General features: G+C 42.4%; 1 protein-coding gene across 2 annotated transcripts; it reads right to left on the reverse strand.

Moving 5' to 3' along the window:
* Nucleotides 1-28,079: 28,079 nt before the first annotated feature.
* TRIQK (triple QxxK/R motif containing) lies at nt 28,080-109,000 on the reverse strand. 2 transcript variants are annotated; one of them, XM_054986075.1, is made up of 5 exons: nt 108,885-109,000; nt 74,457-74,575; nt 74,288-74,361; nt 43,724-43,809; nt 28,080-31,199 (listed from the first exon to the last, which is right to left on the reverse strand). In XM_054986075.1, exons 3-5 carry the CDS (start codon nt 74,346-74,348, stop codon nt 31,086-31,088), a joined length of 261 nt encoding a protein of 86 aa, XP_054842050.1. In that variant the 5' UTR covers nt 74,349-74,361; nt 74,457-74,575; nt 108,885-109,000; the 3' UTR covers nt 28,080-31,085. The 2 variants fall into 2 exon arrangements, with proteins under 2 accessions (XP_054842050.1, XP_054842051.1); XM_054986076.1 differs by lacking the exon at nt 108,885-109,000 and adding an exon at nt 107,770-107,809.
* Between the last annotated feature and the right edge of the window lie 35,179 nt (nt 109,001-144,179).

Raw genomic sequence — 144,179 nt, forward strand, 5'->3', positions numbered from 1 at the left:
AGGAAAAACTGTTCCCCCTCTTGGAGCAGGGGATCCAGCCCCCCAGCTGATACCCCCTGCCACTGCTCACCTGGCTGGCAGGGGAGAAAGGCATGAGGAACCAACTGACCACATGGACTCTACTCAGCTGAAATGGACACATATGCTCCTGCATTGTCAGAAAATGACATCGTTTCCAGGGCGCTGTGGAACTAATGGGTTGTGACAGAGGCTGATTCTTTAAAAGTCAGACCCAAACACTAACTGATGTCATTTTGCAGCCACATGGAAGCACAGGTAAGCTGCTGTGTGAGTGGAGTTTCAGGGAGAAGAAAACAGGCTTGTACTTGCCTGTAACTGTTGTTTATCAAGTGGTCTTCTTTGCAGACACACATGGGAACTGCTCATGCACAGGCCAGCCACAGATGCTTCTTAGAGGTGTGAGTTGCTTGCCTAGCCTTTTCGTATTCTTTTCACCCAGGCGTAGCTATAACATACAGGGTGAGTGGCTCCCTCCCTCAATTCTCTAAGCCACCAGTGCAGAAGGAAGGTAAGAATAAGAGCTCACAGTGGGGAACAAGAGAGGGATGTATGCCTGCACAGAAAACGAACCAATGAATGACAGTTACAGGTATGTGCAACCTCGTTCATCATCATAACTTCTGTGTAGTCCCATATGTGAGACTATCAAGCTGACTTACTCAGGAGGGGGGTGTATTTATTTTTTATTTTTATTTATGTCATTAAGTCCACCTTTCTCACTGAGACTCAAGACAGATTACATAGTGTGAGATCAGTACAATCAGTAGCAAGGACAAGGGTAGGCATTTCCATACAGTGTCGAGGACATTTCATAAACAATGTCATAGGGTAGATGAATACAAGTTTACAGAGACATCGCATTAGCAAGGATCCAATACAGGGATGAAGGATTGCTGAAACAGAATATAATCAATTCTAGGATTGACATTATTATCATTATCATCATCATCATCATTATTATTATTATTATTCGATTTATAAACAGCCCATCCTCAGGCACAAGCCGTATATGAGTACATATTCAAAGCAACAGATAATATGTAAAGCAACATAATGGTGGAGCCCACGGTTCCCAACTCATTGGTGAAACATCCGAGACCCCCTCCCTACAATACCGCTCTCCTATTAGCAAAATATTCAAGACCCCCTCCCTACAGTACCGACCTCCTATCAGAGTAAAAAAGCTCTTTGAGGAAAAAACTCTTCAGGACTACTTGCATACAGCTGAATCCTGCCTGGAGTCCACAACAATGGATCTGTAGATGAGTCTTGTGATGGAGAACCGCTTATACAGATTCTAGTGGTGTGAATGGAACACTCTGACAAACTAGTTTTGTAGAGAACAAAGCCTCAGTCTGGCAAAGGGGTCACAGAGGCCCTAAAACCTAACAGTCTTTGTATTTGTTTTGTGATTTAATGCCTCTCATAGAGTTCCTTGCTCAGGGTGAGAAGAAATGTTGTTATCCTGTCCAGAGTGGGTAAGACAAGGCCTCGGAAAGAGTCTAGAACTGCCCTGCACAAAAACATTCTGTGTTGGGGAACCAGGGATGAATTTTCCAGATTGACCCTGAGACCCAGTTGGTCCAGCATGTTCAGAACCAAACATATGTGTTAGGACAGTGATTCCCTGATTTGGCCCACTAGAAGCCAATCGTCGAGACAGGAGAAAATGGTAAATCGTTTCTCAGAGGTGGCTTACCACTACTGCCATGACCTTCATAAAGATACGAGGAGCAGAGGAAAGACTGAAAGGAAGAACCTTGTATTGGTATTTTTTTGATCCATATTGGAAGCAAAGGAGCTTTCTGAACTGAATATTTATTGGAACACGAAAATGTGCATCTTTTAAATTCTCAGTAGCGATCCAAACTTGAACTTTTAACAGGGGTAAAACATCAGTTAATGAACGTTTTTGAACACTATGAACTTGTTTAGGGAACAGAGGTCTAAAATGGCATGCAAGCCCCCTGACTTTTTGTCTGAATGAAATAATGGGAGAACATCCATGCAAGCTGATAGAACCAGTTCTATGGCCCCCTTTGTTGACAATGTCTGTACTTTCTCTTTGAACAAGTTGGGCGGAGGTGGAGGGTCAGACAGAAATGGGAGGGGTTTAAACAATGACCTTGGTTGACAATGGACAACACCCAAGCTTCCTGAGTTATAGATTCCCAGGCTTGTAGAGGGAGTGACAGGCTGTTTGAAGGGGCAAGAGTGGAAGATCATTCAAAGAGAAGGTCTTCCACCCTCATCCTATAGTGAGGGGCTAGTGCTGTGATTCTGAGCTACGCATGTCTGCTTATGACTATGGCAGAGGTTGCAGCTCTAGATGAGCAATTCCCAATATGCCTTGCCATATTAATTTGTTGTTTTGAGATCCTTAAAGTTTCTCCTTACAAGATCTTAGCTAGCCTTTGTTTGTCATCAGGAATTAAATTTAAATATGGGCTTACCGTTTCCCATAAAAAAGCTGGTAGCGGGCTATGATAACTGCCAGTTCTGAAGGCCAAAGCTGCAGAGGGATATACTTTTCTACCTAGTATGTCAAGTTCCCTTCCTTCTTTAACAATTGGAGCCAAATGGCCTGTGCTTTTCTAGAGGCCTTTCCCTTGGAGAGATTTCCTAACAATGGATGAGGAAACCTGACCCTTCCTGTTTTGGTTATATATGTATTATCCAGATTTTTTGATATCACTGGACTTGAAGCTGGTCTTGCCGACACATCCTTGGTCACATCAAGCATTCACTGCATAGTTGGAAATACTACAGGGCCAGTCGCTTCCAAGTGTAACACCTTGAAGACTGGATCCAAACAGGTCGGAGCAGAGCAGTTAACTTCAATTTCCAAGGATCTCACTGTATAAACCAACTGTTCTGTGTGTAAGTGGAGGTCTTCACTCAGTAAAAAACAGCAGAGTCCTCTGTAAGGAATTCTGGTGGAGATGGTTCCAAGGCAAAACTGAAACTGACGTCGGCATTGTTATCAGACTATGTGGTAGAATTCAATGTTGGTTCTGAAGCTGCATTATTTTCAGGAACTGTAGTAGTAACCAATGAATCTTTTGCCTTTCATCTCAATTCAGAGTGTACGGCATATATGGATCTTCCTCATGGAAGAAATAATGCTGGGGTGGGTACATGCCTGACGAACCCTCATATCCATAGGCATTGTAATGATGATATGGACAGCCCCTGGTGAGTAATGGAATCAATGGCATCTTTGGTGATAAGTCAGTTCCAATTGGACAGAACCAAGGAATCCCTACAATTTTCTGATGGACACACAGGGGATGGTAGCAGTGGGGAAATAGCTGTTGATGGTTCAATGACTTTAGGAATTTCTCCCTGAGAATGAGATGGAACTGATGCGGAACATCATCACGGCATCAGGGAAGGGGAAAATCTCCAGGAATTTCCCAACCCCAAGCTGGCAATCCTAAGTATGGCTATCTATACTTGTGGGACCATTATAGGAGTTAGTGGTATTAGATGAGGAGAAAAAATTAACATAGGGAAAAGGGGCAAGGCAGCAGTAAATGTTGTCAGCAATGCTTTTAGCTATAAGTATGGGAAAAAATGCTACACATTGGGGGTTGTAAGAAGATCCATAAGATTAAATAAAAGATCAAAATACAGACTGAGTTTATATAAAGAGGAAATTGTGCTCCTGGCTCAATTAAGGACAGTTAGAGGAAATGATGCATTTGAAGCTGTGGGATACTTATGGAATTTCCTATAAAATTCCACTAAGAACAATTTCATGGCTACCACAGAGAAAAAGTCATGGTTACTTTCACTTGGATAATTTTTCTATTCAGTCATTATTACTTTTAATTTAGTTAGCCAACCATGTGACTTTTCAAGACTCAAGTCAAGGGTAGATTACTAGTGCAATCCTAAACAAAGTTATACTCTCCTAAATCCATTGATGTCAAGAGGTTTAGAAGGGTGTAACTATGTTTAGGCCTGCACTATAATTCATGGATTTGTACATAACATCTTATGATAAATATATAAATGCATGTGAATAGGTCAGCAGACACTGCAAAGGTGACTACTGAAAAAAAAGTCAAGCTAGACAATCTACTGGGGGATCCTTGAATAGATCTCCAGAGCATTTCTTTAATCAATTGCAGTCATGAGGCCTCTGATTTGGATTTGGAGTATGATGGGTGGGGAGTAAAAGGAGTTGCTGTTTTCTCTGCCCCCCCCACCCCAGGGAAACATACAATATGATGATGTCACAGATAACTGATACGGTATGTGGCAGGGAAGAGAGGAACATGAGGAAACCATTTTTGGCTACATGCCACATCTGTCCTAATAGCTCATTTGCTGTAAAGAAACTATATAACAGGGAGCAAAGATATTCTAGGTCTCTGACAGTAAACTAATATATTACTAGAAATTGCACATTAACTGTTATTGAGTAATTTTTAAACATAATTCTTAACAACCTCTCACGTGTAAATGTTGATCCTTAAAAGAAAAAAAATGGAAAATCGAATAAGCTACTTTTTCATGGGGGGCATTTTATGTTCAGTGCCTGAATATTTTGTGCACAGTATTATTTATTTTCTCTTTGTGAAAATTCAAGCTTTCTGTCGTTCATTTCACCCAGAGTTCCAAGACTGAACTGAGACCCATGAGAGTTATACACTCATATAGTTTTTTCTCTGACAGCCCTTGTATAATGAAAATGGGGATATTTTTATGCAATTTAAATTAAAGCTACCTTTAATTTGTAATTTTAATATACTGTACAAATTATTATACAATAATATGAATGCCAAAGGAGATCTATAATTCTACTGTGCATGAATGTGACACAGGAGAAGGGAAAACAAAAAATTAAGTTAATCAAATTATGAACATATAATATTTTCCTACATAATAAATTCTTCTAAAGGAAGTTAAATAAATAAAACAGATCATACCTATTTCAGGCTTGCAGGCTTTCCAAACAAAATTACACCTGCTTAGAATCAACTTTCAAAACTTTGGTCCCAGTAACTGCACTTTCTGAAAGTCATTGTGTGTTTGACCAAATGTCCTATTATATGAAGTAGCTAGGACTTTTTAAAAACACAAAAATTGATGGGGAATTATACCTTTCTCATTTTGTAAAACTCTTCAACAGGATGAATGGAAAAGGAGGAAAATCAGATGTATGGAAGTTTCTCAGTTTCTTCTGAGTTTCTCCCCAGATTTTAGAAGTTTGTATTACTGACAGTGCAATCCTATGAAAAGTTACTCCAGCCTAAGCCCATTGAAGTCAATAGGTTTAAATGGGAACAAGTCTGTCTAGGGTTACACTGCTAGTTTTGTTTCTGAACTGGACCTTTCCCACGGGCAACACCACTTTAAGACCCCAAGTCTGGCAGTGTGCCCTTTGACTTCAGTGGGAGTTCTGCACCCAAATGTTACACTGGATTGGAGCTGACCAAGATTACTTCCTGATGGAAACAGGCCCACTTTTTCCTTCTTTCAATATACACTGTAAACACTATTTATTGTCATCCTCTCACTTTTCATATTCAGATGTCAACTAAGTGCTAAAGTGCCACAGTCAGCTGGCAGTTCAATTAACACCTTATTAACTTCCAACGGCTCAGCAGGGAATGCTGGACCTTGCCTTTTATTTTCTAATTCAAAATTATACATTACGTCATTCTTTCAAATGGTACCTTCCCCACTCTGAGCCATTTGGCAACTTCTGCATAACTATTCTTGTCAGCAGTAACCTTGCAATTCTTGTTTGGAAAGAAGCATGTTAAACATTTCTATTACTCCAGAGGAATATAATTATTTTACAAAAATGCATGAACAGTGGACAAGCCACCTTCACCTATGCATGAACATGCTGTTACAGGCACCATATACCGCTCACTTTTAGAATCAATTTTGTAAAATTCTAAAACGTGGCTCATTGTTTGTTATACAATTGTTTATCTGCTTGTAATATTTATAATAGCAGTTTGTTTAAAATGATGTTGATGAAGTTCATAAATAATAGATTCATAATACTATTTTTCACTGCCCTTAGTACTAATTTATATTGCAAGTTGGAAACACTTATACTAAAACTCTTCATTAATGACGAAAATATTTCAAATTGATGTACTGCTTTGCATCTGCTTGGTCAGATAATATTAATGAGACAAGGCAATCAAAGTTGGTAGCTGATGCTGACCCATGCTTAGAATTTAATAATAATTAGGGATGCTGCAAATTTCTCTCCAAACATGTTCAACAGTCAACTGGAAGCTGAAGGGGAGGGGTATAGCTCAGCAAAAGACCATCTGCTTTGCATGCAGAAGGTCAGCTCCCAGCATCTCCATTTAAAAGGAGCAGGTAGGAGATGATTTGATAGACCTCCACCTGAGACCCTGGAGAATCACTGCCTGTCTGAGTAAACAAGATTGACCTTGATGGACTTATGGTTGGATTAACTATAAAGAAGCTTCATGTATGAGTTCATGTGTGAGCCTGGACCAGGTTTGGCACTGAATGAACTGAATGCCTGTCAAAGAGGTTTGCATTGAGTATTTACAAAACTGCACAAGTGAAAACTCTGCCAATCCAAATAGTGGCCATTAACATCACTAAGGGCTAGTTAGATGAGCAATGGAAGGTAGCACCTCAAGTAGCCTTAGTGGGAAAGACTGGAGTCCTGAGATGTTCTGTCAGGCAGTCTAGACATGGACAGTAGCCATTGGTGGGAAAGATGGGGACCTGGAGAGACACTGCCGGTCAGTATATGGAGAGCCAGTTTGGTGTAGTGGTTAAGAGTGTGGGACTGTAATCTGGAGAGCCGGGTTTGAATCCCCACTCCTCCACTTGAAGCCAGCTGGGTGACCTTGGGCTAGTCACGGCTCTCTGGAGCTCTCTCAGCCCCACCTACCTCACAGGGTGTTTTGTTGTGGGGATAATAGTAGCTTACTTTGTAAACTGCTCTGACTGGACATTAAGTTGTCCTGAAGGACGGTATATAAATCAAATGTTATTATTATTATTATGTTATAAGTACTGAGCTACCAATAACTTGATTTGAGATAAAGCAGCTTTGAGTGTTCACAGTAGGGAAGTTCTGGCAAAATAAAGTGACTCATTTATGAATCAATGGAGAAGAAGGACTTGAAATTTTCTTGTCTACAAATTGTCTTATTTTTAAAAAGTTACAAGAAGGCAAAAACTGAGCAACAGGTTATTTAGAGGGGGAAATCTGAGTTTTACAATAGGACAGAATGCCAAGATGTTAGACAAGAACCATTTGCATTTTTTTTTGCATAAAATATTTTACTGGATTTTTTTTTAATATGACAATGGTAGTAGGACAATGTATGGTGAAAGCTCAATATTGCATCTTTGGCATCTCCAGCTAAAGGTGTTGGGAAGGTTTATGAGGAGGCTGCAGAGGAGGGTGGAGACTGTGAAGAGGAGGCAACTCTTTGGAGACACAGAGTCCACTTTCCAAAGCTGCCAGTTATTTCAGGGGAACCGATGGAGATCAGTTGTAATTTTGGGAGAACCCCAGGCCCTAACTGGAAGTTAACAGCCTTATAAAATATGGGACAAAGTAAGCAGTGGAATAATACAATAATTTAATGGTTGGTACGATCATTTGGTCTTTTTAAACAAGAAGCCTCTGGGTAAACAACTGCCTGTAGGAAAGCAAAGATTCCAAAATATCACTGAATGGTTTATTGGAAGGCACTATTGCACAATACACCATAAAAGCAACTTACATGATACATGAATAAATGGTAAAAGGCATGGATATAAGCAAGTAGGACATGAATTTAGGTACCAAACTAGTCCCCAGCACGGTAAATACTAGGAAACAAACCAGACATTTTCTGTTGACTCACAGGAGACTCAGAATAATGGCTTTTAAAAAATAAAGCAGATCCCATTTCGGCTCAGAACACTATCATAGAAGAGGAAGTGGTCCTGCCTTCCCCTCAGCTATTTTCCATGCCAAAACAATGCTGAACAATTTCCCCCTTTTCAGGATCCACATGTGCTATGAAGTAGGAAAAAAAATGGGGAAATAACTCTCCCCCACCCTCAATGCTTTTTCAGTGCAGAAAACAGATGGGGAGGAGGCAGGAGTCATTCTCCCTCCCACAGCTACTCTGTGGCTGTGGTGAATGCAAGTTCCCCAGATCCAACACTTTAAAAAGTGAGCATTTGGTTTGGCCCTAGGTAGCGGACAAAAGTCCCATAAGCCACTATGCATTGCAAATACTCTTGAAACAAAAAGGTTCCGAACATGAGAGCAAATTTAATGCATTTAAGCCATCTTGACTACTATTTTCTTCCCTCCTGCCATCCTAGTTGCAACCAAGGTCCCCGGTGAGGAAAAAGCATGAGCAGTTTCATGGTTAACTACAGAAGGATCCAGGAAGGTTGGGGAGACAGGATCCTCACAGGCTTGTGGGCCTCTCAACCCTCAGAGTCCTGAGAATTAGGAGGAGGGGTGGGCAAAGAGACGATAGGCCTTCAGAGGCTCAAGAAAACATTCTCAAAGCAGATGGACCCTAAAAAGAAAGGACAGCTCTCCCATCTTCTTGCGGATTTTGCTGTGTTTTCCTTGATCAGAGACTATTGCATGGTGGTTCTCCAATCCTAGGATCCTAGGTTATAGCTGGCAACCTTCTGGGAGGATTGGGGCCGGGGCGTGGACAGGCAGACATCACACTGATGCCATGACAGAGGTGATGCTCTCAGATGTGCTCCAAATTAGTTTTGATTAATGCTAGACCATTGCTCCAAATGTCATGATGTCACTTCTGATTTTTCCCAGAGGAGACTTCAAATGCTGTCATGACACAGGTGTACCCCCATCCCCCTCACTTGCTTTTGAAGTGTTGCCAAGAAAGTAAGGCAATAGCCTTAGATGTAGGGAAGAGATATAGACTTAGAGCCAAGCTACAAGTGACGCCTTACACAGGTTGGACACTTGTCAGCTTCCCTCAAGTTTTGATGGGAAATGTAGGCGTCCTGGTTTTACAGCTTGGCTCTCCATTACAGCTGCAAGACCAGGATGCCTACATTTCCCATCAAAACTTGAGGGAAGCTGACAAGTGTCCAACCTGTGTCAGGCGTCACTTGTAGCTTGGCTCTTAATTTTTCCCTCATTCATTGTTGATTTTGGTAGAGTCCCCTCACCATATTCCAATATACACAAAACAATATGCTGAGCAGAATACTTCTGATCAGTCATAAGATTGTTTTTTCTTGTCTGTCAGAATTGCAGGTTTGCACTCATGTCTTGGGGAATTTTTGCTTTCTCGGCAACCAGTAGGGCTTTCTAGAGACTTCAAATGAAGGCTTTTAGGCTGAGGTCCAAGGAAGGATATTCTTGTCTATCATGATTATGCATGCAAACAAATTTGGTGGATTCTTCGATGTACAGGGCCTGGTTACTTTTAACTGAGTTTTCTGATATATCAGAATATACTTCTCTTGGCATCTCAGATTATCTTACAAAGATAATTTACAAAGAAACAAATGAAATTTAAACAGACAAAACTACATACAGTCTAATTCCAACTATTGGGCTAGTCTTTGATCAACTGGACTGACTCACTAAGGGCCACAGACTCTGAGCCAAGTGCCAAATTCCTGTGTGCTCTTGCCAAAAAGTTTGCAGCACTGGCCATGCCCAGGCTTCAATATTTGTAACAGGATAGAAAAGCTCAAGCCAAATTTTCTTCCACTGGCAGACATGTTCCAAAGATTCTCGTCTTCTGCTTGCATTCAGGAGAAAGTAGAACTGGAGCAAATTTCACTCAGGGAGTGCAAGGTCTGTGCAGGAGTATCAAAACAATAGCTCAGGTTGCAAAGGAGATTTGAAAAGAGGTGGAGTGGAGGATTAAGCTACTGTGTTTAAAGTCTACGCTCTGATATAGCTGCTTTGCCTTTAAGATTTGCATAGAACAGGGTTTTTGTTTTTGCCACCACAATATTGTGACCTGCCAACTCTAAGGAGGCAAAAAAAGCCCAGGAACCCCAGAAAAGAGGCCAGAAACTTGCACATTAATTTGAACCAGCCAGCCAAGACTTTGGCTGCAGTTTAATTGCCTTGTCCTTCTTAGGCTTCTGTCACACAACAAACATTTCACAGTGTCAAGTGAACCAAGTATACACATTAAGAAACATCTGGGCTGATTATAATTCGCCCCCTTTCTCTACCCACATTATTTATTCCCCTCATGGTCAGGTTAAAAAACAATAACACAAAAATAGAGGGCAGCTGCTCCCAGCTAAAAATGCACAACAGCAAAGAACCCCCTCAGGAGAAGTTCTGACACTGAGGACTTTTACCTCATTGACAGCACGACAGAGCTTGTCTGCTTGGCTGCTGCTCCCAGGAAGAGAAATGGCAAAAGTTCAGGCCGTTAAAAGCTTGATTGATGGGTGCTGTCAGTCCCTACCTGTCAGTTTGCCATAATGGCAGGAATGAGCTACTCCCTTGGGACTCAGACCTTCACTACACAGCCACGATACCTTTCAGTGATAGTGTAACGTCCTGGTGTCACTCCTCCCATCCCCCCCACCCCAGGCGCACTTAGCAAGTGCCTATCTGCTTCCTACTCAATGTAAAGGCTGTGGTGAAACAAAGCACAGATTTCTATTTTCAGCAGAGAGGCTTTTTTTTTTTAAAGGTGTCATCTACTAATACTATAACTTAATAAAATTAATGTGTAGTGGATTCAAGAGTTAAAAAGGATGAACTTCTTCATGCAATGTATGGTTCACTGGTGGAATTTGCTGTCACAAGATGTGGTGATTGCTATTCGCTTGGAAGTAGTAGAAAATGGCATCAAGTCATACCTCATTCATGGCAATCCTCTAGGGTTTTTAAGGCAAGAGATGAATAGAGACAATTTGCCATTGCTTGTCTCTGCGTAGGGACCTCAGACTTCCTTGGTGGTCTCCCATCCAAGTAGTAACCGGGTTAACTCTGCTTAGTTTCCAAGCTCCAACGAAATCAGGCCAATTTGTGTCATTCAGGTCAGGATCTTTTGTATAGATGGCTTTAAAAGGGAGTAGACCAGTTTCATAAGCAGTATACCTCTGAATATTAGAGACTGTGGACAAATGACAGGGAAGTCCTATCACCTGCTGTATCCACTTGTGGTGACTCCCCCACCCCCACACATAGAGAGAAACCAAATAGCCCAGTGGCATGCCTGTCTGACCTGAAGGTCTCAAGAGAGTTGCCAACTCCAGGTTGGAAAATTCCTGAAGATTTAGAGCTGGATCCTGGAAAGGGTGGGGTTAGGGGAGGAGCTTCAGTGGGGTATAATTCCATAGAGTCCACCCTCCAAAGCAGCCATTTTCTTCAGGGGAACTGATCAGTTGTAATTCTGGGACACCTCCAGGCCCCACCTGGAAGTTGACAATGACAACCCTAGCTCCCAGTCAGAAAAGTGAGGGGATTTCCACACCTGAGTTCTCCTCTTGCTTTCTCATTACTACATCTCACAGCCATTCCTCTCATCATGCAAGGACTTGGAAAAAAACTTCTGGGCACTTCTCCTCAGGTCTAGTGAGGTTTAAATAGGCCTCGGCAGTAGGGTTCCCAACTTCCAGGTGTGGCCTGAAGATCTTCCAGAATTACAACTAATCTTCATACTACAGAGATTAGTTTCCCTGGAGAAAATGGCGGCTTTGGAGACTGGACTATACGGCATTATACCTTGCTGAGGCCCTTCCTCTCTCCAAACCCCACTCTCCCCAGGTTCCACCCCCAAATATCCTGGAATTTTCCAACCCAGAGCTGGCAATCTTACTTGGCAGGCCTCACAGACTGCCTGGGTCCAGGGAGGGTTTTCTGGGCCAACCCCTGCTGCCCCTTGCAACCATCCCAGTCTACCTCACATAAGGTCACCCAATGGGAGGAGTCATGGCTAGTTGCCAAGGTAATGTTCATGTTTGGCTGAGCCACAAAACCAGACACAGTTCCTAGTGGAGTGTCTTAGGACACAGTCTAGGGAAGATTTCCTGCCCCACTGACTGTCATCACTAGAGGTGGGTACGAACCAGGAAAAAACTGAACCGTGTGGTTCGTGGTTCGTCAAATTTCACGAACTATGAACTTTCACAAACCTGTCCCGGTTCACAAACCAGTTCGTTTGGTTTGTGAAAACATCACATCCAGGTCAGAAAATCGTCACTTCCGGGCCAGCAGAAGGTCACTTCGGGGTTAGCAGAAGGTCTGCAGGAAGTCCATCCCCTGTTGCCTAGGAAACTGATTGATTGGCACCAGGCTGACTGTAGTGACAAACCAAAAAATGAACAAACGAACCAGCCTAAAAGTTCGTGGTGGTTCATCAGAAATAGGATCTGACGAACCGTGGTTCGCGAACCACAAACTGGCCTGGTTCGTGCTTAATTTTGGTTCATATTTCGGTTCGTGCCCATCTCTAGTCATCACAGCTGGCTCTTTGAGCTGCAGGGCCCTGGGACTTCTGACACCTTCTTATCCTGCTTGTAGGCTCCTTGGCTGCTTTTGGAAATAGGATGCTGGACGAGGTGAATTAGTTCCATCAGACTTCTTGTGAACTTTAGTTCATACTTCCTCCTTTTAATAAGGAAGGCCAATTCAGTAAAGAAAGACTTTCAGATAGAAGTATTAACTCTGCAAAATATTAAGCTGCCATACAATCAATAAGTTTACACTTTCTTTGAAGAGAGCTCTAGGAGTTTTGAATGTTTGCAATTCAGGAGAGAAATTCATCTTATTTTTATTTGTGTATTAACCTTATATCTGGGTTTTGAAGTAGAAGACAACTTAGATTTAAAATAAATAAATGAACCAAATAAAATATTGTTAATTCAGCTGTCCACCTACCTTCAAGGAGGAGCTTTAGAATAATAATATTTGATTTATATACCGCCCTTCAGGACAACTTAATGCCCATTCAGAGCAGTTTACAAAGTATGTTATTATTATCCCCACAACAAACACCCTGTGAGGTGGGTGGGGCTGAGAGCTCCAGAGAGTTGTGACTAACCCAAGGTCACCCAGCTGGCTTCAAGTGGAGGACTGGGGAATCAAACCCAGCTCTCCAGATTAGAGTCCCATGCTCTTAACCACTACACCAAACTGTCTCTCAGTTGAAATAATCTCCCTTCTTCTGTTATCCAGGATAACAATTCCAATTGTCCAGTCTCCAGAGAATTCTCTGCCACTAACCTGCACATCTGGATTTTCTGGCATTTAATTTTGAAAGACACAAATAAGTCTTGCATCAAAATGATTCCACAGCTCCCTAAGTTAATTAAATGCTAATTTTCTAGTGAGGTGACAACAATGGCAGGGACCTGTTATCAGCGTGGCAGCTGATGCCAGCAGCCAATGAGAGTGCTTGTGCTATTATTAAACCCCATTCCTACATTAATTAATTACCTTCACAGCTGTATTATTCAGAAGTGGGACAGCAGTGTGGATGGTAGTTAAAGAAGAAAAATATACAGTATTAGCAGTCACTTTGTGATAGTTATTGTTTCTATGACCTTGTTGTTCTCAAAACCTCTTGTGTGTTTGCATTCCTGTAGAGCTACTTTAGAAAGGAACCATCTAGGGAAAACTCTCCTAAGTATAGGCTTCCTCTTGCTAAAGCCATTTCCGCAACTTAAGAACTGGGTACTTGAGTGGAATGTTAATTATGGGCAAGCTATTTCCCTCAAATGTGTGCCGGTAGGGAAAATAACCTAGAAGGGACTAGGTAGGAGCTGATCAGGCCAGTTTTGATTACTTATGTTGTTGTCATGGGTTTGGGTTCACCTCACTTCCATACTGTTTTGTTGCTGCTTCTGTTTCTTTTATGGCATTTTTCACCATTTATACACACATGCCATCTTGAAGCCATTTATACAATTTTATGCCACTTACCTGCAATTAATAAGCAACTGACAAACAGATAACATTGGAAATGCATACTTTTTTTTTACAGGTGCAAAGAAGGAAGAAATGAATGAGGATATGAAGATAATGACACTCAGATTAGTTGTTTTATTTCCTCGTCAGGGAGAACTGAAATCAAAAAGAGGGGTTCAGGTCAAACCAGCAAGTAAGCAAAATATAGTCTCGGTCATAGAAGGGATCTCTCCCCACATTCTAGGGAAAAGGTGACATAAGCAAATATTTATTTTTTTATTTTTTCCTGCATATTTTTGTCATTGGTTTTGGTGCTCCACTTTTCACTTGCTTTTGTAGATTTATTTGTAACATGTACACATATTGTACATGTTACAAATGTTCTAGGCCACTGAAATGGTATTTATGGGTTGTAGCCCACTGTACATTTCTGCTAAAGGGGGATAATTTTGCCAGTTCTCCCTTCCAACTGCAGACCACCAAGTCACCACTAATGCTGTTCTTGAGGTCCCCTCTTTATTTCAGACAAAGAGACATTTGGGGTTGTAGCTGGAGTGGAAAGGTAAGAAAGCCTCATTCTGTTAGCATAAATACTTTCTGTTAGGTTCCAAGTCATATCAGTACATCAATTATACATATGCTATACATATAATATAACTGCTGGTTTATTGATTCCTAAAAAATGAAAAATGTTTACATTTTACGGAGAACAATTTGTTGCAAGGAAATAGAAAATTGTCTTGAAAATAAAGAATCACCAGTAGTAGTACACAAGGTAGACCAAAACAAAGGGGTTGGGAGGGGTGTAGAAAAAGCAGGAATGACAAATTCAAAACTGAATTAAAATTTAAAACCCAAGTATAGCTGTAGGCTTAAAAAAAACAAGAACACCCCCATAAACAAAAGGAACCCCCAATCATGTCTAATACACAAGCATAGCAAAATGTAACACTGATAATAAAATTGTGTGTTTTAAATATTACATAAAAATAAATTACAATAACAGAATGGAACAGATATTTTCAGAGCAATCTGAAGAAGAGTTACTCCACTCTAAGCCCATTGGTTTCAATGGGCTTCGATGGGAGTGATTCTTAGGATTGCACTGGTGATACAAAAGCTGTCATAAAATATGTATACTCAACAAGGAAAAAATTAATTAAATGAAAAAGCAAAGCACAAAAAGTGTGGGGGGACTGCAAAGCTAGTGACAAAGCAGATTCTTTCCTCTTAATACAAATATGACAAATTTAGCTCCAAAGAACCATGAGCACAGCAATTCTCATAAGGACATAAGAAGAGCCCTGCTGGTCCAGACCAGTGGTTCCTCTAGTCCAGCATCTCATCTCGTACAGTGCCCAGCCTAACCATCAGTTACTCTGGAGGGCCAATAACAGAGCATAGAGCCTGATATTGCCTCCTGGCACTGATATGCCCTTACCGTCTCTGAGTGTGAAGATTCCCTTTAGTCACCAGGGCTAGTAGCCACTGATACACCTATCCTCCATGAATCTGTCTATTTCCCTTTTAAAGCCATCTATGTCTGTGGTCATCATATCTCCTGGCAGTGAACACTAGAGATGGGCACAAAAAAAAAATACCGATTAAGCCATTCGTGGATCTGGGCCGCTGGCGAACCCAGGCCACCAATTCTAACCAATCAACTCCCATTTCCAATCCGGAATCAGGAAGGCCAAAGCAGGAGGGCGCCCCGCTGTTTCCAGCGATATAGTAATGGTGGTTGGTGGCAGCGGCCACTGCAGGGGAAGGCAGTGATGAGCCGCCTCCCTTCAGGGAGGGAGGGGACATTCACACACACACACACACACACACTTAGAGTAGAGGGGGGGAGTTTTTAACCCGGCAACGAGCTGCCTCCCCTCAGGGAGCGGACATTCCCAGGGCCGGATCTACAGTTGCCAGTGCCCAGGGCAACCGTAGTCAGGCTCTTGCACACGCGCACATGGTCCTGGGTCGCCCCCCCCCCCCACGCAGCAAGCTGGCTGTCCCAGTGCACTGCAAAGCTGGCGGCAGCACGAGTGGCTCGGTGGCTGCCCGCACTGTTCACCTGCCCCACAAGACAAGGGGCGGCCGGCTTGCCCGCGTGCCCCTTGTCCTGGGGAAAGACCAACGGCGCAGATGGCCTCCCAGCCTCCCGCGCTGCCTTTTGCCTTTCCTTTGTGCCCATGGCTTCAGAACACCCCCTTCCCCCTCCCTCCCCTGGGTTGCTGCTCCGTGGTTGGAAGGAAGCCTGCTAATCAAGGAAAGCTGGGCTTCCATTTGTGTTTCTAGGGCAACAGAAGGAGGGCAAACACAGCTCATCCCCCTGGCTCCGTTGCCCCGGGAATAAATTACTGGTGCCAGAGTGTCTGCAACCGATATATCCGATCAAGTCCCGAACAAGCAAACCCCCGACTGCTGGATCGGTTGCCATGGATGGAACCGATTAGCTGAGTCACGATGGCACAAACGCCAAAATCGGGGTTTTTTTGAAATCGTAATTCAGATCATGCCCATGTCTAGTGAACACTACATTTTAATCACTCAGCGAATGTCTGTCCTGAATTTACTGCCCATCAACTTCATTAGGTACCCCCCCCCCCCAAATTCTAGTATTTTAGGAAAGGGACTTTTCTAGCCTCTCCTTGTTCTATCCATGCAAACCCTTTTTGTGCCACCCCAAAAGCCATCCATGAATGTCAGGAATTCCATGGGAATAGCATGGGATGCCGCATATAGTGTTGCAGCTCAACTGGGAAATCACACAAAGTACCTTTGGATCTAAACCAAAGTATTTAAAAAACAGTACAAGCAGCTCACAAAAATATATCAATCAACCTAAAATATATTTAAAAACTTGTGTTTGTTTTGCTAAAGGGAAAAGGTTCTTTTAGGATTTGACAGCAATGAATACACAGGTGTGAAAAGAAAAGAAATTTATTAAACAGAAACAAGTGAAATACAGAAGAGAAAGTGCATAAATTCAATAGCCAAGACAGACCATACTTGCAAAGACAAAATAACAGGGGGAAGATACAGCAACCCAGGAGACAAAGTAACAAATCATATATACAAGAACAACAACAAAAGAGGAAAGATACAACTTAGTGCTCACAACTAGAGATGGGCACGAACAGCAATACGAACAAAAAAAAGCCACGAACAGCCCAATCTGTTGTTCGTGAACAAGCTGTTCATGAGGCCCCATTCTAAATGAACAGGTGGTCGTTGCAAGCCTCCTTCGTTGCTGTTTGTCAAGCCAGACAGTCTGACACCTGCAATCAATTTCCTTGGCAATTTAGGCAGGGATTGTCTGAACTCTGTCTGAACTCCTGCCGTTGCCCTGGAAACTCCAATCTAAGCCCAATTTAGCTTGATAGGCAGGTCTTCCTTTCAAGTGTGGAGCTCCAAATTTGTTACAACAAGGGAGCAAAGAGCAGGGGGAAGGGGGGCTCCCAGCTCTGGTTTTGCAGACAGTGGAGAGACAGTTGCTGTTGGCATTTTGATAGAGAGAGTGCATTGGAGCTTGACTTTTCTTTGTGTGTGGTGGGATAGGGATCTACCCCTTCAAGTTCCAGGGCTACTGCCAGGCTCTGGGGCCAAGCTATTATTTATTATTGGTATCTTTCCTGGTGCCTGCTCAGGTCAGGTTTCTGGGAGTGGTGCAATAGGGATCTTGACTTGGATGGTGGCTGGAGGAAAACCTGCTGGCTCCCATGAACAGCCAACCACGAACATGTTCGTGAACAGGGCCATGTTTGTGGTTGTTTGTGAGTCCCTGTTGGTGGATGGCAATGAACAACAAACATCATGTTCGGGTTTTTTTCTGTTCGTGCCCATCTCTACTCACAACGCCCCTTCTGCTGCTGGGAACCTCGTGGAATGACAGCAAGTGGACTCCTTTATTTTGCCAAGATGCACAGCGCTGTCTGCAGTTCAGCCTGTGCTGAGATTCTACTAGCCAAGATATTTCTAAGACTTATATAGGAAAAATTACATAGTTCTACCTGGCACTTTGATTCCCTTCAAAACTAGGAGAGATGATTAAAGGAAGGGAGGTGCAAGGCCAAAAATGCCTTTAATGTCCAAGGCTGTCTTAATTGCCCAAGGCCAACTAATAAACTAGGCCAGTGTTCAAGAGATGATCGCTTCTAACCTCCCTGTGTCAGGTGTTATTCTAGACACCCCCTACCCAGACACCTTGAGAGGAACAAGTGAATTTTAAATTGCAAAGCAAAATCCTTAAAGAGATTCTGTTTCAAAACCTTTTAAATGTATTGTGAGAATTTTAGATCCATCAAAAAATGCTGGATGCATATCAACCTTACTCTTCTTCAGTCATTACCACATAGGGGCCATTTCCATACATCTTACCTGCCTACAGAACATCGTGCAAAAGACCTGGAAGATACCGTCTTCCCATGCGAAATCGCACCAGGAAGACACTGTTATCCGGGAGTTTTGCGCAATTTCATGGAAAACTCCTGGATAATAGCATCTTCCTGGAGCGATTTTGTGCGAGAAGACAGTGTCTTCTGGGTCTTTTGTGTGATGTTCCACAGGCAGGTAAGACGTATGGAAATGGCCAGGATCTCATTTTCTCATTTAATTTCTCTCATTACAAGGAAGCCATTTTGCCCTAAGGACTGCAGTTGCTGAGTAGCCACGTGTAGGACATGCCTTTAGAATTCTTTTTGATTTTGTCTTTATTTTGTTGGAGACTTCTGGCAACTGATTTTTTTCCTATGGAGGAAGTAATGTAAATGCAGGGACCACAAAAGCCAAAAGATACAGTATGTGACATTTCTATGTAAAGTGCCAATGTGTACAAGATAAGAACAGTGATCATTCACAAGAGCAATAACTGGTGATAACACAATCTTTCTAGCTTTGCTAAGCCAATTTTCCTCCTGTAATTTGAGAGGAAACCATTATCATGATTGAGGCCTGAATGAATAGAATCAAGCTTCCTAAGTGCTAATTCACCACGCTGGAGTCTCCCTTTGAAGTTCCTTTGGACAACAATGGTGACTTTCAGGTCACAGCTCCCTGACAGATTGAAATGTTGTTTGAATGTTACCATTTTTATGTCCATTTATTCTTTTTTATAGAGGCTGACCTGTTCATCCTAAGCAGCAGGTCATTGTTTGCAGGTGACGGCATCTATCATGTTGGAGGGATTATTTTAAGGGTGTCTGAGAGAATTCACTATATCTAAATCACTATGTACTTTCTAAGCTGTAATTTTCTTCATCGCTGATACGACATAGGTCTGTCTTGTAGTAGGCTGGTTTGGCTACTGGCAAGTTTGGTTAGAGCTGTATCCTGGTTAAGACTGGTGATCTGAAACTGAAATTTGCTTAATCATAGAAGATGTTTCCTAGAGGCTGTATCTAATTAATGACTTGAGCAGCTGCAAGCTTACCATAATTTGTTTCTTTTGCTATTGTTGCAGATATTTGTAATCTAGAGTCATAAAGAGCTGGGTCTGAAAGCAACTTCTGCAATTTCAAGCTATACTGTATTTACAATGTGATCCTAAACAGAGTTACATCTTTCTAAGCCCATGAACTTCAGTAACTTTAGAAGGACGTATCTTTGTTTAGGATTTCCCTGTTCATTTGAGAGTGTTTACTATAGTCAAACATTTTGCTTTCGGTGAACATCATTTAAAGTTTTGGGTGCCAGTGAAGTAGGGAAAAACCATGTCCTTTGAGATCCAGCGTACTGAGATACTAGATTGTTTTTACAATCTGAGCACTGCACCATTGCAGTCTTTAATATTATTAGGGGAGATTGCCAGGCACATGACTTGAATCTGACAGAGGTACACTGGCAGCTGCTGTGCATGAACCAAGAACTGAACTCTGGTATCCTTTGTAAAATCCTAAATTGCCCTAGAATGCAACTTTTTTGTTCCTGCAAGCCAATGAGCCAATTCTGATTAAAAGCTAGTTACTACCTTATCAGTGCAATCGTAAACAGAGTTATATCCTTCTCAGCTGATGGACCTAAATGGACCTAGAAGGGTATAACTCTTTTTAGGATCGCGCTGTATATTATCTTCTTTTGCCCACATGAAACAATATGATCTTGGATTGTTTTAAAACCTGGTTCATAAAAACATCAGAGGCTGAGAACAAGCAGAGAAGTGAGTGCATCTCATGTCTTCCAATAAGAATGAAAATGTTACATGTAGAGGCAGGAACTTGTCACAAAAACTTTATAGATGTAATCCTGCTGTTCAAAGAAGAGTAGGAAACGATATGGACTGAGTTTCTGCATATCTGAGTATCCACAAAGAGCGGTCACTTCATGTATTACATTACGTAGCTGCTGTATCATAGTGCTTAAGTGGCTGGACTGCAAATCAGCACCCCACTAATCTGACTCCTACTACTGCCAGGAACTACTGCCAGGAACTCTGCCTTGGATAAGCCTCAGCCCCAGCTCCCCAGCTGTATTGGGGGGATAATAACATTGACTTTGTTCACCATTCTGAGTGTGGCACTAATCTGTCCAGAAGAGTGGTATTTAAGCACACTGTTGTTGTTATTAATTTGGTGAAGTGGAAGGAAATCACTTGCTCCTCCCCAAATCATGTAATAGGATAATTAGTCCAATAACTATATGAAGCAAATCTAACAAAACTGCATCTTAATACATGGCATTATTCACCTTTCTAACATTAACTCCATAATTGGATCATGTTTCTAAAATCAGCTTTCTTTCTGCAGGACTGGAAGATTTATTTATTTACTTCATTTGTAGCCACTTTCTCCAAAATGGGTATCCAAAGCAGCTTACATCATTCTCCTTGCCTCCATTTTATCCTCACAACAACTCTGTAAGGTAGGTTAGGCTGTGCATGTGTGACTCGCCCTAGATCTTTCAGCAAGCTTCCAGTATCAGAGTGGGATTCCAACCCTGGTTCTTCCCGATGCAAGTCTGAAGTTCTACCTAGTAAGTACACCACACCAGCTCTCAATAGATAGCAAATGTAAAGCTGATTTTTACAAAGGGAATGCAAAGAAGATCCAGGAAATTACAGGTTGAGTTTTTGTTGGGAGATTTAAAGAGTTGCATAGTTTTTAATATTAGCGCATTGGAAATAAGTAGACTGACTTCTGTGGTTTTAGCTCTAGAAAAATACTTTTACTGCATATCAGGAAAAAGGTACATTGGTTAGAAAATGAAGAATATCTATCTATCTGGCTACATCTTGATGGTTAACTACATCTTAGAGAGTGAGAGAGGCAGACTTAGAGTAAGAGAGAGGCAGTGGACAAAGAGCAATAAAACCTTAGTGTATGTTGCTAATTAATTGCCTCCAATAAACTGGATCATCCAATAGACACTCCTAGATCCCTTCATTAAGACTAAAGACTCCCCTTTCTATGATGGGAACTTTTACTCAACAGATAAATGGTCGTATGCTAACTAGCTATTTAACTAAACAAACAAAATAATTTAACTCTTTCATGACTGAACATAAGATACTTGCTAAAATGCCAACAGTTAGTCTTAACATTTGTCCTGTGCAAATTTGATGGAAACTGTTATTAAAGACAGAATTATAAAGCACACAAAGGAATTAGCCCTATTGAGGCAGAATCAGCATGGCTGTTGTTAAGAGAAGTCTTGTCTCATTAACCTTGTGGAATTCTTTCTCAGCTTTCAATGACTTAAGTCTATTGGGTGTCCCCCCCCTAATACTCCTGGAAACATGCCATTACATAAGAATTAGATTCCCCCCCCCCCTGTGCTTAAACCCTTTGCACAGCTCATGGTTTTAACAAAGAAGTGGTTTCGGCTACTTAGAATGTAATGCTTGCTCCCAGGAATCGGAGTTTCCCATCCTTGACAACATGCACCTAGTTTTGACTGTCATGTTTAGTTAAAGACGTAATGGCTTTCCAGCTAGGGCATTTTTTGTAACTATTATCTTAGCAATACAAGTCAAGTCATAATAAGCAACAGGTTTGGCACACCTGTAACCATTCCTCAGAGTCTTCTGCATAGCAGATGTAATGATGTTCTACAAATGAATTCAAAAACCTGCCAGGATAATAAAGCTGTAATGGGAAATTCATGCTTGATGCTGTTTTTAAAAAGCCCACTTGTTTATTGAATGCACATAAATATCTTCAAATGCCTCATCTTATAATCTGTGTATGCCAATGTAAGAATGCCACACTGGCAACGGAGAGCAAATCCATTCACAAGGAGCAGTAGGTAGATTGGTACACCTCAAGTGTGCTCATGGCTTTTTTTCAGCTGGAACGTGGTAGATTGGAGTTCCGGAACCTCTTGAAAATGGTCGCATGGCTGGTGGCCCCGCCCCCTGATCTCCAGACAGAGGGGAGTTTAGATTGCCCTCCGCACCTGGAGGGCGATCTGAACTCCCCTCTGTCTGGAGATCAGGGGGCGGGGCCACCAGCCATGTGACCATTTTCTCCGAGGGCAACCCACTGACTTCCACCAACTCTTTTTCTAGAAAAAAAGCCCTGAGTGTGCTTATTTGCTTTGCTGTGGTGGAATGGAGGGCATTTCTGTTTTATCTGTCCTGGTTCCTAGTCAGCAATGTGATAACTTGTAATTATGCCGTGTCTTGTCCTTTGAAACACTTTGGAAACTTACAGAAATGTCCCTGAGGGATTCTTTTATTCAGGGATTATGCTGCTTCTGCCACTGAGGCAAAACACAGTTTATAGTAACAAGTGTACTCCTACTTTTAAAATACAGGGATAAGAAAGGGGGAAGTTTGCAAATATATAGTAGGACTGAGTAATGGTAATAATTACATTTATTTCTTAAAGGATTTTTAATGCACTGAAATTCTTCAGATTATGTTTTACCCAATACACTTGTTCTCTAGCAGTGGCAGTGAACTCTGAAATTGTGTGTGTATGCTTGCATGTGCAGACAATGGGTGAGATCTCATGGATCCGTCCCACTAAAGATAATGTTCTTCTGCAGACAAAGGAGTGACAGACACAGTGGCAATCAGTAAGCTTCATGGTGGAGTGAGCTTTTGAACCCAGGATCCCCAGTTCTAACCCAATACTCTAAATGTTGTATTATATAAAAGCCATCACACTGCCTCTAAGCCTGGGTGTGAGGTAATGTAAAGTGAGGACTTCAGAAACCTTTGGCATTCACAGTGAAAAATGGAGTCCTCTCCACCACCTTCCTTTACCTCCAGTAAGTAGTACAATATGATGGGATCTAGGATAGCGCTATTCATCCAGGAATATTGTGGCAGGAACTAATGACCCAAGGCCCGAGTCATGGTGCTATTGCCAAGTGCCCAGGCAGGGCTAGCAAGAGCCACCCAAAGACTCTCACCTTGGCACATACCAAGAGAGAACCAATCATTATATGTAAACAAATCACATGACTTGTCTGACCCATGCGCCCCCCCCCCCCCGAATTTTGAATGCCTAGTCTATCCTCTTGGTGACCCATCTGGAACTAATTCATAATCCAGAACAATGTTGGGTAGAGGTATGCATAATGGAAAAAAAACAGGTCAAAATTAAACACACAACTCACTGGTTCAGCTCATTAAAGCTGCTTCTGGAATGCTGAACCAAATCTGGGAAACTAAACTAAAACAAGTCCCTCTCACCAAAAAGTTTTGTGTTTCGGTTTGATTCGTACCTTCCAACAGCAGGGAGGCACTGGGCTCACCTGGCAGGGCAGCATCTTGTTTTCCTGAACAGCGACAATCAGATGTAAGGAGAGAGACCTTACATTAATTCATTCTGTTGGCAGAAAGGGGGAATGAGACCAAAGTACGTGAGTGCATCTCCTTACCCCCACCCCACAGCTGCCTGAGAAATGGCATTCTCTGCCTCTCTGCCAGTCGGGTCCTTGCAAGGGAGACCCATCTCCTCTCCTCCTGTCACCTTTGGAAACCTTTGGAAAGCAGACTTCAATCATAGGCTGCAATTCAAAAAACACTTCCCTGGGAGTAAGCTCTATAGAATAACATGGAACTTACCTCTGAGTAGACCTGTTTAGGATGGCTTCCATACTTTTAGAGCTCCTTCTTTTGCTGAGACAAATGGCAAACATGTACCTACTCCCTCCTTTCCAAAACAGTCCTGTCTGCCCCCACAGCAAAAGGAAAACTCAAGGGGGAAACATCAGTCTGCGGGATGGGAGGGATTCAGCCAGTCATTCTGCCTCTCTGCACTTGGGCAATGGAGGAGACTGGCAGCATGAATGCCCCATTTTGCAGCAGAACTCTGAGCAGCAAAAGAAAGGGTTAGGATTTGCCCCTCACAGTGGGAGTGCTCTCCTGCTCGGGAACACCCTGCTACTGCTGCTCCACCTGCCGACACTTACCTTCTATAAGTCCATCGTTTTGTGTGTGTGTGTGTGTGTGTGTTATTGTACTTGAGGAAAAACTCAGTGGATCAATGGTTTAGACTACTAAAGCTATTTTTTGTATAGTTCAACTAGTACACAGGAGCACATGTCCCTATCAGGAAAACTTTGCACCATAAGAACCTTCATACACCTATATACAACAGTATCGAGAGTGCTTTTTTTGCAATGTGTTAGGAATATGTAATGATTCATAAAGGGGGTAAAATATGCAAATTAACTAGAGGAACTGGAAGTGACACAAGGCAGAATGAACTTGTGAAACTCAAAAATGAATAGAGATGGAAAATCCATTCATCTCTAGTATAGCTCCAGTCACAGAGATAGGTCTGATGGAGTCTGCCCTGTGATTTAAAAAAAAAAAACTGCACTAACCTACCCAGGAAAACTGTCATCTTCAAAACACCAATTTGAATGTATTTATTTTTGCATAATAGTTGTCAAATTCCTTAACACAGTAATGGAATCAAATTTTCTTTGATTCATGCAACCTGAACCTTCCTGTTGAGATGCAGCTCTTTGGAGGTCATTTGGGTCTGCCTGGGTTCTCCAATCCTGTTTTGTTTGACTAGGGCTGTCAGCAGCTGTTACGAGTCTCATTTACCCTGCCAGCTTCAGCAGCAGCCATTTGCAAGGTCAGCTTTCACTACACTGCAGAGGAGATGGAAGACAGTAAGACCCCATAGCTGTGATATGTACGGGTATCCCTTAAGAATTTTCATATTCATGAGATTTTGATAGATCACTAAAGCCACCACCTGCAGATCTTATAAACTGAGACACCAATTTATGCAGCATTTTTAAAAGGCCATTTGATACAGAGATATTTCATTCCACAGCATCCCTATTAACTCTGTAGAAAGTTATGTTGTCCTATCAGTGATAGGCAATTGAAACAAATAGACATGATCTGTTCACACCATACCATTCTCAGGCATATCCAGAATAGGAAACCTTTCTATATTCCTATTGTTACTTTAGCTCTGGTGATCAGATACTCTATTTAAACAATATTTCCCATTGATTTTATACTACATATTAGCATATTTTTGCAAGGATATTGCTACATGCAATAGCTGAATGAACATTTTCAGTTCAGAAGGAGTGATGAATGTTCACCTTTTCATAAGATATATTTATGGGGACAATTTCAAACATTCAGTGGATGGAACTATAACCACTCTTTTAGCAGGGTGGTATCTAAGGTCCCAACTAAACTCCCCCTCCCATGGCTGTTTTGGCACCTGAAATGACATGTGGGAGAACTCCACACCACAGGTCCAATCAGGATCAGGCCCTCATGGCATTTTAAAATCACTTTAAAATGGCAATGGCATCTTTGTGACGATCATGAGCACACCATGATGTTTAATTTGACCCTAATTCCAATATGGAACCAAGGCATCCATGAATGGAATGAGTCCCCAGACTCATTCCTACCTTTCTCTTCTCCCAAATATGTATTTATGACTTATAGTGACCCTATGAATTAATGACCTCCAAAAGGTCCTATCATCGACAGCCTTGCTCAGGTCTTATGAGCTGACTCCGAGTACCACCACTGGAGTGAAGCCCATTAAGTAGGGCTTCTTTACACTTTCCTACAAATTCTGCTATAGGAGGCTAGTGAACTTAAAGAACAGTGGGGTCTGCAGTAGAAGGGGGAAATTGATGGAAATTGCTGCTCTCTCCTTCAACAATATTAGTGCCGTTCTTCCAGTGTAATGGTAGTTACACTGGTGGAACAGCAACCTAGATCTATCCAATGTGTCCAGAGAAATGAAAATTTGTGACTAGCTGGTTGTTAAAAAGGGACCCCTCTACAATTAAGAGACAAGTATCTTCCTCTCAAAGCTTTTTCAAGCATGCATCTTCAAGCACACTATTCTTGCAAAATATGCAATTTTTATGGTTGTCTCTCGAGCTGTCATGTCAGAAGCTGTTATAAATGTGGACTGAGGTGCCACCATTTTGTGCTCAAAGTCAGGCTGTTTGTAATAACTGTCTCAAGAGTTCTCACTGGCTTAATGAGCTGGTTGCTGCTTGTTCTGGAAAGGCAGGCAATCATATATGTCTTTATCTGTTCATTAATCTTCACCATTCTCAAGCTGCTCTTCTCTGGCAATTCTTTACCTCTATGCCGCATCATCTCTCCCTCACATGTGATAAATAAAAGACAAGCATTCCAGGACTCTTACATATTGTTATTAAAGCTAATAATGAATCCAAATGTTGGAAACAGATTCTGAGAGGCGTTTTCTCCATAATTGGATGTTTTCTTCTTTGCCTAGGAGGGAGAATCTTTTTTAAAAATGATCTATAGTTATATATCTCACTCTGACAATCTGTCATAGAGACTTACTATAAAGTAAAGCAATGGCACACTAATTTAAGCACAGCTTTCAGCTGGACCTCTTCTAGACTAGGAATTAATAGATGGCATGGAAGACTAACTGGTGTTTGACTTGTGAAACCACAAAGAAATCAATGTTACAAACACGAGAAGTCTTAATGTTGAATAATTAGACTGCAAAGAATGGGGCAACTCCAGGAAAAAACAAACAAAAACCATGAGAACTTCAGTTCTGTCTCTTATGTTAATCACTATTTCTTTAACTGTATAGATATGGCTGGATCCAGATTAAATTTTCCTCTCATGCAAGGTGCTTCTGTCAGTGGAAAAGAATGTTCCTGTCTCCTCCCCACCCACTGCAGCCCATTGATATCCCCAAAATGTTTATCCTAGGGGACAGGAGCCCCTCAGGAACAGCATGAGGCAAACTGGAAGACAGAATTGGTATTTATTTATGGTAATTACCTCATCCCCCTTCCATTAGCTGAAAATTTAGTCTGGATCCAACCCATAACCTTCTTGATCCAGAAAAATTTCTTCTGGGCTGGCTCAGGATCATAATGTTCACATCCATACTGATGATAAGCATTACAAACTAAAATTTGTATTCCAAACCCAACAAATAGAAACTTCAGCAGCATCAGGATTAAAAACTGTGTTTAATGTCACACCTTAAGCATTTTTATATCAGGTCAGAATGGTGATATATGGATCCACATCTATATTTAAAAATGAATTGAAATGGAATGGGGGGGGGAAGAACCTAATAAAGATTTCCCCCTGTATTTAACATGCAAAGCTAATTTAACACAACAGCACATTAGGTTCAAATGATGGTTGTATGATATTCCTAGATACCTGTTTAGTGCCAATACCTGTATTTCATTACAGCTGATCTAAATGGCAGCAATCAATGCTGTTGTCTATATTAGGAACTATAACCAGACCATCCCCCTTTTAAATTAAAACGTATCCTACAATGTTATATTTCACACTAATATATGTTTATTCATCCAAATTAGCAACAACAACAAAAAAACCACTGAGGTGTTTTTTGAGAGAGGCTGGTACCTAACATTTTTTGTGTTCTCTCCATCAATTTGAGTTTTTATTTAAAAAACCCATATACAATGACATACTAAGATGAATTACATCCTTTTAAGTCCCCTGAAGGGTATAACTTTGCTTAGAAAACTACTGATAGTTTACCAGGCCTGTGCTGTCCTTACATAGTGGAGGAATTAATACTTTCCACACTCCATAACATTACATGATGGAAGCATTCAGTATGCAAGCACCAGATTATATGATTTCCCTCTTCATGCATTCACATGAATTGCTTTTACTCTACTATGGGAAGGTAATACTGATCTTAGTAAGTTCATTAATCTGTTGTGAGGTGAAAAAAAGCACACATCATAATTGCCAGTTTATTTAGTAAGTTTCAATTACAAAATGACAATTCAGAATTGAATACAAAATTATTTATGTAGCATTAGCAGTTCTAGCTCAACATATTTCTGCAACTTCCATGAATTACCATATATATATTATCACAAAATTCGTAATCACCAAGTCAAGAATGATTTCCAAGGTATGAGCTTTTGGGAATCTGAGCTCCCTTTGTCAGATATATAGAGAGCTCTGACTCTCAAAAGCTCATGCCATGGAAATCTAGTTGGTCTTTAAGGTGCTACTGGACATTGCTCTTCTACTACAAACCAACACAGCTACCCACCTGAAACCATGTCAAGCTTGATTACCAATAAAATGTATGATTGTTTACTGGTTGCGTTATCATCATTTTAGGAATGTTCTTTTGTGAGTCTTTGATCTTAAACTTTTGATAACTGAGAACATTTTTTAAAGAAAGAATTCAAAACAAGTTGCATTGAATTTTTCCATAAAATAGCATTGAGTCAAGATCCTAAAACAATTTTCAAGATTTCAATAAATGTATTGGGTTGGATCCTACAGACATTTGCTGGCAGAAGCGGCTCTTTTCTTATCTTCCCCTTCCATCAGAAGCCCTGTTTCCTTGAAAGGGCAATGTGTGAACAAGGCAAGGCTAGAAAAACTGATACAAGTCAAGTGGCTGTACCGATACAACATTCATCCAGATCTAATCCCCTATCTTTTCAGTTTTATTGCCCCGGGGTTTATATTAGTTCCCTGTTAAAATGCATGAAGTACAGCAGCAATATTTGATAAACTGAGCTCACCATTGGACCTATACAGTAAATTATCATGACAAAGAAAGATAGCAGATATTATCACACACACACATGCTTTTAATTGAAACAGACATGAAAAAACTACTTTTTGCAATGCATAGTTTGCATATCTGGCAATAAACTGCCACACCAAGATCTTATATGATGAATCCAGGATGCTCCTCATTTACTGGGAGAAAAAGGTCGATAGCAGAGTCTAGGATATATGTTCACTTGCTGAAAAATGACTAATTGCAAAAGATTTTTTTAAAGCCTCTGCATCTTCCATGTTGATATCACAAGCAGCAGCAATGGTATAATTAAAACAGAATTTCAACTTTATATTAATGAAGCAATGTGCTAATTAAAATCAACATCAACTGAACTTTCTATTTACACTCGTTCAGATAGCCCAAGAGGCAAGGAACTCTGCTTCAGAGGCATATGTGAATGCCTGAGCTTCTGTCGTCCAGGTGCCATTTCTGACAGAACACATGTGCCTGGAACAGTTGGCAATGAATGAAAAAGATGACTGCTAATATTCATACACAAAGGAGCCAGGATGACACTGGAATCAACTCGCACCAAAAGTTCTTCCCAAATGGAATCCTCTGCTGGTATTTTTGTGGCAATGTGCTGTAATTTCAAATTATTACAGCATGATTATTTTGGGATCTACAGTTCTGGCACCTTTTGACTGCTTGCTTTCATTGTGATCAAAGTTGACTCCAGTCTTTACGCATATACACATACAAAACATCCATCAGAAGATATGGCCATATGTGCACCAAATTCTGTCATCTTGGGGAATAGACGAATACTTCCCATTTGGTTGGGCTACATTTACAGCCTTAGGAGCAGAGATTTTTTGGTCTGGTTCTGGCCTCATACACTGACATGCAATTAGGAACAATTCAGTTTGCTATCAGGAAAGACATCTATTCACAGCAAATACAGGCTTCTACCAGTACCTGGTGTTTTATTATTTTCTTATATTCTTTCCTAATGGAAACTTGAAGAGGTAAACTCAAGAGGGTTTAGGCAAATTGTTTGTTGAAAACTACACAACTAGCCTGGTTGATACCAACACATGCAAATAGTACAAGCTTATTAGTGTCTTATTGGCAGTCAGCATCCTATTCACTCATTAAACTCAGACTTGGCACTTTGGGTCTTGGCGCATGCTTTTCAACTAAGACCAATGGCCACATCTTGCCCCAAATTAAGTACTTTAAGATTGCATCATTTTGAGAGGGAGAAATTTACATGTTTGACTCTTCCATTGCAGTGAACAAGACATCAACATACTTACAGCACAATCCTAAAAAGAGTTACTCCAGTCTAAGGCCATTGAGATCAATGAACTTAGACTGGAGTAACTTTGCTTAGGATTGCACTGTTAGAATGGTGTTAACTCTATTCATGATTATACTGCAGACAAGATGCAGCCCTGTGTGGTATGCACTATCAGAATCATCTTTGGTGGATCAGATCATTGGGTCCTCTACTCTAAAAAACTTTGCATTGTTTGCCAGCATTACTTGCCTTCATTCAATTGTGGGGTGCCAGTTCCTGCTGTTGGGACCTCCCAATATTGGGACATGAGTAAGTCCCCTCTCACTCCATTTGGCTGCAACTTGTCCTGTGTTTTACAACACAGGACAAAAGAAAACAAGGATTGCTATATGGAAGATTTGCTCTAACACAGCCCAATATGAAGCTTAATTAGGACTTAAGTGTTTATAATGGAATTGAGCCTGATGATAGCATTTTAAAATTCTTTTCCGTAATATAACTGTCTCACTTGATTTGCATATATTTTGTAAATTCTGTACCTATATTTTTGTAAATTCCTTTTATTTTTTTCTTTGAAAAATGAATTTAATTTAATTCTAAGTCAAGTCCTTCAAAACAGCAATCATAATATATGCAGCAAATAGTCTTCTAGAATGGAACATTTTTTGACATGAGAAACAAACCATTAAAATAGTCACCATAAGCTGATATAGTTTTAATGGCAGAAGAAACTTGCTCTGTGTGGTTCTTCGTTAAAATCTTTAAGGTCGACTGGGATATTATTGTGAATAGTTCCGGCCTTTGAAGTACTGGAACTGGTTCAAGTTGTGTCCAGCTCAGTGAAGAGACTGTTTGCAAACTGAAGTGGACAAGATGATGCTTTTCCAGAAGAGAATTGAAAAAAAGACATCTGCTAGTTTTCATCTTGAGCCAGATCGAGGTCAACCTCTTCAGATAGTTTCAGATAAAAGAAAGCATAACAAGCCAACAGAAATGCCAATATAGCTCCAAGGACAAGACTGACTTCCTGTAGCAATGAAAAAGTTTTTTTTTAAGTTAGATACATCAGATTTTTCAAAAACATAGTAATTTTTTAAATACAGAAATCCAAAACACTGGATCGTACAATTCTTTAAAACAACATCTGCTCATGCACCTCTAGTATTTTAAAACTTGCACTTTCCATGATAATGGCTTGGAACTACACATATTCTTGAGTGCTTCCACTCATGTAAGGGCATGGGAGAGTAATTTCCACTGATTCCCACTACCTGCTGCAAACACCCCCAAGAATGGCCTTTTGGTTAACGGGGTGCAACAGGAACAGGAAGGCAACAAAGCCATGTTCTGCAAGACAAACACCTTCTTCAGTGGACTGATTCCAAGCCCAGTCCAGAGATTTATCCGTGAGCTATGTACAGTAGGCCTCTCCATCCCCCATTTAGTCCTGTTTAAAATTATAATATTCACAGGAAAAAAAGACTGGCCCAATAAGGATTCCATTTAAACTTAAAGGCAGTTCACGTTGCCTTTTTTTTTTTTGGCTTACTATTTGTTGCAGAAAAAAAGAAATATGTGGACAAGGCAATTGAGGTTATGAAAAATAAGTAACCCTAGACTTTTCTAGATAAACTTCATAGCCCAGAAAGATATTTTAGGTATGTCTCTGATGATTTGCATGTGTGGTGCCCAGAGGGACTTCTGAGGACTTTTCTTTTTCTTTAAACAACAGAGTTTATCCCAAATTGTTTTGGAAACCGATACTTCCAAAATTACTTGCCGGCAGGAGGAAATTTTTGAAAAACAAAAACAGCACTGGTCACATTTTTTGGAATTATGGATCATGATCTTAAGTACAGAAAAAAACACTCATAACCTAGGGATGCCAGGTCCCCTTAGCCTCTCAGCAGGGTTGGGGGGCACTCACCTTCTGAATCTTCTGGGAGTAACATCATCATGCAGGCCCCAGGAGTGCTCCCGCACTTCACACCAGGCTAATTCTTAAAGAATTAGCCTGTGTGGGGCCCCAATTGGCACAGTGGGAAGCCTGGGAGGACTCCCAGGGCTGGCACAATGACATCATTCCTGGGAGTGACATCGCCGAGCCGCACCAGGACTGCACCCCTGGAGGCCTGTTCCCCCACCCTTCCCCTCTGCTGGCTAGGTAAGTGGTGGGATCCCCCACCCCCATCAAAGGACCAGCAACCCTGCCACAACCACGTGGAAAATATGCATCCCAACTAAAAATAATTTGATCTAAGCAGGTAGCTTCACTGCAAGATGAATCCTGTGTCACCAAGGTTTAGAAGGGCCAAGTGTGATCTTGTGGTTAGAGTGTTGGATTAGGAGCTCCCCACTCTTTCACAGGAGCTTACTGAGTGACCATGTCCCAATCATATACTTCCAGCCTAACCTACCTCACAGGGTTTTTGTAAAAATAAAATGAAGAAGAGGAGAATGATGTAAGCAGCTTTGGGTCCCCTCTGGGGTATAAAGGCTAGGTATAAATGAAGAAAGAAAAAGGAGATTACATAGCAGCATTTTCAGTCATCTGTCCATGCTGCATCATAATTCAAAGAGAACTTTAGGGACATAAAAAGTCATGTGTACCCCCCCATTTTTTATTTCTAATAGTAGCCTTTTCTCCATGCTACATTTACAAACTACTTTTGACATTTCCACACTTTTAAAAATCGGCTTGCCATGCTACCTTTCAAACAGGAATCAAAGTCCTTTTGTTGCATGGAAAGAGTTGCAGAAGGAACCTGGCAATGGCAGCATTGTGTGCTTTGCCTGGGAGTCCCTACACAACCAGCCTGCATTCAAAATAAAAAAGAGTCCAGTAGCACCTTTAAGACTAACCAATTTTATTGCAGCATAAGCTTTTGAGAATCACGTTCTCTTCGTCAGATGCATGGAGGGCAGAAGGAAACTGGTCAAATATAGAGGAGGAGAGGGGAGGGGGGGAGGAGGAGAGGGGGGATGTAAACAACTCCTTTGATATGGAGATGCAGGCAGCTCCTTTTGGTGTGGGGATCAGTTTGCTTGTGTAAAGGTTCAAAGGAGTTTGCCGTGTTAGTCTGTAGTAGCAAAATCAAAAAGAGTTCAGCAGCACCCCTAGACTATCCAATTCCACTGCAGCACAAACCTGCATTCATTCATTCAACTTCTAAAAAGCTATTTCAAGCTAAAAGACATTTCGGCAGTGCAGTTTTATATAATGTTAGAAGGCTGTGACCTGGCACGAACAAGGTTGACCCTAGAGTTAAGTGCATAAATGAGTCCCTTGGGACTTGGAAGAAGATCCTCTTCTGCTGAATAGCATGGATTAAGAATTCTGACATGAGCATGTGTGTACACACTGTAAAACTTAAATCTATTTCACTGCTTCCAAATGATTTAATGATTTTCACAGGGTGTGTCAATTCTCTCTGCAATATGCATGTAACTCAGGTCAGAAAGAATGCCAGGAGTGTCATTCCCAGATCTTGAAAGAGTTAACATTATTCTATCAACTTCATTTTAAAAAATCCTCCATAAAGGAAGTTTCTCTTGAACACATGCTTCATTTGCATTTTCATGAATGCATTTTATATGTTATCAGCATTTTTGATCCATCACTCAGTATATGCTACCTAATACACTTCTCAGATGTCTACTGTTGGGGCAGATAACACCAATTTCCATTTCCACACAAATTGTTTGGCTCTACAGTTATATTCTTCAGAATCTTAACTTGGAATGACAAGAAACACACAAAAGATATTTTAAGCCTTCTTCTGTTTCTGTCGAAAGGAATTAAAAACAACAATTATATCCAACTTAGTCTATGAAAAGGGATGGAAGTTGTGTTGCAATTGCAGGTCTTCTGCCTTTGAAAAGCCAATGGCGGCATAGGACAGGATTCATTTATTTTCTCCTGTCCACAGCTGTGCTCCCAGCCCCATCTGAGCACCCAGCTACTCATCTTAAGAGGATGCAATGAACAAGTGATGCACAACTGCAAATTCCATCTGCTGCAAAGTGTACAAGAAAAAGCCCACAATGCTGAGCTCACACTGATAAAAAGTCATGGCTGCAGACTCACCTGTGACCCAGTTTGTAGCCTGTGGGGGGGGGAAGAGGGGTGCAAGGAAGGGCAGCTGCCATTGTGCAGGGCCCGGCAGCTTGCCTCTGGGTGACGGAGGCAGCAGCAGCTTCCTTCCAGTCTGCCTGTGGAGGGAATAAGTTGAGGAGCCAGCTGGACTGCAAGCACTTGGCTCCTGAACTGGAGAATACTGTGTGCATTTTAGAGCACACCTTTAAATCACATGGTCCAGCAGCACGGACCAGCAGACTGTTGCCTCATAGTGTATCCCAGAATCTGTTCCAATATGCACAGGTCCCATGACATTCACTTGGGGGTTCCAGAGCAGAACAGTGAATATTGAATGGGTTCCTTGAAGATGAAAGAGAAGCCTAGTAGCACTTTAAAGACTAACATATATTCCTTTATGAGCTTTCATGAGTCAGACCTCTGACTCAAAAAAGGTGATGATAAAATAAATGTTTGTTAGTCTTTAACGTCCCACTAGACTTCTGTTTTATTTTGGGACAACAGACTAACAGAGCCACTTCTCTGGAATTCCTTTGAAGATATAAACATTCGAAAAACATTCTTTCATAACAGGGGGCAAGAAGCACTAATACAGTATGGGTGGGGGAAATGATACTCTAGGTCAAAACCAGATGAGACACTGAGGGGCTTAGTGATTTTTAAAGAGCAAATTTACTCCTGTAGGGCTATTCAAATCGAGGGAGGAGTTTAATTGGAAATGTCCTCCCCACAGTTTTAAGGGGTAATATCATATTTTTGTACAATAAGATTTTGGTTGATATTTTCTATATTCTGTATTGTTCAGATTTCTGCTGGTCTTTGACCGAATAGATTGATTGATTGATTGATTGATTGATTGATTGATTGATTGATTGATTGATTGATTGATTGATTGACAAAAAACTACTGGCTAACCCAATGGTTAAGAGGAATCATTTTTTTGAGAGGAGTTCATTTATAAGTTAATGTGGGGTTAGAAAAATGACCAGCACTTCCTAAACAGAGTTACACCCTTCTGAATTCATTGAAGTCAATGGGCTAAAGGGGATATCATCTGCTTGGGATGGCATTATAAATTACCTCTATCCTCCCTGCACAGCTCTGACATGTACCAGGGTTGCATGAGGCTGAAAGTGCTCTTTAAAAGACACAGAGAGGGATCTGTGATCTCCACCTCATCTAGTTTGACTCTGTGATTGTAAAAATGTTTCCCCATCACGTCCATAGTCAGCTGATTCAGTTATTGTATTTATCCATGACAGCAACTGCCTGAGAATAGTTGAGACTCCTTGTGTTAGAGTAAAATCAACTGGGTGAACTGTGAAGAAACTGACTTTTGTCTAGAGAAAACTGTACAAAGAAAGGTAATGCAGCAAATCTCTCTGTAACAAACACTGTTCATCTTTAAATTTTATGGAAAGGATATGTTCAAATTGATTATACTGATTTTACTTAAGTAATAGAAAATTGTTTCAAATGAACTTTTACTAACATGCTTAACAAAAAAATCAGGTGAATGGGAAAATGTCTATATACATGGAAATGCACATACTTTAACCAGACCAGCAGTCATCCTTTCATGATACAGTCAAAAGTGTCTTGTATTTATTGCCTACAAGTGACTAGGCTGATATTATCAACATAGATAAATATCACTCATTGGGGAAATTAACATAGTATTAAATGGAAATGACTAACCAAAACTTTGTTCCCTTCAATCTAGCATGAAAATGATAGGCAATCAAAATCTGACAAGACAGACTCATTAACAAGTGTTATGAAATCAGGAGTACTGCAATGGGGTTGATTTAGAAAAGTTTAGTGGCAATTTGGGGGTGGAGGAGCTGCACATTTTGTAGAACAAACTTTGTAAGCTCTTAGTGCAAACTATCTCCCTGGTGGAAACTCAGCCTAGTTCACTGGGTAAATAATAAACAAACATGAAAGACTGATTATATTGAGTCAATATTTCTGGAATTTTAGGAATGGAAGATTTGTATTCACTTAGCGTGAAGCTTCCTTTCTCAGTGATCTGGGAGTAGGTCAGTCAAGACTGCTGGGAAATAGCTCCTCCTCCATCTTGCAGGGTCTGTCAAATTAGACGATCCCTTAGGGAAGAGGCTCTTCCCTCGCCTGCCAGTTCTGTCCAAGCCCATGACCCCCTGAGTTCGTAACGCCGGACCTCTGGAAGTCCTGTTTCTGTAACTCTGTAAGAACTTATTATAATCCTAACATGACAAAACTACAAACGTGAAAATAGGAGAACTTTCAAAAAACTATGATAAACATCCCATGAACCTTTTCCCCTTCTATCAATTTCTATGCTATGTAGGGTGGGTTTAGACTGACCCACTCCCAGACCACCGAGAAAGGAAGCTTCACGGCAAGTTAATACAAATCTTCCATTCTCCTGTGGTCTTGAGAGTGGGTCAGTCAAGACTGCTGGGATATATGTATAGCAGTATCACCCTGGGTGGGTTTCTAATTTCTGATTACAGAGTGTGCTGCAACACCTGTCTACCGAATGCTGCTTCCGCTGAGGCTATCTTGTCTACCTTATAATATTTCATAAATGTATGTGCAGACTTCCATGTCGTTGCTCTACAGATCTTTTCTAGTGACAGGAAGGCCCTATAAGCCGCTGACATGGCTTCCCCCCTTAGAGAGTGAGCTGTGATTCCCTGCGGTGGCATCAAGTGTTTAGCTCTGTGTGCTGCAGTTATACACTCCCTAAGCCACCTGCTTACCGTAGATGTGGAAACCTTCTCTCCTAGTGAAGCCTTTCTAAAGGAAACAAACATGTTTTTGTCTGTGCATATGTGCCTAGTCCTATCAATGTAGTAGCTTAGAGTCCTCTTAACATCTAACTTATGCCATTCCCTCTCCTTCTCATGCTTCGGGCTATCACAGAAAGAAGGAATCTTCACCCCTATGAAAAACGGAGTTGACCTTGGGAATTAATGTCGGGTCTGGCCTAAGAACAACCTTATCAGAGTGAAAAATACATAATTCAATGTTCACTGATAGGGCTCTCAACTCAGAGACCCATCTGGCCGAGGTGATCCCCACCAAGAAGATTGTTTTAAGTGTTAACCACTTGTGGGAACAGGAAGCCATCGGCTCGAAGGGTTCCCTGGTGAGGGCCTTTAGCACAACATTGAGATTCCACATTGAGAACCTGTGCACCTGTGGAGGGTTCAATAAGGTAGCGCCCCTTAGAAAACGTCTAGTATGAGGGTGACTGATCAGAGATATCCCTTTCTTCAACCCCCTGATGGCAGAAATGGCTGCCATCTGTCTTTTAAGGGTGCTTGTGCTGAGTCCTTTCTTCAGGCCTTCTTGAAGGAATGCTAAGTTCATCTTAACTGGAGCAGTCAGCGGGTTGCTAGATCTATCGCTGCACCAGCTGCTAAAGGTCTGCTATGTCTTATCGTAACTCTTATTTGTTGAGACTTTCCTGGATGCAATCATTATCTTAATCACATCATCAGAATATCCTAAGTCCATCAGCTGTTTGCGTTCAATTTCCAGGCTGCTAGGTTGAGGAGCGCTGGGTCTGGATGCAAGTGCTTCCCTTGCTGCAGTAGGTCTTTCCTCTGAGGCAGTCTCCATGGTTCCCCTTTTGAGAGTCGCATCAACTCCTGGAACCATGGCCTCCGTGGCCAGAACAGAGCGATCACAATAACCTCCACTCTCTTTGCAACACTCTTTCCAGGATCTTTACTGGGGGGAAAGCGTATAATAGTGCCCGAGGCCATTCCTCGCTTAGGGCATCCGTCCCCATCGCGCCTGCCTCCTTTCCTCTGGAAAAGTATCTCGGGACTTGGTTGTTCTGTCCTGACGTGAATAGGCCTACTTCTGGCCTCCCGAACCTCTGACATACCTGGCTGAATACCTCTTCATTTAGTTTCCATTATGCTCGATCCACAACAGTCCTGCTCAGCCAGTCCGCTATTGTGTTCTGAGTACCTGCCACATGAATTGCTTTCATGGATCTCAGATGTTTTTCTGCCCAGGTCATAATCTCCTCTGCTTCTCTGTTTAGTTTCCTGTATCTGCTGCCTCCTTGTTTGTTTACATATGCTTTTGCCGTCATGTTGTCAGTTTGCACTAAGACGTGTTGGTTCAGTGATACCTCTTGAAGACTCCGCAATCCCAATTTGATTGCCCTCAGTTCTAACAGGTTTATTCTGTTTTCCTTTTCTCCTTCCGACCACAGCCCCTGGGCCATCTTTCCCTGACAGTGTGCTCCCCATCCTGACAAGCTTGCATCCATTGTCATTACAAGCCGCCTCGGACCTTGAAGAGGCGAGCCCTCTGTGAATCTGTCTGAGGCCATCCACCAACTCAGCTCCCTGACAACCGAGGCTGGAACCCTCACGCTTTTCTGCCACTTGTGGGAGATGACTCTCTGATACGGCCACAGGAAAATCTGTAGTGGTCGGGTGTGAAATCTGGACCATTGTAGGATGTCTTGGCATGACATCATCACCCCCTGGAGCTTTTCCAATTGCATCACCTGTACGGTCTCCGCTCTCTGCACCACACATACTAAGGAGGTTATCTTCTGCTGTCTGTCCATCGAAATGAAGGCTCTGTCCTTGGTAGTGTCTATCACCACCACCAGATGAAGGAGCCTCTGTGCTGGGGTCAGGATGTTCTTTTCCCTGTTCAGCATGAAACCGTGTCTCTCCAGACAGTCTGCTGTTCATTTCACTGCCTCCACTCCCTCCGAGAATGTCAGGGCTTTTATGAGGACGTTGTCGAGGTAAGGGCAAAGGGCTACTCCTTGTAGCCGGAGGTACGCTACCAGGGTAACCAACACTTTTGTGAATACCCTTGGTGACAACTTCAGACCAAAGGGTAGGGCTCTGTACTAGTAGTGTTCTCTGTTGTATACGAATCATAGATACTTCCTGTGGGACTCTCGGATGGGGACATGGCGATAGGCCTCTGAGAGATCTGTGGAGGCCAGGGAATCCCCCTCTTGAATGGCTCCCATGGTGTTGGTTCAGTAATACCTCTTGAAGACTCTGCAATCCCAATTTGATTGCCCTCAGTTCTAACAGGTTTATGCTGTTTTCCTTCTCTCCTTGTTTGTGGTACACCTGCTTGAGTGCTATCTAGCTTTGGGAGCGCTCTCTCCAAACCCTGAGGGAAGGCTGGGCTTGGCTCCTCCTTACCAGTCACCACCTGTGCAATCTCCAGGGTTCTCAAGACTTTAGGCAGTAGTCTAGGCTATACGTCTTGTGGAAAAATCCTGGTTTGAGAAGAGCCTACTGGTTCTTCCTGTTCTTCAGAAAGTTCCCCATCTTCACTGCCAGAGTGTTGCTCTGATAGCCCTTACTCTGATGTAGACCTTCTGAGATGCTAGAATCCTCTTGCCTGCTGAGAATTGGCCCTTTCTTCCTTTTTGACTTTGGAGAGGATAGGGAATGACTTAGCCCTGGCCTCTTACCAACCCGTTTTCAATGATGCCTTCTTGGGAGGCTTCTGCTTGTTTTCCACCTTCATAGCCTCTTTGACCTCTTTCCTTAACTCTGTCCTGAGCCATGCCAGAAGATTATTTTTAGTATCTTGTCCTGAGAGGTCTAATTCTGAGGCCTCCTGGCCTTCCCCACTAGTGCCAAGAATGGCTTGATAGTGATGATCTCGCCAGTTCAAGGCTGTCTCTGAGGCTTTCTGCCCTGCTGGGTCCTTCAAGGCCTGCCTCTGTCTCCATTCCCGCCAAAAACTCACTTCCCACCTAAAAAGGAGGGGGAAGGGGGGAATAGTGGAGGGGGGAGAGAAAGGGGGGAAAGAAAATGGGACCATTTTAGCGCACAGGCACTCAGAGCGAATACATGCTCCAAACTACCCCAAATGTAAGTAGCACCAGAGTTCCACCTTCCCCCTTTACTCTGGAAGGGCACTTACCAGGGTGCCAAGACTCAGATGGGAAAGTCCCTCACTTGCCGCCACGTGCATGCTCTGAAGGAAAGGCTCCGTCCCGTTCTTCCTCCACCACTTTCTTAGTGCCACATTTCCCCCCGACACACAAGCACCTGTCAGGCAACAGTCGCTTTCACGCTTTTCTCCCTCGAGGAGGGGGGGGCGCATCAGCCCTGTTGCACACTTCTGCTGCCTCGCTCTATGGAGCTAGCAATGGGGGAGGGAGAGGGACAGGCCCTTCCTTATCCCCGCGGCTGCTTTGTTCTCCCCTCCTTTGAGCTGCGTTTTCCCTTTGCTTTCATCTTCTGTCTTCTGCTCTCTCTTTTTTTTGAAATTGTCATTGCCAGAGCTCGGCAACATGACACACTGCAGGAGCAGGGCCTGAAAAACTGGTGGGCTAGGGAAGAGCCTCTCCCCTAAGGGACTGTCTAATTCGACAGACCCTGCAAGATGAAGAAGGAGCTACTTCCCAACAGTCTTGACTGACCCACTCCCAAGACCACAGGAGAAATTGCAATGTCCTTCTAAGCTCAGTAGATAAGCTACAAACTTTATTGGGTATACATCTATATATTCAGCTCCAATTCTTTTTACCTATCCCACTCAACTTTTTGTTTACTGCTTCTTTAAAAGTGATGCATTTCCTGTACAGATAGAACTATCATGTAATAATAGGCATGCACAATTATATATAGACCATTTGTTACTTAAGATAGTCCATGTAAAAATTTCACTGCATATTATCATTCTGGGAGGGGATATAAACAATTCAGCTTCCATGATCACACTTTACATAACTTCATGAGTATCCAGCACTGCAAACATGATCTGGCTCCAAAAACACCACGAAATGGCTCTTCAAAAAACCAATTGGTATGAAAATGCTTTCTTGAGCATCTTGGTAAATGACTTTTGATGGCATGCATTTCTTTACCAGATCATCATAACAAGGATTAGGAAGGAATTTTAGCAGCTCATCCTGATTAGTGAACTTTCCCCCATTTTTACCTGGGTCACTCTATGACTGCAACATCAAGTGATGACCTACAGGTAAAATACAGGATGGCAAAGACAGAACTGTACAGGTAGAGCTTTGTCATCACATCACAAAGTCTCAAACAGAATACTTTTCAGCAGAGGCCATTCACATATTCTGCTGGTCAATAAACATAATAAAATGTACCAAAATCATGCCTCTGTGAACCGGCCCTAAACCTTAAGACAATGAATACAACACCAAAATATAACAGTATTTTTGAAAGAGTTTCCAGATAACTGTTTGTCCAAAAGACCCTCCACATCCTACCCATCAACGAAAACAACACAAAACATTGGGTCAAGTTCCCAGGAATTCCGCATAGCCCAAATGCTTAAAAAACCCAAAGGGAGGGAATAGGGTTGCCAGCCAGAGAATGACAACCCTTGAATTTTGGGGAGAGGGCATCAGTGTTACATTACTTCTGTGGAAAAACTGGAAGTGCTGTGACTCCTCTCTAGGAATCACCAGAAACTCTATGATAAAACTCTATGGTAAAATATCCCGGCAATTCTTAGGCATGTCACATCCAGGTTTTCCCCAGAAATGGCAGTGCCATTGCTACATAGCAATTTTTAATCCCCCACCCCTCACTAGATGTTAGAGTGCTGACTGCAATGGGAGCTGGGGGCAGGAAATATCCCTCCCCAGTAGGCAAATGACAAGTGTAGGAAGGAAAGTGGGAAAAGATGATTCAGGCATTTTTTTATGCATCATGATTAGAATATACTGCAAACTTAATAGGCACTAGGAATAGTTTGTATCAGGTTCTATCTCCTCTTGTTGCCTGGGAGGCCTGAAAAATGGGGGAAGAAGCTATTTCAACTTTTAAAATGCAGTTCCCAGATATCCCTAAATATTTGAGATATTCCCAAATATATCCAGATGACTGGTAATGTAAATACTGGTTTATCCAAATATATCTGAATATGCTGGATATTCCCAAATAATTCCAAGTAGTTTTATTTTGGGTATATATTTCATATTCCTGAGCCAAACTGAACACTCCTATATACCTTCACCTTCATATGCACAATGTTTGACAGTCTTTACCTTTTGTATCATTCATCACAATTAAAACAGGTAAGTTATTTCCATTTCTCAGATAGGCAACTAAGGGCAAGAACTTCTCATAAGCTGTCCATTCACTGTCTGGCTGAAACCAAGACCAAATTCTTACAGGGAACTTGAACAAGCAGAGCCCTGACAGAAGAAGTAACATTTCATTAGGAAGAGGAGAAGACTGTTTAGCTCGATAGGTTAATCATCTGCCTTTTAAACAAACGACAAAAAGGCAATCTACTTTTTTCTCATTAAAACCTGACACACAACAGTAACTGAGGAGATTATGTTGTGAAAACAGACTGCATTGCATGGCAATGCTTGATCGAGATCAGCTATCAGAGAGTGAAAAGAAACCACTGTTTCGTGATTATAATAGCAAATTCTGGAAGACAACCAAATACATCATCTGGTGACTCAACAGCTGTTACAGCTTGGTAGTAATACCTTGCCATTTGCTATAAGCTATAACTTGGAAAAAAATTGATTTCTCGTCTGCCAGAAACAAGAAAATGTTCTTCTTTGAACACTACTGAAAATTCCTTTAAATTCAAACAGCTCATTTTTGAATCTCTCTCTCTCTCTCTCTCCCTCCCTCCCCTCCCCACCCCACCCCAACCCTGATCTGCATCATTCTCTCAGCATGGGATGCTAAGCTGATTTTATGTTAATTTATTTCGAGCCAAAAATAAATTGAGGGGAAAATATTGGATGCCATTTAAACAAACTACATCTGTTTAGCCAAACTCTATAACATGGTCACAAAGGTACATACTGTATATTCTATACATACTTTGTATTAATATTTATTACCTTTCCATATTAACTCATAATTATACCTTCTTTACTCTTCAAAAACAGGAAGTTTCAAAATAATTTAAAGTCCACCAGCCTCCATGCTGGGCCATTGATAGGGAAGGCAATAATTTTCCATGTTGGAGACCAAAGATGAAAACCATAGCCCAAATGTATATGTATTAATGACAAAATGCTACTAACACTTAACAGTTATATCTATACACAAAAATCCCACCCTCGTGGTCAGCAATGGTATGTAAAAATCTCTAAAGCATTTGCTGCCTGCCTACAGTCACCTTTTTAAAAAACAATCCCTGACATAGTACTTCATAGGCAGCATTCAAACAATCCTGCTTCTTATCAAAATCTCTGAAGCCCAAGCTCATCCATTCACATAATTTAATGGGGCTTACTCTAAATAAGTGTATAGATTACAGCCTTGCAGTTTAGCTGTGGGTTAAAGTTTTTTTTTTAAATGTCATGAATATTTTAGACTCTGGCACTCCACTTAGGGTTTTGATGTGTCATAAACAATATCTCTCAAAGATCAATATTCTCACAGGATATCTATGGGGAAAAGAAACTCAACATCTATAGGAGATTGGTGGAAGTAATCAGCTAGATATACCTTTATGCCTGGTGCGGTTTTCTTGGCCTCTGCTTTTAATCTTGTTGCTTTTAACATTGGCCTGGTTTTCTTGTAATCTTGTTTTCCTATTGCAAGAGAAGTGGGGGGGGAGCAGTTACCAAAAGAATGCATGGGGCAATCATTTTACAGTCGCTAACATATCCACATTTTCTGTTGCAAAGTGCAAACGTTTAACAACAATACTTAACATCTACAAAGAACCAGTATTGATATGAGGCCTGGTTGCAAAGTGATGAATTTTGCAAGGTTCTCTCTAATAAGGACTATGTGACAATATAATTTGAGCAATTTATTATTTTGTGCCTGGGATGGCCACATTATGTGCAAGTGGTTAATTGCTGCTATGGCTTGCCACATAGCCATGCCATTTCATGCCACTTCTAATGTAGAAAATCTGAAAGAAAAAGAAATGTCTATTATGAAAAAGGTACAAAAAACTGAAAATGTGTGCGTGTGTGCAGTTTCAAATATACTGGGATTAATGATGCATACATCTGGATAAAGTGTTTGTGGTTTTTTAACAATTCTGCTTATAAGGATTATCAGCCCTACACTCAAATCCATTTCTAAAAAAGTAAGATGGACTTCCTGCCTAGTAATTATAGGTTTTGACCATGTTGAAATTATTTCAACTGCATCCATTTTTCAAGCCTTGTGTCACACAACTGCATTGTGGAGGCATGCCTAGCTGCCTATCAGTGTTACATTAGCAGAAAGCTATACTTTATGGAACTTTTAAGGTGGTCAACCTAAGTTTATGGCTAGTCCTTGTGCTGAATATTAGGTTCCATTTTTGAAAAAATATATAGCAATGCCAATGATTTTTGAATTGGGGTGGGATTCATAATTTTTTTTTCAAAGCTTAATTTGGTTTCTAGTAGGGTCCAGAATACTTCAAATTCAGGCCTCACTAGGGTTGCCAGTACCTCGCTGGGGGATCTCCTGCCCTCACTTACCTGGCTGGTGGGGGGGATGTACCTCCCGGGGTGTACTCCCAGGACACGCAGCCCACTCCCGCGTGCCGCAGCAGCCCAATCTGAGCCCAGATCAGGGCCAAATCAGCCCAGATCAGGCCACTGTGGAATGCAGCAGCACTCCCACACTCCGCAGCAACCTAATCCAGGCTGAATCGGGCCCAAATGGGCCTGAATCGGGGCCAAATCAGGCTGCTGAGGAGCACAGCAGCGCTCCTGTGCTCCACAGCAGCCCAATCCGCATGCACAATCACAATATGCCAGGTAGGTGCTGGGCCTTCCACCTCCAGTCAGGGGAGTGGGGGGGGGGACCTAGCAACCCTAGGTCTCACTCAAAATGGGGTTTGCCAACCAGTCCTTCCTGCCAGTTTGCCCTCTTTCCTTCCCAAGGAAAAAAACCTGTTACTTTGAGAAGTGGGTAGAAGAGGAGCTGGCAGGAGGGAAGGCTCACTACACATATATTTTACAACTCGCCTTTGTAAATGGTGCTATGAGCATGTTCGACAACCTAATTTCCTTACTGAGATAATAAGATTTGTAGTTTGTTCATGTTCTTGATAATTTCCTTCCCAGGATAGCATATAGTTTCCTTTGCAGCCCGATTCACAGCATAATCCAAAACCAAATTACTACAGTCCAAGACCACTGATTTCAATGGGCTTAGACTGGAATAACTCTGTTTAGGATTGCAGTGTCAGACTAAGAGCCAAATAAACTACAAATCCTGTGAAGCAGATGCTATCTAACATGAGCAGAAGGGTGCTCATGGAAACAAACTTTCCTGTCTCCCCCTCCCACTGCATCCTTGCTGTGCTTCCAAAAATCACCAGCCTGACATTGGTGAGGCCCTGGGAAGAGTATATGGATGATACGAGAAGAGGGAATTAGAGGAAATCACCCCCTCCTTCTGCCAGTGGACATGCTTTCCACCAGTAGAGAACATGTTTATGATCTACTCCCTATAATTCCAGGCTGAAAATGTTCCTGAGTATTATGTCATTATGGCCATAAAGCCTGGCAGCTTGCACTTTTATCCAGCAAGAGTGATCCATGTTACCACATGCAGATGGTTCTACTGCATGCACACAACACATTAGAGGATTCAAGAGATGAAGAGACCCTACTGATAATCTGTTTTGAAGGAGAAACTAAATTTAAGCATCAATAAGTGAGTTCACAGTGACAAATACGTCACAGTGACAAATATGTCACAGTGACAAATACTTTGATCTGTACCGATAGGGAATGGCTACAGTACAATCAATTGCAATAGCTACAGCAACAAATTTCTGTTTTAGAGGTCTCATGATATAAACACATCATCATCACCTTTCCCAAACATGTAGTCATATTAAATCTATAATTAAGACTGAAATTGTGAGCTTTATTTTCAATTTTTTTTTTTTAGTTTTTAGTCGTTTATGTGACTGAGGTCCTCTCTCTCACCTTCAACATTAAAGAAAAAAGATATTTTCTTAAAACTACTTCCAGTCCTAAACTCTATAATCATGCACAATATTTTCTTTACTCAGAGTATATGGTGTTCATTCTCTGGAGCTGTGTGTGATACACTAGGAACGGCCAACATTTTAAGGCATAGGAAAGTTAACCTTTTTCTCAGAGAAAAAGTCCAACAATGACTGAAGTAGAAAAAAACAGAAGAAAGCTTATACAGGCTGCCTCCCACCAATCATTATGATGTGACCACTTGGTATGTAATAGTAAAAGACCTGTCAGAATTTCCATTATGAATTGAGTGAGTTTATAAGCTTGTAAAAATTCATTCCAGGGTGAAAGTTGGCTGAAAAATATATCAGAGCTTGTAATATTGTTTGGAGCCAATTTGAACTAAAGACATGCAGCTGCTAAACACTTTTACTTGCAAGTAAGCTATAGACATTTATCCACTTGGGACCGTGAACACTGATTTAGAAGACTTTAAGATGATGACAAGTGGAAAGTGTTTGATTTGCTTCAGAATGGAAAGTTTGAAATATCCTGCCACATCTTTAGTGAGACGAAAGCTAGGACAACCAAGAATGTGATTTCCATCCTGCTATTTTCTGGGATGAGACAGGATTAAATAGAGAACCATGCTGCACTGGGAGGGGGGTGGGCAGAGAATTATATAAATATTCTGTTTGTTTGGCATTTTCTCTAAATTGCTGTGAGTACGTTTTCCTATAGACATTGTTGATGTGTAGAGAAGGAAGATGATATAAAGGGTAGGAAATGGGAAAGATGGCATATACTATAAAGATTTTTTTCTGTGTTTAGAATTGTGGGTTTGAGGACAGAGGCATAAAACTAAAAAATGGCTCCGGCCATATGCCGGGGCCACTACAATTAGTTGTAGGGTGACGTGGTCTAGCTTATAGCCAGATACAGTTTCACTGTATTGCTGCCTGGCTTTTAGGCTCAGGTAAAGTGTGTGCTGTTCCACTGTGCGACTGGTTGAGTAACTTTTTCTGTACTCATTAGGATTGTCAGAGTTGATTTTTGGTTTCCCAGACAGGGTGGGCCAAGTATCTCTCCTCCCTGCTGAGCATATATATAGCCTGGATTAATCGCTTCCTCAGTGAATCATTCCTCTTTCAGAAGTTCTGTGGAACAGTAAAAAAAAAAGGCATAATTGCCACAGAAATGCTCTGTCTCTTCAACCTATCAATTTAAATGTAGGTGATAGTAGTTTGGGCACAGGCTTGATGGTTGAGTGAACACTCAGAGCACATATAATGGTCTATATGAATATTAAAGGTTTCATCAGCACAGCCAGCAAAATCCATTCTTTTTCAATTAAAATGTTTTTTAACCATCTTTGATAACACAACAGCCATTCAGGTCCACCCGTTTACTGAAGTAGGACTACTTTTCAGTAAGTGCTTTAGCATTTTAGCTGAAATCCTAAATAAATTCCAAGATCTCTTCCCTAAATCTGACCTCAGCACAAGTTACACTGGTAATAGCTGCAGGCTGAAATAAAAGTTGATATTAACAACTGAAACTACCTTTATTACAAACAATCTATTTTAATAATGACTCTACAGCTGGTAAGTCTCCAAAACAAAGCATCTGTGATTAATTTACCACTCTCCTTGCTAAATGCTATAGCCAGAAGAGAAAGTACATACTGGAGAATACAAGTCTGAATCAACTGTGTGTAAAAATTTACAAAAGACATCTGTTAAGTCCTTGGTAATGAAAACCACATTTTACTATTGGATTTTTTTAAAAAAAAAAACTTTAAACAGCTGAACTTTCTAAAAAAATCCAATATAACCACCTGTACTGCAAAACTCCCATATGTGCCCAAGGGGTTGCCACCTGAAATATCTAGACTGTATAAGTAATGCAAAGTTCTTTGTCAAACTGTTGTTCAATCAATATATCCCACTAGATGGAAGATAGTCGTCCCACCCATAGTGGTTTGAAAGGAGGGCTGCTGTTTAAGTCATGTACACTCATTCTTTTTGCCTTTGATGAATAGGATCTGCTGGGACTAAATGTATATATGTATATGGGAAGTGATGATACCCTAAGTAACTTTTCTTTCTCTCGTCATCAAAATATTTTTTTAAAAAATACTCTTAGTTGTGGTTAATGAGGATTCTGCTTCATGTTCTCAAGTTAATTTCTGGGGCTCAGAGACAAATCCTCAACTTAACCTTCCCTTCTGTTTACCTGTGTAGCATGGTGCTTTCCCCAAGAATGGTAACTCTTCGGGAGAACGTTGATTGAAATATAAAAGTCCTTGAGCAGTCTTCAATTCCACAATTTTACCAAATTATCTAGATTTGCTCAGATGGGAAATTAAGGTAACTCTAATTCCCAAGTATAAATCCAACTCCAGTTTAGGAAATTCCTGGAGATTTGGGGGTGGTTCCTAGGGATGGTGGACTATCAGGTAAGGAGGGATTTCGGGGAGGATGTGATACCATAGAGTCCTCCTTCTAAACTTGCCAGAGGGACTGATCTCTGTAGTTTGGAGATCAGTTATAATTCCAGGAGAACTCAAGTTCCCACCTGGAGGTTGGCAACACTACTAGAAACAGGCTAGCTTTTAAGCAGAAGTTTAGTCAGTGCCATTAAGAACCCAAGAATATCAAACTACTTTTCAGTTTCTCAATTGTAACCATTAACGGGGTCTTCATCTTTGCCCTTTGTTCTCACTGCTGTCCAAGTTCATTATCATGTGATTGTCTGGTTATTGTTTTATGAATGTTCACATTTCAGAAGCTCCTGTCTCATCCCTCTCATGGCCCCCCAAAAGACTTTCCGATATCCATCCTCATTATCATCATGAGGCAGAGCTGCTCGTCGCTTGCATTTGCAACTTTAAAAATTAATGCACTGCTGTTCTCTGAATACTGTAAAGTGTAAGCTGCTTAGGAGCGCATTATGCTATCAAGCAAGCACATTCTTCCATGGAAAATACAGCTGGTTCTGATTCAAAGGCATTTCTTTTCACCTGCAAATGGACTTGCTTATACACTTGTTCCTCAATTCATTGTCTTTTATGGGTGCCTGCAAATCTTTAATTGTCTTTAATTCAAAAACAAAAGTAAATTCAGTTCTTTAACTCTAGCAAACATGTTCAATCATAATTCCTCCTGGGATGATTACCAAGTTCTATTCACTGCCTGATCTTTATAACAAAAGTCTATAAATTTATTGCCCATTTATATAGACCACACCAATTATGCCACAATTGAATGGCAAACGAGAAAGAGTCAAAATATTTGAAATGAGAAATGTGCAATCTAAATTTAATTACATAGGCAAATTATTTGAAAATGAGTTATTTACTGCATGCCAAAAACTGACAGATAGTAAAAGAAATCAACATTACAGATTTAAAGTCCCTTTCAGCACTTTCTCTCCAATTTATAACTGCCAAGAAACTGCTGCCCTGAATATTTTTGTGCTGGTACCACAATAATAAGTAAAACAAAAACATTTATTTTTCTTATAGTTTGCAACCCACCTCCAACACTACAGTAATAAATGAGGCTGGAATAGAAAGGCCATGCAACATCCAAACCATTGTGAGCCAAATATCCTTGTTACTATGCACTGCTTCAAGTCTTCCATCCCATGGCAGCTGACTATATTTCCATTCATCTGCACTCTCATTAAGACCCATAACAGGCACAAACCCTAAATGAAAGGTCTCAGCAAGAAAAACAAGGAGAGCTGAGCTCAAAGTACCGTGACATAAAAGACACCTCTAATTATCGAGCATCCCAGCACTACAGAACAGAGTCAGAGAATCAGGCATCCTTAGCCCTTGACATATATTTTAAAATGACAGCAGAAAATATTTAAAATCATAACCAAAGTGCTCAGTGCAATTCAATATTATCACCCATTGCAAGCCTATCAGGTTCAAATAAGCTTCTCCTCCTTTCTAATCCCCAAGTATAGTCATTTAACATGTGCTGTTGAAGAGATAAAGTTAAGCTACATGGAAGGGGAATTGGAAAGCCATAGGGCCTTCACAGAGGGTGTAGTTCCAGCAACTCTTTCCCATGCATCCTCTGTGCTTCAGCTAAACTGTACTGGTGTGGTAACAGACAACTAAGCTCAAGCAGAGAAGCACTAAAGCGTTTAATTAGCAAGCAAACAAACCTGAACCCGACTCCATGTCAGCCTAGAAAATGATCAAATTACAAATTAGTATGAAGCACGCATTTAAATAACATTATGGTTGAAACCTGTACATTAAAAGGAGTAATAGTGGCATCCCTATGTTCCTCCATGGCAGCTTAGCTCATCTGAACAGGGTCTCCTGCAGGTGCCAGGCTGCACACAGGTGAAGTCAGCAGCAGCCCATACATGGGCTTTCTCCGTAGTGGCCCCTATCCTGTGGAATAACCTGCCTGAGGAGGTCAGAAGAGCCCCCACTCTCCTGGCTTTTTGTAGACGATGCGAAACCAAACTATTCAAAAAGGCTTTTTACTCAAATGGGAGGGCTGTATTGTAGGGAAGTGATCTCAGATGCTTTGCTAATGAGTTATGGACCATAGACTTCATCACTATATTGTCTTACATATTATCTGCTGCTTTAAATATGTATTCCTATGTACTACCAGTGCTCCATATTGTCTAATGTTAGTCCTAGAATTGATTATGTTCTGCTTCAGTATTTTTTCTACTCTGTATTGGATTCTTGCTAATACTATGTCTTTTAAACTTGTATCTATTTACCCTGTGGTATTGTTTATGAAATGTCCTTGATACTGTACTGAAATGTATTTGATACTGATTGTACTAATCTCATACTGTGTAATCCGCCTTGAGTCTCAGTGAGAAAGGTGGACTATAAATGACTATAAATAAGTAAATCCTGAGTAGAGCTACACTCTACTAAATCCATTGAAGTTAACAGGCTCAGAAGGGTGTAACTGTGATTACGATGGCACTGTAAGAGTTGTTCATGGAATATGAATATTTCAAAAATTATTTGGCCATGCATGAAACTCACCCCTTCCGAAAGCCATAACCCTTGGTTGCATGATGTAAAATATATATAGCCTTTGATTAATGTTGAAAGGTGGGTACCAATGCAAAACGACGCTGAAGTCTTTGTAAGAAATGACTGTTCAGAGTATCAACAGCATTTGCATGTAAAATGCTAAAAAACATGTAAAACCCCATTTCAGATCAAATACTCAGGCCCCATCTTTATTCATGTTAATAGCAAACTGCCTGACTACATACAGCATGAGAAGCATTTGAAATGGTCTTTTACAGCATCATACTATTAACATCCTTGGGTATCGAGAGAATTTTTTCTCCTATAAAAGGGGAAGAGAGATTTGCTTTAATACAACTTCGATTGCTGTGATTAAAGATGTTTTTGGAGTCTTTAGCTAACGGAAACATTTTGATACATATTGAATACAGTCAGAGTGTAAGTGTTCAAGGAGAGCATGAAAACCCCCCACAGTCCCTCTCCTTTTTTTATTCAGGTTTAATGGCAGCTCACATCACTGGCCATTTTTCAATCTTGAGAGATGGAACAGCTTGACACTAATAATACATTTGCAAAGGACACATCATCATTTAACACAACATTAAGTGCTCAGGGACAACTTTTTTTACAGTAGACACAACGTGTTCTGAGCTCAGGGTTGACATATCATTACATTTTATGCTACAAAGATAATCCAGCCAGTCATTCATGAGAGGTAAATTAATTTTCAAGCAACTGTATTTCAGTTTTAAGCCAACACGAAGGATGCATTAAAGTGAATAAGTTTCTTTTTATGCTATCAGCAAGGGTTTCTTTAGCCTGAATAAAAGACTTTCTTGAGTATACCAATATCTATACCTTCAATTATTTCCATTCTCCCTGCAGTTTCAACTCAGAAGTCTGCTCATACAAGTTAAGCTACAATTTTAAATCCATCAAGCAAGCATCTCACACAGACTAAAGGAACCCAAGAGGCAGGCCCAATATAATCAAGCTGCACACTAAGGGCTACTTCTTATGGTTCAACAAATCCCATGGGTAGGTCACCAAAACCACTAACATGCAGTAGTGGACCATAGAGAAAGAGCATATTTTGTAGGCCTCTTATGGCATGATCCATTCTGATAGGGCTAATGTGTGAGTCTTCAAAAAGTTATCCAGCTAGTATATATACCAACAACACAAGTACTCTGTGCTTGAATTAAATAGCTAAAGAAATTAAAGTGACTTTCCATAAATAACCACAGCATCCTTCATCATTGTAAGCACTCCTAGTGTTTAGGGTGTTTTTTAATTAAAGAAGAGCTCTGCTGGAGATAAACTATTAAGAGTATGGTTTCAGTAGAGAGATAAGAGCCCCGTGGCCCAGAGTGGTAAGCTGCAGTACTGCAGCCCAAGCTCTGCTCACGACCTAAGTTTGATCCTGGTGGAAGCTGGGTTCAGCTAGCCGACTCAAGTTTGACTCAGCCTTCCATCCTTCCAAGGTCAGTAAAATGGGTACCCAGTTTTTCCTGGGGGTAAAGGCAATGGCAAACCACCCTGTAACAAGTCTACCAAGACAACGTCGTGATGTGACTCGTTGCTTGCACAGGGGACTACCCTTACCTTTTTTTCAGTAGAAAATAGAATAAATCCACCAACCTCGCCATTGTTGTATCCAATTGATGCCTATTGTGACACTGGCATAAGAAATAAATTATGAACATATAAATTATGAATATACTAGCAACAAAGCTCATTGTGTCAGAAAATACAATGGGCGCTAGCGGGGCCTAGTGAGGGCTGTGCCACCCCACTTCAGGGCATTGTGAGAGCCATGCCAGCCAGCTATGGGGCCTGGCGGTGTGGCCCTCCCAAAGCTCCAGGCCTTCCTGCTGGCTCTGCAGACGCCGAGGCATTGCGAGGGCCGCACCACTATGCTGGCCATCCCAAAGCCCTGTAGAAGCCCAGCATGATGGCACGAAGGCCCTCCCAAAGACCTGCAAATTCCCAGTGTGGTGGCAGGGAGGCTCGGCCTGGCAGCAGGAAGGCCATCTCAAGGACCTGCAGAGGCCTGGCGCGACAGCAGGAAAGTCCTCCCAAGGCCCTGCAGAGGTCTGGCATGGCAACAAGGAGGCCCGACACAGTGGCAGGGAGGTGCAGTGCAGTGGCGGTAAGGCCCAGTGTGGTGGTGGGAAGACCCTCCCAAAGCCCTACAGAGGTCTGGTGTGGTGGCAGGGAGGCCCAGTGTGGTGGCAGAAAGGCCCTCTCAAGGCCCCACAGAGGCCCCACGCAGCAGCAGGGAGGCCCATGCACAGCAACAGGAAGACCCTCTCAAGGCCCCACAGAGGCCCAGCATGGCAGCAGGGAGGCCTGACGCAGTGGCGGGGAGGGCCCCACTGCAGCAAGGAGGCTGCAGCAGCAACAGAGTATCCCCACCCTCCAGAGGCCGTGTTGCTGATAACTAATTTTTTATCCTGGTGCCTCGGTGCAGGCACATCAGGATAAAAAGTGAGTCAACGCCAATACGGTTTGCCTTTTATATAGTAGGATGATGGATAAACAAGAGAATATATGATGATGGATAAACAAGGGAATATATGGTGGATCAACAAGGGAAAATAAAATCCCGGCAGGAAATTCAAGATGAAAGAAAAAAACATTCTGTGGTTGTTGTATTATCAAATGGGGTATAAACTTAGAGAACACTGGAGATTTAAAGCACCTATTAGGAAAAATACACCTGGCCAGGTGAGAGGTGGGCAAGAGGCTGGGAGCAGGGAATTCCCACCCCCACTGGGGACTGGCAGCTGTACTCCTAGCACTGGCATTCATAGGCATACTGTCTCTGAAAATATAGATTCTCTGTAGTCACTGTAGTTTAGGTGACTCTGCAGTCACCTAAAAACGTAAGAAAGAACATTTTGAATGTGTGTGTGTGCGTGCAAACTGATTCTCTGTATCACATATATGTGATTTTTATGCTGCTTTCAAAAACATCTCTATTGACTGATGCATCCTGAAGGCCATTTCGCACATTTCCTTATGACCATATCAGTAGCAATAAACTGGAAGATGCTAGCATAGTATATAGTCGATCGCTTCAAACATGGAGCATCCTCTACAAAACTGTAGTTCAAGTAGCCATCAGGTGTGATGGGTGAAACATAAAAGCAGCAAACCACAAATCAGGTAGAGATACTATAAGCTAGAAACACTTAAAAGACTTCTGAAGGATTCCAGCTAGAGCATTAGAACCTGAGAACTGTTAAAGAAATGCCCAGGTCAAAACTTATAAAAGCAGATTTATGAGGACAACCAATTTACTTTCAAGATTCTGTGAGCATCTCATGGAAGAATGACAGTGCTATGGAAATAAATCTTATGGAATGAGTTGATGGAAAAGAAGTTGGAACCAAGTTTATCTTTTATCCATACTCAACTATTTTTATGAATGATGCCTACAAGGAAAATACTCCTAGTTATGGCATTATGTATTATTTTTTATTTACATTATTTAAAGTCCACCTGTCTCATTGAGACTCAAGGTGGATTACACAGTGTAATGCAATACAACCAACTGATGGGACATTCAATAAACAATACAATAAGATACAGATAACAGAACCATTTGAAAACAATCTGAAATCTGATTCCCGGCTGAAACAATGCTGAAATAAAACAAGCAATTTGACATAACATAGTAACGGATAATGTACAATAATATAGTTTACAGTCTCTATACCTTTATTGATGCATTTCTTTAACCATTTCCTTACAACATGGCAGTAGTATCTGTGCAAGAAAGCCCTCCTGAATAATTTGGTGTTGCATAGTTTGCAGAAGTCCAGGAGAGTGGGAGCTTTCCTGATCTCTTTCGACAGTCCATTCCATAAACTGAGGGGCCACTACAGAGAATGGACAGGTATAGGCAGCTGTTGATTTTGCCCAACTCCATGGTGGCACTTGCAAAAAGCCCTGTTCAGATGAGCAAAGCTGTCATGGCAGAACATAGGGAGAGAGGTGCTCTCACAGATATGAAGGGCCAAGGCCACGAAGGGCTTTGTATGTGATAGCCAAAACCTTGAACTGAGCCCAGTAACAGATGGGCAGCCAATGGAGTTACTGCAAAATGGGAGTAATATGCATGCTCATCCTGGCTCCAGATAAAAAGCAAGCTGCATCATTTTGCACCAAGCGGAGTCTCCAAGTTGACTTTCCAGGGAGACTTATGTGGAACACATTACAGTAGTCAAGTTACCACTTTATGGATCCAGGTGGCCAGGCCAGCCATGTCAAGGCAGGGGTCCATTTTCCAGGCTAGACTGATTTTGCGGTAAGCGTTTTTTGCAACTGCATTAACTGCTTCTCTAGCAACAAAGCTGAGTTCAATATAATTCCCAGGCTCTTAGCAGAGTCTACAAAGGTCAGCTGAACCCCTCTGAAAATGGGAAGCACAATGTCCTTCAAGACATTGTCCTTCAATGTCCTTCCCAACCAGCATCATTTTGTCTGGTTTCAGTTTCAGGAAACATCAGGAGATTATCACAGTTTTAGGTTCAGTTTCAGCCAACAGACCATAGTGGATGTCACCCAGTAATGCCACTAGAGCTGTTTCTGTCCCATAGCCTGCCTTGAAACCAAACTGAAAAGGATATTGGATACCAGAGTTATTCAAGAAGACCTGTAGTTGGTCTGCTACTGCCCTCTCAATCACTTTGCCCAGAAAGGGCAGGTTAGAGACCAGAAAATAATTGACCATATCATTTTTGTCTAGGGAATTTTTAAAAGTAACAGGTGGATAACTGCTTCTTTGAGTTGCTGGAGGAAGGTACCTTGAGTTAGTGGCTGATTTATGATAGACATTAAGGGGTCATTTGTGAGTTGTTTACATGATTTTAATAACCAAGATGGGAAATTATCTAGTGCAAAAATAATGGCCTTCACAGATGCCAAGATCCTGTCTATCAATCAGTGTAACTGTGTCAAAATGGTCCATAAGTGGACCAGACAGTGTATAAGGTAGACCAGACAGTATATATAGTATTTCTTCCACCTTGCCTAGATTACAACCAATATCCAGATTAGCTCATAATTCCGCTATTTTGCAAGCAAAGAACTTTGCAAAGATGCCACAGTTAACAGTTTATTCCCGAGACAGTTATTGTTGAGATTTAGGATTCAGGAGGAGTAGAGATCTCTTAAACAGTTGTGATGGTTATGAACCACCTGATGCAATGGTTGCAGAAAAATAATGTTTCTTTGCCTCTATCACTTCCTCTATCACTGCCACTTCATAGGTCTTTCAATGGGCTCTGTAGTACGCTGTATCTAATTCAAGACAAGTCAGGTTTTATTCTTATGATCAGACATGGGCACGATCGGAATTACGGTCTGAAAATTGCCCCGATTTTGGCGTTTGCGCCATCGGGACCGGGCTGATCGGTTCCGTCCACGGCTCCCAGTTCAGCGCTCGGGTGGGGTGCTCTATCGGGTCTCGATCGGATCGATCGGTTTACGTTCGGGATTGCAGTCTGCAGACAGTCTGGCGCCAGCCATCTGTTCCCGAGGGAACGGAGCCCCGTGGAAACGGAGCCTGGGGAATGCCGGAGCTGTTTGCCCTCCTTCTGTCGCCCTGGAAACGCGAATGGAAGCCCAGCTTTCCTTGATCAGCAGGCCTTCCTTCCAACCACGGAGCAGCCAGAAAAGCACGCGCCCGTCTCGTCCATTTGGGAGAAGAGAGGGGAGGGTGGGGGGAGGGGTGTTCTTCTTTAGCCATGGGCACTCAAATCTCATCCCTGCAAAGCCTGAGAGGCAGCTCTTACGGCCAAACACAGCCCTCCTGCGGAGCAGACCCAGGCTTTATAAACAGCCATGTGCTGCGCAACAAAGTTTCACTTTCCACTCGCGGGTGGAGTGGGACAGAGGCGAGCTCTCGCTTGCCGCTTTTGGAGAGAGAAAGCGCAAGAGAGAGAGAGGGAGGGAGCTTTAGCTTTGGGCTTCAGCAGATAGGGAATTAGGGAATAGGGAGCTATCTCCTCTGGTTCCAGGGCTGCTGCCTAGCTCTGGGGCCAAGCTCGGTGGGCACCTCGGCTGAGGGCTCAGGTCTGGGGGAGAGTGTTGCAGCTGGGGTTGGGCTCTATTCCTATTCTCTCTCTCTGCTTCCAGGGCTGCCGTCTAGCTCTGGGGCCAAGCTCAGTGGACACCTCCTTGGCTGAGGGCTCACACAATATTACACACTCTAGTGCCTCGTCACTCTGGTCTGGGGGAGTGTTGGTGGTGGGGCGCCCTCCCGCGTCGGCCTTCCCGATTCCCGATTCTGTATCGGAAATGGGACTTGATCGGCGAGGTTCGGGTACCTGGGTTCGCCGCCGCTGCGGAATCACAATCAGCTAAATCGGGATTATTTTTTGGATCGTGCCCATGTCTACTTATGATCCAACATCAGAATTTAAACCAACATATATATGACATATCTAAACATATCTAGGGCATTAAAGTGTCTCATAATCTCTATTTAATAATTACTCTAGCTCCTTGGTAATCAAGGTGCAGAAGAGTTGTATTGGAAAAACCCAGTAGTGACAGTTTACGTACTATTGTTGAGACCCAGCTTGAACAAAAACTGTCCAAGAGGATCAAAGGAGTTAATTCTGAAAGGGATAGTTTTATCTTGATCCATAGGCAAATGGCATAGAACCAATACCAGGTTTTCAGTGAAACTAATCCAGCCTCTAGCTAGTACCTAGCTGCACTGGATGTGTACAAATCACCTGGGCCAGACAGGATGCTCTTGAGTGTGTTTAAAGAACTTTCAAAAGAGCTTGCATACCATTTGTCAATCATCTTCCAGGCCTCTTGGAGGCCAGGTCATGTGCCAGAAGACTGGAGGAAGGCAAACGTTATCCCAGTCTTCAAGAAATGGGGAAAAGGACGATCCAAGGAACTACAGGCCAGTCCTGGAGAAGATACTGTAGCAAATTTTAAAGGCATCAATCTGCAAGTATCCGATAGACAACATGTTGATAGGAAGAAGTCAACATGAATTTGTCCCCTGTAGGGGACAAAACCAATCTCATCTCCTTCTATGAACAAGTACAGGCTTACTGGATCCTAAGAATGCTCTTGATGTAGTTTATCTGGATTTCAGTATTTGACAAGGTTCCTCATGATGTTTTGATGGGTAAATTTGGAGGACTGTGGATTGGACTCTAGGAGAAGTAGCAAGTGCTCCTCTTTGGCTGTTAGGACTAAGAGATAATGACCAATTAAGTTCCATAAGGACAATGTGGCCTCTCCAAGCTAATCACAATTCGTGGAAAGTACTTCTGATATACTTGTTCATTTAATTTTCAATGTCCAGTTTCCAAACCCAACTGACACTGTGAATCAAATTCCTTTTCATAAAGGCAATGGTTGACCGAACTGAAATTCAAACAGGTTGAACTAACTGTCCATTTTCTATAACGTAACCAAGAAATCAAACAGCCAAGTAATCTAAGGTGCTACATATATGAAAAACTATTAAGTGTAATTATTGGTTCAATATCATAATATAAGGACAATCTCCCTGATGGGATGTTATAAAAAGCTTCATAAATTACATTTACTACTACTGTGGAAAACAATTGCAAAAGTATCCCTTTCAAATTGACTCTTGCATTTCCGGACTTCACAATCAATTTCTCATTTATAAAAAATTAGTATTAAATATTTATAGACAAATGCATAATGATTTCACTTTCTGGAATCCAATGCAGCCCATCACATGGTGCATATACAAAGCCCACAAAAAAAATTGTTTGCAAAGTATCAGAAGCCAACACAAATTCAGCTAAATGCATGAATGCTGCATATGACAAGTTAGGATCCTCTTCTGCTAGCCCTCCTCTCTGTGCAGAGATGCAGTGGGCGATGACAAGAGATGAGGCTTTTTTTTTTAACTTCACCTTTGGAATCTCTGTCCCCTTGAACATTTTCTTGAACATCAATTGGCACCAGCCCCAAATACTTCTTTTTACCCAGGCTTCTAACTAAGGGTTACCATCTTTTAAAACTAGTTTTATGGTCTACTTATAGCCTGATATCTGAGTTTGAATATCTTTTTAGGCTGTTGTTTTGTGCTGTTTTTATTTGTGTACAGAGAAGGCAGAAGACACAGAATACCTGCAAGGGGCAGCAAATCTGACACTTAGATGGCAGAATGGGATCTTTCTTTCCTCCTCTCTTCTGACCTTCTTGCATGTCTCCAGATTGGTATTCTTAGGCTACTTCCGGCTTCTTCCCAGAAGTTCCTCTCTCCCAGTTTAGTAAGGTAGTTAGTGTTATGTATTGCTTGAGTAGAACAAAGGCTCCTGAGGCCTACAAAGCTATTGGTGTTTGCTGCCAGCATGGCCAATCAGAACTGTTGCTTTATACTCCAATCGCTGTGCTGCAAAATAGATACTTGTATATAGTTCATGCAAATGAATTCTAGCTGCTTACATTGTACTGGTTGTTGTTAAAAGTGGGTGTGGTTTCTACAAGTATAAATTGGTTACTGTTGTGCCTGAGACTTTTGTCTGTCTGCTTCCAGCTTTCAATAAAGAAGTTATTATAATAAAGAGCTATTAATTTCAATATATAATACTGGCGATGAGGATGGGATTAGAAGGCAGGTAGACAGCCCCGCGACACCGAGAGCGAAATCACTCCTGTTGCTGGGGAACTGTCGCCTCGGCCAACCCAGAGCTAATACACAGCTGCCCTGTCACAATTCAATGACAGTGAATCTTGGCCACCAAGGACCATTTTGAAGCTTTTGACTCAACCTCCAAGGACTGGGAGTCATATATTGCGAGGTTCAAGTTCTACCTGGAGGTGAACAAGGTCACTGTTGTGGACCTGCAGAGAGCAACCTTCTTCAGCGTCTGTGGGCGTTCCACTTTTGACATAGCCCGGGCACTCATGGCGCCAGCTCAGCTCCAAGCTACAGCATTCAATGCCATCAAAGACCAGCTCCAAGACCACTTCTCACCACAGCCGTCAGAGATTGCCAGCTGGCACGCTTTCTACAAGCGGGACCAAGCCCAGGGCGAGTCGGTGACAATTTTTGTTACAGCTCTCCGGCAACCAGCATGACAATGCAACTTCACTGGCCTAGAGACTAGAGCCCTCGAGGAGGCACTAGCAGGAGAAGCAGCTGACCAGTCGACAAGAGAGGTGCGCCAGTCTCAGAATCCTCCTCTAGCAAAAAAGGCGGAACCGGTTCATCATGAGAGCATCAAGAGTGATTCAGAGGACGATGATGAGGTTCATAGGACTCAAGAGGTAAAGTCCAAGCAAACTGAACTGCAGTGCACTAATGGGTTGCCCTGTGCCAGCTGTGGAGGAAGCCATGACCAAAAGTCCTGCAAATTCCACAATGCCGAATGCCGGGCTTGCCGAGAAGGCAGGTAGACAATGCCCCTCCATTACCCAGCGCTCCAGCCATACACCCAAACAGTCCTGAACACCCAAATACGCACCAGAGAGAAGATCAGGGTAACAGTGTGCATCGAAGGAGCGTCGTGTAAGATGGAAGTTGATACCAACTTGGCATTCTCAATCATCTCAATGGACACCTTCCACCCAGTGTGTCCCAAGAAAAGAGACCAACAGCTTGAGCCATGCGACATACACTTGATGGACTTGCAGGTTCGTCGGGTTCCAGCGACAGGTGTCGGCAAGTTCAAAGTCAGGACTTTCATGGCCCGCTCCTCTTGGTCGTCATCGAGGGGCACCGCACAAGTTTGCTGGGGCTCAACTGGTTTGAGATGTTGGGAATCCACATCACTGGTGTCCAACAAATCAACCAATCAGACATCGAGGCTGTCTGTTCTGAATTTCCATCCATATTCAACAGCTCCTTGGGTCAGTACACCGGACCACCGGTATCCTTCGACGTGGACCCTACAGCACAGCTGGGCCATTTAAAAACTCGATGTATTCCCTTCGCTCTCAAGCCACGCGTTGACAAGGAGCTGGACCAGCTGGTTGTACAAGGGGTCCTTGAGCATGTGTCACACGCCCATTGGGAGACTCCCACTGTCACACCCATCAAGGCCAATGGGGCAGTACGGATCTGCGTGGACTCTAAGTGCACCCTAAATAAGGCACTGCAACAGCATGCTTATCCGGTGCTGGTAGTGAGTCACCTCCTGGTACTGCTAGCAGGGGTCAAGATCTTTGCAAAGATTGACCTCGCACAAGCATGCCAGCTGCTTCCAGTAGACGAAGCCACCGCGGAAGCACAGACCATTGTGACACATCGATACGCATTCAAGGTGAAGTGGCTCCAGTTCAGGGTCAATGTGGTACCTGGAATTTTTCAAGGACTTATGGAGGGACTGCTCAAAGGCATCCCCGGTGTCATTCCATACGTTGATGACCTCCTGATCACAGGAACTTCCTTTACAGAACTCGCTGGCCGTCTGCGACAGGTACTATGTCACCTCCAGGACGCCAGACTCAAGGTTAAGAAGGAGAAGTGGCAGTTTGGCGTGTCTCATGTAGAATCCCTGGGATTCCTGATTAACGCCGATGGCATCCACCCTACAGTCAGCAAATTGCAGGCCATCCGCAGTGCACCAACATCTCACTCCATGAAAGAACTTCAATCATTTCTCGGGCTCCTGAACTTTTACCATTCCTTCCTGCTGCACAAGGAAGCACTGGCTGAGCCATTGCATCGACTGCTAGAGAAAAATGTAACCTGGGTCTGGGGTCGCAAGCATGACCAGGCACTCTCTGCAGTCAAGGAGTTTCTTTCCTCAGACAAGCTTTCGAGAATCACAGTTCTCTTCATCAGATGCATGGAGGGCAAGAAGAAACTGGTCAGATATATAGGTGGAGAAGGGAGGGAGGAGTAGATGCAAACAGAAGCTTCTGATATGGAGATCAGTTTGCCATTTCGTGAAAGCGAGCCGGTCACGTCCACAGCGGCCGACCTCGTCCTGCTCTGCATATCTCGGAAGCCGCCCCGGAATGGAAGCTAAGTGCCGACTGTCTGGAACAGCTAATGGATGCATCTCAATGCAGCCACAGCATTCCAGAGCTGATGCCATCAAGACAATGCCAGCTTCCTGGCTGATCCAATCAACCCGCCCGGAACTCCCTTCCCCTCCTTTGTCCCCTCTTCCCAAGGTGTCAGTCTTACAATCAGACACTAAAATGGCCCATCAAGGGTAGTTGTAGAGCCATTAAGCCTTTGTTCCCCTTTTGAGAACCACAGTGAAAGGCACCTGCCCCAGGGTATTTAAGCCGGCCTCCCCGGCCATGAGGTGTGCGTGCCATTCCTATCCTGAACCTCCGCTGCCTCTCTCTCTACGGGTCTAGCGCAGGCATTAGATACCACCACGCTTCACTGCTACATCTTTCTTCCACGCCGTGACCAGGTGAGTATACCCAGTTCCATCGATCTCAAGTGGGCTCTCCTGCTAATGCAACCGGCTCTATTTTTCCAACTCTTTATTTCCTAGTTCTTTGTATGTACCTTGTTTGTGTGTGTCATTTTAGGCATATGCAACACTATTAGTAAAACACGTTTTATCTTTACTACTCTCGCCTCTTTATTGCACGAGTGATCTGAAAGAAGGACTCTGGTATAGCTGGTTAAGATCCGCACTAATTCAAATCCAGACTGCAAGCTAATTCCCCCATTAAAATAGCAGTTCTGGTAACACTCTTGATGGGGCAATGGCTAACAACCCTGCTCGATCAGCTCAACCCAGACTAAGATTTGGATGCCTGGAGGGAGCTGGAGGTTTTGGGAATGCCCAGGAAGTTCCAGCAGGGCGACTACACCAGAAACTACAGGGATGGGCCACTCTGGGTTCCGGCTTTGGTGCTCAGGGCAACTGGGCCGATCTCCTACGAGGTGGCCAATGCCACCAGCAGAATACTCCGGAGACACACCGATCAACTATGGCAACGCTGGTCAGAGTGGGCGCAGGGACTGGACAGAGACTATTCACCCTGCACTGCTGACACAAGGGCTGAATCTGCGGTGGAGACCGAGCAGAGTGGAGGTAGTCCAGCAGCACCAAGCTGTTCAGCAATTCAATCGAGTCTCGGAAACTCCTCCACTTCTCCTAGCGGGGCAGAGGCCGTTGTCAATGTCGAGCCACCCCTCAGAGGACCATCTATAGCAGAAGGGTAGTGTAGGTCTCAGAGGGCTTGCCATCCCCTGGCATATCTCAGAGACTTCGTTTGTGATAGGGTAGCCCGAACTTTAGGGGGAGGGGTGTTATATATTGCTTGAGTAGAACAAAGGCTCCTGAGGCCTACAAAGCTATTGGTGTTTGGTGCGAGCACGGCCAATCAGAACTGTTGCCTTATACTCCAATCGCTGTGCTGCAAAATACATACTTGTACATAGTTCATGCAAAGGAAGGATGCTAGCTGCTTACATTGTATTGGTTGTTGTTAAAAGTGGGTGTGGTTTCTACAAGTATAAATTAGTTGCTGTTATGCCTGAGTCTTTTGTCTGTCTGCTTCCAGCCTCCAATAAAGATGTTATTATAATAAAGAACTGTTAATGTCAATATATAATAATTAGTACTATTTCTCTGCTTTCTGTTAAAGCTGTAGTCCCTGAATAAACTCTCTTCATTCATTCCTTGGTGGTGATGAGTGCGTTTCGGCTTTCTGAATGCCGAAAGAAAGCCGAAACAAAAGTGTTTCGGCTTCTTTCGGGTTAGCCGAAACGTTTCAGAGAAAGCCGAAACGTTTCGGCTAGCCGAAAGAAAAAAAGCCGAAACGTTTCGGCTTCTTTCGGCTTTTCAATGGGAAAATGCCTCCGTCTTCCCGGACGTCTGGGGGAGGCATTTTCCCACCGAATCAGCCCAAAATTGGTGGAGACCTTCCTCTAACCCCTCTCTAAAAAACCCCGAAGTTTCAGACCGATTGAACTTTGGGGGGCCAAGTTATGGCCCCCCAAAGCAGGTCCCCCTATCCTCCCATAAGAAAGCGAAGGAGCAGCATATTGTTAGCATGCTGCTGCTCATCTTCTTCATTATTTCCTATGGGGAAAAAAAGAAGAAGCAGGCTTCCTTTGCCAGGGGTGGCATTTTGCATGCATGCAAAATGCCCCCTTACCCTCAGGGGCCCTTCTCCCACCCTTCCTCCCACCCCCCACCAAGGCTCAGACTGCTCCCACTTGGGGGGGCCATTTCATGGCCTCCCCAAGTAGGTGCTCTAATCTCTACCACTGACAGCTGGGGGAGGCTTGTCTTGCCAGGGGTGGCATTTTGCATGCAAAATGCCCCCCAACCCTCTGGGGACCTTCTCTCACCCCTCCTCCCTCCCCCCACCAAGGCTCAGCCTGCTCCCACTTGGGGGGGCCATTTCATGGCCTCCCCAAGTAGGTCCTCTCAGCCCCTAAAGTCCACCCCTTACAGCCCCACACAAACCCAATTCCCCCCCAGCTGCCACACACAGACCCAAATCCCCACATTAGCCCCTCACAGACCCAAATCCACCCCCACCTGTCCCACACCCATAACCCCAGGAACAGGCTGCCAAAGGCCAGCCCTCTCCCTTTGTTTCCTATGCTGGGAACTTCTAAACTCTCTTTCCCTGGGCAATTCTGCACAGCCCAGGGGTGCCACAATGGTGGGCACACTTCTGAGTGCCAGCTGGTCCCTGTGAAAGAGCACCTGAACCACAGACACCCTCCCTCAAATTCCCCCACCACCTACAGAGATGGCTGGCCAGCCAGCCCCATTGTTCCCTATGATGGGAACCAACTGCACAACAAAGAATAAAACACGAACAACACAAAATAAAGTTTTTTAAAAATTATTTTCTCCCTTTCAAAGTACAAGTAGGCAAAGCATTATGACACATTACACCAGCAGTCCCCCACACAGAAAAATTAACACAACTCACTTAACATCAGAGAATCACAAAACACGATTCCTGTCAAAAACACTTTATTTCTTGAACAGCTTTAGGTTACACAGCAGGGGGGCACACCAAAGGGCATGGCAGCAGTATCTTACACAAAAATAATACAACTCACTTAACATCAGAGAATCACAAAAGCACAATTCCTGTCAAAAACACTTTATTTCTTGAACAGCTTTAGGATACACAGCAGGGGAGCGCACCAAAGGGCATGACAGAAGTGTACTACACAAAATAATACAACCCACTTCACCGTTTTTGACAGCTGTTGTGTTTGTGTGATTCTCTAATGTGAAGTGAGTTGTGTTATTTTTATGTAGTACACTGCTTTCATGCCCTGTTGTGCCTTCCTACTGTGTAACCTAAAGCAGTTAAGGAAATAAAGTGCTTTTGACAGCAATATTTTGGGGTGATTCTCTGATGTTAAGTGAGTTGTGTTATTTTTGTGTAAGATACTGCTGCCATGCCCTTTGGTGTGCCCCCCTGCTGTGTAACCTGTGTTGTTCGTGTTTTATTCTTTGTTGTGCAGTTGGTTCCCATCATAGGGAACAATGGGGCTGGCTGGCCAGCCATCTCTGTAGGTGGTGGAGGAATTTGAGGGAGGGTGTCTGTGGTTCAGGTGCTCTTTCACAGGGACCAGCTGGCACTCAGAAGTGTGCCCACCATTGTGGCACCCCTGGGCTGTGCAGAATTGCCCAGGGAAAGAGAGTTTAGAAGTTCCCAGCATAGGGAACAAAGGGAGAGGGCTGGCCTTTGGCAGCCTGTTCCTGGGGTTATGGGTGTGGGACAGGTGGGGGTGGATTTGGGTCTGTGAGGGGCTAATGTGGGGATTTGGGTCTGTGTGTGGCAGCTGGGGGGGAATTGGGTTTGTGTGGGGCTGTAAGGGGTGGACTTTAGGGGCTGAGAGGACCTACTTGGGGAGGCCATGAAATGGCCCCCCCAAGTGGGAGCAGGCTGAGCCTTGGTGGGGGGAGGGAGGAGGGGTGAGAGAAGGTCCCCAGAGGGTTGGGGGGCATTTTGCATGCAAAATGCCACCCCTGGCAAGACAAGCCTCCCCCAGCTGTCAGTGGTAGAGATTAGAGCACCTACTTGGGGAGGCCATGAAATGGCCCCCCCAAGTGGGAGCAGTCTGAGCCTTGGTGGGGGGTGGGAGGAAGGGTGGGAGAAGGGCCCCTGAGGGTAAGGGGGCATTTTGCATGCAAAATGCCACCCCTGGCAAAGGAAGCCTGCTTCTTCTTTTTTTCCCCATAGGAAATAATGAAGAAGATGAGCAGCAGCATGCTAACAATATGCTGCTCCTTCGCTTTCTTATGGGAGGATAGGGGGACCTGCTTTGGGGGGCCATAACCTGGCCCCCCAAAGTTCAATCGGTCTGAAACTTGGGTTTTTTTTAGAGAGGGGTTAGAGGAAGGTCCCCACCAATGTTGGGCTGATTCGGTGGGAAAATGCCTCCCCCAGACGTCCGGGAAGACGGAGGCATTTTCCCATTGAAAAAGCCGAAAGCCGAAAGCCGAAAGAAAGCCGAAAGAAAGCCGAAAGCCGAAAGCCGAAACGGCTGGCCGTTTCGGCTTTCGGCTTATTCGAAAGAGATTCTTCTTTCGGCTTTCGGCTTTAGCCGAAATTTTTTGGCTTGCACACCCCTAGTGATGAGTGCCTTCAAGTCATAGCTGACTTATGGAAACCCTTGCTGGTGTTTTCATGGCAAGAGACTAACAAAGGTGATTTGCCATTGCCTGCCTTTGCAGCCCTGGTCTTCGATTGAGGTCTCCCATCCAATTACTAACCAAGGCCAACCCTGCTTAGCTTCTGAGATCTTACAAGCATTCACTCCTTAATCAGACTCAAGATCATTCCTAAGATATACCAGAGCCTACAGTTTTATTTCCTGTCTTGTTGTATGGCTGACTATGATTAATTTTATACTTTTTAATGATTTTATTGTTTTGTTTTATTTGTGGGCTGCCTTGAGTGGGTCTCTGGAGAGGCAGCATATACATTTTTCAGATAAATAAATAAATAGAGAACGAGCGCATGGCTATAATAGCCATACTAGGGAAAAGATGGAATCTTTTCATGCTCAGATGAATAGTGTCTTATTCAAGGCATCTGAAAAGCCTGCCTGAAAATTTCCATTATTACAAAAGAGTAATGTAACTATTTTCTAAGTGCAACTGGTTTCTAAGGATAGATTCAGGCACCACAGAATCACAGGGTGATCCCTTATAAATTTACCACATCTAACTGCATCTAACTGCACATCTAACTGCATCTAACTGTGAAGTCATAATTCTTGCTATCACTTCCAAACAACACCACACAGTCCCAGCTGTCTGTACTAGGGGTGTGCAACAAGAAAGTTTCCATTTCAGTTTTGATTCTGGGGGCTTCCAGATAATTCTGTTTCATTACTAGTTTGTTCCAGTACTGGCTTGGAACTGATCCATTTGGGTTTCTTTGTTTTCATAAGCAGAGATGGGCACGATCCACATTACGATCCAAAAAACCCCACGATAATGGCGATCGCGCGATCGTGACTCAGCGAATCGTAATTGGCCACGGCCAACGATCCAGCGATTGGGAGGGGGCTGGATCGGGGCTGGATCGTGCTCGGATCGGGAAGCCAGATACTCAGGCGCCAGTAATCTATTCCCAGGGCAATGGAGCCAGGAGAATGCCTGAGCTGTGTTTCCCCTCCTTCTGTCGCCCTGGAAACCCGAATGAAAGCCCAGCTTTCCTTGATCAGCAGGGCTTCCTTCCAACCATGGAGCAGCAAAGCAGTCACCAGTTGGGAGAAGACATCCAAGGGAGGGAGGGGGGAGGGGGTGTTCTGTAGCCATGGGCACTCCAATCTCATCCCTGCAAACCCTGATAGGAAGCTCTGACAGCCAAACACAAACACAGATGCCGCTGGCATCACTGTTATTTTCTCGCCAGCGTGCTCCTTTTTGGCCTGGCGGGCGGGCACATGGGGGGTGCCACCAGCGAGCAGCCAGACCCCTGCCCCGAGGGGAGGCGGCTCGTCGCCATCTCCCCGTGCCCGCCGGGCCCGGTGGCCGCCGCCAACACCCACCTTCCCACATAGCTGGGAATAGCAGCACGCCCTGCTTTGGTCTCCACGATCCACGGATCGGGAACAGGAGATAATCGGTGTGGATCGTTTAGTTGGGATCGTCACCGGCGCCGATCCATGATCAGCTGGATCGGCAATTTATTTTGGATCGTGCCCATCTCTATTCATGAGTTTCAGTCTGTTGTGCACTTGTTGCCTGCACATGCGCAAATGCCCATGCACAGAGGGTGGGGCAACCAGGCTCTGGGGCAGCTGTTTTCATGCTTAGTCAAAATCAACATCAACCATTAATCCACCTTCTAGTCTAAACCATTGATCCACTGGGTTCTTCCTCAAGCACAATAACACATATACATAGCAATGGACTCATAGAAGGTGAGTGTCTGTGGGTGGAGCAGCAGCAAGTAGAAGAGTACTCCAACTATGAGAGGCAAATCCAAATCCTTTCTTTTGATGCTCAGAGTTCTGCTGCAAAATGGGGCATTTTTGCTGCCAAGCCTCTCCATCACCCAAGTGCAGGCAGGCAAGCAGACAGAATGATTGGCTGAATCCTCCCCCCACTGCTGTTTCTCAGGTAGCTATGGGGGTGAGGAGATGCATTTATTAGCTTTGCATTCTGCTGTTGCCTGTTGGTCTCATGTTTCTTTGTGAATGCTCAGCATTCTGCTGCAAAACGGGGCATTCTCGCTGCCAATCTTGTCCATTACCCAAGCTCAGGCAGGCAAGCAGACAGAATAATTGGTTGAATTCCTCCCCCACCCTGCCCCACTACCCAAACAGATCTAAGTTTTTCTTTTGCTGTGGGGGCAGGCAGGCAGGATTGTTTTTGAAAGAGAGGAGTTACACGTTTGCCAACTGACTCAGAAAAAGAGAAAGACTATGGAAGCAATCCTAAACAGGTCTACTCAGATGTAAGTCCCATGTTATTCAATAATGCTTACTCTCAGGGAAGTGTCTTGCAAATTGCAAACTATGATTGAAGTCTCCCTTCCAAGTGTTTCCAAAGCTGATAAGAGGAAAGAGAAGGGGTCTCCCCTTGCGATGACCTGACTGGCAGGGAGGCAGAGAATGCAATTTCTCAGGTAGCTATGGGGTGGGGATGAGGAGATACACTCATGCACGTTGGTCTCATTCCCCCTTCCCACCAACATTAATTAATTAATAATGTACGGTCTCTCTCCCTTTGGGATCTGACTGGCATTGTTCAGGGGAACAAGCTGCTGCCCTGCCAGGCAAGCCCAGTGCCTGCTTGCTGCTGGAAGGTACAAACCAAAATGAAACACAAACTTTTTGGTGGAAGGGACTCATTACAATGTAGTTTCCTAGATTTGGTTCAGCAGTCCAGAAGCTGCTTTAATGAGCTGAACCAGTGAGTTCTGTATTTATTTTTGACTCATTTCCCCACTATACATGCCCCTAGTCTGTACTCTGTAAGCCTTCTTTGAAGTTTACATACTCCTGCCTCTTAATGTCCCCCACTATCCATTAATCCTCCGCTTTCAACTATATCTTTTCAGCCTTCTGCAGGAATAATCCCCACTGTCCCTCACCTGTGACACTGCACACACCCCAGCCAAATGGATGTTCTGCTTCCTCTCAGCATTTGCACTGATTTCCACCATTGCACGACTAGCCCTTCTTCCAAGCAGATAGAATATTTATGATTGGGCAGCTTTAGCCAATGGGGGAAGTAACATATTACCAAGAGACAACAGTCAGGTTTTAACTCAAAGTGATTCATAAGTGTTATATGATTCTAAGACAGAGCAGCGTGACAATCAGGTATTTATTTGACAGGTTAAAAAAATACAGTACTGTTAAAAAGTGCTGTGTTGGAAACAAGCACATTTCTGCTTCTTTAACCTGTGTCACTCTGATAGTTTTACTGTTTTGTGCTGGGAGCTCAAGGGATGCATGACAAAGGTTAATAGCTACCACAGTCACTCAGCATGAATTTCCTATTCACTTCAACAAAAGGAAACAACCTGTTTAATTCATGATGGTATTCTTTCATTCTTTTGAAATGTACAGTTGCCTGTGATGGATATAGCATCTATCCTCTTTAAAATAAACCAGAATAACACATGCCTGAAATACAGTTAAAACCGATCACTTTCCTTCCACACAGCTTCACTACCTCTGAATTTTGACTATATTCAAATGGAGAGAAATTGCCCAGGTTTGCAGACGACATGCCCTTTTGCTCTTCTATGCCAGTTCATGACCATATAAACCAGACACAGAAGTGTCAAAAGGGCTCCAGATGGGGTGTTAAGCACTCTTTCCATATTACCCTCTAAACCTCAGAATGTTGCTTGATTACACAACTTCCTACTAAGGTGGGGGGGGGGGGTCTGTTAAGCCTATGGAGATTTTTCCATGTGTACATACTATGTGTTCGCAGGATCCTGGATCATGCCATCATTTGAATTCGGAGCTGAATACATACATCCCTCACTATCTAATGTTTCTAGAGGAGATGACTGCTTCCAGTGAAGAGGTGGAGCTCCTGCCAGGTGTAATGTTTGACCACCCACCAGCCATCTGGGGAGATTGCTGTTTGTGCAGCATCGACTTCTTCCATTATAACAGTGATAGAAGACTGAAAGGCAAATAGCTGTGGTTGGTGGATACGATCAAGTTCTTCCATATCCTGTTCATCAAACATCCCTATGATCCTCTTTTCTCTTTCTTGTCTTGGGCATTTTACAAGATGCAAGTTGTTTTAAATTCAAATGGCAAAGGAAAAAATCCCTGAAAGATATGCATTTCATTTTAAGCTAACATTGTTAAACAGTCAGAAGTTTTTATACTTGGCAGCCAATAGATCATAAAATGTTAATTTTTGTTACTGGGCCAACAGCCCAAATATTCCTACATTGTTTGTGGAAGTTATTTTTGAGGATGCATGGAGGGAGAGAAGATCTTTACATTAATAATAATAAATATATAATAGTACTTCATTAGAGTCCCCAGTAAATAACACACCTGCTTAACTGGAGCAGCTGCAATGAAGAATTCCAAGAGATCTTCCTTCTTTAAACCAATGACTTAAGACAGGCCGCGGCTGTCTAGAAATGTTCTCAGTAGCTGAAGAGTATGTATTTGTGCTTCCTGATAAAAAAATCCTTACAGTAAAAACCTTTGTTCACTTTATGAATTTTTTAAGCTCAAGGGTAACTGAAAAACCTACAATGTATGCCTTGATATCATTTAGTATGTGTCAAATGTGTGAGCAGCAATTAATGGAACATCATAGCATATCATGTAAAAAATGAAACTGCCAAACTTGAATTTGGGAACAGAGCCCACCCCCAATATGCATTATAAATATATTCTAATCCTACTTGTGCTAAATTACGTAGAGTGAAACCTGAAAGAGGAATTGCTGAGAATTTCTCAGTTCCCTCTTAGTGTATGTTTAGAACTCATGCTTGTTATAATCCACACTCTTGCCCTATGAATGTCAATTTGAATTTATTTTGTCTCTGTATGATGCTCCACATGTCAGAGCATCATGTATGGAGCCAAAGTACCATGCATTGATCCATACACACATTAAGGGTTTCCACATACCTCTGACCATTGAAAGTACTTCTTCAAACCCACTGAAAGTACTTCTGATGGAGAAACCTTTGATATGGTACAACGGCTATAAGCCAAAAGGCAAAAACTGGAAATGCACTACTATACTCGGAAGCAATACAGTCATACAGCGATAGAGTTGGAAAGGACCTTACAGGCCATCTAGTCCAACCCTGATGGTCATCCAGCCACTGCTTGAAGACCTCCAAAGGAACGTTTGCCACATTTCAAGGCAGTTTGTTTCACTGCAGAGCACATCTTACTGTAAGGAAGTTTCACTTATATTTAGCTAAAATCTGCTTCCTTGAGATTTCCATCCATTTGTGCTATCTGTGCCCTCTGGATCAAGAGAAAACAAATTTGCTACATCTTCTATTTGATAACACTTCAGATATTTGAAGAGAGCCTTCTACCGGGTTTGATTCCCCACTCCTCCACTTGTAGCCAGCTGGGTGACCTTGGGTTGGTCACAGCTTCTAGGAGCTCTCTCAGCCCCACCTACCTCACAGGGTGTTTTGTTGTGGGGATAATAATGACATACTTTGTAAACCGCTCTGAATGGGCATTAAGTTGTCCTGAAGGGTGGTATATAAATCAAATGTAATTATTATTATTACAAATTCAAACTCTAAATGGTCCTTAAATAAGAGAGTCCTGGAGACCAAAAACTTGCTCTCACTGAGGAAATGCCGAGATCTAGGAAAGAACCTTAGCATTCCTTCACTATGGGCTTGACTCCCGTAAGTCCATCAAAGTGAACCCTGAGGGGAATCAGGCCCTTTGCAAAAATTTGCCAACCATAGTAGTATGCTCATTCCTAGTAATCAGACAAAAAAATTATATGTGAACACCATAGAGCAAGTATTACATTAAATTTAAAACTCATCCAGAAAGCCCTTCCTCTACAAACCCAGGAAGAAAGTGTAATAGAATGTGTCCCAAATTTAGTTCTAAAGCCTGGATCTTATTATAAATGAGCTCCCTAAATAAAAGAAAGTTATGTGAGGACTCTATTACTCTCAGTTTCATGCTAGAAAATTAAAGAGGAACTTTATAGCCCATACATGGGAAACGTAAAGCAAAAGTATGAGTGAAATACATCCTGGTCTAGAAGTCTTTCCTATTTCTGATGGATCACAAGAACATTCATTCTTATCTCTTTTTTATTTTTACTGCCTTAAGTAAGGACAAACTTGGACAGAAGAACAACAGCTAGCTCTTGATGCTGGTCTCTGCAACAGGTAGAGGTAAAGCACTTGCTTGAGTATCCACTAGATTCAGCCCATTAGGAAACAGCCTGCAATCTGTTTGGTTCTGTACCAAATTTCAATTATCTCTGGAATGTAGATTAAGCAAATGATGGCACAGTTTGGGTCTATAGTGAAGCAGCTCAGGAATATCACATGGGTCATCATTTGTTGGGCTGTACCATTTCAGAGGGTGGGTGAAGAGGAAGGGGTCTGAGTACTCTCTCATATTAAACAGAGACACAAAACCCTATGTATAGCTATCTCCCTCACTGCTTACATGAAGGAAATGACACACAGGGAATTTTTATATGCTAGTGTTCAAATGTGTAACCATCACCACCCTACATGCCGTCTCAAATGGTATAGTCCTGAAGGAATTCCACCATATGGCTCTCCTGGTCAGGCACTTCAGCTTTCAGAGCCTTTGCAAGATGTTAGCCCATGTGGAAAATTTAGTGGTTATCAATGTACAATTCGTCACAAGCCCTAACTCTGCCTACATGCAGGGGTGGTGCAAGGGTTTGTGGCGCTCGCGGCCGGCCGGGGCCCCCCCCCCACGCACGCACAAGCACGCACGCACTGGCCTGCGTGATGACGTCATGCGTGACGTCGTTATGGGAGCGCGGCGGCGGCGGCCCGATCGCTGCGGCGGGCGGCCTCCGAGCTCTCCTGCTCGGTTGCCTGCACTGCCGCAGATGCCTGCCCGCGGCAGCTGCGCCCAGCCGGGGGCTTGTGCTGGCGGTGGCGGCAGCGTGGGTCGGGAGGGATAGGTGGTGGCTGCTTTGTGGCATGCACTCCCGCCCCCCGCGTCTCCTCCGGTGCTCCCTCCGGCACCCCGCGCCTGAGGCCACCGCCTACCTGGCCTCAATGGGTGCGCCAGCCCTGCCTACATGCACATACTCCATTAAGCCACTCTTACCAAAGCTTAATTTAACTTAGATGTGTTACATGCAGCTACCATATTTGTAAGTGAACAAACCACATTGTTCAGCAGAGCTTCAAATAAGCCAATATCTTAGTACATTAGAGGGATTTATACCAATGAAGAGAGATAGAATTCAAAACATTGTCAACACTGGTAAAAGGTAGTGAATTTGCTTAGTGTATTTTTTCTATAGGAATATATAACAATCACAATAACTAAACAGGAGGGAAGCGAAACTAACAGTACAACCCTAAGAAGAGTTACTCAAGTCCAAGCCTATTGAACTAAATGGGCTTAAACTGGAGTAACTCTTAGGATCCTGCTGTTAGTCATATTGGCATATACAAAGTTCATTTTACCTATTTGTTTTCTGTACTGATCTACAGGACTTCTTGCAGCAGAAGCATCTTTTCTACCCATTTTGCTGTGTTCTCTGTAAGAAATAAAAATGAAAAGGTTCTAAAAAGTAATAAATTACAGAGATGAACACCATAAAAATACATTTATTTATTTATGATTTTAACCTACTTTTCAGCCAAATGAGGCTCAAAATTAGCAGCTGGTTGGACGTTGCTCTGGTCACTTAGATTATCTGCTGAATGATATTCCCTTCTTGTTGCCTCTTCTGCTGCCCTTGATGAACAGAACTGTGAAAAATAGACAGCAATATGCCAGAATAATAACTATAAATATCCAAATATTTCCAAATACCAAATGCCATTTTATTTTTACACACGTAACTTCTACTAAAGATATTTTAACAAAATAGAGGGGATTTGGTTCAGATTTAAATTAGTTAACTTCTGAATGCACATTCCTGGTCAACATATGTAGCACAATGGATCTGACTTCTTTTGGGTAATTTGCCAAACTACAAGTAAATCACCTTGATTTCATATATTATATATTTTATTAATCTTTTATATGATTCCCCAGGCTTAAGGATGTCTGGCCATGAGTGTTCGCCCATTTGAGTACCTTGTACTCCAGAAACTATTCAAGATGGTCATTTCTGCAATCTTCTTGTGCTTTAGCTGTGCCAGTCTAACTCTGTGAGCACCTTAGAACCTTACAGGATTCCAAGATGATGATGCTGTTTCTACACTGATATTGATCAAAGTATTGTATAGGATCTTTAAAGTCAAATGAAATAGACCTCCCCTCCTCACAGGTATCTACCATTTGCAAACGTACTAAAATTGTTCTAAAGTGAAAATGCTTCATGGTAGTGGAAAGTGCCATCAAGTTGTAGGTGAATTATGGTGACCCTGTAGGGTTTTCAAGGCAAGAGACATTCATAGCTGATTTGCCATTGCCTACCTCTGTGTAATGACCCTGGAGACCTCCCATCCAAGTAGAAAACAGGGCTGATCCTGATAAGATTCTAAGATCTTATGAGATCAGGCTAGACTGGGCCATCTAGCAAAAATGCTTCATAATCCTACATCACATAGATTCGGTGGCAGCTACAAACTCTTGGGTTTATTCTTTAACTTTGCAAATGCACACATGGAAGTCTGATCTACACTACAAGTGGAAACTGTTTTTAAAATCATCTCTTCTCCAGAAAACCTGGGAATTATTCTGTGAGGTTTAGAAGACTATGGATCTCTAGCAAAGAACTGTTAGCATCCTTATCACATTACAATTGCCAGGATTTTTCTGGGAACTCATGACCGCTAAATTGGTATACATGGTACATAGCTTTGGACCATAGATAAGAGCATACTCATAAAAATAATACAATGAGAACAATACTAGCTGTCTTTATAAGCCTTGTCTTTCCCATCTTTAATTTCATCATATTTCAGACAAGAAAAAAGGAAGCTGGTTTTCACATAGTGTTTATGCCAGAGCTAGAGGAACAATATTTGAAGTCACTATTTAACCTAACAAAGCAAATGATGTAAACTTTTTACACCCAACAGCAATTTCATGGCTTCCTATTCATTTTATTGGATAAACTATTTCTTTTATTTGCCTTTTGCAATTTCAATAGCCTTGTAACATTTTGCAACAAACTGTCAGCAAAATAGAGCCTTGCACTATCTGTAACTGCCAACAAATAATAAAATATAGTGAGGGGAAAACGTTTCACTTTTTAAAAAAGTTTGGCCTAATTATTACAAGCCACAGAGACCCTCCTGGATGTCTGTGTGGTTCAAGCTGTCACTGATTTTGCAGCAACCAGGACCCCTAAAATTGCTGTGACTTCTCTTTGTTCTTCAAAGCGGTGCAGTAATCATCATTCACTTCAACTGCTTTGATGGTTAGATAGTAAACTCCCAAGAAACCCACAGAGACATTAGCACATACAGCCGCAATGTCTAATAAGACAGCTATTTGCATAAAAGATCAGCCACAATTTAAAACGTCTTGCGATAGATGTGGAAAGGGAATAACAGATCTATATTAGCATGTATGAAACCAAGATTGTTTTCACAATTTAATTCCCAGGGGGCTGTGGCTCATCACCTTCCGTTGTAAAGAAGTCTGCATTCCCTGAGGAAGTAACTTGCTATGAGCTCAAGTTAAACTAAAATATGGATTAATAAAAAAATATATTCATTATTTATGAATTCAGCTCAGAAATGTTTTTTGTAGAAAACATCATATCAACGATCTATGGGCAGGTGGGGGGGCACAACCTTTCTGTCTTTCCAAATACTCTGAAAAGAGAATTCTCAGCCCCAAGCCAAAAAGATTGGTATGTATAAAAAGTAAATTAGGAATGAGTTCAACCCTGTTCTCAGTGTACTCATCACTAAAAAGTCCCAACTGATTGCAGTTGAAGCAGAAAGAAGTTATTTACTATTTACACTTTTTCCCCTTTAGAATGGAGAGAGATTCCTAGGAAATCAAACTGGTAACACCATTAAAAGGAAACTTTAACAGGCTTTCTGTGAAAGCTTTCTGCTGATGTCCTTTTCCAGAGATTGAGGGATGGGGTGCTGCCAAAGGATATAAAAGGTTTGACTATTCAAATACTTATAGTAATACCAATCTAGGGATCACTGTCTATATTCTGAATTAGTCTTGTGAATAGAGATGGGCACGAACAGCAATACGAACAAAAAAAATCCACGAACAGCCCAATCTGCTGTTCGTAAACAAGCTGTTTGTGAGGCCCCATTCTAAATGAACAGGTGGTTGTTGCAAGCCTCGTTTGTTGCTGTTCATTTCTGTTCATCAAGCCAGACAGTCTGGCACCTGCAATCAATTCCCTTGGCAACTGAAAGCAGGGATTGTCTGAACTGTGTCTGAACTCCTGCTGTTGCCCTGGAAACCTCAATCTAAGCCCAATTTGTCTTGATAGGCAGGTCTTCCTTTCAAGTGTGGAGCGCCAAATTTGTTACAAGAGAGCAAAGAGCAGGGGGAAGGGGGGCTCCCAGCTCTGACTTTGCAGACAGTGGAGAGGGAGAGAGACAGGTGCTGTTGGCGTTTTGATAGAGAGTGCATTGGAGCTTGAATTTTCTTTGTGTGTGGTGGGATAGGGATCTACCACTTCAAGTTCCAGGGCTGCTGCCAGGCTCTGGGGCTAAACTATTATTTATTATTGGTACCTTTCCTGATGCCTGCTCAGGTCAGGTTTCTGGGTGTGGTACAGTAGGGATCTTGACTTGGATGATAGCTGAAGGAGGCTGCTGGCCCCCACGAACATGTTTGTGAACAGGGCCATGTTTGTGGTTGTTTGTGAGTCCCTGTTTGTGGATGGCAACGAACAATGAACATCATGTTCATTTTTTTTCTGTTCGTGCCCATCTCTACTTGTGACATCATCACATAATCAAATCTGAATGGCTGTATAATCTCCTAACATCATCACATTCACTACACACCATGGAAAACAAGATCCACTTATGAAAAAAAAGGCATCTAAGCATCAGACAAGAAATGAACAGCCAGTAAACAAGAGGAAATCAAAAACAATAAAGCATTTGGCAAAGTCCTAGGTTTGGCCTGAAAAGATTATAGTAGGTTGGTTCTACAGGCATGGATAGTTATTGCTTTGAAACTACAACTTTCTATAATTGTTGTTGTGCCCTAATCATTCCTTCCAATGTGTAAATTTATAAATGAATACATTCGAAGAGCTCCAATGTCCTCTCCTGCAAAGAGAATTTTCTCTGCAAAATCTAATCTGAAATTCCTATAAAGTTGGAAAATGGGGAGAAAAGTATTAAAATGTGCACCTATAGCTACAGAGTACAGGATGGAAAGCCCTAAGTATGCCACCATGTGTGAACTTTATGCTTACATCTATGTTACCATATGAACACGTTAGGAAGTTAAAAACTGGCAGTGGACTCCCAATAGCGGTGCACATAGCAAAATAAAACTGTAATGTGGCTCACACATCCCCATAATTACCTATTATAGCACCAAACATTCTCAAAGCTGTATACTACTTAAAAGTAGAGTTGCAAGTTTTAATTGGTAATCAACTGAAGTTTTAGCTGATTAATCAGTTGGAGCCAATTTTAATCAGTGGAATTGAAAGTATGTTTTTTTTTAAAAGATATTTTGGTTCTGGTGAGTTACTGTAACAGAGAACGAAGGGAAAAATGGCCTCTCTTAAACATCAAGTGGTACATTTGCTTTTTCAGCTAGTTATCTGATTTCATCATTTTCCCAAATGGTATCTCTATCGAGGGATTTGGTAGTAGGCAGATTTGTTTACATCAATTAATGAAATCTATTAATTGGTTGAAAGGCAATTAACTAAGTATTTTAATTAGTTAGCAGTCCTAGTTAAAACCAAGATTTGAGTCCAGTGGCACCTTAGAGACCAACAAAGTATCTGAAGAAGGGAGCTTTGACTCTCGAAAAATCTTGTTGATCTCTAAGGTGCCATTGGACTCAAATCCTGCTGGTCTACTGGACCATCATGTCTACCTAACTGAAACTAGTTAAAACCGGTAACTTAGCTCTGCCTGCAGACCATATCATAGAATCATAGTATCATAGAGTTGGAAGGGGCCATACAGACCATCTAGTCCAACCCCCTGCCCAGTGCAGGATCCGCCTAAAGCATCTCTGACAAGTATTCATCCAGCCTCTTCTTGAAAACTGCCAGTGAAGGGGAGCTCACCACCTCCCTAGGCAGCTGATTCCACTTTTAAACTACTCTGACGGTGAAAAAGTTTTTCCTAATATCCAGTCGGTACCTTTGTGCATGTAGTTTTAGCCCATTGCTTCGCGTCCTACCCTCTGCTGCCAACTGGAACAGCTCCCTGCCCTCCTCCAAATGACAGCCTTTCAAATATTTAAAGAGAGCAATCATGTCCCCCCTCAGCCTCCTCTTCTCCAAACTAAACATTCCCAAGGCCCTCAGCCTTTCCTCATAGAGCTCAGTCTCCAGACCCCTGATCATCCTCGTCGCTCTCCTCTGCACCCTCTCGATTTTGTCCACATCCTTTTTGAAGTGAGGCCTCCAGAACGGCACACAATACTCCAGGTGTGGCCTGACCAAGGCAGTATAGAGAGAGGCTATGACCTCCTGCGATTTCAATGCTATGGCCCCTTTGATACAACCCAGGATTGAATTAGCCTTTTTTGCCACCGCATCACACTGACCACTCATATTCAGTTTACAGTCCACTCTTACCCCAAGATCCCTTTCACATATACTACTGCCCAGAAGTGTATCCCCCATCCAGTATTTGTGCTTCTCATTTTTGTGGCCCAGATGTAATACTGTGCACTTGTCTTTGTTGAATTGCATCCTATTCACAGCTGCCCACTTCTCCAGAGTATTCAGGTCTTGTTGAATTTTAATTCTATCTTCTTGGGTGTTTGCTACCCCTCCCAATTTGGTATCATCAGCAAATTTAATAAGCAGCCCTTCCACTCCTTCATCCAGATCATTGATAAAAATATTGAAAAGTACCGGGCCCAAAACCGAGCCCTGCGGCACCCCATTGGACACTTCCCTCCAATCTGATGAAACGCCGTTGACCACCACTCTTTGAGTGAGGTCCTCCAACCAGTTCCCTATCCACCGAACTGTCCTATAGTCTACTCCACAGTCTTCCAGTTTGCCCATCAGAATGTCATGGGGGACCTTATCAAAAGCTCTACTGAAATCCAGATAAATCACGTCAACAGAGTTCCCCCGATCCAGTAAGCTGGTCACTCGATCAAAGAAGGAAACCAGGTTGGTCTGGCAGGATCTGTTAGGAACAAAACCATGCTGACTTCTCCGGATCACTGAGCGGTCCTTCAGATGCTCACAGATTGATCCCTTTAAAATCTGTTCTAATATCTTCCCAGCAACAGAAGTCAGACTGACTGGCCTGTAGTTTCCCGGGTCATCCTTCCTCCCTTTCTTAAAGATTGGGATAACATTCGCTCTTCTCCAATCTTGTGGCACATCCCCAGTCCTCCAGGACGCCTTGAAGATGATGGACAGGGGTTCTGCAAGTTCTCTAGAAAGTTCTTTCAGCACTCTTGGGTGCACCCCATCCGGCCCAGGGGATTTGTATTCATCCAGTGCAGCCAGATGCCTCTCCACTACCTCTCTGTCAATGTCAATTAGCCACTCAGGTGTCCTGCCACATTTTCTACTATCTCTAGATGTGCCTGAGTTCTTCAGGGAGAAAACAGAGGCAAAAAAGTCATTAAGCCTGTCTGCTTTTTCTCTGTCCTGCATCAGAGTTTCTCCATCTACTCCAAACAGTGGTCCAATTGCCTCTTTTACCTTGTGTTTGCTTCTCACATATCTGTAGAAGTTTTTCTTGTTGTAGCGAGCCCTCCTGGCCAGACCCAGCTCGTACTGAGCTTTGGCCTCTCTGATGGCTGATCTGCAGTACCTAGTAACCCTCATATACTCCTCTTTAGAGGTCTGTCCTTCTCTCCATTTCCTGAACATTTCTTTTTCCTCCCTTAGCTTATTCTGGAGCTCTCTGTGCATCCACATCGGTTTCTTGGAGCCCTTACCATGTTTCTGTCTTTCTGGGATAGTGAAGGCTTGAGCTTGCAAAAGCTCCTGTTTGAGAATGGCCCACCCTTCACTCGCTCCTTTTCCTTCCAGCACACTCCCCCATGGAATGACTCTCATCAAGCCTCTGAGTTCATCGAAGTTGGCCCTATGAAAATCTAACCTACAAGTCTGGCTACGAACTTCCTTGGCTCCCCACAGCAACTGGAATTCAAGAAGGACATGGTCACTTCCCCCTAAGGTCCCCACCACCTTCATCTCATCTACCAATTCTTCCCTGTTGGTTAATATCAAGTCTATTATGGCCGAATCCCTTGTAGCTTCCTCCACCTTTTGAAAAAGGAAGTTATCAGCCAGGCAGGTCAGGAAATTGCGTGATTCATGACGCTTTGCTGAGCCTGTCTCCCAGCACACATCGGGGAAGCTGAAGTCACCCATAATTACAAGGTTCTGATGTCTGGATACTCTGCCAATTTGTTCAAAGAGGGCAGCATCCATTTCTTCTCGCTGGTCGAGTGGTCTGTAGCAGACTCCAACAACAATACCCTTTGTCCTTCCTCCCCTTATTTCTACCCATATACTTTCCACCGGGCTGTCCGCCCCATTCTCCATAACTTCTTGACAATCAAGCCCTCTCCTCACATACAACGCCACTCCACCTCCTCTTCTACTCTTCCGTTTTTTCTTGAACAACTCATACCCATCCACTAGCACATTCCAGTCATGGGAATCATCCCACCAAGTCTTAGTAATTCCTACTATGTCATAGCCCTCTGTTTGCAATAGAAGCTCAAGCTCTTCTTTCTTATTGCCCATACTTTGGGCATTGGTATATAAACACTTGTAGCCTTGTACCTTTGTTTGACCTTTCCTACCCAGGTGGGTCCCCACTGTGTTCACTTCATCATTGAAGTCGCCATGTCGATCGTCCCCTGCCCCTTGCGGCATCAGTTTAAAGCTCTCCTGATGAAGTTCTCCAGGTTCGTTCCAAACGTTTTCTTCCCTGCCCTTGAGAGGTGAAGCCCATCATGTGCTAGAAGGCCTTCTCTAAGAAAACCTATCCCATGGTCCCAGAACCCAAAGCGCTCCTGGCGGCACCACCATCTCAGCCAGCGATTCACCTCAAGTATGGTCCGCTCCCGGCATGCTCCTCTTCCTGTGACTGGAAGGATAGAAGAGAATACCACCTGAGCCCCCAATGTCTTCAACTGCCTTCCAAGGGCTTCATAATCCTCTTTAATTCTTGCAACAGTATTTCAAGCCGTGTCGTTTGTTCCCACATGAATCAGCACAAACGGGTACTTATCAGCAGGCTTGATGAGTTTTGGCAGCCGGTCGGTAATATCCTGAATTCTGGCTCCCGGCAAGCAACACATCTCTCGGAATAGGGGATCTGGCCCAGAGACATGGCGTTCCATACCCCTGAGCAAGGAGTCCCTGACGACTACCACCTTACGTTTTTTTCCACTTCCATGAGGCCCCATGTCTTCCGCACTCCCTCTTCCAGATCTTTGCGGTTCTCCTTCCACTGTCACCTCTGTCTCTCTGAAATTGGTTGAGCCCATAATGATTTTAATTCACATATAGGTATGTAACAAAAATGTCTTATGTGAACCATGGTTTTAACCTCAGTGTTCTACAACTAAGCCCATGATCTATTGATTACCATTCAGCCACTACAGCTTTGTCCTACAGTTTCCAGGTTCCCCAGGGCTCAAAGCAGGGGACAGGGAGGGTTGGATGTGTGACAGGAGTACTCCAGCATTTTGGGCTGATTTTTACCCAATTCGCCCCTGGCATGACCCCGCACTTCCGCATTACACTGCGAATGACTTCATTCCCAGAGCGATGCAGAAGTTCTTCAGGTGGTTCTTGCTCTCTTCCTGCACCTTCTCCTCATCAGCCTGGTGAACAATGGCTGGGGGTGGAGGCTGGGAGCGAGCAATTCCCTGCCATCATTGGGGGAATGGGATACCTACTTCGTCCCTCAAAAAGCTTTTCCTCTTAGAAAGCTTTGTCTGCACACACTATAGAGCTGTGGTTATAAATGTGCCCCTTTAATGCTACATACAGTTAAGGGTTGGTTCCTATGGATTTGTTCCACTAACCGTAACACCTTTCTCAGGCACAAGGTGCTTCCCCTTGACTCAGCAGTTCTTCCACTAGCAGAAGAGCCTCTTGCTTCAGCTGAGGGAACTTTGCTCCAGAGGAAAATGCTACCATTGACAGAACAAAGCTATTGGATCCAACCCAGAGCTTGCTATTCTCATCAAGTGACAGGGATAAAGTTTCAATGCTGAAGCAACTGTACAATGGGAAGGAAAACACACAGCGTCTATTTGTTCAGCAATGGACTTAATTTATTCATCATTGGAACAAGTATTTTCCCATGGAGACAGCAAAAAGAGAAAACAGGTTGCACTGACCTTTAATTGTTCATTGAGTGGTCTCCTCTGCAGGCACACATGGGATTTGTACATGCGTAGGCCAGCTGCAGATGTTCTAAAGCTCCTAGAGGGGCGAGCTTAGACGTTTTGTGCTTTTTCTCCAGACGCGGCTATAAAAGGTGAGGAAAGTGGCTCCCTCCCTCAGTTTTCTAAGTTACCGGTGCAGAGGAAGATAAGAAAAAAGAGCACATGGTGGGGAAGGAGGGAGGGATGTGTGCCTGCACAGAATACCACTCAATGAACAACAGTTACAAGTGCAAACCTCTTTTCGTCATCGTATCTTCTGTGCGGTCCCATATGAAGAATTAGCTAGCTAACTTACCCAGGAGAAGGGTGTGAAGCTCTTTTAATGGAAGAGACTCTTCAGGACAGCCTTGCCAACAGCTGTGTCCCTTCTGGAGTCTACATCAATGGCATAATGCTTGATGAATGTGGATGGTGTAAACCAGGTGGCCACCTTACACAATTCAACTAGAAGGAGTCCCAATTTAAAGCCTGATGAGATGGATTGAGCTGTCATAGTATATGCTCTTACATGCAATCAGTATGGTTGTTTAGATAGTTTATAATAAGCCTTAATAAGCCACACTATCCAATTTGAAATAGTCTGTGCAGAGACTTTCTGGCCCTTTTTGAACCCTTTATTGAGACAAAGAGATTAGGGTCTTTCGGAAAAGAACTGTCCTGTCCAAATAGGAGCACAAAACACATTTAACATCTAGGGTGTGCAAAAGTCTCTCTGCGTCATCCTTAGATGTAGGGAAGAATACTGGTAAGTCAATGTCCTAGTTCAAGTGAAAAGGAGAGACAACCTTTGGCAGAAATGGGAAGCTCAGATGAAGAACGACCTTATCTGCGAACATCTTAATGAAAGAAAGATCATATCTCAGGGCTTGTAGATTCATTCACTCTCCTAGCCGAGGTTATGGTCACCAGAAAGGCTGTTTTAGCTGCCAGGAACTTAAGGGATCAAGTAGCTAGGGGGCTCAAAAGGCTTATGCATGATTGAGGTGAGAACCAAGGAGAGACTCAACCGGGGAATAAGCCTGGATGCTGGAGGCTATAGGTTTGCTAGACTTCTAAGGAAGGACTTGCATTGCGGCTAGGCAAAGAGATTTCTCACTTATGTTGTCATGTTAGGCGGAAATGGCCAGTAGGTGGACTTTAATGGAAGAATTAGCCAAACCTTGGTCCTTTAACTGGACCAAACAGAGTAAAGCAGAGGGCATGGAGGCAGAGATAGTGATCAGATTGTTGTTTTTGGCCAAAATAGAAAATCTTTTCAATTTGGCTAGATATGATTTTCTGGTGGATGTTTTCTTAGCCTCTAACACAACTTTTTGAACCAAGGAGGAAAAAATTAGTCTAGGGGAACGACGAACTCGGTTGTCAGTTTTAGACTGCCAAGGTCATGGGGAAGAACCATGCCCTTCTGCTAGAGGTCTGAAGTTAGGAGGAAACGGTGGATTCTTCCATGTCCCATCCCCACAGAATGAAACAGAATGGCAAACCAGGTCTGCCACTAGACATGGGCACGAAACAAAAAAAACTAGAAATGAGAGTTTCGTGTTTTGTTGCGATCTACAAATCATGATTCATGAAATTCCACAAAATTGACTCGTTTGCTGAAACGATTAGTTAGTTTCGTGATTCATCAGAACCTGGGGCATCTCAACGCCCCCCTTCATACCCGGAGATGCCAAACTCTCAGGGAGACTTCAGCAGGCTCTCCTCCACCCACCCTCCAATAAGTTGATCAGGAAGGTCAATGAGAAGGGTGGGAAGGGAAGCGCTGCCAGAGTGCATGACTGAAACAGGGACCAGGAGTTGCTGGATCAGAGAAGGACGAAGGACTGGCTGTGGAACTGGGCCAGGAAGACAGAGTGAGGGGTGGATGACAGGTAGGGACAGTTCCAAGTGTCTGGGATGTGGAGGACAAGCTGGATGTTTCTCCAAAAAAACCCATTCATCCCAAGATGTGCCCTAAGGGGCGGCCACCAGAGATGGCATGTGGGTTCTGGCAGCACCTATGGATACTGTCCCACATTTGTTGGGGGAGAAGCATTGAGAATAGAAAGATGCCTGGGCCCCGTTCTGAGTGGTGGTGGCCGACAAGAACCCACCTGCCATATGTGGTGGCACTCTCCTTGGCGGGAGGAAATTCTAAATGCCCAGGGAGGGCCAGCTCCCACACCCCGGGACAGCAGAGCAACGCAATGGAATTGTAGCCGCCCGTCACCTCCACATCTTTCCAGGCTGCATATGTTCTCAAAATACTGCGGCTCATGCAGTACCTGCCACAGCACACATGCCCATGCAAAGAAGCGGCGGCTTTCGAGAGAACCCACTCACTGTACGTGGCAGCATGCTCCTTGGGGGGAGGAAATTCTAAAAATGCCTGGGGGGGGCGTCTCCCCTCACTCTGGGATGTGCATGGGTGGGCAGGATGGACGGATGCTTCCCCCCTGAGGGGAGGAAATTCTAAATGCCCAGAGGGACCACCTCTCCTCACCCTGGGACAGGCATGGGTGGGTGGGACAGACGGACACCTCCCCCTTGGGGGGAGGAAAATCTAAATGCCCGGGGGGGCATTTCCCCTCACCCCAGAACATGCATAGGTGGGTGGGATGGATGGATGGACGGATGCCTACCACGTTTGGAGAAGGAGAGCCCTGGCACAGATGCTCAAATGTAAATAAAAGAAACCAAAAGTGAGAGTGAGACCTTGGCAGAGGAACCCACCAAGCTGTGCCCAATAGTCAGGCAGTGGCCCTGAGACTGGGGAGGGAGGGGACAGAGCCCCCAAACACCATTCAGAAACCTTCCCACCAGTAAAACCCACTAGTTGGAGTTGGCGGCATTGATGGATGCCTCCCACACTTTCATTTGCAGCAGTACCTACTGCAGCACACAACTGAAACACACACACCCGGTGAGGAGATATTTGACAGTGCTACAGACCAATTGATACAGACTTCCCCCTCAAGGATGTGTGAGTGATCAAGACATTGCATGATGGTGATCATGGCTGGGCAGAATCGCGACAATAAAAATGAATGTTCTACCTTGTGTGATGTTTCTGTTACAAACAATTCCGATTATTCGAGACTCTAAACAATTTGAAAAATGGCAAAGAAAAATTTCGAATTTTGTGTGGGCAGGCAAGAAACCACGTGTTAAAATGAAAGTGTTACAGGATGTGAAAGAAAGAGGTGGCTTGCAACTGCCCAACTTAAGACTGTATTATGAAGCAATTTGTTTGACATGGATAAAGGATTGGATAACATTGAAAAATCGCAAGCTTCTGGCATTGGAAGGTTATAAGAAAACATTTGGATGGCATGCATACCTATGGTACGATAAAATAAAAGCGGACTCTCTGTTTCTGCATCATTATATTAGAAGAAGCCTCTTCACAATCTGGAAGAAATATAAGATGTATCTGGAAGATCAAATCCCCTCTTGGGTGGTCCCGTATGAAGTAATAGACCCGAGAACTGTCGAGAACGAACAGCAATGTTTAACTTACAAGGAGATAATACAAATACAATATTCAACATTAATAATAAAGTCACAAGAAGAATTGTCTCCTTGCTATAGTTGGTTTCAATACAGACAGATAAGGGATCTTTATAAATCGGACTGTTCAAGGGGAGGAATAAGAATGGAAAATACAGAATTGGAAGAAGTAATGCTACAAGAAGGCAAGAAACAAATCTCAAAGATCTATAAGATACTTCTAAAATGGTACACTGAGGATGAAACAGTGAAAGTACAGATGGTGAAGTGGGCAATAAATTTTCATAAAGAAATAGCAATGGAGGCATGGGAGCACTTGTGGAAGAATGCAATTAAGATTACAACGTGTACGAATATTAAAGAAAATGTATACAAGATGATATACAGATGGTACCTAACACCGAAGAAAATTGCGCTGGGGAACACTAAAATGTCAGATAAGTGCTGGAAATGCAAAAAGCACGAACAATCATTATACCATATGTGGTGGACTTGTGAAGTAGCGAAGCAGTACTGGGGAGATATAATAGAAGTAATTAATGAGGTGTTACAAACCCAAATAAATAAGAATCCAGAACTGCTGCTACTAAACTTGGGAATGGAGAATGTTCCAGTGCAAAATAGAACATTGTTATTTTATATGACAGCTGCAGCAAGATTACTGTATGCGCAGAAATGGAAAGTGCAAGAAGTACGTACTGTAGAGGACTGGATTTACAAATTGCTGTACATGGTAGAGATGGATAAAATGACAAGAAAACTTAAAGACCTGGATCCGGGACAATATTTGGCGGATTGGGCGAAACTGAAACAATTTTTGGAAAAAAAATGGGATGTGAAAGGAGAACTGTGGCAGTTTGAGAACTTTTGAAATAAGACATTTTAAACAGAAGAGAGAAGTGACTTTACCATTAAGAATTTATATCTATTTTAATCTAAGCTTGGATTAAAACATAGCAGAAGAGGGGTGAAATTTAGAACTGATTTTTTAAAGAATACGATAGGGAGGTTACGATAAGTAATACCTTTCTCAGAATATATGAATAAGGGAATAGTTAAACAAATATACTGATGGGGCATACTATATATACTATTATGTTGGTAGATCAGATTGTATATTATATAATGAATGTGCAGTATGGTGCTGTGTGCGGTGCCACATTGGTGGCAGGGCGCACAGTAGGGGTATACATATTATAATGACAATAGTATATTTGATAGAATATATGTTTAAAAGAAATAGAATATGTTTAAACTAAGACTTTTGTTATATATTATATTATATTATATTATACTGGTCTGCTATATTGAGGGGTATACGATTTATACTATATTGATATTATAATTGATAGAAGCATGCTATATTGATAGGATATTTGATATATATGATAGAATACCTGAAAAAAAATTAGAATGTGCTTAGACTAAGGGAATTATCAAGTAATAAGAGGGGGTAAGGGTTGGAAAGCTGTTGGAAGTCGATAGAGAGGGGGGTGGAAAAGGGTGGGGGATAGGGTTAATTAGATATTGAGGGAATGTATGTATTGAATTTGAAAAGTATACTCACCAATAAAAACTTTCTAAAAAAAAAGACATTGCATGATGGTGGACCACTTTACTTTTAGTGCAGGAGGGACATAACCCACAGACCCCTCACAATTAAGGACAGGTGCTCCAAGAAAGAATATCAGTCCTGTGAGCCCTCGGGCAAGGAAAGGATCCCTATAGCTTGGCCTCAGAGCCAGCGCACAGACACCTTGCTGTTCAAGAGCACAGGTACTCAAAGAAAGACAAAGGAGGATCAAAAACAAAACAGTTGTCCAGCGTGAGCCTCCAGGAGAGGTGCCCACAGCATGGCCTCAGAGCCAGGCGGTGGCCCCGAGACCAGCACCCAAACAGTGCACAGAGACAGGTGCTCAAAGCAAGAGTAAGGAGGAACACAAACAAAACGGTTGTCATGTGATCCCCCCAGCGGAGACGCCTACTCAGCTTTGATCCAGAGCCCCCCAACGAATCAGCAGTAACACTCAAGACACTTTCCCATGCAGGAAAATATCAGAAAACAAGAGTGAAGGAGTAAATAAGACAAAAAGAAGAGTGAGCAACCAAGACCTCACAACAGGAGCACAGGAGGAAGCTTTTCCCTGAAGCCGGGCAATAGGCTGGTGGACACACATCAATCAAGGTTGGCTCAGGACCCAGACAAGTCCAGGCCTAGGTCCAGGGAGGGGTAACCAAGGAGGGGGAGGTTGACCTTAATAAAGGACAACATATCTACCAGGTCCGGGTGCAGATGTGCGCAGCGGGGACGGAGACGGTCTCCCAGGTGGGAGAATACCTGCTCGCTCTGGACACTGGTGGGAGGGCAGGAGAGGATGTTAGTGGCCATGATGGAGAGGTCCAGCCAGATAGAATATTTTCATGCCCAGTACTCCAGGGGGTTGGTGTGGGGAGGTTCAATGGTCTTGGCAAGGTACTCTTGGACCATGACCCCCACCGAGTCCTCTGCCCTGACAGACGCACCAACCCTGCTGGCATCAACCGCGCAGACCACCGCATATGACCAGAGGTCCCTGTTGGGAAGGCTCTCATGGCTGGGGACGGCCAGCTCGTTTACAGCCTCCTGCTCCTCCTCTTCCTCCTCCTCCACCCCCCCACCACACCCTCAACCCTCTGTCCCGCTTTGTGTGCCTGATACCTGCACATCACTCTGCACGTGATCTTCTTGCAGTCCTGCAGCTGGCTGTCCTGAATGGTGATGCTGCCCTTTATCCGGGGGGCACATAAGCAGGGCAGTCTGTACAGCTCCTCCTGGCAGACAATGCAAACGGGCGGCTATGCCTGCCTGCAACCTCCTGACGAAGTTCCTGACTCAGGGGGCAAGATCGTCCTCATTCTCCAGCTCCTCGACCAGCACCCGGTCCAGCCTCTAGATCAGGGGGATGACCTGTCCCAGGCTGGACTGGTAGAAGCATAGGAACTCAGTGGTGTCCTTAAAGGGTTTAAGGACACGGACTGTCTGGGAGAGGACCAACCAGTCTGCGCATAGCTGATGCTGACATCCTCTCCCTCCTGCATAATAGCCACGGACGACATGATGTCATGGACTGGGTTTTTTTGCTCCACCAAATGACTAACCATGTCATAGGTGGAGTTCCAGTGGGTGGGCATGTCCTGGTAGAGGCAGTGCTTGGAATCACCCCCCTCCCCTTGCCTCTGGAGCAGCCCATACAAAGACTTCACACTGCAGAAATGCGAAGTCAGACGCTGGCAGTTGTCCAACAGGTCATGCATGGACAATGGTGCCTGGTCCCAAGTGGCCTTGACCTTGGTACCTAGCCCAAGAGCATCCACCACGACCAGGTGCAGCTTATGCGCCAAGCAGACAAGGCCATTGAGGGATGCCTCTCTCAGGGCTGCCAGCATGTTGCTTCCTGCATTGGTGACCACGATGCCATGGACAAAATCACTTCCAGGCACCCACTCCCTCAGCCCAGTCCTGATCGTGGCAGTGATGTTCTTCCCCATGTGATCATCATCCATCCCTCATGCCTGGAGCATGACCACTCTGTATCCCAGCTGCAAAGGCAGCACCTCACCCGGGGCCTGGGTGTATCCCTGGGGCAGCAGAGGTCCTCCGGTTGCAACCAATTGGCAATGAGGGCAAGGTAGCCATGATGGCAGCCACTCAACATACCTGCTGTGAAGTGCACAGTCCAACCTGCAACATGCGACAGCTCCCAAGCAACCATGTCTCACACACTGCGGTAGAGGGTGGGAATGACTTGCCGGTCAATGGTCTGCCACGACGACATCACAAACCAGGGGGCGAAATGACACAGTAGCCTCCAAAAGCCCACATCGTCCATGATAGACAAAGGGAGTCCTTCCAGGGCAATCGTCTCTGCCAGCACACGAGTGCCGACCTCTTGAGCCCTCCCCCTGACTATTTTGATAGGCACCATCCTCGGCCCGGAGGGGACAACATCCTGTAAGGTAACCTGCCTGGACGTTCTACTTCCACCCGCATCACCCTCGGGGCAAGGCTTCTTGCTTGGAGTGGACTCCCATGATCCTCCCCCTTCTTTCTGATCAGGAGCCCTCCTCTTCCACCTGCCAGATGACTCGTGTTGCTCCGGAGACAGCAGGCTTGGATGGTGCCTCTGCAGTTGCAAGTGGAGAGCGGTTGTTAACAGGTGCTGAGGGTCACAGCCCCTACGCACCAGGGCATCACAGAAACAGCACTGCACCACACAGGGATCATTGGGAAGGGGCTGGAAGTGCTGCCACAGTGCCTGACCAAAATGGCAACCTGGAGTTTGTGAGTCAGAAGGAGGACAAAGAATTACCAGCCACTGTGTGGTGCGGGACTTGGAAGACAGAGTGAGAGGAGGACTGCAGGCAGGAACAGTCCCAAGAGTTTGAGATTTGGAGGAGCTGGATGTCTCTACAAAATGCCACCATCCCTCCTGAGATTCCCCTTCGTCATCTTCCTCAAAAATTTTGAGGAGATCCAGTTCGACTCCCACCAGCGGTGAGACCTGTTCTGCCTCCTCCACTGCCCCTGCAGGGAGATCTACTGCAGTTGAAGTCTCTGGTGCCTCTGAGACCTCCCCCCACCCCAGTATTGCTGGGCTCCAATGGGCAACCAGGACAAACTGTGCACTTTCTCCCCCCACGACCACCCTTACCCTCATAGTGCTGCACACAAAATAAAATGAGATGCACACAGTGGGTGCACAAAACAAGAGGAGTGAGCTACACCAAGCAGGTATGCATGGCAAGCAAGAGAGAGGAAGCACAGTGAGCAGAAGAGAGTTGGGACCTCAGAGAGGAACCCACACAAAGCTGGGCCCCAAAGCCAGCAGGCAGTGGCCCTGAGACTGGGCTTGGGAGAGATGCCCTAAACCAAAACCAAAGGAAGCAAGGTAACAGCAAGAGTGAGCCCTCAAAAGAGCAGAGAAAGAATTTAGAAGACACAAAGACAAGTAAATATAAAAAAGGGGAGGCCTATGCCCCAGGGCCCAGAGCCAGGCTAAGGCCTGAGACTAGGCTGGGGGGTGGGGGAAGGCACCCTCACCAAACCTTCCCACAGGCAGGCCAAGCGCTTGAAAAGAGGCTTCTTTCAGTCTCTTTTAAAGCAGCAACAGCCAAAAAACACAATCCAAAATCCACACTCTCTCACACACTCTCTCCCTTTGTCTCCCGGGACTGAACATGAGGCAGAGAGAGAGGGGCATTTTATAGAAAATGCCAACATAGAGGATAACAGGAAGTCTGTGGTGGGCTGAGACTTGCCTAACAAAGTTTGGAGGGGTTAGATTGGGGTGCCCATGGCTACAGAAGGCCCACCTCCTTGGTTGCCTGGGGGATTGACCCCCAGCTCCTGGCTGTATAGGGCAGCTTTCCAGATGGCTAGGAGAGCTGCCAATCAAGGGTAAGTGGGCTACGATTGGGGTTTCCAATGGCAACAAAAGGTCTGAGCCCATTGTTCCCTAGGGAATCAATGAATTGGTGTCAGCCTGTCTGCAATCACAAAATGTTCACGAAGCGAACGAAACAGGCAAAAAAAAGTTGTGAATTTTGTGAAAACAGTGAAAACCACACCACAACAAAATGCTGCTTCACAACACACGAAATGGCCCATTTCGTGACTAAATTTGTGTCATATTTTGTTTCGTGCCCATGTCTATTTGCCATGGCCAATTGCCAAAGAACCTTCCCTCATCATCTTGCTGAGTGTAAGCATCATAAGAAGTAGAGGGGGAAATGCATATAGGAGGGTGCCTGACCAAGGAATCTGTATGGCGTCCCTGAAACAGATCTTCCCTTTCCCTGGTTGAGTAATACTATGCATGCTTCCTGTTGAGATATGTGGCAAACAGGTCTATGATTGGATGCCCCCATTTTGCAATACTGCAGCATTTTTTCCCGATCATCTGCACCAGATTTGCCACCATGAGCAGTCACTCTGGCCACTATGCAGCTTTTTCACGACTTCCACAACTTTCCTGACTTTTTTAAAAAATACGATTTTTTTAAAAAATCTGCTTTGCAGTCTGCTGTTTCCCCATGCACACTCTTTATTCTGTTTTGGGGAGTTCCACCTTCTTCCCCACTTTCCCATCCCACTTCATTCTGATTGCCTACTCTTATCTAACCAGCCACTTCCTCTCACCTCCTTTCTATCTCCCATCCTCTCTTCCCTCTTTTTTTTTAAAAAAATGTTAAGCCCTACCTGCTACCCTCTTTTAAATTGCTGGTTTGAAAGCAGGTAAGAGGAAGTTCCCTTTTCATTCTTTTTGCAGAGAGACTGTACAACTGAAATTGACTAACCTTCGTCTATTTCATCTCCTAGCTAGGCAGAGAAGTCAGATCAATTTCATCCCCAATTTCCATCCACACCTGTTGCAAATAGAAAGGTTTTTTTAAAGCTGCCTCCTTGTCGAGGGCAGGAAGGTTGACCCATCCTCTCAGTTCTCAACCTGAGAACCAGCTGAAACAGAGCTGCCCAAAAATGACCAAAAAAAAGAGAAAAAAACAGAGCCACGCAGACCAAACATGAGAAGTATGAACAGCCACATAGAAGCCAATTCCATGCCTTTCAGCTTGACTTCATGGAGAGCAAGGAATTATGGTCTCTGTGCAGAAGGGGCTTTAGAGAGTCTCCTGTTTGGTCCACTAGAAGCCAATCGTCAAGATAGGGGGAAATGATACACCTTTTTCTCTGAGGTGGCTCACTACTACTGCCATGACTTCTGTAAAGATACAAGTGGTAGAGGAAAGACTGAAAGAAAGAACCTTGTATTGGTATTTTTTGGAACCACACTGGAATCGAAGGAACTTTCTGAACATTTATTGGAACATGAAAATATGCATCCTTTAAATTGACAGTAGCAAACCAAACTAGAACTTTCAACATGGGTAGAACATCCTTTATTGACAACATTCAGAACTTCTTGAAAACTGTAAACTTGTTTAGGGAATAAAGGTCTAAAATGGGGCGGGAGCTGCCTTACTTCAATGACTGCACCTCCTGTATAAGCAGGGAAGGTGGAGGAAGAGGACTGGACAGAGGTGAGGTGTTTGGAGGAGTTGCCTTGAACTCCAGACAATAACCTTGATTGACAATTGAGAACACCCAAGCTTCCTTGGTGATCAGCTCCCAGGCCTGAAAACAAAGTGAGTGGATGCCTGGCAGGGCACAAGGGCTGGTGTCAAAAATTCTGTTTATTCAGACGAGATTCATACTTTGGGGATTGAGAACCATTTTTTGACTTGATTCTAAAGTACCTCCTATGGGTTTGAACGGAGATGGAAGAAGAAGGCTACTGAAAGCCTCAACGATGTGTGCATCGACTGGGAATGGAACCGATTGTATTTATTATAAGGTGGATATGGCCGAGAGGTATATCTATGCCTGAACGGATTTAGGTAGAGAGATGTGGTACCCAAGGATCTAGCTGTAACATTATCATTCTTAATCATCTTTAGTGCCTCATCCATAGAGGAAGAAGTAATGAGGAGGCAGGTACATACCTGGTGAGCCTTCATATCCATATGCATATTAATCACAGGATCATAGGGCAGGGTCCTCTAGGGTTATCTAGTCCAACCCCCTGAATAATGCACGATACAGAGGAACCATAGAGTGGAACCGATGGAATCTTTGATGAGCCAGTTCCAATTGACTGTTATTGTCCGACAGCACCAAGGAACCTCTCTGCCTTTCAATAAGCCGTATTGGTGAGGGCAGCAGCAGGGAAATGGCTGTAGATAGTTCAATGATTTCAGGAATTTCACCCTCAGAGAGATGGAACTGAAGCACAGTGAAATTTGGGAGTTGGAGATGGGGTTCTCAGGAGCTTGGATTGACTCGATGGAAGTGAAGAACAGGATTTCTTCCACTTGTGTGACTTCGATGTCAAGGATTTATCAGTATGCTTTGACTTAAGGTTAGCCTTTTTAGCAGGCAGCTCCTACTGGCAAGGAGGTGGAACCAAGACGTGGCTCAAACCAACTGGTCCTTGTAAGCTACATCAGATTCCAAACATCCTGGCAAAATCGAGGAGACCTGTTCTGAGCGCTGCAGTTCTTTATCCACAGCATTGTGATCAGAGTGAGTAGACCCTTCAGGGCTGACTCCCAAAGAACCACTTAAGCTGCAGTGCCCTTTCTTGGTGAACTTTGGGCATGAATTGCTTGTAGACCGCAAGGCGTCATGGCCTTCACCCAGACAAGAAGAGGTATTTGTCATACCCATTCAATTGGGTCATCTTCACCCCACAACAGGAACACTTCTTGAAGAGGTTCTTCAATACCATGGAACCAAAGCCCTAACTCACATAAAGTACAATGGATCCAGGAAGCAGAGAGGAAAGACATCCTTCTTTAGTGGTGGCAAAAAAAATAACTGAGGGAAGGAGCTGCTCACCCCACCTTTTATAGCTGCACCTGGGGGGGAAGTGTGTGAAAAGGCTAGTTGAGCTTTTCGCACCTCTAGGAGCTTTAAAATATCCATGGATGGCCTACACATGTGTTGATCCCATATGGGACTGCACAGGAGATATGATGATGAATGACTGAATTTGGTGTAGTAACTGGACTCGGATTTTGGAATTTGGGATCTTTGAGCTGCGAAAAGACAAGAAGAAATGGATCCTTGCATTGTTATGCACTTTTTCTCTATTTTGTAATTTTTGGTTTAATGTTGAATACTATTTTATATCTTTATAAAAAATCAAGTAGCAGGGGATGATTATTAGAATCTGTTTGGTATATTAAACAGGCATGTATATCATCACAAGGAGCCTATAACCAGCTGAACCAGTGTAACTCAGAATGGAGCCAATGTGCCTTTTCAAGTTATAGTCCTAGCCTTAAGCACTTCTCATCTCACTGTATCTGGATCAGCTCCAGTGAAGCCTTAACGTCCAGTCAAGTGCAAGTAGGTGCAACTGTGGAAAAATGACACAACACACTGAGGTTCCTTAATTTTGCATGATGGAGTTTTACTCCCTTGCTGTTACAAAGGGAAATATGGTTCTCAGATCACTTTAGAAAAGTTATGTAATTTATGTGCAGCCTCAATGAGAATATATTTGAGTTCTCGACTCATTATTTCTACATTTTGAGGGAATTTATTGCTTTATTCTCACTATCTCAGGGATCACACATTCTCTTTCATTAATAAAAAGAAACATATTGTGAATGACTAAAATAATAAAAATGAATATAAGAGCTATAAAATACATGGCACTGTGCTTTGTACATTTATGGGACCATATAAATGATTAATAAGAATAATAAGGTCCAAAGGGACTTCCACTGTACATAGCAATATCTACCAGCACACAAAATTTCATGAAAATTAAACTGGATCTTGTATAATGTATTTTGGTTCTTCAAGCACAAAAAAGCTTAAATTATTGATGCCAAGTGTTTTTGATGGTGAAGATAATGAAATTTTGAAAGCCAGTTCTTTGCTACACAGAAAAAACAGGAATGTGTGGTTAATCCAATGAGCTAAGTTTGCACACAGTGTATTATCAGCTGTAAATGCAAAATCTATACATGCCTCCAGCTTTGCGCCATCAAAGAACTTGTTTCTAGGTTTCTTTCAGTGCATTCCTAGGCACATCATCCAGTCTAGACTTAACGTAATCAATGGCTCACACTGGAGTAATTCTGCATAGGATTTCATTATTTATGTTCTTCAGAAAGCAAGGCCAGCTCCGGGTTGGGGGTGAGGATGTCTGGACAAGATGGCTTCCAGTGGAATCTCTTTTTCAATTAGGGATCCCAAGTCCCTTGGTAGGGCTGAAGTATCCCCTGCTCCCACCCTTGGCCCATTCCAAGAGCACTCCTACGCTTCACAGTGGGCCAATTTGGGCCCCAGTGTGGCCCGTTTGGGGCCCAAATTGGCCTACTGCAAAGTACACACATGCTCCAGGCCCGTGTGTGATGACGTCATTTCCCATGTGTGACATCATCACACAAAGACACCAGGCAGGTAAGGGGACCTGGTAACCATATTTTCAATGGGAAGTTAGGCAGTCATTTATTAATTCATGTGTTTTAAGTTTTCTCTGTGCAATTGGGAGCCCTATCACATGCAAGGTCCTGCCTATATAATTACATGTACACTTACGTGTGTGTAGGCTTTTATTCCTTATTGTATTAGATGCATGTAGGGGCAGGAGGCAGTGGAGTTCCCCTCTCTAACCTTGTTCTCTCCCTCTCCTACCTCACCAAGAGAAATGTGCTCTTTACCACTGCCACCAGCAGAAGCGAAGTAAGGATCTGTTGTTGTTGTTGTTTCCCTACTAATCTACAAACTCCTCTTTAGGTCTTTTAATTCATTTATTGATCACAGGTATTTTCCTAGCCACCTATTCTAATTTACCCTTAATAAAGATGTAAATCTTATGAGTCTATCCTGTTGTAGTAATTTAAATCCAGGTAGGAGTCCCCAAACCTTCTGTTGTATGAATTTAGAATGCTCACAATAATACAACATTTATACAATTTAACTTGTATAAACAGCTAATTACAGAACCACTAATTACAGAAAAGCTTTCTGCTGACCCCCTTTGCCCTCCAACTAAAACACTGGTCCTGGGATAACTGACCTGCAGCGGTACAATTTGGCTGTGAGGTAGGATCCCCTGCTCCCCCCCATCCCTGCCACCATCACCTGGCTGGCAGGGGGGGAAAGGTGAGAGAAGAGGCGTCCTGGGCGGGCTCCTGGGGCAGCATGATAATGTCACTCCTGTGAGTGATGTCATCATGCTGCCTGGGGAGTGCTCCTGTGCTTCACATGGGGCCCAAATAAACATGCATGCACTCCTGGGTTTGCGCAATGTCATTTTCTGGAAGTGTCCAGGGTGAAGAAAACAGGTGTGTGTCAGGTCCCCCGCCTCTCACCAGGAGGGTAATGGGACCTGGCAGCCCTTAGTGGGGGGAGCACAGAAGTCTGCACTGGGTGGACGACAGTAGGAAAGTTGCCTTCCTCTCGTGTGACCCCACTCATACTGCTTAGGATCCAAGTCTTTGTAACCTCGAATAAATACCTTTACCTAAACATACTGGATGGCATAGATTTCTGTTGTTTCACACTGATTTACAGTGGGGCCTTCAGTGTACACCTTAGCACCACCATCAGAAAATTTTTGACTAAGAACTTATCTATGTTGCTGATACATTGCAAATATTTAGTGTAATGGTACCACAGAGAAACACTACAATTTATTTTGCTTTCCCATGCATGAAACTCCAGTTAGCAACATCTTCTACCACCAACTTTCCTTGTCTTTGGACAAGATTCCATCACTCTAACCACAATGCCAGAGAATATTCCAATTACATCCCTAATCTCAGGGCAACCTCTTCACGATACATGTTCCATGAGCACAAATGAAACCATTAAGCGGGGCAGGGGCGGGGAGTTGCCTCTTTACATCTTCTGATCCCCCTAGAGCTGAAGGTATTGATTTATACATTAGCCAACTTTGGTGAAATAAATGCTAGGTGATAACAGATCCAGCAGGGTGATTGTATTACGTAAACAGCCTGAGAAGAAATAGAGAAGCTGTGCCATGCAGAGTATGTCTGAAAATTACACTGGCAGAGCTCAGGCATCTGCTGTTACACAGTGTAAAAATTCTGCATTCTTCTGTGTATGAAGTCAAAAGCTTATGGAGGCAATTATTTCCTCTGACCCAGTGATTAAGGATATCAACAGCAAACAAGATATGGGAATGGTTCAATTCCCTCTTTAATCCTTAATGCATACACCTTTTGCATTTATTTCCTTTAATGCAGAAGGGAAGAGTGTAAATGAAAGTCCCAGTGATAAAGGTCAGAGATTTCACATTTTCAAACTCAGCTAAGACTTCTAAAGCTTTGTTACCATAATGGTTTTTACAGTGTTTCAATCTAGGGACCATCAAAGGCAGCCAAGATTTAGATATGGATTACATAGTGCACCAAATTATATGCATCTAGAAGAAAGCAGTGTGATTATTCACAGAACATGCCCAAACCAACCAGCTTCTTTTTTTGACATGGAATGGATTAGAATGGATGTGTTCAGTATTTAGTCATTATTCACATGGTAGCTTTAAGCACTTGGGAAGCCACTGTCCATTCCGTGACATGACACCTTCCCTTATCCAGTAGGTGTGGCAAAACTTGGCTTACCCCTGGAGAGACTTTACAATTCACTGGGTCTTAATGGGTCCTGACACAATCTTGTGTCGAGTTGTCAACTTCCAGGTGGGACCTGGAGATCTCCAGGAATTAAAACTGACCTCTGGTCAACAGCGATCAACTCACTGGGCTGCTCTGAAGTGTGGTCTCTGTGGCGTTATACTCCACTGAGGTCTCCCCCCGCCCCGCCCCCCCCAAACCCTGCCCTCCACTCTCAGATCTCCAGGAAGTTTCCAGATCGGAATTGGCAGCCTTAGACTTGAGGCACATTTTGAAGTAGGTTGGCAGGAGTTATCCGTTCTCACTCTAAATATTTGATGGATAATAAAGTTTTACATTGGATAATTATTTTGACTTCAACAAAATCTTAAGACAAGTTCCACATTATATTTTCGTCAATAAATTAGAGATGGGTGGACTAGGGTTCATTTGAAGGCAGAATGGATTTACTACATTTGAATTTACTGTGGTCATCACAAGTCCTGTTTCTGTGCCAAGAATTCAAAAGAAGAAAAAGTGGGGCTTTTTTTCTGCCTTCACACTGGGCTTTTGCTAAATAGTCAGCTTCCATCTTACGGAAAACAATGATATGAAAATACTTCATCCTTACCCCCAAGTTCTCTACGAACTGCAGAGAACTTGGATGGTGGGAGTTGCAGTTTCTCCCCTTTCTGCTTTTTTTAAAAAAATAAAAAGTGCAAACTGAGCTTCATTGAATCTGCAATAAGAAGTAGGAGAAAGAGAAGGAAGAAAAACCATCATATTCTCCCAAATTCTTTGTGAACTTCAGATAACTAGAGATAAAGGGAAATAATGTTTTCTCTGCCTTCATGCTGGGCTTCTGTAGACAGGAGAATGAATACCCCTCCTTTCCCTCACGTTCTCAGAAATGTATGAAGAACTTGAGAGAAGGGACTTTTATGCTGGACCAAGGGAACAGCCACTTACTGCTGGCCTACCTGTTGTTATATTTGGAGAAATCATTTTGATATGGAGGGGGCATATGGGAGAGATAGGTGTGGCCTGAGAATGCTTTTTTTCAATTCACCACTGTCTCATGGCAGCTCTCCAAGTCAAGGCTGATGGATCTGCTGCAGACGACAGACCGGCCTGCCAGATGTGCCTTATTTTAAAAGATTATCTCTTATTCCAAGCATCACAATCCTACTGAAAACAATACTTGTCCTTTCCTACAAACACAACAGCTCAACGGTGTCTCCTTACTAAAACTGTGATCTGCCAAACCAAACTAAAGACAATCTGCCCTGGGCTCCAAAGTGATATAGCAACAAAACACCCTTTAATTTTAAATATAAATGACAAACCACAAAATTACTCACAAGTGTGTGCAGTGGTAGCCTAGCCTGATTTTTTTAATGGAAAAGCTTCTTGTGGAAATGGGAATAGAGAAAGAGAATAGCAGGGTAGAGGGGGTGTAATCTTCCCCTGTGTCAGCTGTCCTTGCTCCCTCCTCCTTATTTGAAACCCTGCCGGAGGAAGCTACTTAGCAGGGCGGAGGAGTGATTTAGAGTGGGGAGAGGTGTAAGCACCCTAACCATGTCCTTGCTTCCTACTCCAGCCAAAAAGGGGGAGGAGGGAGTCAGTACATTAAAGTATGTATGTAACATACAGTTCTGTCCACAACTTTACTATTTAAATCTGTGCCAGTTCCATGAAACCACTGTATGGAAATTTAACATTACCTTTATCTTACTCAAGCTATGGCTTGTGTACATATGGGAATGATATTATTTACTCAAAGTGACAATCCTGTTAGAAAGATCTATCTTTGTAGACAAGGTTGAGAGCTGCTGTAGCATAATGGTTAAGTGGTTGGGCTCTAAATCACCACTCTGCTAGTTCAACTCTCACTACTGCCATGAACTCTGCAGGTGGCCTTGGTTAGGTAATAGATCCAGAGGAGTTAGCCGTGTTAGTCTGTAGTAGCAAAATCAAAAAGAGTCCAGTAGCACCTTTAAGACTAACCAATTTTATTTTATTGTAGCATAAGCTTTCGAGAATCAAGTTCTCTTCATCAGATGCCTGATCCGAACTGCTCAAATACAGAAGAGGAGGGGAGGGGAAAGAACGGGACATATATCACAAGAAGACAGGATGCAATTAGTGTGAAGGCAATCAAAACATTCCTTTGCTTGTAAATGTAAACATCTCCTTTTGGTGTAGAGTCAGTTTGCCGCAGTGAAGGTATACAATTCCTATGTAGTATAAGCCCTCGATAACCACAGCTCTCCCTGCCAGCTGCATCTGACAAAGAGAACTGTGGTCCCCAAAAGCCCACACGCACTCAGGCTGAGATAATTGACAAACAAAGCCCACACCAGGCGTCCCTGGGCTCCCCCAGACCACGCCTCTGTAAAGGAAATCTGTTACCTGTGATAATGTGATAACCATCCATAGTCTCTATTCAGTCCCAGCTTGACAGAGTCAAATTTGCATATGAATTCCAATTCAGCAGCCTCCCGTTGGATTTTGTTTTTGAAGGGTTTCTGTTGAACCACAGCGACTTTTAAGTCTTTGGTGGAATGTCCTGGTAGATTGAAGTGTTCTCCCACTGGTTTTTGGACGTTTCCATTTCTAATGTCAGATTTGTGTCCATTTATTCTTTTGCGTAGAAGTTGGCTGGTTGTCCAATGTACAGAGCAGAAGGACATTGTTGGCACATGAGGGCATATATCAGATTGGAGGATGAGCAGCTGTAAGAGCCAGAGACAGTGTAGTTGATGCCATTGGGTCCTGTAATTGTATTCCCTGGGTAGATATAGGGGCAGAGCTGGCATCTGGGTCTGTTGCAGGGCCTGGTACCTGTGCTGGTGGCCCTGCTGGCCGATTCATGATTGTAAGTGAGAAGTCGTTTAAGATTGGGGGGCTGTCTGTAGGCAAGGAAAGGTCTTCCACCCAGGACTTCTGAGAGAGAGGTATCATTTTCCAGGATGGGTTGTAGCTCCCTGATGATACGTTGGATGGGTTTGAGCTGGGAGCTATAGGTGACAACCAGTGGTGTTCTGTTGTTAGTTCCTTTAGGTATGTCCTGGAGCAGACTGTTTCTGGGTACTAGTCTGGCCCTGTTGATTTGTTTCTTCACTTCATTTGGTGGGTACTGTAGTCTCAAAAATGCTTGTTGTAAATCTCTTAAGTGTGAGTCTCGGTCGAGAGCATCGGAGCAGATACGGTTGTAACGTAAGGCTTGGCTGTAGACAATAGACCGAGTGGTATGTTTAGGGTGGAAGCTGGAGGCATGTAGATATGAGTATCGGTCTGTTGGTTTCCGGTATAAGGTGGTATTTATTCGTCCATTATGTAGTTGTACAGTGGTGTCCAGGAAGTGTACCTGTTGTGTAGAGTGGTCCAGGCTTAGGTTGATAGTAGGGTGAAAGTTATTGAAGTCCTGATGAAATCTCTCAAGGGCTTCCTTCCCATGGGTCCAAATGATGAAGATGTCATCCAGGAATCTTAAGTATAGTAGTGGTTCCAGTGGATGGGAGCTGAGGAAGCGTTGCTCCAAGTCCGCCATGAATATGTTAGCATATTGTGGTGCCATGCGTGTGCCCATAGCTGTGCCATTAACCTGTAGATATAAGTTGTCACCAAATTCGAAGTAATTGTGAGTGAGTATGAAGTGACAAAGTTCAGTTGCGAGTTGTGCTGTGGTTTTGTCTGTGATAATATTCCGTATGGCTTGCAGTCCATCTGCATGTGGGATATTGGTGTACAGGGCCTCCACATCCATGGTTGCTAGGATGGTGTCATCCATCTTCCTGGAGAGTTGTCTTTAATTCTGGCATCGTAATCAAGGAAGCTGACAAAGGCGGAGCAGTTGTCATCATGGACAAACAAAATTATATACAAGAAGCAGAAAGACAACTCTCCAACACAACATCCTATAAAATACTACCTTCTGACCCCACGGAGCAATACAAAAGGGAACTCAATAAAATATTAAAAACACTCCCCATGGACATACAAGAATGCATCCATATGGACACACCCCAGGAACCACGACCAGGAAGATTCTACCTACTACCCAAAATCCACAAACCAGGTAACCCAGGACGCCCAATTGTTTCAAGAAAATGCACCATCACAGTAGGAGTCTCGGGATACATGGACTCTATCCTCAGGCCCTATGCCACCAGCACACGCAGCTACTTACGGGACACCACTGACTTCCTCAGGAAAATACAGTCCATTGACAACCTACCAGATGACACCATCCTAGCAACCATGGATGTGGAGGCCCTGTACACCAATATCCCACATGCAGATGGACTGCAAGCCATACGGAATATTATCACAGACAAAACCACAGCACACCTCGCCACTGAACTTTGTCACTTCGTACTCACTCACAATTACTTCGAATTTGGTGACAACTTATATCTACAGGTTAATGGCACAGCCATGGGCACACGCATGGCACCACAATATGCTAACATATTCATGGCGGACTTGGAGCAACGCTTCCTCAGCTCCCATCCACTGGAACCACTACTATACTTAAGATTCCTGGATGACATCTTCATCATTTGGACCCATGGGAAGGAAGCCCTTGAGAGATTTCATCAGGACTTCAATAACTTTCACCCTACTATCAACCTAAGCCTGGACCACTCTACACAACAGGTACACTTCCTGGACACCACTGTACAACTACATAATGGACGAATAAATACCACCTTATACCGGAAACCAACAGACCGATACTCATATCTACATGCCTCCAGCTTCCACCCTAAACATACCACTCGGTCTATTGTCTACAGCCAAGCCTTACGTTACAACCGTATCTGCTCCGATGCTCTCGACCGAGACTCACACTTAAGAGATTTACAACAAGCATTTTTGAGACTACAGTACCCACCAAATGAAGTGAAGAAACAAATCAACAGGGCCAGACTAGTACCCAGAAACAGTCTGCTCCAGGACATACCTAAAGGAACTAACAACAGAACACCACTGGTTGTCACCTATAGCTCCCAGCTCAAACCCATCCAACGTATCATCAGGGAGCTACAACCCATCCTGGAAAATGATACCTCTCTCTCAGAAGTCCTGGGTGGAAGACCTTTCCTTGCCTACAGACAGCCCCCCAATCTTAAACGACTTCTCACTTACAATCATGAATCGGCCAGCAGGGCCACCAGCACAGGTACCAGGCCCTGCAACAGACCCAGATACCAGCTCTGCCCCTATATCTACCCAGGGAATACAATTACAGGACCCAATGGCATCAACTACACTGTCTCTGGCTCTTACAGCTGCTCATCCTCCAATCTGATATATGCCCTCATGTGCCAACAATGTCCTTCTGCTCTGTACATTGGACAAACCAGCCAACCTCTACGCAAAAGAATAAATGGACACAAATCTGACATTAGAAATGGAAACGTCCAAAAACCAGTGGGAGAACACTTCAAACTACCAGGACATTCCACCAAAGACTTAAAAGTCGCTGTGGTTCAACAGAAACCCTTCAAAAACAAAATCCAACGGGAGGCTGCTGAATTGGAATTCATATGCAAATTTGACTCTGTCAAGCTGGGACTGAATAGAGACTATGAATGGTTATCACATTATCACAGGTAACAGATTTCCTTTACAGAGGCGTGGTCTGGGGGAGCCCAGGGACGCCTGGTGTGGGCTTTGTTTGTCAATTATCTCAGCCTGAGTGCGTGTGGGCTTTTGGGGACCACAGTTCTCTTTGTCAGATGCAGCTGGCAGGGAGAGCTGTGGTTATCGAGGGCTTATACTACATAGGAATTGTATACCTTCACTGCGGCAAACTGACTCTACACCAAAAGGAGATGTTTACATTTACAAGCAAAGGAATGTTTTGATTGCCTTCACACTAATTGCATCCTGTCTTCTTGTGATATATGTCCCGTTCTTTCCCCTCCCCTCCTCTTCTGTATTTGAGCAGTTCGGATCAGGCATCTGATGAAGAGAACTTGATTCTCGAAAGCTTATGCTACAACAAAATAAAATTGGTTAGTCTTAAAGGTGCTACTGGACTCTTTTTGATTTTGGTTAGGTAAGCCACTCTTCTCAGCCCAAGCTCCCCAGATGTATTGTGGGAATAATAATAACACTGACTTTGTTCACCGCTCTGAGTGAACACTAACCTGTCCAGAAGAGCAGTATATAAGCACACTTATTATTGTTGTTGTTGCAATGTAGTGGTTAGCACATCCATCTGGGATATGGATTCAAATCCCCAGCCTATGAAGCTTGCTAGGTCAATTTGAGGCCAGGCACTCACTCTCAGACTCACACCACAACAGAGTTGGTGTGACAATAAAATGTGGAAGGGAGAGGCACCCTGAGTTCCTTGAAGAAAAACAAGATTTAAAAATGTGCTAGAATTTCAGACTGTTTGAAGGAACTCTGGGATCTCCTCCAAAGTTTATCAAGGATTCCTTCTTGACAAGATCACAAATGGGAGAAACACTATCACCAGTATTTTCTTACAATGTAACAGAAACATTCCGGAATACATTAACAGTTCACCTGGAATTACAGCGAGGCAGAACAGCTACACCTATTATGAACTGAGTGCGAACTCTACAACAGTCCCCGGAATCCCCAGTATCTGTGGATAACAAACTTTGCAGCTCCTGACCAGATAGGCAAGCCACTGAGAGATCGCACAACTCAGAAATGGGGCTCTAGGAATGGACACAATATTAAACCTTACCTTGCCTAGGGTATTTTCCTAAATTTATAGTTTCAGCTTGGCTTATCTATCCTGGCCAACCACAGTGACATATACATGGCACTAGAGACTGAGAAGTGCCTTTCAGAGCAATTTTATTAGATGTCTGGGCTGGGTCTGTTCCTCTATATCTTTTCTGGGAGTTTACACGACGCCATAGTCTCTCAAGCACTGCCAAACCATTTGTAACATAGCTTCTGCTTCCAATCCTTTGTTCTATACCAAACACCTAAGTCTGGCAAAGAGCCAATCTCTACATTTAAAAGATCAATTTGGTACAACACATGTTATTATCTCAGTTGTGTTACATTTCTTTTTTTTATAGTATCTGGAATCAAATAACCCATAACAACAGCCAAGCCCCCATATATAGATAGTGTATTACAGCGCCGATTCCACAAGCCCATATTCAAATCCTTTTGTAAGTAGAACAGTAAAAGTTAATGATTTACTCTTTTTGGTCCACATCACAAAGCTAACATACAACGTGGCATATTTTGCTTGAGAACCCCAGGAACGAAAGCAGCAAATGCTACAGCTTGGAGCAGAAATAAATTGGTTGAGGCTTGCGTAGAACATCTACACTTCTTGCTACCCCTCTTCCTTGTCAAAGCTAATGTTATCACTGTCTTGTGATCATCAGCACTAAATTTTCTGCTAATGTTTTGAAAAATGGCTGCATGTCTGGTTTCAATTTACAATTTGCCAGGATCATCTGCTTCGCAAAGAAAAAGAAGGAACAGCCAAAACATTTCACAAATTGTTTTGTAACTGATTCCATGATCAGACAATTGAGGCAATACTTCCCCTCCATAACCCTCCCCCATAAATCATAGAAGAAATCTGAAGCAGCATTACATGGCATTTCTAAGATTGGTATACTATGTTTACCTGAATGAATCTTATTGATTCATGCTAATACCTATCATTAAAGATTCATTCGGAGTTGTTTAAATGGTACACACTTTCATTACCAACATTAAAAATAAAAAAAATTATTTTATCACTGAAGGAAAGATGGACTTCTCTCATATATAAAATATAAAACATGTTGCATTGACATAATTCTCAAATTGCTGCTCTTCATGTTTACTGTTTTCATATTTGATGGTACTGACCTGAGTACTGTATGGCTTAATCTCAGAGAAAACCACATACGATATGCGTATTTTTAAAAATTCTTAAAAATGATACATCTGTTGTATGATTATTTATTTTGCTGTACTCTTATTATTGTCATGAATAAGTGGTGTTGATATAACGTTAATACCTTCTTACTCCTGATCTAGAATACTGTTAATTGAATGGATATTAAGAAACATTTCAAGTTCTTTTCTTTTGCTGTTTATGTTTATAGTTAATGTTAAACCTGTTCAAAACTGTATAAAATTTTTCTAAGATAAAAAGTAAAATAAAAAAGATATAATGAACTAACCCAAGATCAAATAAACTCAACCAATAACAACAAGCTGGGCTTTTTTTGACCAAACAAGCTAATTCAAACAAATCAAAAGAATGCAACGTGGTCAGTACCTGCCAACAGTTGAGAATTGTTCCACTCAGAAGCATCCACCGTAGCTTGGAAGTCACCCCCCCCCCGTCAGACACTCCACTCTTGAACCATACATTCCTCACTCCCAGTTTACATTGTAAGTAAAGCTAATAAAAACCAGCTTAGATATTTAAATATTTGAATTCACAGTGATAAGCACACTCCTAGATTGCTGTTAAAAACAGCCTCTGAGACACTCTTATCTTGGCATGCATTGTCACTGAATGGTACATTTCAGGCATTTTGCTGCGCTTTGCTTTGAGGTTCTACTCTTCACCGCCATTCAGTGATTCACCACTTGTACAAACCAATATCATCTTCCAGTATTGCCTCCAGGCTGGCTTTTGACAAACATGCATACTTTTTGACTATCCAGACCAGCTTGTCAATACAAGATTAAACCCAGCAATATAAAAGTCAGCTACAGATGTGCAGTCAATTACCTTGGAGAAGACAGGAGGTGGAATGACACTACTTACTACATCTGTGTGAACTTTCTTTCAGGTTAGTGATGTGAAGGCCCTGTAGTGAGGGGTATCCAGGAAGGGTGGATAATGCATCTTAGTGAGAGCCAGGGGGTACAGTAGATAGAAGGTTGGACTAGGATCTGGGTCAGACCCAGGTTCAAATGTATACTCTGCCATGAAGCTCACTCTCTCACCCAAACGTACTTCACAGTGTGGTTGTTGAGAGGATAAAATGGAGAGAAGTTCTAAGCTGTTTTAAGACCCCGCTGGGAAGAAAGGGAGGGCTTAAATTTCTAAATAAATAAATATAACTATTTAGAACTTGCAAGCCCCCATGCATTTCCATGATAATTTAGATCAACCAGCCAATTCTTGCTTTCAGTATGATTTTTTTCAAAAAAAAATTAATAAATTAGCTCTAGACTTGGTCAGCTGAAATGGATTACAACTGAAGGAATCCTATTTGAGGAAACAGACGGAATTCAGAACCCACATTTCAAATCTTATTCACACTTTCCCTTCCTCTCCACCAGCATCTCAAATCAGAAAAAAAGACAAGAGTTCGTTGAATTTGATGGAATGGGTTCATTACGCCAGTCTGGCTGAGATTTGTTGTTCTTCAAGGGCCTCAATTAGTTCTAATGAGTGTCTGACTCAGAGAACAATGAACCTCAGCGAGGGTTTATATTTAAAAGAAACGGACTTCTCTTCCCAACCCGCAATCCATTCTCTTTCTTTTTCTCCTCCCTATCTTACAGCCCATTCAAGATTCCCCCTCGCAAACATTTGCCCTAAAGCAATATGGCCACGCCGACAACTTTAGAACAACTTCAACGCCCTCCCACCGAAGAAAAATGACGAGAGAGCTTCGACGTGATTTAGAGTGACTACAGGCGCCAGCCAATCGCGATAGGGTAGCTCTAAATTCGCCAATAGAAGGCACAGCAATTTGCGCCTCGCATAGTCTGGCCTCGAAGATAGACTATTATTCTGACGACAGTTAGCTTCGGGATGGCAACGCGCGTGCGGAGGCGGGGAAGCGCTGTGGTGGTCAAATCCCCCCCTCCCCGCGCAGGTTAGCGCCTCGATACCTGCCAAGCAGCCTAGCTGAGCGCGTCACGGCTCCGCCTCCTCCTTTTTCTCCTCCAAGTGCGGGCGGCTCTCAGAGGCGGAGGAACTCCCTCTTCCTCGTTCGGACTGGGCTCGCTCGGTCCTGAGAAGGAGGTGGAGAATAACGGGCGTTTCGGAGGGAGGAGCAAAGCAGGTTGAGGAATTGCCTGGAATAGCCGAAGGTCTCGTGCAGGCTCAGCTCTCGCTTCGACTGTACCCCGTATCTTTTTAATTCCCAAAACGCAGCCGTGATGTACCTTTAAAAAAAAATGAAGGCCAACCAAATCACAAAAATGTAGGACGCTTGAACATGCTGGCTGAATACGGGGGTACGGGTGACTGTCAGTATGAGAGATTTGGATCCCGCCCCCCCCCTCCTTTAGCTGTGATGCACCTGCAATCTTTGCTGAATCTCTAAAAGTGAAAGATGGTTGGTTCGGGATTGCTGGAAGTGTGACGGTTCAGGCCGTGAAAGGCCTTCCCCGATATGTAGATTGGGGAGGGTTGCCAACCTCCAGGTGAATAGCAAGATTTGAGACCAATAGCACTTTAGAGTGCAACAAGGTATCCGAAGAAGAGAGCTTTGACTCAAAAGCTTGGACCCTGAAAACATTGTTGGTCTCTAAGGTGCCACTGGACTCAAATCCTGCTGGATCATAGCTCAGCACAGCTACCTACCTGAAACTTGCCTCCAGGTGGTGGCTGGAGATCTGAAATTAGAACTGATTTCCAGACTACATAAATCAGTTACCCTGGAGGAAATGGCAACTTTAGAGGGCATATTGCTCTCTCCAGGTTCCTCCACCACCACCACCCCTGCCAAATCTCCAGGAATTTTCCAGCATGGAGCTGGCAACAATGAGGAAGAGGCTCTCAGCATATTCTCAGATGCACTTTTCCTCACAGTTTCCAGGGCTGATATAGCACACTGAAAATGGGTTTCTGGGGCCAAGAACTGGAACTTCCTAGCCTGGACTCAAAACTTAAATAGCAATTATGTAAAGAGTTGATAAATTGCTTATGAGTAGCTTCTACTGCAGACAAAAGAAAAATGTCATGTCGTTTTTTAAAGACTTCATTGTATTTTAAGTGAATTTGTGAACTAGGGTCCGCTTTTTGAGATGTGTGTTGTTAACTACTGTAGTGGATAGTGTATTGGACTATGTGTCCAAGATGTGTGTTGTTAACTACTGTAATGGATAGTGTATTGGACTAGGATCTGGGAGGCCTAGATTCAAAGCCTTTGCAGCTGCCGTGGAAGTTCACTGGGTGACTTTGGGCCAGTCACACAAACTCAATCTAACCTACCTCTCAGGGCTGTTGTGGGGATAAAATGGGAGATAGGAGAATGAGGAAAGCTCCCTGGTTCCCATTGGGAAGAAAGGCAGGGTATAAATTAAGTAAGTAAGTAAACAAATAAATAGACATTGGTCAAATAGAAAAGGGTGGTGGGGTGTTGGAGAAAGCAAAGTGAAGGTAGAAGACAAACACTCCAGGATTAGTGCATTGTTCAACTCCAGAAATAAATGTGGACGAAAGGATCCAGTCAAAAGTGTTTACAGTTCCATTAAAGTGGAATTATATAACTTCCAACAGATTTAGAACTAGCAAAGTAAGGTGCATACTATACGCCAACCTCTGAACACGAACAGTTATATTTTCAAGGAAGGTAGCCACTTCCAGTCCCTCTTGACTCAAACAGTGGATTCAGTAGGCTTAGACCAGATTAACTCTGTTTAGGATTTCACTGCAAGTGAAACTCCACCAGAGTCCTATAAAAATGAGCTCTTTGAATGCAAGTATCAAACCAGCCATCAGAAATGTATTTATTTAATTAACAAAAATCTCTCACTCAACCTGTAAAGGTTCGTGTGGCAGCTTACAATCATAAAACAACAATAGAATGTTTTTTTAAAAAAAAAACTAAGAAAAATTATTAATAGCTGAGCAACAATAAAAACTTCACTTAAAAATTCCAGCCTGTAGTCACACACACAAGAAAACATACACACTATCCTACAGTTAAAAGTCTGGGGGAAGCATTCAACCTGGCACCTAAAACTAGGAAGGTTTAGCACCAAGCAATTCTTGAAAAGTTTCTGAAATGGGACACTACCACAGAAAAGTCCCTCTCCCTTGTAATCACCAATCTTATTTTAAGAGGCACGCGAAGAAGGGTCTTTCCTTAGCTATTGGGCTTCACTATCAGTTCAATCCTATGGAGAGTTACTCCAGTCTAAGTCTATTGACTTCAATGGGTTTACATAGGATTTTACTGAATGTGATGTGATATTTCTGGTATCATCTATGCTCCTTCTTGTTTGTTGAGCTAAGGACAAAAGACTGTATTTCCTTATCCAGACTCCGAGCCACCAAAGCTACTTCTGCTTACCCAGCCCCCACCTTCTCTATATTGATTTTACAGCATTTTGCTAAATGCTATCATCCATATAGATGTCTGCCGTCATTTTGTTGACATCGTGAGTCAATACTTCATTAAATGTTACCTTTCAGCTTTACCCTTAATTGTCTAAAGTATATGTGGTGTTTTCATTATTTATTTGACTATACTGTTAAATTATGTATTCTTGATTTTTTTTAAAAAATGAAAGTTTTTGTTTACATTTATTGTTGTTGTTGTTGTTCTGGCGTCGAATTTTGGATTCCCATGCAAAGAAATTAATATTCTTTTGGAAGGGGAAATAGAAGGTGACAAGCACTAGCTCCTGCTGCTTCAGGGACATAATGATGCTCCCAAACACAAAAACAGAAAAATCATAAGCACAACACAGTTGAGACTCTTGAAAGTTTCATCGCAGCATGAAGCTATGTTTTAATTATTATTTCTGTATGCATTGTTCAGATTGTCAGTGCACCAGATAGAATAAGTGCTTGTCCTAGTTAATTCTTCATGAGACTTGTGTCACTAGAAGATGCATTTAATTTATTTTCTTTTTCTTCTTTCTTGCCTCCAGTTTTTGGCAATATATTGTATAGCCTGATTCAAAGCCTTGTAATGTCAGTGGAAAGAATTTGTAGCACACAAGCTAAGGATTAATGTGAAGGTGAAACTACTTTATATAGTCAAACTACCTATCTAATTCAGTATTGTCTACTCAAGCTGATAGTGCCTCTCAGTTTCTCCAGTTTTTCACATCACCTAAAGCCTAATTATTTTTATTTGGTTATGCCAAGAACTCGGGACTTTATGCATGGAAAGCATATCATGCAAGCTACCACTGGACCCGATGAAGCCTTGGATCTACTTTATATTATCTAACCATCCTTGTGCCCAGTCAATATTGCATCAGGCATATTGTTTTTTAACCTTCCTCCTAAATTCTAGGGAAGTTCCATACTCCAATTATACCACACATGCCTGCTGCAGACAACCTGGTTATTCCATAGAAGAGCTAGTATCTTCTAGACATTACTGTGGTAAAAGCAACTTTGTCTGCTTTTTACAGCCAGAAAAAATAAGTGTAAATATTAGAGGCAATTATATTATTATTTACTTACACTTAGTGTCTGATTTGTAAAAAAAAAAAAAATCTGAACAAATTTGTTTAAGATTATCAACAGAATATTATCCTAACAGAATATTAGATTGTATACTATGGGGATAAATTGAGGCTACTATATTTTGGTCATCATCACGAGAAGGATACTCACTGGAAAAGACAATAAGGCCAGGAAAAATTGAAGGCAGTATGAAAAGAAGACCGAACATGAGATGAATTGACTTGATAAAGGAAGCCACTTGCCTTCAGTTAGTAAAATCTGAGCAAGGCTGTTAATGATAGGATGTTTGGGAGGATGTTAATTCATAGGGTTATCGTAAGTCCGAAGCAACTTGATGGCACATAACATACATACACAAACCTTGGAGACATTTGTTGTTTGTTTATGTTTATCACCTGCTGTTTCACTAAGGCGCTTTTTGCCACATTTATTTATTTAAAATGTTTATTTATTTAAAATTGGTTACTGTATAAAAGACTGATTTGCACAAGATCTCCTAATGGGCTTCATAGGGGGGTTCCAGCATCCAAACTTAATATTCTGTACTACATATGTAGTACTTTCTTGTGCATAGCTGTTTAAGAAATGAATACTATCTTTCATTACTAACTGTTCATCTTTTATGAACTAATATTGATTTTCCAAGAAAATAGTGTTCAAAAATATGTGAAAGGGGAATCTCAGATAGATACTGCTTTTCTGGAACTACTTCAGTGTTGGTTTACCATGTACTTCAGGCTGCCCTGCACTTTTTTGAACAAATTGTCTTGCAGTGCCACCAGGATAATTCCATAGTACAAGTAACAGACTGCACGAGTAACTGAGCGTGTAGTTCTGAGAAATATTTGGAATGCGGCTCAGTGACGCATTTGCTGACCCCCAATCCAGATATCAGCCTTGTGGACAGATAGAGCAAACATGTTATATTGCAGATGGCAAAGCTAAGAAAACAGAGACTATTACGATTGCCTCAACTTTGACATCAATGATTTCACCATTAAACTAACCTTGTCTTATTTTGTATATAATTTCTTGCCAGGTTATTTCATAGGAAATGAAAATGGTCAGAGGAAATGAAAATTAGACATTTTAATTGCTTAATATGATACATTTATGTACTACAGAGACAGATATCAACCAATAAGAAAAATGTTTTCATTGAAGAATTTGCAAGAGTGCACAGTGTTGTTGGGGAAGTTAATGCTTTTTTATATATGCACAGATGCAACAGTCAGTTGGTAGCAGACGGGTTCAAATTATTCCCATATGAGACTAACTGCTCAACTGTTTAGTTCTAGTGATCAGGACAGTCACTATGGGAGCTGAACCAGCAGGTGGTTGAGTATGTGTACTCTCAAAATACTATCCTTTCTGGAGCATTTTTAATCCTCACCAGGATATTATTTTTGGAGGGGGAAGGTTCAGGTACAAAGTTATATTTTTCAGTATATTTAGGGAGTTAATTGAGAAGGTATAGATTTGTACTTTGTCTGTGGGTGACCTGCATTTCTAGTTTCAACATCCATACAAGGCCTGCCACTTTGCTATTAGAGTGATGATGCTTTGAACCCTAACCATGTGCCTGTGTACAAATCCCATGTGCCTGTGTACAAATTCTGTTGCATTTATGATTAATGAAGGGTGGTGCCAGCAGAACTGTAGAGCTTTAAAAATGTCTACTTTCCTAGAATGAATGTTTTCACTGCTACTGTTTTATAGCCCATAGCCTTTCATTCTCCAGTGCTAATCATGCAAGTGATATAAAAAGTAACTTTCTATAAGTTTTAATCACATATATTTCAAACCTCAAATAGAGTGTTCAAACAATGCATTTTTAAAGACCACTATTACGTTATGCAGTAGTGTGTGATGAGGAGATGCTACATTTATTTTAAGAGAGGAGAGAGAGAGAGAAATCTGTATTTCATTTGTTACACTGCTAACTTCACTTTAGGTAATTGCATTCAGCTTTATTATTGCCCAGAGCAATAACTGATTGTTAGTTATTGAAGTCTGAAATGATTTTCTCATCTCCCAAGGGAATCTGGAGATTTACATGGAGCACAGCAGCAACTAATAGATATAATCTGGTCATAATGTAGCCAAAGAATGTGTTATTTACTTGTTGAAAACATGGATGTTGAACATTCTAACATTTCCTTGAGAAGCGGGGCACATTTTATTCATGATATGTGAGCATTAAGTGAATACACTTTTTTTTAACCTTTTAAAGCTTGAAACTGCCAGAATAATATATTGAATGATATGGTACATCACAAATACACCTCAAAGTAGCAAAGTTTATAATAGAGTAGACTTAAATGCATAGATTTGTATTTCTGCATCAATAAATAATGTTATGCGTGACATAATAAAAAGTTATATATTGTATGTGTTAATATTTTTTAAAATTTAAAATATTTTAGTATAAACATTAGTGTCCCCATCCAATAAATTACATAAGCCTATTTAAAATATGTGTGTATGCCAAACTTCATTGAGTATATACAATCTAAAATCCAATAACAGTAAAACCACAAAATAATTAAAAACTCTACCAAAAGTACATCTGCCTAATGAAAAGTAGAAGTTAACTGAAGTAAAAAGTCTCCTTTGGACTTTCCACAGTTTTAATGCTACCACTAAGAAGACCCTGTCTCATGTTGCCAACCGACAAACCTCACACAATGGGGCTGTATTGCAGTAAGACCTTAAGGTACCCTGGTCACGGACCCTATGGAGTTTATTCAGAACCAGTACATTGAATTGAGTCTGGAAATTGCCAGTGCGGATATTTCAGAATAGAATTAATATGCTCCAAATGATTTCCCCCATTAATAATCATTGTACTATCATAATTATTCACCTGATTTTTCTGTGTGGACAAGACAATCAGGAAGTGAATAATTATGATAAAACAATAACAGAATAATGTCCAGCAATGTGTGGATCCAGGCTTAGATGTTGCATCTGTCTTCACAGATGTACTGGAGGCAATGCCAGATGCTCAAGCATCTACTTCTGAACAAGTAAGAAAAGATGGAAAAGTTACTTTTCACATGTGTACTAATAAACAGACTGTTGCTGTTTCAAATGCTCTTCCAGTTTTCAAAAGAATGATCCCATGTTACATTTTATTTTCATATCCCCCAGTGCAAGCACAACATATATGAAACTTAAACAGATAAAATGAAAAAGACTGGAAAGAGTAACCCTGGTAAACGTGTTTTAGTAAAGAAGGTGGTTTTTTCATTCAACATAACTGTTTTATGAAGCATCAGGCAACTTCTTTTGGAAATATAATGGAGTTCATTTCTCTATGAATGCTGTGGATTTATGTATATTCATCATGTGAGAGCTAATGAGTATTAAAATCTCTGTTCTGGGCTAGAGACTCACAATGAGAGCTGCATCTCACCTATGGTAGATACAGCTTTGAGGACTGTGTGACTGTATTCCCTTTACATTGTTATTCCTGTTTAGATCAGTGTTCAAGGTGTGTGATCCCAGGTTCTTTGCTCTTCCAATTTAGCTTTTCTATAGTTAGTTATTATGGTTTCTAATGAATATAGAAAAATGATATGTTTTCATGAGCTCCCTGCTGAGAAACACCTGGCAACTGTTTCCTTCCTATCAAATCGGTGCCATGCCCCTGTGAACAAAATGCTTTTTTCGGTTCATGCAACAAGCTAGAATAACTAGGAGTGCAATCCCGGAGCCATTTGGGCAAGTAGTTCAAAACAGTCAACTAACTAACTACAAATGAAGTCATCTAAATCAAACTAGAAAGGTACTAGCCACTAATGTGACACATTATTCTATGATAGACTGCAGATAATGGGCACTAAAACTGTCATGTATCACACCGAAGTCATTCATCATGTCAGTCTTCTGTTGGAAGAAGCCCAGTCAAGCCACTGTTATAAATGAGAATTTTTTCCCTCAAAACATGGGAAGAATTGCAGCTTAAATTAATATTCCTCGAACTCCCCAGAGCACTTTCCATCTCTTCCATCTCAAATATTTTCTCATTAACTTCCCTGCATCTGCAGTTGCTATGTACTGTTATTCTCAAAGCACAGCCTGTGGAACTCAGACATAGCGTGGAACTGACTTCAAGGATTATGCTGTAGTGATGACCGGAGAGTAAAAGAGATATTTACAGTGCAATCCTAAACAGAGTTATACCCTTTTAAACCCATGGACTCCCTAGGGTTTAGAAGTGTGTAACTATTTAGGATTGCACTGCTGATTCTTCTTTTATCCTCCAAACTCCCTGGCCTACATTTTTTCAAGGTATTCCGTGGATAAAATTATCACATGCACTTCATTTTTGGACACCCCATGCCACAGGGCCTGATCTGAAGTGACAAATGTGTCATATTATTGTGATTGCTTAGATCATTTTCAGTTTGTTTCTTTGTTGGATATTGACAGTGATTAAGGTGATGGATCCAATTACATGTTCACTGGATACCTTACCTTTCATGACTGATAAAAGCATGCAAAGAAAAGATAGCTGCAACCTTGAGGATTAGCAGTTCTTAGAGGTAGCTGACAGTGTAATCCTATGCATTCTGGAATAACTATGTGGGATTACACTATTCCCTATGAAAACCAGTCTCTCAGCTGGCAAGATGGTTTGCACTGGAATTTGAATTCCATTGGGTTTATTATCAGCCAAATTTCATACTTAATGTATCAAATGCATTCAAGATTTCTACTTTGGTTTCAAGATCAATTTTTGTTTTAAATTGGTGAATAATGAATTTATTTCAGAACCTCCAATTTGGAAATCAAATTGAATATCAAAATGAATATCACAGTACATGTATGTTTGTAAATATACATAGTAATAAGTACTTCCTTTTGTATTAAACCCAAAAAATCAGGTCGGTACTTCATACTCTCTTAGATGGGTTACTTAGAAAATATATTGAGCTCACAGACAGGTTTTATAAATAAACTAAATATGCATTAACCAATGCTGACAGTTCTGTGAATAATTTATATATTGTATTACATAATTTAGATTGCAATATCATTATAGAAACTCAAAGTGATCAAAAGTCAGTTTTTAAAATGAATTTTTCCATTGCTATTAGAGAGACTTGAAGTGCAGAGTAGATCCCAGTAACTGGTATAATATAGTCAAAAATAAGTAAGCCAGTAGGAGATACCCCATTTACAACAGGGTTTAAACATTTACAGTACAATCCTAAGCAGTGTTACTCCAGTCTATGCCCATTGAAGTCAATGGGCTTAGACTGGAGTAACTCTGCTAAGGATTGCACTGTTAGTCACAATTCAGTGGAGCATCAGTAGGGTCTTTGCACAGGGTCTATGCTAAACCTCTCTTTTCCAATGTTAGTATATGTGCTGTTGAATTCTACCAATGAATTAGCAGTTGTAGCTACCTTTTTTCCCGTTCCCCATTCTAGCAAGTACTGTTACGTTTGAGACATACATTTGGACAGATAACTCTCCAGTTGCTTAACTTGTCTTGCATTTATGCATAATGCTGCTCTATAGTATAGCTCAACAAAGGGTTGTTCCATGCTATGAACCACAAAAGGACTTCCCAGATCAAAGTTTTAAACAATCTAGTCTGGGGCTTCTATTAGAATACTCAAGAGGCTGTCAAGCTACAAGAGAGTCACTCTGTATAAACATGTAATACTAATACAGTGATTTTGCTTTCACAGCCATATGTCATGTGGAAACTTCAGCCAGATATCCTAGTGGGTATTAAATTAGCTATTGTTGAAACAAGAGGGCTGGATTTTAAAAGATGCAAATATATACTTCAAGAAATGGTTAATAAAGCCATGCCAGCAGGTAGTTGTTAAGGTTATGCAACTCTGTTCATGAAGTTTATAGGGCCAATAAAAGTTGTTAGCATGCACTGCATATGGATTTCTCATCACACTCAACACTAATGACAGACAAGTAAGGTATACATTGCTAGTTATGACTGTATTTCTTTAGACCAACAGTGGCTGCTCACTGTTTGACTGGATAACTTAGCTGATATGTTCATAAACATATGCTGAAATTTCTGCATGTCACTGCAGACTTCTTCCATGTGAGCTGACTGGTTGTAAAGTGGTGGAGGGGAATACTTGTTGCAAATGAATACAGTGCCACAACTAATGACATTGGCTTTTTGTGGAACCTATTCTTCATTTTTTACTCTCTGACACAGAAGACAGTGTGGTGCAGAGAGATGGTGTGGTGTAGGATCTGGGAGACCACAGGATAAAACCCCTCTCTGTTCTGGAACCTTGCTGGGTAACCTTAGGCTAATCATACACTCTCAACCTAATGTGGTCATTGTGAGTATAAAATGGAGGAGAGAATGATGTAAGCCACTTTGGGTCTCCTTTGGGGAGAAATGCAAGGTAGAAATGAAACAAATAAATAGAGCATAAAGGTAATACTGGACCCCTACTGGAGAAGCAAATTAATGCAGCTGCAAAAAATACTCATTTAGCCTGGAAGATGGCTCCCTACCTTGACCTGGCCAGTCTGACCACATGAATCCATATGATGGGTAACCTCAAGGCTAGACTATAGTAATGCGTCTGCACAGCTCTCCCCTTAAAGTCAACTCATAAAAGTATTGGTACAGAATGCTGCAGCTTCATTAGAACATGCCTATCACACCCATTATGCTGTCACTCCACTGGTCATCAATCATCAGGTTCAGTTCAAACTATTGGCTGTCACCTAAAAACCCTTAATGGCCTTAGAAACACATACCTGCAGGACCACCTCTCCCGCTGCAGTTTGCCATGACAGCTTCGCTCTTCTGAGCAAAGCTTTCTGAGGAAATGGGTAAATGTTAAAGCGTTTTTCTTATGGCTATTGAGACTTTACTTTTGACATATATAGCAAACTTTGGTTCTTCTGATAAGCATACTAGGATGAGTCTTGGCTGCCTCCCTTTCTTTGAGCCTCATTTCACTTACGTGTAATGACCTTGCAAAATGAGCAGTGCAGCCTAAGATAATGGGAGATGGAGTGCCGGATGTTCCGGAGTGCCAAGATTTACAACAGGAGATGGCCTCAAGAATGTCTGGATGTTGTGGCTTTGATTCCCCAGTATTCCTCTTATCCTCTCTTGAATGTACCCCTCTTGGTATGCAAAAAGATGACAAGAGGAGCCTTGAGGGTGGCAGTTGTAACTAGAGATGGGCATGATCCAAAAAAAATTAACGATCCAGCTGATCGTGGATCAGCACCGGCGCCGATCCCGAATTAACGATCCACACCGATCATCTCCTGTTCCTGAACCGTGGATCGTGGATCATGGATGCCAAAGCGGGGCACGCTGGTATTCCCAGCTATGTGGGAAGGTGGGTTGTGGTGGCGGCCGACTCAGTCTCTCTCTCTTCAAAGGCTAGCAAGTAGCAAGCAAGTAGCAAGCAAGAGCTCTGTCCCACTCCACTGCTCACAGAAAGTGAAACCCAGCCTGGGAGCCCATGGGAGGGGCTCAGCAACACAGGAGGTCTGTGTTTGGCCGTCAGAGCTACCTATCAAGGTTTGCAGGGATGAGATTGGGGTGCCCATGGCTACAGAACACCCCCTTCCCCCTCCCTGCCCTGGGTGTCTTCTCCCAACTTGTGACTGCTTTGCTGCTCCGTGGTTGGAAGGAAGCCCTGCTGATCAAGGAAAGCTGGGCTTCCATTCGGGTTTCCAGGGCGACAGAAGGAGGGCAAACAGAGCCCAGGCATTCCCCTGGCTCCGTTGCCAAGGGAATAGATTGCTGGCGCCTGTCTGGATCCCCGATCCGAGCCCGATCGCCCCAATCCAGGCCCCTCCCGATCGCTGGATCGTTGGCCGCGGATGATCACAATCCACCGGTTCACAATTGCGCGATCACCATTATCGTGGGTTTTTTTCGATCATAATGTGGATCGTGCCCATCTCTAGTTGTAACACTTAACAGATCTTAGTTGCCTGTCAATCTTTTAAACTTTTTCCTGAATAGATGTGTTTGCATTCTTGTAGAAGTTACAATTTCTAATTGTAACTTCTAATTTCTTTTCTGATGGGTTGTTTGTAAGAGGGTATATAAGGTAGTGGGCATGCCCTGGGTGGCATGCATTGTCAGAGATACCTGCCGTGCATCAGTTTATTTGGGTCTTATGCTGCAATAAACTTTTTTCTTACTTGCCAACATTTCTGCCTTGGTTTAACGGGGTGCTGAATCCTACTTTGGGGCCTTCCACCACCGGGATACAGGTGAGTCTCCTCACAGTAAAATCAGCAGATGTCCATTCATGCACATTCTATCTGGTCATAGATCCAGAGGAGTTAGCCATGTTAGTCTGTAGTAGCAAAATAGAAGAGAGTCCAGTAGCACCTTTAAGACTAACCAACTTTACTGTGGCATAAGCTTTTGAGAACCACAGTTCTCTTCATCAGATGCATGCTCCATGCATCCATGCATCTGACGAAGAGAACTGTGGTTCTCGAAAGCTTATGCTACAGTAAAGTTGGTTAGTCTTAAAGGTGCTACCTGACTCTTTTCTATTCTGTCTGGAGCCTCTCACCTTGTGGAATGGCCTGCCTGAGGAATTTAGGTAGGCTCCCACATATCTATCATTCTGTGGAATATGCAAAACAGAAATGTTCAGGAGGGAATTTTTAGGAAAGTATTAGACTTGCAGTATAATGGAAGAGGGTGCTTTTATAAGGAAATAGTATGGTATGTCATGCCTTGGTCAGTTCTCTGTTTACGTTGTTTTCTAATTCTGTAATCCTAATCCTGTTTCATTGTTTATTGGAAGTTTTATGATGTCTGATTGAATTGGTATTTCTTTATATTCTGTAATCCACCTTGATTTTGAGTGAGAAATACGAATGATAAATAATGTAAATAAATAAATCTTCACTTAGTTTTTTTTTCTCCTCAAGGAGTGTCCTTTCAGTGAAGGAAAAGAGAATTCTGAAGACAATCACCATATGTTTGTTCTGGATGACTCTGGTCAGGTCTGATTTAGATACAGGCATGCATTTAAGAGGCTCTGAGCATCTGGCTAACTTATTATCTTTATGATTTCATATATCAAACAAGATTATCCATATTTGAAACATCTTAAAACATATAACAATAGCTAGTTCATTAATCATTACTACTTTTTGTATTAACAAAGTCTATGTAGAATTAGTGGTTACAAGTTTCTCTTACATCTGAATATCTATTGGCCCTCCACCAATGTAACTATCCTCGAATAATGTTGCAAGCCTCTATGAAGTTTGACATTCCTGCCATTCTCAGATTCTCCCTGCACCTGGGCCTTGGTACATTGTATGCATTAGTATGAGTTTGATGGCTCTTCTAATTTACACATGGCAATACAACTGTGTAGCTCTATTGTTTTATGCCCCTCTCCAAGGTTATTTTATTCCAGGCCTCTAGACTCCCTTTGTGGCGCATCTAGTTATGGGGCTAGCCCTGTTTCTGTGAAAAACTTTCTTGGTCATATCCAGCAATTGTTCCTCTGTAGTTCTAGCTATATCCATGACATGCTCATGGTGCTTCCAAAAAAAATATACAAGCCTCCATGTTTAGAATAGCTGTTTCAAGCCACAGCATGCTCAGAAAATAAAGGCGCTTTAATATAATTGCCTCCATTTTCCTCTCACCTAGACATTCCTTGTTTATTATTATTACAGATGATTGATACATTAAAATTATCTATTTAATTGCTTGGTTCTGGAATAAGTCTGATGGAGGTGGTTTCATTTAAAACAGAAAGACTTTGTTGGTATTTTATTTCACCAATCTCTAACGAATTAATAAGTGACCCTAGCAATGGCTGGAAAATAAGAACAAAAAGTATTTTGCTGTGAAAGTGAAAATGTTTTTATTCTCTTTGGAAAATTGCCTGTTGTTTTTCATTATTTCAAGAACTGGTCCACTGAACTTAGCACAGACTCGGAGGTCTCAGTGAGAATCCCATGATTAATGAGTTAGCCATTAATGTCAGTAGATTGAACAACTAAAATCTGATTATATTAAAGTGCTTCCCAAACATTAGGGTCACATTAACAGTTTATTGAAACAAGCTGATAAAATTTTAAATGGTCATCTAATTCCCTAGGGCTCCTAATTGTTGCATGATAAATCACTCTGTAGAGAAATCTATTACATTGTTCCAAATGAGAAAATGCAATTTACTGTACCATTAGTGTGGTGGTCGAAGCATTTCAGTTCTTTGCTGGGGGATTTTGACCAGAAGAAGATAAAATTCCACATATGTGCTTGCCACACAAAATCCCTTCAAGCTTCACACATTACAGTAAATGTGCATTTACAAAGAAACAGAAAGACAGTAATGTGTGGATCTGGTTTTTTTCATGTGTATAAATCAAGTATGTACACAACACTGAATTCTGAACTAGTGCTTAAATCTGCAATCTTATCCACACACGGGAGTAAATTTCATGAACTATATAGAATCATATCATTTTAACGGATGGGCTATTTTTAATATCAATGTTCTAAAGAATATTAACTACAAATGGAAAGCTCAATGCATATCATATTTTTATTTTTTAAAAATATTTTCCTTCTCTGCCGTTGCAGCATAACACGTATGTGCTCTTTTACAGGATTCTCACTTGCACACATATCTTGCACATGCTCATTTCCCATTAGTAATATTTGATTTGCACAACTGAATGTGTACAGGTCTGCTTATCACCATTACCTTCATGCACAACACTGTCATGTGTGCTCCTATAATTTGCTGACCCGGAATTCTTGATTACCGTTTAATGAAACTGAATAAGCTTCAGTGAGGTGAAATATACAACTATGGCAATTCCCACGTTTTCATGTAGCGCAAAACTCACAGAACAAGAGTGTCTTCCTGGTGCAATTTCTGATGTCATCATGCAACAATTCTGGAATCGTGGTGCGATGATGTCAAAAATTGTGCCAGGAAGATGCCCTCATTACATGAGTTTTGTGCTTGGTAAAGACGTGTGGAAATGGCCTGTTTTTGGGGCTCCAGATCCCTGTGTGTGAAAGGATTGGAAGCATATCCAGACATTACTTATCTTTTCATTCACTGCATTTGGAAAAGAAAACATTGTCAGTTGACTTCTCAGAAGGAACATAATTCTGATACAGTCAGTCCCAATGTACCATTGGCGCTCATTGGGTTTTGGTATTGATGCCATCAAAATTCAGGAGTTCACAAAATACGTATTTGCCCAGCTGAAAAGCTCAGCAATATTCCAAACTGAGCAGCATCTCCACGAGTTCTTCCTTAGCTTGGATAACAATCTGAGAAGTCCTATGGGTTATAATACCTTGAGAAAACCTCATCTAGCACTTTGGATGCTGACTTTTGAGGCACCAGGGAGAAGGGGAGGAAGCCTCTCAGTCTTCCAGATCTCACTTCCTTCTGCTGCAGCTACTATTGTCACAGCCGCCGCCACCACCACCAAGCCAGAGCGTACCTGGAAATAGTCAAGATCTCATGGATGGAGAAGTTTGGAAAGCTCATATTTCTATAATGCTCCTGATGGTGTTAACAGAAGCATATCAGGATTTCTGGTGTTTGGAATGGGGTTCTGAAATGCATGAGTTATTTTTTCAGGAAATTAACTCAGTTTACAGAATCCAGTTCTGAACTGAGTCCAGGGGAGTTTGACCATCATGAATTTAGATGCTAAGATATATTAATACGTTTTTCTGATGTTGTGGGACTGTCCTTTTTCCTGGAATGCGCTCAACATTAGTATTTGGAGTAGAGAATGAGGTAAAGGGGAATTTCCATTTCAATCATTCTATATATCATTGGAAATTGTAAGAGCCAATTTGGGCCCCTTTGGGGGGAGGAAAGCAAGATAAAGTATTTTAAATAAATTAAGTGGGCAAGCTGGGAATGCTGAGGAACAAATATTGATGGCAGATGCTGGAGTGGCTTCAAAATTTATAGATTCAACAATACCATCTGTAGCTATTGTTTTATGTGTCTCTTCTACTATTGTGTACATGTGGTGATCATAATTAAAGAAAGAATCCATCACAGATCTAATTATGATTTGTTATTGTACATATATATGTAGTATTTGTATTTGTGGATATACTCCAAGGTATTAGGAAAAGATTTAAAAAATAGTTGGATAAGTGCTTATTATGCAAACAACAGTGCTATGATTCACAAAGCCCAGAATTTCCTCCCCTGCCCTTGAATTCTTTGGCACTGATAGGGATTATATTCACATAGGAATTAAAGGCTGCAGTTCCATTATGGGTGGGATCCAGCTACCTTTTTCATTCAGTATTGTCCAATTCTCCTCTTTAATACAGCTCTTGTTCCCATGGCTTTTCTCTACCCCATTATCCACAGAATAGCCTTGTCTAGGTGGACAAAGGAGGGCATTCCTTTCCTCTTTGCATGCAGAAAAGCTAGCTGAATTCCATCCTATGTTTCTGCAGGACAATGTCAATGCTACCCCTTAGGAGCTGTGGCTTCATCCTTTGTAACTGAGGAAGAGGTACATAACTTGGTGGTAGACCATGTGCATGGTACATTGTTGTATGTGTGTGTGTGTGTGTGTGTACACACTTCTGGGTTTAAGATAGGATCTCAGGTTTCAAGGATCCCTACCTGAGGCTAGACAGATCAATTGATTTTACATAGAGTGACTTTATATGGTCAATTCTCATTTCACAAATGAAATCGCAATTACATCTCATTGCCTGGCTTTCTTTATTCAACAATCATGGAACAGGTGCTTCATTACTAGCCCTTCAGAATCAGAGTCAGTTTTTCTCTGTCTTCCTTCTAGCATCAATAGCTCCGGTTTAAAGGTACTGGAATTACTGTTTGAAGAGATTTAAAATATAGGCGAATATTCCCTGCCATCAACCAGGAAGCAATTCAATGGTTGGAGAATCTTACTGCAAGGAGCAGTCATCCTGAAGCTTTGAACTGTAAGAAGCCATCCTATAAAAGAAACACAATACAATCTGAAGTCACTGGTTCATGAGGTTTGAGATTGGATGAGGAAAAATAGATAACTTAAGGACAGTTGGTTGGATCCTTACCAGTCAGAAGAGCAATGTGAATCTTTTCTCCCTTCCCCAGCAGCTGTCTGGGACTCCTGCACAGGTCATGCCAATGGTTGCAGATTTTTGTGGGAGAGAATCCACACGACTGACAGAGCTGCAGTGCGGAGAGAGAACTGGACAAAATCACACACACACCATTTCTGCTAATAAATATTTTTTAAAGTTGTAAATTTAAACAATTCATCATGGGTACACAATATAAGCACTTTGACAAAACTAATGGTGAAAAACCGTTTTAGGTGGGTAGCCATTAGAGATGGGCACAAACCGGGAAAGTTCTGAACCATTCAGTTCATGGTTTGTTGTGTTTCATGAACCATGAACTTGCCCTGGTTCATGAATCGGTTCCTTCAGTTTGTGAAAATGTCACTTCTGGGTCAGCAGAATGTTTGCAGAGAGCCCATCCCCCCATTGCCTAGGAAACTGATTGATCGGCGCCAGGCTGTCTGCAGTGACAAACTGAATGAACCGAGAAAGTTTGTGAGAAATAAGCTCCCACGAACCGCTGGTTTGCGAACCACAATCCGGCCTGGTTCGTGATGAACTTTGGTTCATATTTTGGTTCATGCCTGACCATGTTGGTCAGCCGTAGAACAACAGGATTTGAGTCCAATGGCACCTTAGAAACCAATAAGATTTTTGGAGTATGAGTTTTCAGAGCTCCCTTTTTCAGATAAAACAGAGAACCCAAGCTGTTAGGAACCCTGTGCTGGTGATCCCTTAACCACATGTTGCTCGAGCTAAACTGTTGCTACATGGAGTGCTTGGTTTGCAACTCAAAACATCTAAGAAAATTAATCTGAGATTTTTCACTAGAACACCAATATTGTTTTCGGGTCCCCCTAGGACTCCCCCACAGCTAAACATGCACAGTGGTTTACTGGAAAGAGTTTAACTCAAAATTAAACACAATGACTCTAGTTTCATGAGAACCATATGGGTAATTTTACATATCAAAATGGCTTTAGGACAGACAAACATGGACTTAACTTCTGTATTAGATTATTTAAGATAGCAATATCCAATCTATATTTAATTTTTAATGTTTAAAAATATGTGAGGCTGTATCCTCAGTTGGTCTATGCTGATGCCTTTATCATGGAAGGAGAGTTTTCTTGGCTATAGAGAACACAACTAAATGTGAACACTTTATTTTGATAGTTGAAGTAAGTACCTTTTGACAATATCTTCAGAGCATCCTTTAAAATGTCACTGATGGCATAAATATCATAATAACATTTAATTAATGTTACCTTGACACATACCCAGGAAAAACACCATAAACACTGACATTACCACATATTTAGTATGGGAAATAAAACTGCAACTTAAATTAAGGCAAGATCTGTCTTCAGTAAAAGGAATTTCTGGTCTGCTTACAATGTGCAAGTGCATCTGTGTGAAAGTAGTTGATGTCAAAAAGAATTTGCATGTGGCTACTAAGCTACCACGTTAAAGGTACAATCATAGAAACACAGACCAGGGATCAAGCCCCATTGAATGAACTTGTGTCAGTTTCGAAGTATCTGAAGTATCTAATATCTTGCATCTGAAGAAGAGAACTATGATTCTCAAAAGTTTACGCTACAGTAAAGTTGGTTAGTCTTAAAGGTGCTATTGGACTCTTTTCTATTTTTGGTTTCTAAGTAGACTTCCTTAGAATGGCACTGTAATCATTTTCATATTATGAATCTTTTTACTGATGATCAGAAACTGGAGTTGACGCTGGCATTTCACTGTGAGTCTCCTGCTGGTTTCCTCTTAGTCTTGTGGAAGCAGAACACCAATCCTACCATCCGAATACACACAGTCTTCTTATTCCAGTTGAGGGGAAAATTCATCGTAGACCTCTTCTCATTTAAAGACTGGTTTAGGAGGTGAAAAGATCTTGGGGAACATTTCTTTACTGTTTAGTTTTTAAGCTTGTTTTAATGTTTTTGCTTGTTCACTGACCTCCATATTAGGGTCTTAAAGAGGACTCTGTTGCATATGGCATGAGAAGTCAGGGAGGTGACTAGAAAACATGGCTCCTGCCCAGGATTCCTTTCAGGGTTATAGCTGAGCATACATACACTTGTTGGGGGCAGGAGCTGCTGCATTCTGGCTAATCAGGATCCGTGGCCTCTGAGAGTCATAGTTAGCCAAAAGGCCTAATTTCTAAGTACAATTTGAGATAACTTGATTTGCAGAGAAATAATGAGAGGGACAGGGTGAGGGAGAGGTGGCCTTCACTCCTGTTAGAGACAGCAGAGCGAAAAGAGAGAGAGAAATACAAAAAGGAGTAATAGATCCAGAGGAGTTAGCCATGTTAGTCTGTAGTTGCAAAATAGTAAAGAGTCCAGTAGCACCTTTGAGACTAACCAACTTTATTGTAGCATAAGCTTTCGAGAACCACAGTTCTTTTTGTCAGTCTTAAAGGTGCTACTGGACTCTTTACTAGAAAGGAGTAAGAGCAGAGTATTCCTGCCCAAAGCAGATTAGGCCTTCACAGAAATCATTCTAAAGCCGTTTGTACAACAATAACTACCAAACTTACTGTTAAAATCTTATTAAACTTATCAAAGAATCATCAGGTGTGCCTGTATAAGTAATTCTCATCAAACGCACACTAGAAAATCATACATAAATTCTTTTAGCAAAATATCTGGTGGAGGAAACAAGTAAAATTAGCCAGAGTTCAGGATAGAAATCCTTTCAGAAAGTCAGGGGTTAAATGAAGGTATGACACTGAGTCATTCCTCTCACAGTAACTTTGGGAACAATGGGAAGATTTGAACTGGGGATCCCAAACTATCACAGGATACAGCATCCAGATTACATTAATGGTCAGTGATTGCACACCATGTGCCAGACAATACATGGAGAGGCGCCTTTGTCTCCCAAACTGATGGGTCTTGATTTCATTAGTCCTGCTTCCCAGGTTCTCCTGCAAAAAGTCTTTTTCTTCAAAAGTATATTCAGGCTGGGAGTGTGGGAGGGTGCAGGTAAAAATGGGGAGGGCTGGCAATGCAGCCAATCCTCTACTCGCTACCCGGAACATTCCTCCTAAGAGCACACCCAAACACCATGCCTAGGCACTATTTTTAACCTCTGTGTTTGTACTGTGTGCTAGGTTCCTTTTCAAAATGCAATCTCAAGAGAAAGGCAACCCTGTAGAAGTATATGGGGTGTGGAAAAATTTCAGTGGGCTTCTCATCATCTATGTCCCCCCATCTCGCCCAGCATGCCCTCCACAGAAACTGCAGAAACCAACAAAAAGGACACCAGCCAGCAAAGGCCTAGCACAGTAATTGGTATATTCAGGGCTTCTTTGTGGTGGTTTTCACTGGTACTGAGTACCAGCACCTTCTGGGGGGCTCTCCCATGTCCTAAGGGGGTACCGGTGGAAACCGGTAGAAATATATTATGTACTAGTGAAAACTAGTACCTAAAAAAAATACTGGGTCTATTCAAAAGAATTTCCTGGCATTAAAACCGATTTACTGGTGGTCAAGTGATTATGAAGCAGAATTTGCCTCAGTATATTAACTATTTGTGCACAGTAATAATGAAATCAGTCTCGACATAACGAGAATATACCAGCGGTTACCAGTCTTTTCAGTATGGTGACCCACACGTCCATATTTACTTTGTACAGCGACCTGTCCCAGAGCTGAACTGAGGTTTTCTGGCTCCCCGGGTGAACTATGACACCAAGGCTCATCTAGTTCAGCATTCCATTTTCTACAATGGCCACTCAGATGTTTTTGAGAAACCAACAAATATCACAAAATGGGCACAGCTTCCCCCACTATGAACCTCACAATATAGATCATGAGTAATCTCTTCTTCTAAGTAGAGAGTTCACAAAGCTTCCCCCAAGCTTGTTAGGCTTGCCATCTCCCCACCCCCACTCGCTGTTCCCTGGCTCCACTCACTTGAGCAGCACAGAGGAAAGGCATAGGGTTGCCAGGGCCCCTGGGAGCCCAAACTGGGGAATAGGGGGGTTGGGGGCACACGCGCTCCAGAGCACTTTCTTATCACACCAGTAATGATGTTGCTACACTAGATTGGGGGCTGATTTTTATCAAATCAGCCCCATGCGGGTGTCTTGACTTCCTTGCCATTCTGGGAACGATGTCATTCCCAGCATGACAAGGAAGTGTTCCAAAGTTCATGGGAGTGCATTGTGGAGCTCCTGAGCCCATTTCCCATGCCTTTTCCTCCTGCTGGCCAGGTGAGAGGTTAGGAGATAGAGGCTGGTAGTGTGGGATCCCCCACCCAGACAAGGGGATTCCTAGAAAGGCATGGGGGAGAGTGCATGTGTGCATTCCGAGCTGGATTTTGAGGAGGCACTCTCAGGGAGCATCAGGTTGAAGAGATGCATGAAGATAGCAGATGGCAGTGAAGGGACTGCTGGCAAGGGGCTTCACAAGGAGGAAGAGGAAAGAAAGACAGCAATGCAAAGGACAGGGGCAGCCATTAGGGAGGCTTCATCATGACCCACTTTTGGATCCCAACCTAACTCTGGGATAGACATAGGTTCGAGGGTGCTTTGAAGAACCTCAACAATAAACTTCCAAATCAACATCCCCGTAATCCTGAAATCATGATAATAGCTATGCAGAATTCATTAGCTACTGTCTGTAATTCAAAAAGAGAAGGAAGGACATCACAGCCAATCAAAACAAGCAGTCAAATGCAGGAAAGCAGCTAACTAATCAAAATCCAGACACTTAAATCGCTGGTGGGCTTCAGGGGTGATAACTTATTAAGTAACACAGTGATACTCTGCATGCACAAATGGAGTGCATATCATTGTTCCACAACAGTACAAGATGAACAGGAAGGTAGGACGTGCACACAGAGAAGTTCCACATAACAACCTGCAGTGTGGAATTTATGATGGAAGGCACCCTAGAAGCACGGAAAAACCAGATCAAGGATAAAGTCTGGAAGAACTCTAGGTGCTCATGTAGTTCTCTACCATTGGTTGTAATGAATTTAATGAGAGAATAGTGCCATTTTTGTAAAATGTATAGTTATTTAAGTTAAGCACACTTTTGTACAAACCGACCTGTGGGTTGGATCCAACTGACTTTTCTTCTGGTGTAAAAGGGAGAAGAGGACCACTCTTTGACCACCCAAAAGGCAATACTGGAGCTAAAGGGACATGCATGGGCAAAAGACATGTGCAATGGGGGCTGGAATAAAGAGGGGAGTTCGCTGAATTTGCATGAAAAAGCTGACTGCAGCCAACCATGCTATGTATTTTGAATAAGACTAAAGGATTTGGTACTGCAAGTCAAAGCAAAAAAAATTAAAAACCCAGTAAATCAATGCTGCAATAAGTAGAGGTGTTCACAACCTTTCTCTTGTTCTTTCCTGGGCTGAATGCTAATGATAAGTAACGACTTGACACATCAGCCATCTGTATTGCCCTGCAAAATGATGAGTGGAATCCTCGGATTTCTGATCAGGCACAGAGTTGTCTTCACAATTTGGAAGAGCAATACACATGATAGGCTTAACATGTTTATTTATTGATTCATTCACTTTTACCTTGTTCTTCCTTTGAGGAGTTCAAGAGTGGTATACCTCACTTTTCCAATTTATGTTCACACAATCATGTAAGGCAAAATAAGTCAGAGAGAGAGAGAGAGTCAGTCTTGCTGTGTCTCAGTGAGTTGCATAGCTGAGAGGGAATTTGAAATTCTGTCTCCAGTCCCTTCTAACCATTACAACCATACCAACTTTGTGAGCACTATAGACACTGTGGTAAACTACTGCTTCATGAACAAATATTGGTATTTACCGTATGTTTTTACCAAAGTCAAAGTAGAATTCAAGTCTCTCCGAGCAGCTTCCCTTGCTTCCCAAGGAATGCTAGCCACATTTTGAAAAAACACAGACCTAGGACCCTCCCATCTGGACTTTCTCAGCTATGGAACCAAGAACCATAGTTCTCTGGAGAGGCTTGGTAGACAGTTTTGTATACTTTGAGGTGGTTCCTAAAAAAAAAAATTAAGGCAAGTTTTGGGGGATTTTGTGTTATTTCATATTATGCATTGGTTGGTTCCCTGCAATGAACACATGGATATGTCAAGTTGCCTTATACTAAATCAGACCATTAGTCCATCAAGGTCAGTACTCAGTATTGTCTACTCAGTATTGACAGTGGATCCCCGGGGGTCTCATGTGGAGGCCTTCCACATCACTTACTACCTGATCCTTTTAGCTGGAGATGGAGCCTATGACCTTCTGCGAGCCAGGAACAGCTTCTTCCCATATTTGGATATGTATGTTATAATTTTTGTTCTTTGTCTGCTTAACATCTTATTTTAATTGATTACAATATTTTTAACCATTTTACTGTGATTTCTTCCCCCACCCCCCAGATACAAAAAAGCTATTACTGTAATTTCATTTTATTTTGTCTGCTGCCTTGAATGTGTATTGGAAAGATGTAAGCGTTTTATAAAAAGAAAATAACATGAAACATCATGTGGGATCAAGGTCACCTATACGGGATGTCAGCAGAAGTGGTTGTAGGTGGCTACCCCGGGAAGTAAATGTTGTGTACCACGACAGGTAGCAGAGCGGGGGACAGGCAGAACGGTACTACATGCAAAACCCATCAGAATTTCTTCCACACAGTCTTTTTTGCAATAAATGGGAGGTGCTATACATTTACAGCTGTGAACTGCTCAGCATTGCACATTTGCAAGTTTGCATGTGCAGTTGTTTTCATAGGAGAATTTCCTCAGTGTTAATTTGAGTGTGTGCATCCATTTATTCCACACATTGGAGGAAAGGTTGCACGTTACAAATCAACCTTCCTCCACAGAGCTCAAAGTTGTATCCATGGATGGAGTTATCACATTTTCCCTCACAACAACCCTGAACATGTTTGTTCTTGGAGTCATCTAGTGACTCATGGTCAGAGTCTGGTCTTCCAAGTCTAATCACTACACTACATAGTCTCTTCTTGGTAGGCTGGGGAGCATTCATTTCAATTAAGCTTGTTTAGGAAGATTTTCTGCCTTAAGCAACAAAATATCTTGGGTCAGTCCTAGATGACAGTAAAACTAGGCCAAGCATGGCACATGATAAATGAATACCAATAAAAATCAAACTTCCTTGATGTTTTGTTTCCCTGGATATTTATTCCAAATCCTATAGATTCACGGTGCTTTTAATACTATTGTCATCCTTGAAATAAATCTCTGTGTGTACTTCCTGTGATCTTTTCAGAAGGCAATAAAACAGATTGTTTTTAATGGCTGTTCCAGCGATGAAAAATATCTGTGTTAGGTGGAAACAACAAATTGGATGCTTTTTCAATTCCTTTTAATGGCGCGAGGATCTTTGCAACATGCTGTGAAAAATATTCTCTTAATGATAGGCCTGTGGCACAACTTAAGGAGTCATCAAGAAATAAACGCTCGGCTGTCTGGCTGGCAGCTTGGTGTCCCTTAATTGAAGTATTATAAGATTCTGTGAAGAATAAACCCTCCAGGGTTTTGTAGCTAAATGGCACGGACACCTCTGATGAGACATGTAGATGAAGACATGTCAATAGAATCTTCACCAATTTGCTGTAATAGGAGGGACTGATTAATTTCCTAGCCATGGCCGCTTCTATTAGCTAACCCAAGGAACGATTTAGACTTTATTAAGTGAGTCATTCCTATCTTTTCGAGAGACTTCTGTGCCAGAGTTATTTATTTCTAAAGGTGATATGCTTTTCTAATAAGGATCTTTGGTTTGTCATTAAAGAAGGAAGATTCACTGTACTCAGTTGCAGGTAGTTTAGCAGCACAAACTCCCTGTAACTTTTAGCAACTCAGCCCCATTTCAGTTAACTTGGTATTCTTGCTTTAAACCAACAACGACAACAAAAGCTTCATATCCACTTGCATTTGAGATGGCATTTCTTACATACATTTTTAATGTCCGAAAAGGGAAACTGCAGCAACTAAATCAAAAGTATATGGCTGTATATTTTTATCTTTTTTTCCTCCTAAGCTATGAAACAGCTTTTAATATTTTATTATAATTGCTCGTGGACATCTAACATCATTTGGTTACACATAATCAACTAATGCTTTATGTTTTAGGACTGGATTCAATAAAACATGAATTACCCCATGTGATTGGGGCAACGCATTCTGAGATTTCTCCGTTCTGTTTTTATGCTGGAGCCAGGCTGCATTTCATACGCAGACCTCCAAACTGAAAATGGCATTGCACGTTTCCTTTTGTGGTGGAATTTAAGACAACAGCCATTTTTAGAGCAGGGGTTTTTTTTTTCTTTTGCAGCTTATACCACATGGTTTCTGCTCCCATAACACTCTGTATTTGTACATCATCCTTTGTGTATTCATTTTTAGAAAACTACATTGTTTATGTGTATCTTGGACCTGTTCTGGATGGAGCCTTGCAGCTTAGTATTAAAAAAAACTACAAATCAATTAAAATGGTGTCAGAGGACACAGGTATAAGCCCGTGCTAGGCATCACGTATAGCCTGGCCCTCAGAGGATATATGGTAAAGAGTAGAGCACCCCAAAGTTGACCCATCTCAGTTCCTTTCCGTTAACTAACGATGCTTTAAACCAGAGCAAGATATACAACAAACACCGGGCACAATATATATATTTTAAATGTACTATTGTTAGAGGTATTCTTTGCTACAATGTAATCCAAAGTCTCCACCTGTAACTGCTCAGGGTATTGTCTGTGCTGAATTAAAGTGGAAAGTTATGACAAGCTCACAATGTAGCATGCCCTATCTGTCTCATCCAAACCCTCCCCATGAACCATTTCACTGACAATAAATTTCCACTGCTGTGCTGGCTGCATTATTGCAGCTTATTCTTCTTCCAAACTATCAGCGTTGCCAGGGTAAATATCATTTAGGACCATTGAATTGTTTACACCAGCACTCTTGCAGACTTAGAACCCACTATTAACATTTAGGTGGCAACATGGGCTCCACTAGGGCCTCCTTATACATTACACAAACTCGAGTTTGGTTTGGACAAAACCCCAACCCACTCCATGTTTAACTTGCAACTGTAAATTCACTTTTAAAAGAGTGGGGGAGGAGCAAATAATCTCTTGTGCCCACACTGATGCATGAGGAGAGCTCTTCACCCCTGTTCCCCCTCCTACATGCTTTAATTAGCTGAAAAAGGCCATGGGAGTGCTATTTGCATTACTGATGATCCAATACATCTGCCAAGGTTCTTTCCGTATCATCTAATCATGCCTAGGCAGACACATGGAGTCACATGGATGAGGATGAAGGGATGGACTATTCTCATACATCTGCTCACACACAAGAGATGATTTGCACATACCCCTCCCACATTTTAAAGGTAAGCCTACAATCACACATTAAACACAAAGCAGGTTTGAGTTTCATCCAATCCAAACTCAAGTATGTGTAAGATGTAAGGAAGCCGTAAGTTGTAGGCACAGGACATCATAGTCACATGACCTGTATGATGGGAGAGCCAGAGTTATGACCTATGTGATGTCAAAGCTTGGAGAGTGACAGCAAAAGCAAGAGAGGGTGGGAAACACAAGGCAAGCATCACAGAAGGAAACAAGTCAAAGGTTATAGTCATCAAGGAATCCTCTCCACTCCTGACTGAACTTGCCTCACTATTCTGTTTCTCCAGTCAGTGTGGCTAAAAAGAGACTTAGGAGGTTAATGGTACCCTAGCTCTCTACACAAGTGCAATAGCAGGTTCTTTCAAAAGCAGCTAAGCAAATATGGTGGAATTATAGAAGCTGCAACCCACCAGGTAGGATTGTCATTGTCTGTCACCTGAGGATCCCGAATAGAGATGGGCATGAACTGAAATACGAATCAAAATTAAACACAAACCAGGCTGGTCTGTGGTTCGTGAACCACGGTTCATCAGACCCCATTTCTGACAAACCACCACAAACTTTAGGCTGGTTCGTTTGGTTCATTTTTTTCATTCGTCACTGCAGACAGCCTGGTGCCAATCAATCAGTTTCCTAGGCAACAGGGGATGAACTTCCTGCATACCTTCTGCTGGCCCGGAAGTGATGATTTTCTGACCTGGATGTGACGTTTTCACGAACCAAACAAACTGGTTCATGAACCAGGGGCAGGTTCGTGAAAGTTCGTGGTTCGTGAAATTTGACGAACCACAAACCACATGGTTCGGTTTTTTTCTGGTTCGTGCCCATCTCTAATCCCAAACTGAGGGTTTAAACAAAGGTTGCATGCATTCCTCTTTCTTTTCATTGGCTGATTTCTGCATGGCCAATTATAAAAATGTGTCACATATGGAGAAGACAAAACTAACTGAAAATCTGAAAGTGAATTCCTGACCTATTCATATGTTGAGGGTAAGCTAGCCATAGATCTAAAGATCCTTCAAAGAATAACATTTTTCTAAAATAATAGAATTATTTTCTTTTGAGTTTTGCCAAAATTCAATTATTTAAATTTTGGAGAGAGGTACTATGATGTTTCGATTTGATCTCACTTTAAAGGGTTAGATTTAATCTGGTATGGAGTCATTTAAGTAATGATATGCCATATTTTAATAATTTGTAATACTGGCTCCCATCCCTCCCCTTTAACATTCTGCTCATCAGTTAGTTTTTCTTCTTCAAGTCATCCAAGTAAAATTATGATTTATGATGCTCCAATATCATTTCCTATGAAATATTCATGCAGCAGAAGGGAGGGGGGAGACTGATTCTTCTGTGCTAGATTTAAACAGATAAACAGGCATCTATAATGAAGTGAGTATTATACATCTGTATAATATATTAATAATAATTCATATTTATCAGTGTACCTATACAATTCATACACATCAGTTGGAGCCAAATGTTCATCAGATTATGCGAACCTGACAATATCTAACCTAAGGCAAAAGTATTCAATGCTCTCTTCAGTAATGCATCACAGGAACAGCCACACAGAACAGCTAGTGTATAGAAGTAAACTTTAGTTGCTTCCTGAAGCGGCTGCATCCACATGGAAAATATACGCGTGTTATGCCCGTATGTATGGCCAATATGCGAACTCCTGACTGTTTATTTATGTATTGTATGGATAAGGCGCCTGGCCTATTTTAACGACTGTCTTAAGATTGATACTGCTTTTATAGTTTTATGATTAATTTATTGTATTTTATGGATCTTGTGAGCCGCCCTGAGTCCATTCGTGGGGAGGGCAGGGCATAAACCAACCAAACCAACCAAACAAATAAATAAAATGTTTCGTGTGTGGTGGTTTGCAATGCAGATGGGTGGATCTTTCTCCATGCCACTGCTATCTCAGTAAACTTACTCTATAATGTAGGTCAGTGCCAAGGCTGCCGCAGCATGCCTAGAAACTTAGGACTTACTTGCAAGTAAGCTATATGGAGAGATGGACTGCACAAGTCACTTATTGAGCTCACAGAAATTGCAAGTTTTGAACAGATAAACTTTTCATTTATAGTTCAGCCTCTTTAGTCACTGTGCTTTGAGTGCCAACCTCCAGGTGAGGAATGGAGTTCTCCTGGAATTACAAATGATCTCCTGACTGCAGAGATCAGGTCTACTAGGGAAAATGGCAGCTTCAGACAGTATTACGTCTGTGCTGAGCTCCCTCCTCTCCCTAGGCTCCACCCCCAAATCTCCAGGCATTTTCCAACCCAGAGTTCACAATCCTAACTGTATTATACTAGTTCTCCGAAGTCCTTGTATTTGCATACTGTACTCCTGGGCATGAACAGCTTGGTTTATGGAAGCAGGCAACCACACAACATCATTGCCACTTTTGGCTTATATTTGCACTGATATTGCCAGAGAAAGATTCACTTTAGTTGGAGGAAGGATTCAGACTTGGTTGAGTAAAGTGGAAGGGTACAGGCCTGTGAAAATGGAGGTGTTCACAGTCTCACATGAGTACATCATCAAAATACAGCTCCCGGAAAATGGGACAGTACAGGGAACTACAACTTTGAACACATCTGGATTCCACACAATATATGAAGGGATGCATTTTATATTGCACAAAGAAGGCTTTCAGAGTGGTCCCAAAGTAGTTCAGATAAGACTGTCTGCCTCTACTTTTATCTAAACATGAGTATGCATGCAGAGGAGAGAGAGAAAACTTGGCTGTGTGATATATGTTATACAATATATTTGTCCGAATTCTGTTAGCACCAGTGCAATATTGATTTTAGCTTTTAGGGGGGGAAACAGTGACAAAGACAGATTAAAGTTATTTTAAATCCAAATTGTGTTCCTCCCATGTAGCTAGTGTTATGTATTGACTTAGCTTCTGTCTGAGCTAAGGCTCCTGAAGTCTTCATTACTATTGGTTGTTTCCTGCTGACAGCAGCCAATCCATGCTGTATAATATCACAGTATTGTAAAATAAATCACAGTGCTGTAAAATCACAGTACTGTAAATAAGTTATTTTGTATATAGTTAATGCAAACTAAGGATTCTAGTTGTGTGTGCCTATTGGCTGTTGCTTGAAAAAGGGGCATGGCTTATGTGTACATAGCTGGCTCCTGTTGAGCCTGTCTTCAGTCTGTCTGCTTCCACTCTTCAATAAAGCTGTTACTATGAGCTAAAATCTTAATACTTAATAGTTAGTCCAGAAAGAGTAGCCCAAAGAGAAGAGAAAGGTGATGGCTTGCCAAAAAGAGGGTGAAAAGGTACAGTGGGATAAGCACGTGAGAACCTCAACAATAATCTTCCAGAGCAACATCCCCGTAATCCTGAAATCATGATTAGAGATGGGTATGAACAGAAAAAAAAATGAACATGATGTTTATTGTTCGTTGCCATCTATGAACAGGGACTCACGAACAACTATGAACATGGCCCTGTTCACGAACATGTTCGTGGTTGACTATTTGTGGGGGCCAGCAGGCTCTCCTCCAGCCATCATCCAAGTCAAGATCCCTACTGCACCACTCCCAGAAACCTGACCTGAGCAGGCAGCAGGAAAGGTACCAATAATAAATAATAGCTTGGCCCCAGAGCCTGGCAGCAGCCCTGGAACTTGAAGGGGTAGATCCATATCCCACCACACACAAAGAAAATTTAAGCTCCAATGCACTCTCTCTATCAAAATGCCAACAGCAACTGTCTCTCCACTGTCTGCAAAGTCAGAGCTTGGAGCCCCCCTCCCCCCTACTCTTTGCTCCCTTGTTGTAACAAATTTGGAGCTCCACACTTGAAAGGAAGACCTGCCTATCAAGCTAAATTGGGCTTAGATTGGGGTTTCCAGGGCAACAGCAGGAGTTCAGAGTTCAGACAATCCCTGCCTACATTGCCAAGGGAGTTGATTAGAGGTGCCAGACTGTCTGGCTTGACAAACAGCAACAAATGAGGCTTGCAACGGCCACCTGTTCATTTAGAATGGGGTCTCACAAACAGCTTGTTCGCAAACAGTAGATTGGGCTGTTTGTGGCTTTTTTTGGTTCATATTGCTGTTCGTGCCCATCTCTAATCATGATCATAGCTATGCTGAATTCATTAGCTACTCTCTGTAATTCAAAAAGAGAAGGCAGGACATCACAGCCAATCAAAACAAGCAGTCAAATGAGGAAAGCAGCTAACTAATCAAAGCCCAGACACTTACGCAAGGTATAATTCGCTAGTGGGCTTCAAGGGTGATAACTTATTAAGTAACACAGTGATCCAGTGCATGCACAAATGGAGTGCATACCATTTTTCCACCACAACAGTACAAGCTGAACAGGTAAGTAGGACATGCACACAGAAGTTCCACATAAGAACCTGCAGGAGGAAAAGGTTAAGAGAAGGGGAGCAGATTGAGATACATGGAGAGTCAATTCAGGAAGGGAAGCAAAATGGGAGACAGGAAAAGCTTAAGGTGCCTGTGTTGACAAGGAGGATCCAGTGATTGTATGATTGTGGTTCTGGAAGAAGGTGCTGGAGCAGAACCAACTATGAAAATGGAATTTGAAATGCTGTGCACCTAGATTCACCTGGGGACAAATAGGAGAACCAATGCTATTGTTGGAGTTTGGTGCAGAATTAGAATCCATGATGGCATTGCGCCAGAAGTGGCTGCCTATAGGTAGCATTTGGGTTGTCATATGCAACTTTAGGATCTGAGACCTGATCAGGACATCTAAAATTTCTATTTGAAGGGAGCCCTCTTCAAATGATATTGAGACAAGGAGATGTGCCTAGTTGATTCCCAGGCAGGCAGCACACGTCCTGATGGTGGCTGGAGCAACTATAGCAAACCCCCACTGGAAGCTTGCCCAAGAGTAGGTGAGGAAGGGCTGGATGGCCGTGGCAAAGAGAGGAAGCGGGGCTGTGCCACTCCCACAGGCTATCCCACATGTGAAACCAGCAGCATCCCCACCCTTCTCTGGCTGGTACAAGCCAGAAGGCCTTCTAAGGTAGCCAATGAGGGAAGGGAAGGCTGGGGCCAGGAACCCAGCCAACACTGTTACTCACTCAGCAGGAGCCTCTTTCATGGGGCTTTAAAAGAGCCCTGGGCTGCTCTGCCCATAAGAAATCGTTTAAAAGGCTGGAAGCAGGGTAGCTGTTGAGGAGAAGCCAGACTTCTACCTTGCAGTTGATGAATATTCCTGTGGTATGTTCAGGCAGTCAGCCTGGCACCTTCTTCTAGAAAGTTTTGAGAAATACCTTCCTTAGTTGAAAGCCTCTGTCTTCCCTGTATATCCTCACTATTGTTCATTATTGTAATTTGCTCAGTGAATGTCCTAGCTGTTGATTACATGGTATTTTTATACTTACTTTGTTGTAATCTACCTTGGATCTCAGTGAGAAAGGTGGGCTATAAATAAATAAAAATTAAAAAGGCATTTTATATGAGCATAATAGCACATGCCAATGAAATGGCATTTCTGATGGTGGAGGAAGGGGACAATTTCTGTCAGTCCCTCCTTCCCCTGCTGCTGTATCTCCCAGGTGCTATTCATGGGGTTGCCACAGCCCCAGAGGCCCAGGATTTTAGGATACTCTGTAGCAGGGCTTTTTTCTGGGAAAAGGGGTGGTGGAACTCAGTGGGTTGCCCTTGAAGAAAATGGTCACATGGCTGGTGGCCCCACCCCCTGATCTCCAGGCAGAGGGGAGTTTAGATTGCCCTCTGCGCTGCTGAGCGGCGCGGAGGGCAATCTAAACTTCCCTCTGCCTGGAGATCAGGGGGCGGGGCCACCAGCCATGTGACTATTTTCAAGAGATTCCAGAACTCCGTTCCACCGCATTCCAGCTGAAAAAAAGCCCTGCTCTGTAGGCTAGTACAGGACAGAGGTGGCAGATACGTTCGATTTCACTCGTGGTACTTTGAATCCAGCCCCTGTCAGCAGATCACTGGAAGTAATATTTGGGATATAATGTGAAAACAGTGGTCTAATCTTTGGATTTTTCAGTTAGTTCTTTACTCTGTTTGGAAATGCAAAATATATGCTGCAATTCTAGTCTGAAATAATATAACTGTTTTCTAGCTAAACTGTAAAACCTGCTGAAGTCTACGGAATAGTTCCCATTGCCTTTGGTGAGGCTTGGCTTATCTCCATGCTGAGCTATGAAGATATGAAAAAAAATACTTGTGGTTAGTTATATAGTATTTTATAGGGTCTATTTTAAGCTCCAATAAAAAGTCAACGATAAATAAAACTGAGAAATAAGCTTCGGCTGTTCCAGGATTTGATAAGGTTCAAGTAGAAGTGTGTGTGTTAGTGTGTGTCTGTGTGTGTGCGCGCGCACGCGCATGTGAAACATTTCTAATGGTACACACTTTGTTGTGGCATGACAGCCAGGCAAAGAGCTATTTAGTATGTAACATGCTTTAATAAAAATAATGTGTCTGGCAGGGTCTGCAGGGGCACTTCTTGGAAATAAAGTTTGTGTTTACACAGGTGCAGCCATATTTAACAAAAAATTTATATGCAATGAAAACAGCTGCCTGTCTGTTTTCTTTGGCAAAGCTTATTCCAACTGAAACAATTTGTATCAAACATCTCTCTCTGTGATACCTATATAAACAATACCCCCTCCCCCAAATTTCTGTACAGGCAAGAGGTTGCTCCTCATAATTTGTCCTTTAGACAAACTACCAAGTTAAAGCAGCTTGAACTGAAACCCACTTGGAAAAAAAAAGGCATGACTTTTTTCAGGAGGGTTTTTTACATTTCCAATTATATGGGGAGGCTGCCAAGGAAGCATTAAGCATGCAGTGTGAAAACTCAAAAAAGGATTTTCTCCTGTTGTAGTCACTCTGAAGGATAATACAGCTGGCACAGGGAGACTAGCAAATTGATTTTTTTTCCTGAACAGCAGTACAGTGTAAGCTTTAATACGATGTGTTATTTTAATTTCAGATTTTTTTTTTACAAAATGTATAACCTTGAGTCAACTCTCTGTTTCTTTAACTATGCTGTAAAGGCAGGGTTCATATTTTTTATGTTCATTCATGTGACATTCTACCTAATGCAAAATCCCCATGATTTACAAGATACTAATAATCTGAAGCCTTTTCTACTTCTTTGCAAATATTTACATTTAGAATGAATCCCTGAGCATGGGTTTCATAATATTCAGTAAGTTCAAGACTGATGTGGAATATTGCAAATCACTGCATATAATTTGTTGATTTTTTAAAAAGGAAAATAATTCTCTTTTTCATATAAATGTAAGATTTATATTCCTAATATCTGTTTTAATTCATATTTCTGTATAAAAATAACAAGATTGAAGCACATATGCATATGTAATGGGAATCACATGCAACGGTGACTGTACATATAAAAATCAGATATAGAAAAGTTAAGCCTCATCCTATGATAATATTCATTATCATCAATTGTATGCAGTTTGCCAAAGGAAAGAAATGAATGTGCATGCGTGTCTGCTACTCATCCTCCACATTATTTATTTAGATTTGGTATTTATTCTGCTTTATCCCCAAAACCTTGGGGCAAGACATAACACTTAAAAATCGATACCTAAGACACCCATGTAGAATTAATGAAATACTTCATAAATGCCCTAGAATAAAAAACTTAAGACGACATCAACTTGATTTTGTTTTGCTTATTCTTTAATATTATTTATTTATAAAATGTATATCCTGCCTTTCTGCCTGATCAGGGCCTCAAGGTGGCTAACAATTAAAACAGAACATTGTAAAAGCAGATAATAAAGTCAATTAAAACCAAAACTAAAATACGTACATAAAATACAGATACAGCTATAAAAATGTGGCAGAAAGGAAGGGGTCACTGAGAGAACACTAGAAGAAACAAAAATTCTTCACCTGCTGGCAGAAGACAGTGATAGAAGGGGACAGGCAAATATCCCTGGGGGAGGGAGTGCCATAATTTTGGTAGCATGAGTGGTGGCAACTTCCTCAGGGTTCGAGTAAATTAGGAGGGCTGGGGACAAGCCGTCAGTTACCAGGCTCAAGTCAAGGTTTTAGCTATCACATACAAAGCCCTTATGGCCTTGGACCCTTATTCTGCAGACTCCCTATGCTCCACCACAGCAGCTTCACTCATCTGAACAGGGCTTTCTGCAGGTGCCATCTTGTAAAAGGGCAAAATTAATGATTGCCTGTGCACCTGCATTCTCTGTTGTGGGGCCCACTTTATGGAATGGCCTACCTAATGCAGTTAGGTAGGCTTCCACTCTCCTAGCTTTCTGCAAAGTATGCATAACTGAATTATTCAGGAGAGATTTTTTACACAGGTAGGAGGGCTGTACTATAAGGAGATAGTTCAAACAGATGCTTGGGTAAGAGGATAGGGATTGTAGACTATACTACTGTGTACTCTCTGTTGCTGTACGTTTGCTCCTACTAGGTAATTTCCGTATCATTTAACATGTCATTTTAACTGCTTATGCTTTGTTTCAGTTCTGTATCAGATTTCTGCAATCCAAACCCTATTGGATTGTTTATTCAATGTCCCTACTGTTGATCGTATTGATTTACATTGTGTAATCCTCTTTGAGTCTCATTGAGAAAGGCAGACTATAAATAATGTGAATGAAATAAATAAATAAAATATCATCCATGGCTCAATAAGGTCAGGACATTGGAGAAGATGCATGGATGAATCCTATGAAATGGTTACTTCCCATTGAGATAGCCACCCTGCCTCTAGAGGGGAGCAATGCCAAAGATGGGTGAAGCCAGTGATATGGACCCATTACAGCAGCAACTGCACTGCCCACTGAAATCAGTATGACTTTGACTCTCTGTTGGATAGTTATCAGGGAGTTGAGAATACGACTTGGAAACAGAGGAAGTGCAAATGATATTGTTTATGCTAGGGACAGGGATCCTTCTGTAGACTATACAAGTCCCCCTCAACCCCCCTCCCACCCACTACTGACAGTTTTAGAAAGCTTTTGATGAGTCAGCTCTTTGATCTTCTGAAGTGCATTTTTGAGTTTGGCATTATAGCTCCTTTTTTACAGAAAGAACAAGACTGTTTATAATAGCTGCGTTTAAAACCAAGATATATTTTGCTGTTGTTGTTAATTTGGATGGAGTTACACAGTAAGGCCACAAATACAGTCCTCACTCTATCTTTTTTTTTAAAAAAAGGTTGTAACATTAGCTCAGTTTGGGCTCTTTGGCGACTAATAGGTAACTTGAGTTGCTGTATCTTCT

This window comes from Eublepharis macularius, chromosome 7, assembly GCF_028583425.1.
Source record: "Eublepharis macularius isolate TG4126 chromosome 7, MPM_Emac_v1.0, whole genome shotgun sequence".
Lineage (NCBI taxonomy): Eukaryota > Metazoa > Chordata > Lepidosauria > Squamata > Eublepharidae > Eublepharis > Eublepharis macularius.

Bases quoted from the DNA above. Each gene is read 5' to 3' on its own strand.
- TRIQK (XM_054986075.1), bottom strand. From the start codon at position 74,348: ATGGGTAGAAAAGATGCTTCTGCTGCAAGAAGTCCTGTAGATCAGTAC. The intron at 43,810-74,287 runs GTAAAATGAACT...CTCTTGCAATAG, and splicing joins TCAGTACAGAAAACAAATAG to GAAAACAAGATTACAAGAAA. The intron at 31,200-43,723 runs GTATATCTAGCT...TCATTGCTACAG, and splicing joins AAACCGCACCAGGCATAAAG to GAAGTCAGTCTTGTCCTTGG.